General features: G+C 48.7%; 7 protein-coding genes across 14 annotated transcripts in view; 3 read left to right on the top strand and 4 right to left on the bottom strand.

Annotated features, from left to right (window-relative positions):
* FKBP5 (FKBP prolyl isomerase 5) overlaps positions 1 to 6307 on the bottom strand; it is a 12364-nt gene extending 6057 nt beyond the window's left edge. Inside the window, exons 1-4 of the mRNA XM_075722393.1 lie at positions 6179 to 6307; positions 5102 to 5246; positions 4280 to 4422; positions 3299 to 3413 (exon numbers count right to left, since the gene is read on the bottom strand). Of these exons, the coding sequence (XP_075578508.1) occupies positions 3299 to 3413; positions 4280 to 4422; positions 5102 to 5246; positions 6179 to 6283 (508 nt within the window). The 5' untranslated portion in view covers positions 6284 to 6307. The remainder of the gene's footprint in view (positions 1 to 3298; positions 3414 to 4279; positions 4423 to 5101; positions 5247 to 6178) is intronic.
* A 24821-nt stretch (positions 6308 to 31128) lies between these two features.
* Positions 31129 to 32159, bottom strand: CLPS (colipase). Its single transcript, XM_075722548.1, has 3 exons — positions 32064 to 32159; positions 31338 to 31460; positions 31129 to 31266 (listed from the first exon to the last, which is right to left on the bottom strand). The coding sequence occupies exons 1-3, from the start codon at positions 32157 to 32159 to the stop codon at positions 31129 to 31131; spliced, it is 357 nt and encodes a 118-aa protein (XP_075578663.1).
* A 3407-nt stretch (positions 32160 to 35566) lies between these two features.
* On the top strand, positions 35567 to 38756 carry LHFPL5 (LHFPL tetraspan subfamily member 5). Its single transcript, XM_075722547.1, has 2 exons — positions 35567 to 35978; positions 38500 to 38756. The coding sequence occupies exons 1-2, from the start codon at positions 35567 to 35569 to the stop codon at positions 38754 to 38756; spliced, it is 669 nt and encodes a 222-aa protein (XP_075578662.1).
* A 1661-nt stretch (positions 38757 to 40417) lies between these two features.
* SRPK1 (SRSF protein kinase 1) lies at positions 40418 to 68648 on the bottom strand. 2 transcript variants are annotated; one of them, XM_075722410.1, is made up of 16 exons: positions 68619 to 68648; positions 68450 to 68510; positions 55974 to 56092; positions 54090 to 54198; positions 53571 to 53658; positions 53271 to 53358; positions 51657 to 51763; positions 50813 to 50978; positions 49789 to 49814; positions 49097 to 49310; positions 48386 to 48814; positions 46809 to 46909; positions 45768 to 45875; positions 44334 to 44403; positions 43796 to 43888; positions 40418 to 42909 (listed from the first exon to the last, which is right to left on the bottom strand). In XM_075722410.1, exons 1-16 carry the CDS (start codon positions 68629 to 68631, stop codon positions 42725 to 42727), a joined length of 1977 nt encoding a protein of 658 aa, XP_075578525.1. In that variant the 5' UTR covers positions 68632 to 68648; the 3' UTR covers positions 40418 to 42724. The 2 variants fall into 2 exon arrangements, with proteins under 2 accessions (XP_075578525.1, XP_075578526.1); XM_075722411.1 differs by lacking the exons at positions 68450 to 68510; positions 68619 to 68648 and adding an exon at positions 59513 to 59694.
* A 4711-nt stretch (positions 68649 to 73359) lies between these two features.
* Positions 73360 to 91643, bottom strand: SLC26A8 (solute carrier family 26 member 8). Its single transcript, XM_075722500.1, has 19 exons — positions 91540 to 91643; positions 88903 to 89042; positions 88036 to 88152; positions 86954 to 87129; positions 86310 to 86474; positions 85433 to 85582; positions 85116 to 85198; positions 84596 to 84743; positions 83534 to 83647; positions 82659 to 82736; positions 81337 to 81432; positions 80687 to 80793; positions 79184 to 79253; positions 78258 to 78350; positions 78037 to 78171; positions 76426 to 76785; positions 75030 to 75084; positions 74721 to 74899; positions 73360 to 73575 (listed from the first exon to the last, which is right to left on the bottom strand). Exons 1-19 carry the CDS (start codon positions 91641 to 91643, stop codon positions 73360 to 73362), a joined length of 2586 nt encoding a protein of 861 aa, XP_075578615.1.
* Positions 91644 to 95593: 3950 nt separating this feature from the next.
* MAPK14 (mitogen-activated protein kinase 14) lies at positions 95594 to 119646 on the top strand. Of its 5 annotated transcripts, XM_075722313.1 has the most exons (13): positions 95594 to 95736; positions 102997 to 103126; positions 106697 to 106755; positions 107136 to 107247; positions 107789 to 107818; positions 108254 to 108301; positions 108734 to 108848; positions 109897 to 109968; positions 115616 to 115695; positions 117791 to 117859; positions 118407 to 118485; positions 118793 to 118966; positions 119443 to 119646. In XM_075722313.1, the coding sequence occupies exons 1-13, from the start codon at positions 95621 to 95623 to the stop codon at positions 119508 to 119510; spliced, it is 1152 nt and encodes a 383-aa protein (XP_075578428.1). In that variant the 5' UTR covers positions 95594 to 95620; the 3' UTR covers positions 119511 to 119646. The 5 variants fall into 5 exon arrangements, with proteins under 5 accessions (XP_075578428.1, XP_075578431.1, XP_075578430.1 ...); XM_075722316.1 differs by lacking the exon at positions 109897 to 109968; XM_075722315.1 differs by lacking the exon at positions 115616 to 115695 and having other exon boundaries at positions 117780 to 117859.
* Positions 119647 to 124397: 4751 nt separating this feature from the next.
* Positions 124398 to 136391, top strand: MAPK13 (mitogen-activated protein kinase 13). 3 transcript variants are annotated; one of them, XM_075722318.1, is made up of 12 exons: positions 124398 to 124540; positions 128349 to 128478; positions 128853 to 128911; positions 130040 to 130148; positions 131210 to 131239; positions 131680 to 131727; positions 132643 to 132757; positions 133105 to 133176; positions 133702 to 133781; positions 134261 to 134339; positions 135608 to 135781; positions 136131 to 136391. In XM_075722318.1, exons 1-12 carry the CDS (start codon positions 124422 to 124424, stop codon positions 136208 to 136210), a joined length of 1095 nt encoding a protein of 364 aa, XP_075578433.1. In that variant the 5' UTR covers positions 124398 to 124421; the 3' UTR covers positions 136211 to 136391. The 3 variants fall into 3 exon arrangements, with proteins under 3 accessions (XP_075578433.1, XP_009490914.2, XP_075578434.1); XM_009492639.2 differs by having other exon boundaries at positions 135605 to 135781; XM_075722319.1 differs by lacking the exon at positions 131210 to 131239 and having other exon boundaries at positions 135605 to 135781.
* The last annotated feature ends 3489 nt before the right edge of the window (positions 136392 to 139880 follow it).

The raw sequence follows: 139880 nt of genomic DNA, 5'->3' as shown, positions 1-139880 counted from the left end.
AGGGTACAAGGCATAGGCGTGCGGGCAGGTATAAAGTAAAAGCAAGTTCGTAAGGAACTCCTACGTACTGTTATAAAAAGCCGGAAAAAAAAAAAAAAAGCTTTCTAAGAGGAAAAATTCACGGTAGGCATTAATGTTGTCACAACCGTGCAGCAACGCGGGTGGCAGGAGGCGAGCGCAGGGACAAAAGCCGAAGCAGACGCCGTGCCACGCAGGGAGAGCGTCCGGGCTCCGTACGGACACTTCCCTGCCCTAGGACCTCCGGGAAGTCCCCGGGATGAGACGCACGGACCAAGCGAGACCGCAGGCAGACCCCCGTTCCCAGGGCAGGTCCAAGGACGCTCTCCCCACCACGGGGATGAGACGCCAAGCTCTGCCTCGCCACCCCCCTCCTGCCACCAAAGCCACGCTGGCACTCGGGCGCGGTAGAGCGCAGGATGCTCGCGTGCTCACCCGGCACGGAACGAGGACAAAAGGCAAATCCAGCTCCTCCGGGGCCGACCTCTGCTTTTGCGCTACCCAAAACCAAGCTGGCTCTTTTCTTAGGCAAAGAAAAGTGGAAAATTCAGCCTAAAATACAGGTAACCCAGCAACCCCACAGCACCGTGCCATCTCCCTGCGCGTTCCCAGTGAGCACAGATCCATAATCCCTGACCCCAAAAGCAGCACTACAGCTCTCCCAGGTCCCCTGGCCCCAGCCGGATGCGGCAGCGATGGGAAGATCCCGCTTTAAAACAGGATGCACAGGAGGATGCTGCGATCCTTCCCTTCGAGGATAGTTTCGCTCTATTTTAATTGCACATTAAAATACACCGGGCAAAGGGGAGAAAATCTCCGCTCAGGTTTCCAGGAGCAGGTCAGCTGGCTGCAGTCGCTCTTGGATTACAGGGAAAAAAAAAGCTGCTGAAGGAACATCACTCCGGTTGCAGCCCTGACTTATTGTTCTCTCGGTGCCTGCAGCGATTTTGTTTTTGAAGAGCTGAGAACAGAGTGTACCGAGTGCGGCTGGCACATGAACTTGATGTGCTGACAGCAATTTGTACTCAGATTAAAAACGGAGAAGGAGGAGGGGTGTGGGGGGGAAAGGTTGTAACAAAAGCTGGAATGCCAGATTTCCACTGCAACCCGGGTTTTAGGGACCAGAACTGCGAATTAGGCTCTGTAAAACTTAAAAACCTATAAAAATGCTTTCAAAACTCCAGCCTGGAGATGCTCGCTCCTGGAAGCATGGTTTTCTTCCAGCCTAATTCCAGTGGTGATGCACCTCCCAAATACACGGCTGAGATAAACCATCGCTGCTCCCCTGGGTCACAGCCTTGCCCCGGGGCGGGCCGCCATGCCGTCCCCAGGGCGGCTCCGTGCCCAGCACAGCACCCATCATAAATAACACTGCATTTGTTTAAAAAAAAAAAAAAAAAAAAAAAAAAAAAAAAGCCAATTTGCACCCAAAATGCTCACTGCAAGGCTGCCTGGTGCTGCTTCTCCTCATCCTCTCTCACGGGGATATATTTAAGGGTCTCTGGCCCCTGGATGTCTAGGGATGCACAGGTCCAAATGAATTAAATGCCGCAGGAGCGGGTGGCTGCGGATGGAGCGGCTGGCACAGCAGGCGGGCTGCCGGCGGGATCAGCGCCGCGTTCCCGATCCCTGCCCTGCACAAGCAACGCCGGTTACGCAAGGCCGCCTCGGAGGGCATTCATCTCCATTATTCTGACCACGCGCGTGCTCACGCTCGCAGCGTTTGCTCCGATGGACGCTTTCGTTTGAAACAGGTGAAGCAGCCGCAGGCTTTGGGGCATGAGGAGGACGAGGAGCCTGGTTATTTGGCTCCTTACGTCCTTTCAGAAAGAGGATTCCTGGCTGGTGCCCCCTCCTCCCTGCCTCAGCCCCCTCCCGAGCCATTAAAGCATCCGCACGCTCAGAAAAACCTCGAGCTGCAAAGGGAACAACCAGAGAGGGACCAGGGCTCTCCCTGTCCTCCGCACTGGGCACGGCACTGCCTGTAACGCGCTCAGACCTAGTCAAAATAAAGAGGAACCTTGAATCTGCGATGATTTCAATTATATTTAGTCTTTTAGTTTAACCTTTGGGGTAGCGGAGCCGGCTTGAAGCTCGGCTCGCAGCTGGTCCCCAGCTATGATGCTCACCGTGGGAGAGGCAGACTGTACAGTCTGAGTCAAAAACTCATTTCTCCTTAAAAAAAAAAAAAAAAGCCTCGTCAGAAGAACCAGCCCTTCAAGGCGGCGAGCTTTATGAGCTGTCACAGCTCAGATCCAATTTCTCCTTTGCTAAAGGGAGTTAATCTTTGAGTACGGGAGCTCTGAAAAAGAGAAAAGAAAGTAAACGCTTCCTGTACTAAGCGAGCTCTGTGTCTGTGACTGAGTGGTTCTTGGAAATGGGAATAAAAAAAGAAAAAACGAGCCTGGCTTCCCCCGTCCAGCCCCACAAAATGTCTGCTCCAAAAATGTGATCAGAAGAGGGAGAGCCCGACGGGACCAGAGCTCCTCATCCTCCCACGACAGCTGAGACCACCCCAGCCTCAGCAAACCCCTTCTATTAATTTCCTTCCCCCCCATCAGCAGCAGCCCACTGGCTGCAGGGGAAGGAAAAGGCTCCATTCTGCAAGAGATGTGATAGAACCCACCAAAACAACGATCAACGTTGAACAAGGAGGCCAAAAACTGCCGAGCGCCTGCGTCGGTGCCCGAAATGCTTAGCAAGGGGTGCCATCGAGGGAGGAGGTCCCTGCTACCGATGCTTTCGAGGCAAGGCAGAGCCGGGGTTTTGGCAGCCGGCGCATCCCAGAGCGGCTTGGACACCGCGATGGATGCCGAAGGGTCGGAGGAGACGGCAGAGCCCTGAAACCCCGCAGGGGTTTGCTCCCTCCACCCTCCCCCCGGCTGAGCAGCGCCGGGGCTCGCAGGGATGCGCTCGCCAAGGCAACTAAGGAAACAGAGCGCAGATTATATTCCAGCGGTCGCTCCATCATCGCCTGGCCGCTCCCGCGGCTTGAGGTTTTCCAGTCAACCCTCCCGGCCAGCAGCTCTGGCAGAGCCGCCGCCGGGGCCGTGCCAAGGAGAGCTCGGAGCGGCATCCACGGGCGGGCAGCGAACCGCTGCTCTCCCAGCCCCTCTCCATCCCACCTGGCCTCCGGATGGATGTATCCGCATCCTGCCAGGATGCACGGCCACCTACAGCCTATATAGTGCCGGCAGCTCCTTGCTAGGGAGAAGGAAGCGGGGCTGCTCCGGGGCAGGCTCACCCCTCCCGCGCTCCCCACGGAGGGACCGGCACTCACTTTCCACCGTAGCACCTTCATTAGGGTTGGAGTAACCTTCTCCCTTCTTCTTGATCCTCCGGATTATCCCTCCGTCCTCAAACAAGTCCTCGCCTTTGAAGTCAAGCAGCTCGACCTAAAAAAAAAAAAAAAATTTAAAAAAAATAAAGAAAAGGTGGGCAGAGCTCAGGGAGCGGGGAAGGAGAGGAGAAAAACAACAGAAAAGCCACAGAGCAGCAGTTCATCCTCCGGCTGCAGAGCCAAGCCAGCTAATTCGCCATTCAGCTGACGAGCAGAAGTTGCCCATAAAAGCCAGCTCCAAGCCACAGCATAATACACCCGATTTATTAGAAACTGGGACACATCCAGTACCTGAAGCATAACACAAAGTAACAGTAAAAATAAGTTTATTAAGCCTGTAAGGGTACAACACAGCCGGCGCTGGAAGATGCTGTGGAAGCTGCCCGGGCTGGGTGTGGGCAGCGTTTTCATTCTCCGACAGGACCAGGGCTTAGCTCCGACCCACGGCTTAATCCCCACTCGACTTGGAAGGACTAAGCCTTATTTTAGGACAGACCCATTCCTCCCGCCCCACCGCCTTGTCCTGACGAGCCCTGCCCCGCGCGAGCGCACAGTGCCAAAACCCCGGCTTTCCTACCACCCCGCGGCACTAATCGGTTTTTAGCACCCGGAGGCATTTCCCAGCCGCTTTCTCCTTCCCATGTGCATTTTTAAACCGGGAATCTGCCCGCTCCCCCCGCCCCGGCACCAGAGTTCTCCCCAGCCAGAGCTTCAGTCCCAGCCTCCCATCTCAGACACACATTTCTGAGAAAACCCTGGCAGCAGTTCCTGGAGCAGAGGGACACGTTTCAGGAATCCAAGCTGGTTTTTTTGTTGGGGTTTTTTGTTGTGTTTTTTTTTTTTTAAATTTCTGAGCTGGCTGGCAAGGCAGAAAGGGAGCAAGCGAGCTCATCCGCACGCCGGCTCACCGGCATTACTTGCCTCAAAAAAGAGGGTGGCGTTGGAAGGGATTTTGGGGGCACTGCCAGCAGAGCCGTACGCGTACTCGGGTTTGCAGAGCAAGTAGCAAATCTCTCCCTTCTTCATGGTAGCCACCCCGATGTCCCATGCCTTGATTACCTGACCTAGGAGAGAGGCAGGCGTCAGGCAGGAGGGAGCAACCGCCAGCCCAGGAAAAAAACCAAACAGCCTGGGTGCTGCGAGGATGGCACCCGAAAAAAAAACACCCCCAGAAGTCACTTAAGGCAGGGCTGACACCGTCCATCTGTCCTGCAACAGAGTCCCACCCCCCGGGATCATCCCACACCTCACCCGGGGATCATCCCACACCCGCCCTGGGATCATCCCACACCCCCCACCCCGGGATCATCCCACACTCCCCACCCCGGGACCATCCCACACCCGCCCTGGGATCATCCCACACCCCCCACCCCGGGATCATCCCACACCCCCCACCCCGAGATCATCCCACACCTCACCCTGGGATCATCCCACACCCCCCACCCCGAGATCATCCCACACCCCCCACCCCGGGACCATCCCACACCCGCCCTGGGATCATCCCATACCCCCCACCCCGGGATCATCCCACACCCCCCACCCCGGGATCATCCCACACCTCACCCCGGGACCATCCCACACCCCCCACCCCGAGATCATCCCACACCCCCCACCCTGGGACCATCCCACACCTGCCCTGGGATCATCCCACACCCCCCACCCCAGGATCATCCCACACCCCCCACCCCGAGATCATCCCACCCTCAGGCATCCCCACGGACAGATCCCCCCGGATCGGCTCACCCTTGCCCAGGCTGAAGATGAAGGGCTCGTTCCGATCGCGGCTGGAGTCAAATTTTTTACCGTTGGCCAGTTTGCCTTTGTAGTGGACGTAAACCTTGTCCCCGATCATGGGGGACTCATCTTCGCTCCCGGGTCGTTTAATGATCTGAGAGAGAGAAACCACCCGTGAGAAGGGAGGCCATGGGACAGCTAAGGAGCGAGATATATAGACATATACACAAACATACACATTTTTATATACACACACACATGCATGCATATATATAAAAATATATATATACACACATGCATATACAGCCCAGTGCTGCTCTAAACCAAAGAAAGGCTCGAGGGGGAGTCATTCAATTTGTCCTCCCATCAGCCCCTAAAAATAAATCCCAAACCTGAGCCCAGTGACGGAGCGGGACGGGGCTGGGAGCAGAGACCTGCCTGCCCTTTGCAGAGGCGCCTTGGATAAACACCGCGGCTCAAAACCTGAAGCGAAGGCAATTACGCTCCCTTTCTGTCCGTACACATTTTACTCACAGGGGTGTGTCATTTCACTACTTGCTTCTTGTCAACACTTCTTTTTTTTTTTTGAATGCTACAGCCTGGAACAAGCAGTTCTCGAGCTGAGGATGGAGCAGGGGAGGATGCTATTCTTAGAGGAAAGGTCCTATTCAACTGGAGAAGAGCAAGCGCTGGGGAGCAGAACTATCCAGAAACAGCCCTGAATATGAAAAAGGGGTTGTGGAGCAGACTGGATGACCTCAGTAATGTGCTCTTTCTAATGTCTGTGAGTCACACACAAAAATGCTTTGTGGATTTACAGCTAATAATCTGATTAGGAACACAATAGCAGCGAAATTCATTGAGCAGCCTGAATCCATCACTCTCAAACACCACGCCATCCTTCTTTATTCCAAGTGATGCTCATCTCCTTTGCCTTTCAAATTTAAAAAAAAAAATAAAAAAAATCAGTCCTACAGCCCTGGAAGTATTACGTGACCCCAAAGGCCGGGGATGCAGCCCACCGACATGACCGTGCACCCCAAAATGCAGAAAGAAAGGCAGGACCCTCCTGGGAGCCCCCCTCACCTTCAGGACCCCTCGGTCTTGAGCCGGAGTGATGTCCTCGCCGCGCTCGATGAGAGCCGCCGCCTGCACCTCCCCTTCGCTCTTGGTGGCCTCATCAGTGGTCATGGTCTCCTTGCATAAGCCCCGGACCTGGGGAGACACGGCACGCACTCCGTCAGCCCGGCAGGACCACGGGAGGTGCTGTAAGAGGAAAGGGTTAAAGAAAATAAGCAGCTCGCTCTGCTCCGGGGCAGGAAGCTTCAAGCACATCTCCAGCGCGCAGAGCGGAAAATCCCTTCCCAGGGGCCACCCAGGCTCCGCTGAACCACAGGGCACAGGAAACCCCGATGTGCGAAGCTGTCCTGACCGCCCGGGGACAGGGGACAGCCCCACGGCTTCGTCTGGCCGCAGCGATGCTCACGGGATGTCCCCAGCCTTCACCTTCAGCCTCCCTAGGTCATCACTGCGCCCCTGGCATTGCCCCGGGAGGCTCCCCAGCGAGAGTTTTCCCCAAAAAAGCACCAGCAGGTCACGGAGGTGCTGACCGACTCCTGACATCAGGCACAACGTGGGAACTCATCCCGGGGTGCTGCACCCAAACCTCTGGGATCTTCCGCAGCGATGCTCTACGGCGCGCCCATTCCGACGCAGGACTCGCCTTGAAGCACCTACACCGGCAGACAGCGAGGGCAGCGGCGAAGCCAGGAGAGGTGAAAGCGCTTGTGGGCGAGAAGCACAGGGCTGATGGCCACCACGCCTCACCCGTCCCTTCTGGCTCACGTAGAGGTGGGCACCCCTTGGGCACAGGTCCTAGAAACACGTGTGCCAGCCTAGCATTTGCCTTTTGAGTTATTTTATACAGGTGACGATTATATTCCGCAAAGAAAAGGCCTAGCTGTCAGAGACTCTGTTATTTGGAAAGCAGCACCTCAACCCCAGGCAAACCTCGCTTTCTCTTGCCCACCCAGAACACCCCAAAAAGAGAGAGCAGGCTCCAAGCCTCAGGCGAGCAAAGCATCACCCTGCATGGAAAAACCTGAATCCACAACACGCATCTCCGAAAACTAAAGCAAACCCAACACCAAAAGAATCCCAACTATTTGGGTGGATAAAGAGAAAATTCACAGCAAGACTCTAAGAAATTGGGGTTTTTTGGGCAAACTGCTAGGGCACCGCGCTCCCAACGTCACTGCGCGAGCAGCCGAGGTGCCAGAAAAGCCACGTCTTTCGTCAAACGCAGACTTTTTTCCAATGGTGCCTGGTGAAAAGAGAATTGCCTACGGTTTAAAAAACATATTTCCTGATGATTTCCTTCAGACCGTAAGGCTATTTTGGTAGCCGCGCTGCTGCGTAACACGTAATCAAGGAAACATGTGACAGAGAATTAGAAAGCGATGGGTTTTTTAAGACATAAACCAGATCTATTAAAGTCGCTCTAATTGCGAAACTTTCCCACAGCCTTTGGTGTGGAAGCTGATGTTAACCAGCAGGAGAAATCATTCATTCGGGGGATTCAAAAAGAGCAAAGAAAGGATGTTTTCAGCTCCAAGGGCAGATAAGTCGTGCTGCAAGAAGAATTGCGCTCCTCGCACCCGGGTGGAAAGGGAAGAGCTGGAGCCCGGCCCCCCCAGCACAGGAAGCCACCGAGACACAAAGAGCCCTGCAATGGAAGAAGCAAATAGAAAAATAAGGGAACTACTTGTTGCAATGCTCAATTATTGCAGTCTTTGGAGTAACATTTAACGAGATTTTGCATCTGCTCCCTTTCCCCTGCTCTGCTGAGGTTTCAGATGGGAACACCAAAAAAAACACTTAAAAAAAAGCAACTTTGATGGTGAGACTCATCACATGGCGGGTATTTATACGTTGGAAAACATGTCATCGGTTACTTCGGAACAAATTTTTTACAATGAGGGTGGTGAAACACTGGAGCAGGTTGCCCAGAGAGGTGGTGGATGCCCCATCCTTGGAAACGTTCAGGGTCAGGGTGGACGGGGCTCTGAGCAACCCAAGTTGAAGATGTCCCTGCTCATTGCAGCGGGGTTGGACTAGATTGCCTTTAAAGGTCTCTTCCAACCCAAACTGTTCTACGATTCGGGCGCTGAGATGGTCTCCCAGCCACCACGGTCCACGCTCGCCCTGCCACCGCTGTGGCCGTCCTCTTGGAGATGAGAGGAGGTGATGGTGCCCATCACACGCTGGCTCAGGGCCTTCCGGCACGGATCCTGTGCAGCACCAGGGACGCAGCATCCATAACCCATTTAGTAAGGACCAGGAGGAGCCTAAAAAAAGGGGAGCAGCTTGCAAAAGAAGCGCCGCCTCCTGGGGCAGAACCTGCCGAGGTCCACCAAGCAGCCACCACTGGGATGCAGAAGACGGATGGGGAGGTGCTGGCTCTAGCTCGCCGGTTGCTAAATCCCACCAAGAGACATCTAAAAATACATCTTACGCATCCTTCTCATTATTTTTCTACGTAAGCAATTAGTGGAGTCATCCAGGGAAGCTGGCCAAGGCGAGCGGGAGGGGAGACGCTCTGCGTCAGCAGCAGTGGGAGGGATGGAGCCCACAAGACCAGCTATTAAGATGTGGTCCACGTTATGAAAGAGCTCGAGAGTTCTCCGGCCAGCAAAAACGGCTCCAACTAGGTTAGAGAAAAGACCGCGCCGCTCCCGCTTATCTCTGGTTTGGAAGGACAGGAGGAGGCTGGCTGGGGTCCAAAATCCCAATTAATTTGAAACAGTTATAGGGGGAAAAAAAAAAATATATCTGCTACTCGCCGAGATTTTATACCAGGGAGCAAGGGACCGTCCCCGAGAGCCGTGCAAGCTCGCTGGAGGTGTCTGAGCCGGAATCTTCTCATTGCAGGACCACGTGTGCTCCGGATACAGGGAGGGGATGCAAAAGCCTCTGGGTGTTTCTGACACCCCAAGCAGATCCCGCTCTCCTGTTGCTGTTCCCCGCAAGCTTAAGGTTGTAAGTGTGTAAAGGAAGCCAGGCTAAACCACCCCCCCGCCCCCGAACCTGGGATGCAAATACGGGTGGCTGGGAGGAGCAGAGAGGGTGGGGAAGGGTTAAACCCCCCTGGGCTGGGGGTCCTCCTCCACCGAAAGGTGCAGCAGTTTGCAAGGCATAAGGGCATCCCTGAAGGGCCACCGAGAGGGAAGGGATTTCCACGCAGGGAGAATAAAAGCGACGGGAAGGCAATTAAAGAAATCCAGAGCGTGGCCCAGCAAAGGCGCACGCGCACGACGGGGCGGTTCTGCACGGCTCGATTCTTCGCATCCCGAAGCAAAGTCCCTTGCAGGAGCCTGTAAACCCCCCAAAATGCCCCTGCTCGAGCCCCGAGCCCAACGCCGGGGTCTGGTCCGTGCCTCCAGCCACCGCCCGGGCACTCGTGGCTGGGCACGGGGCTGCCTCGCAGCCATAGGGACCCCGAGCCGCCCTCCCCAGGCCCCCCGAAAGGGCGAAGGTATTCCTCAGAGCTACACGAGAGGGTCTGGGGTTTTCACTTGCTTGCTTTTCATCAGTCCCCGCTCTACTGGATGGTCTGGATGTTCAGCTTAGCTCTTTAATCTGTAATTTAAGAGCTATAATAAACAAGCTTCAAAATCCAGAGGTTTCGACATCTAGACACAACCTCTCCTTCACGTGCAACTATTTCAGCGTTAATTAACACGAAATACTAACACGAAATACTAACACGAAATACTAACACGAAATACTAACACGAAATACTAACACGAAATACTAACGAGCTTCTAGCCGAGCAGACGAGGAGCTGGCGAGTCCAGGCGACTCCTGCACGTGCACAACACGTGCTTCCCTCGGACCAACGCGTCCCGACCCACGGCACCAGCGCACGCCTGTTCTCAGCCCCGCTAAATTAATACAAACGCCACGAACTGCTCAAAAGCAACAACCGCTGCAGCTTCCCTTCTTGCAAATGCACCGTCTCCCCAAAGGCTGCCCCGCACGCCGGCGCAAGCAGTCGCAAATGTCATTTCCCTCCTCCGGATGGAGCGCGGCATCACAGCGACCGACGCTCGCGAGCAAGCGAAGCTGCGATGGATGCCCGCAAGCAATTAAGCCACGACCGATGCCCGCGTGCAATTAAGCCGCCTGCGGCAGGCACGGGCTGCCCAGGCAGAGCACCCACCTGCACGCCCCGACGCAGCCGGGCAGCGCTACGGCTTTGGCCCCCATTTTAGCACCCCGATACAATCAGACATTAATTCAGCTGCTGCTTCAGAAAAATGCATTCTGTGCTTTGCCTGGATTTTTTTTTTTTTTTTTTAAAGCAGGTATGACAAAAGGCTTTTTCTTCCTTTTTAAGCGGCGCAGTCGCTGGTGTCTTCCCCACCTTCGTTATCCTCTGCGCCCTGCGTGTTTTTCAGGCTGTCTGCAAGCGATGCCAGACACACGCTTGTGGAAAACCAGGCAGCCGTGTCCCGCAACGGGAGCATCTCGAAGCCCTTTCCCCTCGGCACGTGCCTCTCAAATGACGATCTTTGCAACAAAAACGCTGCTCCGGGAGGACGCACGCCGTACGACGTCAGCATACGCTGCGCAGAAATCCACGCCATAAAAACAAGCCATTTATTTTTACAATCCCCTCTCCGCACGGATGTTGCTATCTTCCAGCCCGGAGAAATATGAGAAAATTCAGAGGGGAGAATGGGATGCAGATGTCCGACCCCAGGCTGAGGACAGACAGGTATCGCACATGCTAGGGTTTCACCAAGCACACGATCCTGAGCCACGTTTCCTAGAAATCGGCATACCAGGAATCTGCCAGCTCCAAATGGAAACTTCACGTCGCAGATCCCTCCCAGAGGCTCACGGGAGGGGAAAGGGAGCGGGGGGAAGAGGAAGGCTGGGGGGGTTTGAGGGGGCTCACCTTGCCACCATGCGATCGCTGGAGAAGGTTTGAAGGTCTGGGGTGGGGGTCCTGGGAGGTGCCCACTCGGAGATACGGTGGGGATTTCACACAAATACCTGGTAAGAAGAGGGGGGGGGGGGGGCAGAAATTAAAAATAAAATAATAAAATAAAAACCCCACATGTGCTTTATTATAAAAAAGGGATTTAAGAAGAAGGGAGAACTGAGACAGCGGTTTTAAGCCACAGATCACACTCCACCATGGGCAGAAAGGGGTGATGAGACTAGGGACAAAATCTCCCGTGGCCGCTCCTCCGCTCCCCGCAGCCACGGGAAGATGCTTTGAGTCGCTGTTTCCATAAAACGGCACTTAGCATCTTAACAGCAGCGTAAAAACAAAAAAAAAAAAATTAAAAAGGGGAAAAGGAAAAAAAAAAAAAAAAAAGCTATATTCTGTCCAACTTTTTTATTGACCGTTGCTGAAAGTCAGGATGAAAATTAACAGGATGGAAAAATAAGGGCTGACTGCTCTGGGGGTTGTTTTTAAGAACCACTTAGCACAAAGCGCTTTCGCTTCCATGGCACCACAACAGCCCTAAAAGCTTCGGATTGCAACACGGGAGGGAGTTTCTTTAAAATGCAAAGGTCAGGCTAAAAACCAGCGAATCTAACTGCACAGGGCGGGAGACGCGGGGCCCTGAATCCTGGCCGGCATCGCCCCAAATCCTGCCGGCATCACCCCAAATCCCGGCCCCTCGAGCCGGGCAGCAGCACAGGGACGCTCCATCCCCAGCACGCCCGCCGACAGTAATGAAGAACAACCCAATTAGCGCCGCAGCTGGGCTCTCTCCACGTCCCACTGCGGTTTCGCTTCCCCTTCGATCGAGAAAACGATTTTTTTCTAATAAAATACCTACTTACTGAGCAAACCGTCCCCGTGCAGCGGGAGAGGGAAGACCGGAGCAGCGATTTTTCCCCGGAAGAGGGTGTTTTAAGATGCCTGCAACACCAGCCTGCGGGGCAGAGACCCAGGGAGACGGCGTTTGAGTTGGTAATAAATTAAAAACGGGATTTCTAAGAAAACATGACCTTCTTAAGCCCGACAAGGCAGTTCCACATAATCCTCAGCTCCATCTCGAAGCATCCGTCTGGGAAGCACCCAGACATCGAGTGCCATTTCTCACACTCAAACATCACAGCTTGAATTAAAAATTAACCTTTTTTTTTTTTAAATCCTGGCCACTTGACTTCCCCCCCTCCCCCGCCTTTAAAATAAACAGGGAAGCCATAAAATTTAATTTATCGCTAGCTGAATAAGACTCACACGGATTGATTTACTTCCTAGCACGCACGTTGTGCAAGCAGTTAATGTCCCGGCGGGCCAGTCATGGCAACTTTTACTCAAACAAAAAAAAAAAAAAAAACAAACGCAAACAGAGCCTGCTTTAATTGCCCAGCACCCTAACGAACCTGCACTGCGCCCAGGGTGAACCGTGACTCCCTGGGGATCCAAACGAACTCCCTGGGCTCCTTCATCCGCAGCCGGCTGCTGCTCCAGGGTTAACTCCTGCTGCCCCCGGAGCCCCCCGCGCATCCCCCCACGCATCCCCTGCATCCCCCCCCGCGCATCCCCCCACGCATCCCCTGCATCCCCCCCCGAGCATCCCCTGCATCCCCCCCCGAGCATCCCCTGCATCCCCCCCCTGCGCATCCCCTGCATCCCCCCCCGAGCATCCCCTGCATCCCCCCCCGAGCATCCCCTGCATCCCCCCCGAGCATCCCCTGCATCCCCCCCCGAGCATCCCCTGCATCCCCCCCCCCGAGCATCCCCTGCATCCCCCCCCCCGAGCATCCCCTGCATCCCCCCCCCCGAGCATCCCCTGCATCCCGGGCCACCCACCCCGTAGCCTCGCATCCCTCCCGGCACAGCACACCCCGGGGAGGGATGCGTTCGCCTGGATCCCAACCCACCTCCCGAGGACCAGAGGGTGTCGGTGCTACAGCAGCACAGGGAGGTTTTTAAGCGATTAAGAGAATAACGAAGGGAGAAAAGGAAACTACTGCACGCGGCTAACCAAAGTACGACGGTATGTGTTCCTGTCACACTTGCTTAATCATTTTGCCTAGTTAATATTTTGAAGCTTCTGAAGTGGTTTTAGTTAAGATTCAATTCCTACCTAATTTTTTTTTTTTTTTTTTTTTTTTTTAAAATATGTTGAATAAGAGGCTGCCCTCAAGTTTCAGCTGCAGCGAGAGGAAAAGCGAACAGGACGGCTCGCTGCTCCCTGCCAGAATAAATATTTCAACAGAAAGCAGGATGGGTTCAGCCTGTCTGCATCCCCCGGGAGCGAGGCGAGCGCACCCACAGCAGCGACATGCAAAAGACTTTCGGAAAGGTGTCCGTCCCGTCCACCCCTAGTTTACAATATAAACCCATTAAAAATGATCTGGCTCTTTCGCTGGTTATCTAGCAAGGCACCAGCGAGGAAATGCTTGCTCGGTGTTTTTTTCCAGGTTGCTTCAAAATAAGGAATCGCAGGGATAAAGCTCCTTTGGACTTGACCCTCTTGCGAGCATCCCATCAGCAGCCCGTGGTCCATCCCCTCCAGCGTGGGTACCCAGAGACACAACGCCCTCCGCTTTAATGTGAAATGGAAAAAAAAAAAAACCCAAGCAATATTTTTTTCCCTCCCTTCCTTTATTCCAAAACACGATCATATACTGGGGAAGGCAAAAGCCCATAAACATTTATGAGTTGTTGCTCTTCCAAGGGGAGAAGGTGCCAGGGACGGGATGCGCTCGGGGATTTTACACACGGATGCTCCGTGGCTCGTAGCCCGCCGGCCCCCGAAGCCGTCCCCAGCCCCAGTGAGGATTTCAGCTCCTCCCACCACAAAAATCACGACAAGCCTCTGCCGCAAGTGGCACATCCCGAAAATACTGGAAAAAACAGGAATGCCAGAGCCAGCAGCAAAGCCTCTGCTCTCCATCGGCAGGGAGAGAGGCACTAGCCCGCACCCGTCCTGCTCCTGGAGGGGCTGACACAGCCCCGGATGATGGCAAAAACATAAAAATAGTAATAAGAAGTGTATAAATAGCTGTTCCACACCTGCCCGAGCTTCTCGGAGACGGCTGGCAGAGGGGCCAAGTGCAGCATCCTCGCAAGCTCAGCGGCCATTATATACAGACAGTCACGTAACAGCGGGGAACGCAATTTCCTAATGCTTTCATAAATTAGGATTATGTAACTGGAGGGGGAAAAAAAAAATATAGTAATATAGCCAAGCAGGTTATATAAACCATCTTTAAAAAGTGAGAAAGTACTTGACATCCCACTGCCCACTCCTTGGCACCCTCCAACTGGGTTTTTTGCCATCGAAAATGAGCAGCCTCCTTTCATCGTGTCTTCTCCCCTGGTCAAAACAACCAGGGAGAACAGAACAGACCCAGCCAGGCTTTTCGGGACGCTGGAAAGAAAATATTCCACCTCTGGCTATTAAATACGAAGCTCCCCTCTCCGTACAGCGCACCCCAGCAAAGCTCGACCCCTCCACGGGCGGCTCGCAGCATCCTCCTGGCAGGAGCTATGCCAACGCGGAGCAAATTTAATTTTAAGAGACAGCTTGGGGGAACTAAACTAAATAGAAAATGGGAATAAACAAGAAAGGCTTTGTTTGCCAATTCTGCTCTAATTTAGCCTTTTCTCCAGAATAAATCCGACAATTAAACTTGGATTTATTAAATTTTTTTTTTTTTTTTTAATTTCTAAAAGCATCTCATCGCTTGCAACAGATTGAGGACCTTCTCCAACAAACTTTCAGCCAGGTGACCGTGACCCACCGCAAGCCCCCAGCAGTGGGAATGCTGTGCTGAATCACTTATTCCCCACGCACAAGGGCTTGGCAGCATCTTGAGAGCCCTGGTGCCAAATTCCAGGGGGGATCCCCAACTCGGCATCCGGCATTGCTGCCGGCACCGCCGGCGCACCCAGAAATAACCCGGCGCCCGAGACCAATTTTTTTTTTGAAGCCACGTGTGCACCGACGGTCTATAAATGCCAAATTATATCGGGCAAACGGCAATTCCCGGCATGTTGTGAAACTCCAGCCTGTTCCCCTGCCAAATCGGGATTTCTTGGAGGGGACAAGGAAACGCCACGAGCGGCCACGCCGACGGAGGGGGACCGGGACCACCGCTGCCATCGCCGGGGGATGCAAGGGGCTCAGTCCCCCTCGTCCCCGCCAGCCCAGAGGAGCAGAAACACGCGTGTACCGGCTGCGCACACGCGTGCACACACGCACACGCGTGCACACACACACACGCGCGTGCGCGTCGCGGGAGGGCTCCTCGCCGGGGCGGGGGTCGCATCCCCGAGCCGATGCCGCTCGTGAGGCGGTGCCTCCTAGGGCTCGTTTCATTGAGCGATGGGATTAAGTTTCACATAAATCAAAAAATACTTGAAATGGGAAGACTTTTAACGAGGCTAACTTTCTAAGAGCGCTACTGCTATTTATGAGCAGCGGACACCGCAGGCAGAAGATGATTTAGTTGCAGTCCCTCATCATCTTCACCGCTGACAGTTACTTTACTACCATTTTCCTCATTTTCCAACACACTCACTTGCAAAATCAGAAATCCTTATTTCAGCCACAATGACCGATTACGGAAAAAAGCTCGTCGGCTCCATGACAAGCTCGTACATCAGAGCACTTGTGGCCATTTCTTTACGTCCGCAAACATGCAGCATTAAAATAATAATAATAAAAAAAAAAACGCATTGCTAAGTTATTTATTATTTCCCTGTGATGTGCGTGAGATCGGTACGCGCTCCGCAGCTCCCTCAAGGGGCTGCAACAACTTTATATAAATATATATAACTGAGAGCGAATATAAAATAAAATATTAAATAATATAAATAGTATAAATAACAGAACTAATTATTCTCCAAATATTTTACAGAATATTTTTCCCCCCTGAGCCAGCCTGGGGAGCCACAGCCGGACAGAGGGGTGGTCTCGGTGCTGAGCATCTCGAGCCTTACAGCAAACTTTCTCCTTCTGCAAGCTGGTAATTAAAATGCGCCTAATTACACAGCAGTGATATTCCTGAAGGATGCAGTTTGGTTTTTACTTGGGAATTGTCCTTATTTTCTGGCTTGTCCCAGTGGGGAGATGCTCTAACAGCGCTGGGAAAGGACCTCAACATTAATTTGAGCGTGTGCTGGGCAAATACAGCCTTGGGAAGCTAGGATTAATTGCTTTTTTTTTTTTTGAAAAAAGGAGAAAAAAAAATAAATGCAGCAGCTGCCATCCCAGTAGACACCTCTGCTCCGGGCAGGATGGGCACGGCGAGCAGCCCGCATCGTGCCGCCTTCCCCCCCGAGCCCCTCCAGCACCGGTCCCGCTCCATCTTCCAAGTCCAAAACCACAAGAGAGGCCACGTGCCGTCGTCCCTCCCAGCGAGTTTTGGCAGAAGCGGTAACTTCTCCACCAACTCCCCAGAAATCCGCTTTTTTTTGCCTCCCTCACACCATCGCCTATCTTCTCCAGCACAAGTCCCGCCTGCTTCATCGCCCCAAACCCCCCCGAGACGTCCCCGGCCACCCCGTCCTCTGCCAGCACCCCAACGCCTCCGGCTCCCGCCAGCACCCAGCTCCGCGGCACCCTCGCCTTCCTCCTCCTGCGTCCCGGAGGCTGCTGCCATCACCCATCACACGCGGGGCTGAGGACCGGCATCCCGCCGAGGGACCCCGGCATCCCACCGAGGGACCCCGGCTCCCCGCCCGAGGGACCCCGGCATCCCACTGAGGGACCCAGCTCCCCACCCGAGGGACCCCGGCATCCCGCCGAGGGACCCCGGCATCCCACTGAGGGACCCAGCTCCCCACCCGAGGGACCCCGGCATCCCACCGAGGGACCCCGGCTCCCCGCCCGAGGGACCCCAGCATCCCACTGAGGGACCCAGCTCCCCACCCGAGGGACCCCGACATCCCACTGAGGACCCCGGCATCCCGCCTGAGGGACCCCGGCTCCCCGCCCGAGGGACCCCGGCATCCCACCAAGGACCCCGGCATCCCGCCTAAGGGACCCCGGCTCCCCACTCAGGGACCCCGGCTCCCTGCCCGAGGGACCCTGGCATCCCTGCCCGAGGGACCCCAGCTCCCCACCCAGGGACCCCGGCATCCTGCCTGAGGGACCCCGGCATCCCACCGAGGACCCCGGCTCCCCGCCCGAGGGTCCCTGGCTCCCCGCCCGAGGGTCCCCGGCATCCTGCCCGAGGGTCCCCGGCTCCCCGCCCAAGGGACCCCGGCATCCCACCGAGGACCCCGGCTCCCCGCCTGAGGGACCCCAGCATCCCACTGAGGGACCCGGCTCCCCACCCGAGGGACCCCGACATCCCACCGAGGACCCCGGCATCCCGCCCGAGGGACCCCGGCTCCCCGCCCGAGGGACCCCGGCATCCCCGCCCGAGGGACCCTGGCATCCCACCGAGGGACCCCAGCTCCCCACCCAGGGACCCCGGCATCCTGCCCGAGGGACCCCGGCATCCCACCGAGGACCCCGGCTCCCCGCCCGAGGGACCCCGGCTCCCCGCCCGAGGGACCCTGGCATCCCACCGAGGGACCCCGGCTCCCCGCCCGAGGGACCCCAGCTCCCCACCCGAGGGACCCCGGCTCCCCGCCCGAGGGACCCCGGCTCCCCGCCCGAGGGACCCCAGCATCCTGCCCGAGGGACCCCGGCATCCCACCGAGGACCCCAGCTCCCCGCCCGAGGGACCCCAGCATCCCGCCCGAGGGACCCCGGCACCCCACCTTTGGCCTACAAAACTCTCAGCACCACCGACAACTTCTTCCTGCCCAACCCCATAACCCCCTGCCAGCGGCGGCCCTCGTTCCCTCTGCCCCGGCGACGTTTCCGTCCCCTCCTCGGCAGCTCCGTGCCATCTCTAGGGCAGCAGCTGGGAGATAAAACCTGAGCGTCTCCACGCCGCAGCATCGCCGCCCGCCCCAAACCCACCGCGCCTCCAGCAGAACACCAGAAAAAGCCAGCCGTAGGCTCTGTCGCACAGACCGAACGATTTTCTCCCTTCGCGGGGCAGGAGGGACGCGATTTCTGCACGTTTTAAAGGAAGGAGCCATTTGTGCCTTCCGTTTTTTGTTTGTTTGTTTGTTTTAACTTGCAATCCCAGCTTCCAGGCTGGATTTGATGCCCCCGTGACGGCCCAAATCCACCTCAACAATTTAATACCTCATTATGCAAAGACACCATTTAAACTCTACCTTAAAAACCCCAAAGTATCAGCTTCTGGCTCTTTTTTTTTTTTTTTTCCTTCATTTTTCAAGGTTTTTTGTTTTGTTTTTTTTTTCCACCGGCAGCGGCACGGCCTCATTTGCTCGGCACGACAGCACGGCGAGGACAGAAACGCGGCCGCAGCATCGGAGCCTCGGCTGGAAACCGCCGGCCAGGGACGCGCCGCCGCCGGCCGCGTGCCCCCCGAGCCCTTACACATCAGCGCATAAAATACTCCTCCCTGGTAAGAGCAAGCTCGCCCAAACGCGCATTTTAAAAACAGAAGCTTTGAAAAAGGTTTTGCGCCCAGCGAGGAGGGGAAATAGCAGAAGCTTAACAAGATTTTTTTGCACGTTTACCTCGTGCAATCACTTATACGTACTGCTGATGGAATTATATATTTACGCGTCCAGCCTATAGGGTATTTTCGGTCGGTGGCACCAGAGGAAACGTTTTAGCTGAGCACGGGAGCCTCGTTTTGTGAGGGAAAAGTGGGAAAAAGGAAAAACCCCCTCCCTCGAGCACCGTCCCGCTGGCACAAGTGGGGCACACGGACCCCCACCGGCTGCGACCCCGACCCCGTCCCGCCAAGGCCACCTCGGCCCCGTGCCCCCCGCAACGCGCGGGCTCCTCTGCACGACGACCCCCCCCCGGCATCCCCTGCCCTGGGTGGGGACCCCCACCCCACACCGCAGCAACAGATGGGGACACCGGCCCCGGCCCCACGCGGGACCCCAGTGCCCCCCCAGAGCCCCACGGGCACCTCCTCCCAGCCCACCCTGCCCCTCGCTGTCCCCCCCAGCCCCACACAGGCCTGCGGCACCTCTCCAGCCCCACACGGGCTTCCCGCAGAACCACGCAGCCCCACGCAGGGCACCCCCGAGCCCCCCCCAGCCCCACGCAGCACCCACGCAGGCACCCCCAGCCCCACGCAGGGGTCCCCCCGCACCCACACAGGGCCCCAGGAAGGGACCCACAAAGGGCTCCCCCCAGACCCACACAGGGACCCACGCAGGGACCCACGCAGGGCTCCCCCCGGGACCCACAAAGGGCCCCACCCAGGGACCCACACAGGGCTCACCCCAGACCCACGCAGGGACCCACACAGGGACCCACACAGGGCTGCCCCCAGACCCACACAGGGCCCCAGGAAGGGACCCACACAGGGCTCCCCCCAGACCCACACAAGGCCCCAGGAAGGGACCCACAAAGGGCTGCCCCCAGACCCACGCAGGGACCCACAAAGGGCTCCCCCCAGACCCACACAGGGACCCATGCAGGGACCCACAAAGGGCTCCCCCCAGACCCACACAGGGACCCATGCAGGGACCCACAAAGGGGTCCCCCCAGACCCACATAGGGACCCACGCAGGGACCCACACAGGGACCCACAAAGGGCTCCCCCCAGACCCACATAGGGACCCACGCAGGGACCCACACAGGGACCCACAAAGGGGTCCCCCCCCAGCCCCACCCAGGGACGCACCCAGGGCTCCCCCCGGCCCCAAGCAGGGCTCCCCCCACCACATGCAGGGACCCACACAGGGACCCCCCTCGGCCCCACGCAGGGACCCACACAGGGACCCACAAAGGGCTCCCCGGCCCCACACAGGGACCCACACAGGGCTCCCCCTCGGCCCCACGCAGGGACCCCCCTGGCCCCACGCAAGGACCCAGGCAGGGACCCCCCAGGCCCCACGCAGGGACCCACGCAGGGCTCCCCCTCGGCCCCACACAGGGATCCCCCCGGCCCCACGCAGGGACCCACACAGGGACCCACACAGGGCTCCCCCTCGGCCCCACGCAGGGACCCCCTGGCCCCACGCAAGGACCCAGGCAGGGACCCCCCAGGCCCCACGCAGGGACCCACACGGGGCTCCCGCCCGGCCCCACGCAGGGATCCCCCCGGCCCCACGCAGAGCCCCACGCAGGGACCCCCCCGGCCCCACACAGGGACGCAGGGCCCCCCCCGGCCCCACACAGGGACGCAGGGCCCCCCCGGCCCCACGCAGGGCCCCCCCGGCCCCACGCAGGGCCCCACCTGCCGCCGCCGCCGCCGCCCCACGCTCCGCCGCCGCCCGGCTCCGAGTGACACCGCGCGCCCGCGCCGGCCGAGTCTCCCCGTCCGCCGCGCCCCGCCCCTCCGCCCGCGTCCCATTGGCCGCTCCTCCTGCCCGTCTGACTGACGGCGCCCTCAGCGCCTTCTCATTGGCGCGGATGGCGGCGCTATGCAAATCAGAACGCTCCTCCCGCCCCTGGCGGCCCGGCCCGCCTCCACCCGCCCCGCCCCCCGCACTTGCCGGGGGCAGCGAGGCCGGAGTCGGGCAGGAACCGGGGGGGGGCCCGGCCCCCTGCGACACCCGGGGGCCCGGCTCTGGGCAGTGCCCCGGGGGGGTCCTCGGCCCCGTGTGATGCCCCGGGGGGTGCTTGGCCCCGTGCAGTGCCCCGGGGGGGGGTGCTCGGCCCCGTGCAATGCCCCTGGGGGGTCCCCGAACCCGTGCAATGCCCCGGGCGGGGGTCCCCGACGCCGTGCAATGCCCCGGGGGGGTCCCCGGCCCTGTGCAATGCCCCGGGCGGGGGTCCCCGACGCCGTGCAATGCCCCGGGGGGGTCCCCGGCCCCGTGCAATGCCTCGGGGGGGTTCCTGGCCCCGTGCAATGCCCCGGGGGGGTGCTCGGCCCAGTACAATGCCCCGGGGGGGTGCTCGGCCCCGTGCAATGCCCCTGGGGGGTCCCCGAACCCGTGCAATGCCCCGGGCGGGGGTCCCCGACGCCGTGCAATGCCCCGGGGGGGTGCTCGGCCCAGTACAATGCCCCTGGGGGGTCCCCGAACCCGTGCAATGCCCCGGGCGGGGGTCCCCGACGCCGTGCAATGCCCCGGGGGGGTCCCCGGCCCTGTGCAATGCCCCGGGCGGGGGTCCCCGACGCCGTGCAATGCCCCGGGGGGGTCCTCGGCCCTGTGCAATGCCCCGGGGGGGTCCCCGAACCCATGCAATGCCCCGGGGGGTGGCCCCGGCCCCGTGCAGTGCTCCAGGGTTCCCCCAGCCCCAAGCAATGCCCCGGGGGGGGGGGGGGGGGGGGGCACTTCGTGCAAACCCCCCCCCCCCAAAGGCACCCCAGCCCCAAAGGACCACCCAGCCCCATGCAATGCCCCCAGAGGTGCCCCAGCCCCCCGCAACACCCAACGGGTACCCCCAAACCCGTGCCAGCTCCTCGGGGTTTAAGGGAAATATCGCGCTAGGCAGCAAAAAAACCATCTCCCACAGCTGGGGACGGGGAGGCGTGGGGTTCGGAGGGCAGACCAGCTGCTGGGACACGCGGAAATGTTCCCGTTCAGTACGAGGGAGATAAGATTTTTGTCAAGAGCTGCCTCAAACAACCCCCCCGAGATGAGAAATAACGTACATTTGCAATTAAACATCCGATCTCTGCTCGTGCGCGTACAGCTAACTGCAGCGCCTGAGCCGAGAGGGGCAGAAAAAGCTGGGGGGCTGGGTCACGGAGCAGATTTAAAAAGTGGCATCACCGAGTACTTTATTAGAAAGTATTTTTTTTTACCAGGCTTGTGTCAGAGCTGGTGCCCAGCCTGCACCCCAATTCCCGCCTGTTGCTCCGACGAACTCCCCAAGGCTGGGCTTAAGGCAGCGCTGCCTTTGCGGATGCTTGCTCGCAGTCTGCTCTCTGATGCTGACTTTGATTTTCCCACCTGTAATTTAGACACCGACGGCACTCATTGGAAATACAGAGTTAAAATTAAAGCCCACTTTAGAAAAAAAAAAAGATTTATTTTCACGACATTTCGTTTTTCCCTCTCTAAAATAACCCAGGTGAATCTCGCATTTTGGTTTTAAATATTTCCCGCCCGGCCTCCGAGACCTTTAAATTTCCATTTACCCAAGAAATATTGGGGGTTTCCAATCTCAGGAAACCCCGCAGCTTAACTTCCCGCAGGCCTCTTAGATAACACCCAAGCCCTGAAAAATCCCATGGGGCCAACGACAGCAGCGGGGGGGTCCAGCCTGGTTTGCTCTTGCACCACAAAAACACTAAATTTGTTTGTTTGCATAGAAAAATAAAAGCAAAATAGGATGGGAAGAAAGCACTAGAGTGTTTTTTTTTTAAAAGACACCTCCCAAATCACTGCGATACCAGTGTCAGACGCCCCCCCCCCCCCAGCTCACCCCACTTTCTTGGGTGGTGGGATGCCTGAAACCCCGCTCCGTGCCGGGGTCTGCCCCGTCCCCCCCATCCCTGTAACACAACCTGGAGGAAATCTGCTCCAGAAATAATCCCGGCCAGCTTCGGGGCGGCTGCCAGGGGCACTGCTTGTTCCCCCTCGCCATCCAGCTGGCCGCACATGTCCTGCCCGAGCCCTGCGCCCGCCGCACGGCCGTCACCCGGCCCCGAAAGGACGGGGGGTCCGGGGGGAAGCCTTGCCCCCCACCGAAACCGGGGAGCAAAGCCTGGAGACCCCGCTTCGCCCAGTGCCGTCCTCCCTCGTGCCAGCCCCCGAGCACCTCGTGTGGTGCGAGAGCGGCGGTTCCTGAAAAAGAAAACAAAAATTAAAATAAAAGAGGGGATATTTTTATTCCTCCTTGTCTTCTGCTAAAAATAACCGGCGTTAATCTGCCTTGAGAGCGCGAGGAGGAGAGGCGTCCCTCCGCCTCGGCTTCACTTCTAGAAGCTGCATCAGTGAACCTCGCGAGCGTGCTGGAGAGCAGAGGAAATGGGTTTTCTCCCCGTTTCCTTCCGCGTGTGACGGCACAAATCGATGGCCCCAGGCGTAAATCGATGGCCCCGGGCACATGACCCATGTGGGATGCTCCTGGGGGGACCGATCGCATCCTTCCCCCCGGTACCCACATACCCACCTGCTGCCCGTTTTGGGGAGCAAAGCGGCTTTTTTTTCAGCTGGGCGATGCCGTGGCCTCAGCCTCGCACACGCACCCCTCCGAGGGCCCGCTTTGCCAGCCGGGGCAGGGGGTGCGGCGCGGCGGGAGCCCGGCAGCGCGGTCGCGGGGAGCCGGGTGTTTACGGGAGGCACAGCTGGGTGTTGCACAACAGGCAGCAGAGTACAGGAGGACACGGTGTCCTCGCCGTCGGCCGTAGGTGCAGCTGCGCCGGCGGCAGGGACGGACAGCGGGGACGCGGGGACGTGGGGGGGGGACACGGGGCGGGGGGCAGCGGGGCAAGACCACCCACTCGGCGTGGGGCTGCTTGACGCAAGGGGTGCGAAGCAGCCGGCAAGCTGCTTTCTGCATGAAATCCCCCCCACCCCAAATCTGCCTACCAAGAGGGAGAGGCCGCGGGAGGGATGCGGGGTGTCGCGGTGGAGCCTGGCCAGCGGCGCGTGGCCGGATCCAGGCTGGGGGGATCCCTCCTCCGGCTGCGACCCCCCTCTCTTTGCTCGGGCTCACGGCTCCTGCAATGAATTTTTACCGGCAGAGGGGCCGAGGCACCCCCAGCATGCGGGGGGGGATCCCCGAAGCAGCCCCTGCTCCACCACAGGCCTGATCCTGCCCCGTTCCCCCAGCGTGGCCAGGGCTGGCCCTTTCCCCATGCATTTCCAATCCCTAAATTTCCGGGTTGCGATCCGAACGCCGGCCCCCGTTGCAAAAATCCTCATGCAAGCAGGCGGGGGGCACCTCCAGCCAGAGGCTTTGCCGGGGCTGAATCCGTCCCCGAGTCCCCATCGCCCCCACGGCGCTTCCTCCCAGGCACCGGGGACAGCTTTGACAGGCTGAAAGGACGCAAAATATTTCCCCAGATTATTTCCCCCGTGGGGAAGAAGGGGGAAAATCCCCGCAGCCCCGGCTGGAGATGAGCAATGGGGGGGTGGGCAGGGTGCAGGGGTCCCCCAGCCCCGCCGCAGACCCAAGCCCGCAGGATGCAGCGGGGCCGGAGCGGGGAGGATAAATAAAGTCCGGCTTTGCCGTCCTGGCCTAGGGCCACTTCTAACACAAAGTACATTCCGGTCTGGACGTAACGAACTGTACCAGCCTCTGCCGGGGGCGGCCGGGGCTCCCCGCCAGCCCCGCCGGGATGGGGGTGTTGGGGTGGGAGGGGTGCAAGGGTGCAAGGGTGCAGGGGTGGGGGAGCGGAGGGTGCTGCACCCCCAGGGATGCTCAGCCGTGAGGTTGTGCCGTGCGACGGGGATGCTCCTGCACCCCCAAAAAACACCCTGGGGAGATTCCCCCTCCCCCCCGCCCCCCGGGTGCCCTAATGCTTGGTGGGTGCCTGGGGAGGCTTGGGGTGGGGGGACACCCGGCAAGGACAGGCACAAGGTCAATGCTACGGTGGAATTCCTCCCCAAAAAAAAAAGAAAAAAAAAAAAAAAAACAAAAAAAGAAAAAAAAAAAAAACCAGGAAACCCACCCTGCAGCTCGCAGGGTTTGCTCCCGGCCGCAGCATCCCCAGCTCCGGGACCCGCACGGGGGGAGCCCGGTGGGGCCGGCGGGGCCGGGCTCTGCCCCTGCGGCGGAGCAGCCCCGGGCGGGCCCGGTGCCAGCGCCCGGCGTGGGGACGCGATGTACCGGGAGCGCCGGGAACAGCCTGACTCAGCAGCCGGGGCGGCGGGGGTGCTGCCAGGGGCACCGCTCCGCAGGGCCCCCGGGGGGTGCCCGGGGGGGGGGGCACGGGGGGTGCCCACGGGGGGGGAGGCACGGGGGGGGGGCACGGGGGTGCCCACGGGGGGGCGGCGGCTGCCCACGGGACCCCCCCCCCCCCCCCCCCCCGCTGCTGGCAAGGCCCGCGGAGCAGATGCACACACACACATTTGGGTATCACACCCCCCCCGCACTGGCATCACTCCTGGCATCAACCCCCAGCACGGCCCCCAGCAGCCCCCCCAAACTTCCCCCCCCCCCGGCATCCCCACCATAATCCCCCCCACAGCCCCCATAGCGTATCCTCAGCATCCCCCCCAACACTGCCCAGCATCCCCCCAAAACCCCCCAGCATCCCCCCAACTCCCCCCCCAGCATCCCCACCATAATCCCCCCTGCAGCCACCCCAGCAGCCCCCCAACATCCCCCATAGCGTATCCCCAGCATCCCCCCAAAACCCCCCAGCACCCCCCCAACTCCCCCCCCAGCATCCCCACCATAATCCCCCCCGCAGCCACCCCAGCAGCCCCCAACATCCCCCATAGCGTATCCCCAGCATCCCCCCAAAACCCCCCAGCACCCCCCCAACTCCCCCCCCCAGCATCCCCACCATAATCCCCCCCGCAGCCACCCCAGCAGCTCCCAACATCCCCCACAGCGTATCCCCAGCATCCCCCCAAAACCCCCCAGCATCCCCACCATAATCATCCCTGCAGCCCCCCCAGTAGCCCCCCAGCATCCCCCACAACTTCCCCCCCCAGCATCCCCACCATAATCCCCCCCAACACCCCCCAGCATCCCCCCTGCATTTCCCTCCACCCCCGGTGCTGGCCTGCTCCCCCCGCCCAGCTCAGCAGCATTTTGGGGAATTTGATGCTGAAAATACCCAGCGAGGGGGATCCCAGCTGGGGGGAGACCCCCCCCCCCCCGCCCCTCACAAAGCACCCAGCCCGCCAGCCCCCCCGCCCCGTATCGCAATAATTAATTCCTCCAGTAGCACAAATAATTCAGCCGGAGGATTTTTCCACTTGTGCCCTGGCTGGAAAGCATCCGGAAGGGTTCCTGGAGGTGTGGGGGGGCCTGCGTGGCCCTCAGGGCCACCTCTGTGGCCCCCCCAACCCGCTCCCGGCCTCCACGACCACCCCAAGCCGGGCAGTCCTGGCCCCGGGGTGCTCTCCGGGCTGCTCGGGGCCGGGGGAGCATCCTCGGGGGACCCCGTCCCCGGCCACGCTCCCAGCCCCAAGGCCGACACCGAGGATGGAGCGGGGATGGAGCCCCCCCACACCAGGTTTTGGGGCTCCCCAGGGCTGCGGTTTGCCCGGAGCCAGTCCCTGCCCTCCCACCAGGTCCTTCCCCACGTCCAGCCCGGGGGAAAAAACATCAGAGCGGAAAAACAGGAGAGCGTCTGACATTGTTCCCTCCGTCACATGCGAAGGCAAAGCCGGAGAGGCCGGGAAAAAATCTTCAACAATTGGTTTTGGCAAGAAGAGGCAAACCAGAGCTTTTCATGAATTTCTTTTTTTGTTGTTGTTGTTGCTAGAAAGGTTGCTTTTCCTCCAGCAAGAGCTTGACGGACGGCTTCTCGCCAGCTCCATCCCTAAACCATCTCCCCAGGACGGTGCGATCCCGGCCCAGATTTAGGAAAAGCCATCAGGGCGCCGCAGGATCAGGCCCCCATGTCCCTGGGGGCTGCGGTTGGGTGGGGGTCTGCGCCCCACTGCGCCCCACGGCTCGGACCCGCCGTGGGCGCTTCACCGCTGCAGGCGCAGGTTGAGGTGTCCCCCGTCGGCACGGGGCCGGGGGGGCAGAGGGGGGCATCTCCCCGGGGATTTGGGCTTCCCCGAGCCCCCAGTGCTGCCTGGGGTGCCCCCGTGCTTCATCCCCGCGGCTCCCGCCTGGCAAACACGGCGGCCACCTCCAGCCAAAAGCCACCCTGGCCGAGGGACACCCCAAGAGGGGCCACCACCCCCCCCGCCCCCCGGCTGCACCGGCCACCGCCTTGCGATGCCCCGACCGAACCCGGGGCGCGGGGAGACGTCATGCGGAGGGGGAGAAAAATAAAACGCAACCCCAAAAGCAAGCGGGCACCCCCAGATGCCTCTGGGCACCCCCAAACACCTCTGGGCACCCCCAGATGCTCCTGGGTACCCCCCCAAACACCCCTGGGGTACCCCCAAACACCTCTGGGCACCCCCAGATGCTCCCGGGTACCCCCCAAACACCCCTGGGGTACCCCCAAACACCTCTGGGCACCCCCAGATGCTCCCGGGTACCCCCCAAACACCCCTGGGGTACCCCCAAACGCCTCTGGGCACCCCCAAACACCCCCGGGGCACCCCCAAACGCCTCTGGGCACCCCCAAACACCCCCGGGGCACCCCCAAACACCTCTGGGCACCCCCAAACGCCTCTGGGCACCCCCCAAATGGCTCTGGGCACTCCCCAAACACCCCTGGGGCACCCCCAAACGCCTCCAGGCACCCCTAGATGCCTCCGGGCACCTCCAAACACCCCCGGGGCACCCCCAAACACCTCTGGGCACCCACAGATGCTTCCACGCACCCCGCAAACACTCCTGGGGCACCCCCAAACGCCTCCGGGCACCTCCAGATGCCTCCGGGCAGCCCCTGGGGTGCACAGGCCTCCCACCAAGCACGGGCATCCCCAGCACCCTCCAACCCAAACCCCATGAGCCCCCCCCGACCCTGCCGCAGGATCAGGCCCCTCCACGACACCACTCTGCAGCAAACTGGGGGGGTGGCAATAGGGCTGGGCCCCCCCACCCCGCAAATCACTGCCCCAAGCTGGGTGCTACGGGGCTGCCGCCTGCCTGGGCTCCTCCATGGGGGCCGGGGGCAGCTCAGCCCCCCCCCCTAAAAAGAGGCATTTACCCCCCTGGGGCTGGCAGCCCCCCTGCCCACGGGGGCAGAGGCTGCAGGAGCAACCCCCCCCCCCCCCGGACCCCCTTTTTCTTGGGATTTTGGCAGGGCTGGGAGGGTGCGGGGAGCCCTTGGTGGGGTCGTCTTTGCTGGGGGCATCTGCAAGGATGGGGATGGGGTGGGCACCCCACCGGAGACCCCCCCCCCCACTGCTGGTGATGGTAGGGGTGGGGAGCGCAGTGAATTGGGGGTGCGGGGACACCCCGAGAAGCAGCTTCGCGGCATCTGCGCAGAAATTCGGAAAGAAACGCAGGAGAAGGACGAGGAAAAGGCGGCGTTTTGCAAAAAAAAGGGTTAAAGCAGCGCGGAGGAGAAGAGGTGAAGGCCGAGGGCTGGCGGAAAGGGGGGGGACGCGAGGGGGGCGGAGGTTGGGGAGCGGAGCACGGCTGTGCAGAACATCCTGTACCCTCCTGCGAGCACGGCCCGCGGGGGGGGCACCCCCCCGCTGCAAGGGGGGGCACCGGGGGCACCCCTGGGCGAGCAGGCTCTGGGTGCAAAGTGGGGTGCAACAAGATGGGGGGAGACTGGGGGGGGGGGGAGGGCTTGGGGTGCCCCCCCCTCGCAACAGCCCTTCGGCCTCATGCTCCTCCTCGTTGGTTTTTTAACCAAGCCCCCCCCCCCGTTGCAAATTAGGGTGGGAGGAAGGGGCACCCCAATGCTTGCACCCCTCCATCGCCCAGGGTGAAGCGAGTGCAGGGGGTACATGGGGGGGGAGGCACAAACCCACTCCCCCCCCAGCCACCGGAGACCTCACCGCAGCGAAATCTGCCCGCACAAGGATGCCCTGTCCATACCCCCCGCCCAGCTCAGGGTGCCCGCACCCCGGTGTGGGGCCCCCCCGTCCCCGGGGCTGGCAGCACCCCACACGCGCCGGGGGCCCCTTCCTGTGTTTGTTAAGACGCCGTGAGTCAGGCGTCTGGTTTTCGGTTTAAGCCAATATTTACCAGCCCAGAGCTGCCAACATAAAGCCACCGCTTCACCAGTAAATATAGGGCTGAGATGGGGGGGACCCTTCATGTGTGTCCCCCCCCCCAGCACAGCCACCCCCTTCCCACCTCTCCGCTGCCCCCATCCTCCTCCTGCCAACATAGGGACACCCCAAAAATGGGGACACCCCAAAAATAGGGACACCCCAGAAATGGGGACACCCCCAAATGCCCATCCTATACACCAGGAGTCAGCCCAGGCTGCCCCCCCCCCAATATCCCCCTCTCCAGGGAGGGGGTTACCCCCAAAGCGGGGCTCAAGGGGTGGCAGGGCTATGGGGCTGGGTGCATTTCGGGGCCCCCCTGAGGCTGAGCTGCCCCTGGCGTTGGGGGGGTCCCTGCTAGGCCGGGGGGGTCCTGGGGCTGGGGGGTCCCAGGCTGGGGGGTCCCAGGCTGTGGCACACAGCGGCTGCCCTCTGCGTGCCCCGGAGCCCCAGCGCTGGCCGCATCCTGCCCAGGCCAAGGATGCAAAGCCCCGGGCCAGGCTGGGGCCAGGCAGGCGGGGCTCCCAGTATCCCAGTATCCCCAGTATGTGTCCTGGGTGATGGCAGCCCCTCCGGGGTGCTCCCCGCTGGCGTGGAACGGCGTGTGGGGCTGGGGACCCCACGCAGATGGCGAGGCCAGGGAGAGACCCCCTGCCCCGTGTCCCCCGTCCCCCCCCCCCACGCCCCCCTCGCTCTGCCCGCGGTGCCCGTCTGCCGCGGGAGAGGAGCCACCGTCCCCGTCCCCATCTCCCCCTTCCTCCAGGCCTCATCCCGCACCCATGAGGACATCGACCTGGTGGCCTCCTCCTGCCGGGACCACCGCGAGAAGGCCACCGAGACCCTCAAGGCTTTCGCCACCCACCACAAGTTTAAAATTAAAATCCGGGTCAGCGTTTTCCCCTCTCGCAGCTCTGCCGAGCCAGGCTTGCAGGGGCCGGCGCGTCCCTGGAGCATCCCCTGCCCTGTCCCCACGCTGCTCCCCATGTCCCCCCCCCCCACGGTGGGGACCCCCCTGGCCGTGCCACCCTCCCAGCCGCGTCCCCGGTGTTTTTCTGCAGGTGCAGATCCGGTCGCCCTTGTCCTGGAGAGAAAGTTTCCTGCAGGACAGCCTCCGCTGCCCGGTACGACCCCCTGCCCCCCAGAGCCCCCCCACCCGGCGCAGAGCCGCCGTGGGGTGCCCAGCCCCAGGGGCGCTGGGGAGCGGCGCTGGGGGTGCCTGGTGCTCGTTCTGCCCCCCGGGACACAAACGCGTGGGGTGAAGACGGCACCGGAGAAGCCAAGACGCCCCCGCTCCAGTGACCCCTTCGCCTCCTGCTGCTCCCCCAGCTCTGCCAGGCGGGTGCCTCCTCTTCCTCACCCCCCCCAGCACCACCTCCCCATGCCCAAACTGCCGGCTCCGAGCTGGGCATCGCCCCCCTGCAGCCCCCCCGGCCAGGGCGCAGCTCCGCGGGGGCAGAGTTAAGGGGATGTGTCACCTCGCTGCCCGCCGGGGCTGCTCCCAGCATCGCCTCGCCCCAGCTCCATCCCGGATTCCCGAAGCCCCTGCGCATCTCGGAGCCGGAGAAGCTGCTCTACGAGATGCTGCTGGGGGTGCTGCCCGAGGGGCCCCCACGGCACGTACAACCGCTGCCCGTACGAGGTTCTTTTTGGGGAAAGACTCCCACCCAGCCGCCCACCTCCCCGCCACGTCTGCGCGCCCCGAGGAGCAGGCGCAGCTCCCGGCGTGCGGGGTCATCCGGAGCCCGCAGCGCGGCACAGTGCCGGCGGACACGACCCCCGAGCACCCCGAGCACCCACAGCTTCAACACCACCTCCGAGTCCCTCTTCTCCGGCGACAAACCTTTTCTAGGGGACATTTCCAACCGGAGCAGCCGCAGCAGTAAATAAACCGAGTCAGGCACAACCTGAGCAGCTCCCTCGGATCCTGGGGCTGCTGCGTTCCCCTCCCCTGCACCCCCTTTGCTAACGCTCCCCCCGAGCAGAGCCCACCCCATGGCTCGCTGCCGGCTTGGCCAAGATTATTATACAATTGCATACAATGCGCACGCACGTTTAGGTAAAGCCATCGTGTCCCTGCGGCTTTTTCCGGGACCTTCTGGCCCTGCTGCCCCTGTCCCGGGGCCGGAGGGACGCGTCAAGTGAAAACGCCGGCTCGCAGCTCGGCAGAAGATGCTCTTTACTTGGAGACCCCCCCCGGCAGCCGGGGCAGCGCGGGCAGGTCCGGGCATCCCTGGGGAGGGGGAAAGGCAGGGTGGCAGGGGCAGAACGGGGGGTACCGGGGGGGTCTCTTCCTTCACTGCAACCCGTCAGAGCTCCGGGGGTCCTTGCAGAGGCCGAAGTCGCTGTTGGTGATGGAGCCCACGATGGTCTTGTCGGCGTTGCAGCTCAAGCCGCTCTCGCAGGGACACTTGTAGTAGACCCCATAGATGCTCTGCGGGGAGCCAGGGCACGGTGCAGTGTGGGGGGCCGTGTCCCCGTCCCCCCCGCCCCGGGAGCACGTACCTTCGGGGAGCACTCCTGGAACTCGGCCGCCTTGGGCGCGCACCGGGCCAGGCTCAGGCCGCTCTGCCGGTGGCAGCAGCCGCTCTTGCACTGGGCGCTCTGCAGGCACAGCTCCCCGGTGTCCTGCTCGGCGAGGCAGGGCGTGAGCACCAGGTCCCTCTCTGTGCCCCCCCTTAATCCCCCCCCGCCCAGCCGTGGGCCCCGGGGGTGCGGGTGGGTGGCGGGCACCAGCTCTGCCTTTTGGCGAGGGCTGCCAGCACACCCGAGCCTCCCACCCCGCAGGATTTCCTCGGTCTGGCCCAAAATACGAGCCGCTGAAGCACTGTTTTCTGCTGGCATCTCGGGAATAGGGCTGAGACACCGCGGGGAAAGCGTCCCCCCCTCCCCGCGAGCCCCCCAGGGAGGGGGTCCTGGCTGGCACAGGCAGCTGAGAGCTTCAGTCCCATCCAGTTCCAGGCTTCCCCGTCCCAGATGCTTTCCCAGGCTCCGAGATCCCTCACAACCCTGGAAAACCCAGCACGCCATCCCCACCTGCCTCAGTTTCCCCAGCCGCAATACTTTTTGCTCTCGGCGGCTGCAGCTGTAACCCTGGGGGTCCCCGACTCAGCTGCTGCTGGAGACCAAAGGACTGGGGACCCCTCCAGCCCCCCGCCATGCCGTGCACCCCACTGCAGCCCTCCGGGCATCCCCCGGCTGTGGCCAGAGCGGGGTCAGTGTCCCTCTTACCAAATTGAAGATGAGCCCTCGCTCGTGCGGCGCAGACAGGGCCGGGGCCAGGAGCAGCAGGGCCAGGAGCAGGCAGGAGGGCAACAGGTTGGCCATGGTGGGCTCGCTCGTGGCTCCGCCGCGGGGCCGGCGGGCGCTTTATAGCAGGCGTCTCCATCAGCTGATGTGGCTGCTCCTATCACACCCCAACCCGTGGCATTGGGGCAGCGCCGTGACGCCCTTCCCCAGCGCAGGAAAACGGCGATGCCGGGGCTGCTGGGCGGTCCCGAGGTTCCTTGCCCTGTCCCCAGGTGACCGTCCTGCACCGGCCATGCCAACCCGCCCTTCGGCAGCTCCTCTGGCAAAGCGAACGTGAAGCGATGGCACTCCTGCGCTTCCCGCGGGTGGGATTTCCAGCCCTCCCTCCTCTCCTTCGCCCTGGCTGCAGGGAGCCATGGAGTTGGGGGTCCTCCGAGATGCCCTCCTTGCCGGGTGCTGCTGGTGGGTTCATGGGCAAAGCGAGAGCCCATGGCTCCGCTCCGTGGGGAAGCGCCCACCCCCAGACCTTCCATCGCTCAGCCGCTGTGATCACGGACGCCAAGAAACCCACTTGAGAAAGCCCAAAGCGCAGCAGGAGCGAGCCCACCCCCCTGCTAGCATCCCGCCGGCCTCGCTCGGTGCTCCGCAGCCCACCCACGTCCCCATCCCGTGGGCCACCACCACACCCCGCCCTGCCAGATATCGGCTCTCAGCATTTCGGTGCTTGGGGGATGCGGCTGATGAAAGGGAACGGGCCCTGGGAACCGCACAGCTTTTCGCACCCGCGCTGGCCCGGCTGCCCTGGGCAATGATTAACGCCCGGGCAGCCCTGGCCTCGGGCGGCCTTGGGGGGTGACGCCGGGGCCGGCGCTGGCTGCGGGGTGGCTGGCGCGCTGGCACGTGGCATCTGGACCCCGCAGCAGCAGCTGAGCCTCTGCGGTCCCTCGGGATGCGGGGCCGATGTGGCTCCTGGAGAAAGGCCCCGAGGTGGCCGTAAGAGCCCGCGGGCCGGTGGGGCAGGCTCCGGGGCTGCCCACGCTCCTCTGGCAGTGGGACACGGGGCCAGGCAGAGACCTGGCCCTGCCCCAGGTGCTGGCTGACGCCCCGGGGTGCCCTGGCCGCAGGATGAGCCCCTTCCCTTTCTGCGGCCGGGCTGTGGGGACGGTCCCCTCCCTGCCTGCAGCCGCAGCCAGCCCTGGAGCTGATGGGGGGGGGTCCAGGGGCCTGCAGCCCCCCGCCCCAATGACACCGCACCCCATGCACCCCCCTCCAGTGGGGGAAGGCTCTGGGGACACCAGCTGGGAGGGCAGAGGGGAGCAGCCGAGGGGGCACAGCATTTGGGATGCATCCCAGGGAGCATCCCAACATGCATTCTGGGGCACGCATGCATCCTGACATGTCCTGGGGGTGCCTGGCACGTCCTGAGGCACACAGCGATGCCCAAAGCGCATCCCGGGGCACACAGCGATGCCCAAAGCGCATCCCGGGGTGCGCAGCATGGGCGCAGGGCACGTCCTGGGGCGCACAGCGATGCCCAAAGCGCATCCCGGGGCGCGCAGCATGGGCGCAGGGCACGCCCTGGGGTGCACAGCGATGCCCAAAGCGCATCCCGGGGCGCGCAGCATGGGCGCAGGGCACGCCCTGGGGTGCACAGCGATGCCCAAAGCGCATCCCGGGGCGCGCAGCATGGGCGCAGGGCACGTCCTGGGGTGCACAGCGATGCCCAAAGCGCATCCCGGGGCGTGCAGCATGGGCGCAGGGCACGTCCTGGGGTGCACAGCGATGCCCAAAGCGCATCCCGGGGCGCGCAGCATGGGCGCAGGGCACGTCCTGGGGTGCACAGCGATGCAAAAACACATCCTGGGGTGCACAGCATGGGTGCAGGGCACATCCTGGAGCACAGCCCAGGGTGCACCCCCGACACAGGGCTCATCCCACAGGCACATCCCGGGGTGCATCCCAGAGCACATGATGGAGGCACAGGGCGCATCCCAAGGGAGCATCCCAGGGGTACGGGGCACATCCTAGGGGCACATCCTGGGGGTGCATCCTGGGGGCACAGGGCTCGTCCCAGGGCCACGGGGCTCATCCCGGGGGTAGGGGGCTCACCCCTAGGGGCGCATCCCGGGGGTGCAGGGCTCATCCCGGGGGTGCAGGGCACATCCCAGGGGTTCAGGGCTCATCCCGGGGGCGCATCCTGGGGGCACAGGGCTCATCCGGGGGGTTCAGGGCGCATCCCGGGGGTTCAGGGCTCATCCCGGCGGCACAGGGCGCATCCCAGGGGCACATCCCGGGGGTGCAGGGCTCATCCCGGGGTTCAGGGCACATCCCGGGGACACATCCAGGGGTTCAGGGCGCATCCTGGGGACACATCCAGGGGTTCAGGGCGCATCCCAGGGACACATCCCGGCGGCGCAGGGTGCATCCCGGGGGTTCAGGGCGCAATCCGGGGACGCATCCCGGGGGTTCAGGGCGCATCCTGGGGGTTCAGGGCGCATGCCGGGGGTGCAGGGTGCATCCCGGGGGCACATCCCGGGGGTTCAGGGCTCATCCCGGGGGTGCAGGGCGCATCCCGGGGGCACATCCCGGGGGTTCAGGGCTCATCCCGGGGATGCAGGGCGCATCCCGGGGGTTCAGGGCTCATCCCGGGGGTTCAGGGCTCATCCCGGCAGCGCAGGGCACATCCCGGGGGTTCAGGGCTCATCCCGGGGGTGCAGGGCGCATCCCGGGGGCACATCCCGGGGGTTCAGGGCTCATCCCGGGGGTGCAGGGGCGCATCCCGGGGGGCACATCCCGGGGGTTCAGGGCTCATCCCGGGGATGCAGGGCGCATCCCGGGGGTTCAGGGCTCATCCCGGGGGTTCAGGGCTCATCCCGGCGGCGCAGGGCGCATCCCGGGGATTCAGGGCGCATCCCGGGGGTGCAGGGCTCATCCCGGCAGCGCAGGGCACATCCCGGGGGTTCAGGGCTCATCCCGGGGGTGCAGGGCTCATCCCGGGGGGTGCAGGGCTCATCCCGGGGATTCAGGGCGCATCCCGGGGGGTGCAGGGCTCATCCCGGCAGCGCAGGGCACATCCCGGGGGTTCAGGGCTCATCCCGGGGGGTGCAGGGCGCATCCCGGGGGCGCATCCCGAGCCGCTCCGCCCGGCTCCTCCCGATCCCACCCCGGCTCGGGGCGGGGGGGGTCGCGCCGGCTCCTCCCGGGTCCTCCCCGGCTCGCTGGAGGGGGGGGGTCGCGCCCCCGCCCCCCGGGGCGGTGCAGCCGCAGCGGCCGCCGGAGCCGGAGCCGGGGCGGGGGCAGCGCCGGGCAGCGGTGCCGGTAGCGGTGCCGGTAGCGGTGCCGGTAGCGGTGCCGGTAGCAATACCGGTAGCAGTACCGGTAGCAGTACCGGTAGCGGTGCCGGTAGCAGTACCGGTAGCGGTGCCGGTAGCGGTGCCGGTAGCCGTGCCGGTAGCCGTGCCGGTACCGGTAGCCGTGCCCCCGCCATGCCCAAGCTGCTGCCGGCGCAGGAGGCGGCCCGGATCTACCACACCAACTACGTGAGGAACGCGCGGGCCATGGGGGTGCTCTGGGCCCTCTTCACCCTCTGCTTCTCCATCCTGATGGTGGTGACCTTCATCCAGCCGTACTGGATCGGCGACAGCATCGACACGCCGCAGGCCGGCTACTTCGGCCTCTTCTCCTACTGCGTCGGCAACGCGCTCACCGGCGAGCTCATCTGCAAGGGCAGCCCCCTCGACTTCGGCACCATCCCCTCCAGCGCCTTCAAAACCGCCATGTTCTTCGTAGGCATCTCCACCTTCCTCATCATCGGCTCCATCCTCTGCTTCAGCCTCTTCTTCTTCTGCAACGCAGCCACCGTCTATAAAGTCTGCGCCTGGATGCAGCTGGCGGCAGGTGAGCGGGGCCGGGGGCCACGACTGGGGGGCCGGGGGCTGCCCGTGGTCCGGCCAGAGCTGCTTTTCCCTCTCTGCCCCCACCTTGGCTCTGCTGGGGGGGGACCAGCCAGGAAAAGACACCAGCATAACCTCCATGCCCCATTTCCTCCCCTTGACTGGTTACCGTTGGGGAATTTGCAGTAAGCAAAGCCCGTCAGAGCAGCTGAGACCCAGCAGACTCGGTGCACGTGGGCGACGCTTCCCCGCCGCGCGCTGCTCCTGCTGCCGCAAAACCACGCAGCACCGACGGCCCGGCCGCGGCCCCGCTTACCTGGGCAGCTTTCCTCTGGCATCGCCAACGCCGTCGCTCCCGCTCTGCCCCGCGGCGCGGCAGGCTCGTGGCTTCGCAGCATCAGTCCGAGAGCACCCAGCGCCGCAGGGCCGGGGCACGGGGGTCCCTGCGGTGTTAGGGATCCTGTGGGAATTGATGAGGGTACGGTGATAACGTTTGCTGGGTTATTTGGTGCCTACGATACCCCCTGCAGCAACCGGTAACTCTCTGAGCTCAGGGGATGACATGCCGGGGAGGTGGCACAGGAGGAAGGGACTGACCATAGGATTTGATATCATCACCCACGTTTTCCTACTTTTCCGCTCATCCCCACATCCCTCCGCTCATCCCTGCGGATCTCCAGCCTTCCCCATCCCTCCCCCAACGCAGCAAGACACCCGAGACGCCCGGTAACCCAGGTCCTGCGTTCGAAGCCTCAGCTGAAACCCAACCCAGCCCTTTGCCGCTCCTGAATCATTCATGCCGGGACCGGCCGCAGCCCCCGCCGTCCCCAGACACCCGGCTGAAACCCTGCGGCAGCACGGCCGTGGCATCGGGGTTGCTCCAGTTCCCGGCTAAAGAAACGAGCTCAAGCAAAGATTTAGATAAGAGGCTTGGGGGAGCTCAGCCTCCCAGGGAGCCGGAGCAGGGAGAGGCTTTGCTGTCATATTTGGGGCTTTTACGTGCATTTTTGTGCCGGATGGGGGAGAGAAACCTGACGCAGGCAGCTCCGGCCACACAGACAAGCCCAAACCATCCCCGACGGCCCACTTCTTCTGCACCAGCCAGGTGCTCAGGAGCTTTCGAGCTGCCACCGGGCAGCGCAGATGCTGCTGCGGTTCTGGGAGTTATTGTAAAAAGGAGGCAGGTGACGAGCGGATCCATTTTGTGGCCTTCGCTCTGTGCCAGGGTCCATTTTCACAGAAGTGATTTCTTCCAGCTTCCCCCATTTCTCTGTGCTCCTCCTCTCTGTCAGCTACAGGGAAGAGTAATTAAATACAAGAGAAACCAGCTGCTTCTCAATGAAGAGAAATGTTTTCTGCAGACCTAGGAAGCTGCCCGCTGGCCTTGCCACTCTCATGTCCCCAAACCAAGGGAAAAAACCCATTGGCAAAGGGCGAGGCAACCACCCCAGAAGTGTTTTCTGGTTTACCGAGCACCCCGTGACAGAAAAGGCGCTGCTGGGGGCAGGGAGCGTCTCGCTTCGTGGATGTCCACGAAGGGCAGGGACAAATGGCCGCTCGTCAAGAGCTCCCACCGTGGGTTGTCTCTGGCATGAGAGGAGCCTGGGAGGTCCTCACACCTGCACAAAAAGATATAAAGGACCAGTTATTTCCATGCTCTGCACCACGATAACAGCGGAGGATGCAAAGAGCCTCTGTTAGTCACATCCCAAAGCCTTGCAGATGAGCTCGGCTCTTCTCCCGACCGAACCCAGTCACTCTTGCCCAGCAAATACAACAATTTCTCTGAGCACGTTGGGGGGAAAAAAAATAAAGCACTCCTAAGCTTTTCAGACATGAGCTGCTTGGAGGAAGAGAGCCCTTTGGCAGCTCGCGCTGGGGTTGTCGTAACTCCCACGGCAAAGCCGCGAGGGCGACGTGCCGAGGGCTCCGTGGCCGGGCTGGAGCGGCCGTCGAGGCCGTGTGTGCTCGAGGTCGGGCGATGAGAGCGGCTGCAGGAGGAGCCGGTGGCTGGTGGCCGGGCTGGAACCACCGCAGCTGAGCAAGCAGAATGAATCTGCCTGCAAAGCCGCTGCCGAGGGCACCGCTACCTCGGCAAAGCGTAAGCTGAAATCCAGCTACGCGTGGGGCAATAACAAGGTTCTCCACCTTGCACCGGCTAAATCCATCCCAGTTTTGTTCGGAGAAGATGTTTCTTTGGAGCGAGACGGCCAGGGATGCGTGCGGAGGCAGGAGAGACGTTGCCCGGGCAACGCGGTGATGGGAGATGCTGCCGCAGCGCGTCCTTGACGGGGAGCAGCGTGCCGCGTCCCGCTCCTCCCCGGCTGCAGCAGAGCAAACAAATTAGAGCCCACGGGCAACGGCAGGGCGTGGGGGACCTTGAAGCCAAGTTCGCTGGTCCGCGGCATTTTCTCTCTTCGTAGCGTCGTGCTCGTGGCCGGACGCAGCCTCGCCGCGCTCCGCCGCCGGCAGCGTTGGCTCAGCAGGCAGCCGGCGGCCGCCCTAACGTCTCCCTCTCCCCGCAGCTACCGGGCTGATGATCGGCTGCCTGATCTACCCCGACGGCTGGGACTCGAGCGAGGTGAAGCGCATGTGCGGGGACAAGACGGACAAGTACACGCTGGGCGCCTGCACCGTGCGCTGGGCGTACATCCTCTGCATCATCGGCATCCTCGATGCTCTCATACTCTCCTTCCTGGCCTTTGTCTTGGGGAACCGGCAGGACAACCTCCTCCCGTCTGATTTTAAAGTGGAAAATAAAGGTAAAGGCAGCTGGAGCTGAGCTCTGAGCCCCCGGCCTGCTGCAGAGCGTTTCCATACGGCAGGGGATTGCTGGTATTTGGGCGGGAGAAGCAGGAGAGCTATCGTGGTCATCACGCTGCAGGTGAAAGCACACCTACACCGTATTCCCATACCCCATTAACACAGTAATTATCTTTTTGTTTTACAGAAGAGGTCAACGACTGACAGAGCTGATCACCACGTAAGCGATGCCCGCAGTGATTTTACGTAACGCTGCTGTTGTATTTTGAGGATTACTAAAGGATTGACAACTGTATAGATTTTGGTGCTATAGTCACACTGGGTTTATTTGTGGTTAAATGGGAAGTAGTCTTTGCTTTGCCTCCTGAAACTAGGAGAACAGAAATCCTTGCCAAGTGATCCCCTAAAAAAAAAAAAAAAAAATTAAAATTTGAAGTTCATTTGGCAACAGCTGACCTTTTCTTTCTCTTCCCAGGGACGCCTAGAACTTGTCTTCCATCAGCTTCAAGAGACACAGCCCTTTTCTTTAAAATGACTTTTCCAGGAGCTTTAAACTTACCAACTTCTGTGGATTTTCTACAACTGTTCTTTTCACCTAAGGGGCCACTATCAGCTCACAGCTCTCATGGAGTTTATTTGATGGGAAGAGCCCAAAACTGGACATTTTTTTGATTTTTTTTTTTTTTTGAGGCCATCAGCAAACCTGGGGAAAAGGAGGGGATGGCAATTTGCTTCTTTTTGGGGTTTGTACACCTTCTTTCAAGGAAATTACTTCTGAATAAAAAAAAAAGTTAGCTTTTTGGATTTTGTGCTAGTCTCCTCAGGGCAGGGAAAATCCTCTGCCACATCCCAGGTTGCCCTTGTACTTGAAAAATACCACAACACAGCCAGTTCCTAGCAGAGCTGTGAATCAGCTTCCCATTCTGGGCAACAATAACCAAACACAACCTTTTAAAAAGGGCGCTTCGTTGGTGGGGGAGGAGGAAAAAAAAAAATCTGCTGGGCTGCAGCAGGCCTGTAACAGTACCTGCAGACTGCAGCAGATGGTGCCAGTCAGCATCAACTCACTGCAGCACCCTAAGCCGCCGATTAATCCCATTTGGCCAGCGTTCCTCATCCCACCCAACACCCACGGCACATCCTGTGTCAGCAGAAGACAAAGCAGCACATCATCCCATCCAGCTCCTACCTGGTCAGAACCCCCAATTAGCCTCTATTACAATTTTTCATTTATACTTGCTGTAATTCAGTGGTTCCTGCAGCAGTTGATTCAATTCGGTTCTAACAAGCACCTTCCAGTTGAACGCTGCCCTCTTAAAGTGTTTGGGAAAGGTTTGTTAAGACTGTTTGCTAGGGAATATAGCAGAAATACGACAGACTTGGAGAAAAACATATTTTAGAACCGAAAAATTCCAGCAGAGTTTCCTGCTATTGACTGCTCTTCTCCCCCTTTTAAAACTGATCACAACACCAGCAACCAAACCTTCACCTACGCCATCTCCCTGCGTCTCATTCTGGAAATCAAAACTAAGTGCTCACTAGCAAAGAAAATTCAATCAATGGGCCACTAGCTCAGAAAGAACAGACTTACAGAGGGAACATATGAGGAATAGGGCTCAGTTATTAAATAATCTGTTTATTGTACGGCTTTCACAAAGAAAAAAAGACGAAGCACCCAAGTAGAAAGAATAAAAATGTATTTTCCTTCAGGTTTTAGACTGACACAGCAAGTACAAATCCTTTAGTGTGAGCACTTTACGGCAATTTGGAAATTTAACAAACCCCAAGTGAACGAGCACACGGTACAAGACTGAATCCTGGCAGCTGCTTCTGCAGGTCTTCAACTCCCAAGCTGGCTCTAGCCTCGGCTATCACAGTAAAAAACCTCCTCCTCCAGTCGGGGGTGGCAGAGGGAAGGGAAGGACGGGAAGGAGCTCTCAGAGTTGAAGCGCGCAGACCCCTTCTAGGAAAAGTTCTTTAATCGGCCAGTCTCAAGTACACAGGACCGGGTGAGCTTTCAAGACGACAGAAATTGTTTGCCCTGCCAACGTATCTTCACAGTATGTAGACAGCAGGTCTTTCGGAACCCAGTCCTGTCTGCTGTCCTTCTGTAACAGACGTGGAAGTGACACGCAACTGGAAAACTCCAGATGAAAGGGGGGGGAAAAAAGTCAAATCAGCACTTTAAAAACTCTTTTGGTATGTTACCTTCCTTTAATTTTAGATTATATGCATAGAGAACCTGATCTACCCCTAAAAGAACATGCAGCATGATTTGCACTAATAAGCCCAAACAGGCACCGCACCGGAGAAACTCTGTTCAAGTGGATTAAATGACACCAAGGTTTATGAGTGAACAATCCTTACGAACCAGGATTTCCACGCACACATACAGAAATGACACGTAACAGTGGTCTTGGCAGCTTTGGCAAGGTAATCATCTCGGGTAGCATCTGCGTGGCCTCCAGCACGCTCCTGCGGCAACTTCTATCCTCTGAGAGCCACCACGAATCCAAAGGTCTGTTTGGTCCAGGGTAAGGAAGTGCCTCTGAAGTCTCAACGCTGCCAGATCTTGCTTTAGAGTAGGATACACTGAATCTGTAACAGGATGGGCGAGTCTAGAAGAAGCCGTCATAAAACTATCAAATGCCACAGTGATTTAACTTTTAATTAAAATTAACCCATTTACTCATTATATCCAACCCCCTCTGAGAAGTTTAGATAGAAACCCCACAGAACATTTTTACTTGGGGTAACTCTAGAAACAGCTTCTAATCCAGTATCTACATGGAAAAGTCATGTTCTCTTCCACCTCTGCTAGCTTTTCTTGTGCTAATGGCCCAGAAAATAAAAGGCAGTCCCATCCCGGGAAGTTATTTCTGAAGGCCAGCACCTGAAGCACGTTAAAGGAGAAGAAATCTTTACACTGGGCCTTCAAGTGTTGATTTTGAAAGTCAAGGGCTATGGCGTGGCTGCGATACAGATGCTGACATCTTTTCTTGGGAAAAAGTGAATGGTCAAAAATTAAGAGCCAGAGTAGACTGCATCAGTGAAAGCCGATCTCTCACGGATACAGCAACTGCCTCAAGCAAGGCAAAAAAGTGCCAGTAAGAGATAAAAATCAAAAAACTTACAGCTCACTAAAACATTGGAAGAGTTGCCTGCAACAAGGCCACCTCTCTGCAGCCAAAGGGCACACCCATCTGCATGCTGAAGATTGTGCGTTGAGTCAGTTCCAGCTTTTGCTCATTTTGCTTGTCACCTTTTAGTCACAGGCGTTAAAGTAGAAAATGTCACCGAGTTCAGAAACTGTTCTGACTATCTGGGCCCAGGGAAGGAAAAAGTAAAGGGGCAGAGCACTTCGGAAGAAGAAAGAAAGGACACTAAACCCTAAGTTTAAATAGCTTTTTTCAAAAGATTTAAGCAGCTAGAACTAAAGAAAAGTTACGTGACTGGAAAGCAAAGAATACAGTAGACACCTAGAAAATGACGGAGGATTTGGAGGTCTTTGCTCTACCAGGAACTAACAGCACCTTGGTGCCATCTGTTAACAGCGGGAAATTGACTCCTGAGTCAGTGAGATAAGGAGGCGTTCAGATCTTCACATCCCCCTCACGAAGAAAGGGGAGTTGAAATTTAGCTAAGGGAGCATATCTGAGCACAGGTGAGCTCACATCTGTAGCACACGGTGAGTAACAGTGAGGAGACTCAGAAAAACAACCTTCATACTCTAGTCAATTAGTCTTTGGCGAAACCCAATCAAGGCAAAACACAGATGATGCCCACCGGCTGAGGAAAGATCCCAATGAGTCACACAAGCAAACTCAGCAGAACAGGTTAGATTTATCTAAAATCTCGGAAGCCTTGAAGGAAGAACTTCACACTGAAAATGAACAAGAAGAAAAATGGATCTGGGAAGGGGCAGCTGGGTGCGTGTAGGCTATGCTGTAAACCAGAGTGTAGTGCTGTGGCATTGGGTCGAAGCCTCTATGAGTTAAGCCAGGGGTGCCTGAGACACTCTGCTGCTGTAGCTCGTTTCTCTGGGATCAGCTCCAACATAGGTAATAAGAAGTCTGTGAATGCAGCTGCCTCATCTTGGGACCACTCGTATTTTTCCACCAAGACTTCAAAAAGGCCCCAGGGCTTCAGTTTGGTGATGTGCTTCAGATCACCTGAAAACCAAGACAGACAGGTTAAGTGCACGACATGGGAACAGAGCAGCTGAATAAAATAGGCCGAACAGCTAAACACCACAGACTGAATTCAGAAACTGTTCTGAACAGTTGGGCATGGGGAGCATAAAATGGTAGGGCATGCTGAAGGAAGAAATAAATTACACTAAACCCCCTTTTCTATCTGCTTTTGAAGACCATTCTAGAAATGTACTTCCTTGAAGGCTTCTTTTTTTCCCCTCCTTCTATTTCTGATCCAATATCAGCAAATATTGTTTAACTTCATTAAATCACCAATTTTACTGGTTGACATGACAGATAAACACTGTGCTGTTGACTTTGGAATACATGCAGCACTGTTTGAGGAAGCAATATGCTACTAACAAAAAAGGGTTTGTTTTATTTAAAAAAAAAAGTATTAAACTAGGTCAAAAACTTCTTCTTGAGACTCAATACATTTCTGGGTTACTTCGGGCTTTATGATAATGGTTTAATGTGTCCTGAGCAACACAGCTCAGGATGCAAGGCACTATTTAGGTGACTGGCATGCTAGAAATGGAACAAAGCTGTCTACAGAAGACTTCAAAGGTGAGTCAACACCTCTAGTTGACAAAGATCAGCTAAATAAAGCCAAATCAAGTCTGAAGAAATACCTCTACCTGCTGCATTTGATCTACACCAAGATGTCAAGTACTAGGAGGTAGGATACTTTTAGCAGTTAGACAAGAATGCCTTATATTTAGCTGCAGTTTTACTGAGAAAGCCTTTCATAAAACAAAGGAAAGACTTAAAGAGGCATCTTTGCTAGCATCTGTTGTTAATTGGTATTTCCAGCATTTGGGGCAGGGGATGAGGGATAAGTGACATTTGCTTTGTTTCCTTTTACCTTTTTTGGTGAAAAACTCCTTGGAGTATTTTCCTGCCAAAATGAGCTTGCGAGGTATTTTCCCCAGAAGTTCTATGATCAATGCAATGTGATCTGCATTTTTTCAAAAGAAAAGACAATGAAACACATCCACACAAGACATCTCGATGCCCTAGATTCCTTCTCCGGCATATTAAGGACAAAGACATTATCTCCCTTAAAAGTTCCTTTGAGATGCACCTGAAATCAGATTACACTAAGCAACAAAGTCAAGAGGCAAGGGAAAAAAAGGCAAGGGGAATTTGAGGCATGATCCGTTTGAGAAGCAAGATAGAGAATCCAGCGGTAAGAGGAATGGGAAACACCAGAACAAGAACGTGGGCTTTATTGCACGGGTGTTTTACTGCAGAGGCTCGAGCACAGTTGGTGCTGATTTGGGTAAACAGTCTTTTTGCAAGGAGCCTTTGCATTACTAACTCATAAGAGAAGGCTCATTCTGAACAAGCAACCATTGTATTTCATGTCCCATTTTAAAAAGGAAAGACTTAGACAAACACACCTTCATCCCGTGAGTAATCTTCCCCAGAATGCGGCTCGAACAGGTAGTCTCCTGTTGCTAACTCAAAGGCCTAAACACACAGAAATGAGCACATTAAATCACTTTAATACGCTTCACACACTGTTAGATGTGCTGCAGGTTGATTCTGCATACCTCTGTATGCCAGAAGCAAAGCGGTGGGAAGAACAACCTGCAGAACTCTAGTACACCATTACCATCTTAAGATGTGCAATTACTTTGCAACATTTTAACGACCGCATTAGAAAACATCACAGGCATATCTCTGCTGAATTCTGGATCACAGCATAACGCAGTATGCTTGTGTGAAACTGCACAGAGTTCAGGCACTTCACACGCTTAGCCTCTCTTCTGCCTCAACAGCATTTTGCAAAATGATGTCATGCCCAAACTCTAGTTCGTTTTTGTTCTTTTTTTAAACAAAGATTCTCCCCTCTCCCCAAATTTCAGATATTAGAGAGACGTTTTTCAAACAGTTAATCCCGAATGTTTGTCTGTAGTCACAAAAATACGTTTTAAACGAGAAAATCATTTGCATTCATTTCAACTCACCGCTCCTAAATTCAATGACACATTTACCCTTTACGTATTCACTTTTACTCAGAACAGTACCTCTGACCTTCTATGTCATTAGTTTTCTTTATGGACTGCTACTGTCAAACTACTGAATTAGGCACTCAGAGTAACCTCTGTATAATTTTGGCCACACGTTCTGCAGAGACAACACAACCCTATTGTATTCTCTTTTACCGCATTCATCAAAATCACAGCTTGTTTTCCAAGAGCCAAAATGATTTCACTATTTTCCAAGCTTAAAATATAAAAAACAAGCTTTGATTTGTAGAAAAGACAGAACGAAGACACCAAAGAGGCATACGCAGTAACTGATTAGACTGATTTTTTTTCTTTTTTAATCACCATATCCTACATTTGCCAGCTATTACAGGAACTTCAGCTTCAGCCTCGTCTCAGCATTACTCAGACTATAAAATGATTCCAAACATGCAGAGGATGCATGCGATTAAAATATGAAATTATACCGAAAACCTCTCTGAAACAGTGCTGAATGCAGCAGAAAGGCTCTTTATATAAAAAGATTTTGTCTTCAGAATTGCATAGTTGTCTCCTTTTTCCACAAAGCATGATGACAAAGTACAACCATATCTGAAATCTGATGGTGGTGTACAACAAAACTGATTTTCAAAAGGAAAGCCACACCTGGCAAAAAAAATAAAAAAACCCACCAACTGTGGTATGGAAACATGGTATTCAGCAAGTCTGGAAGTTGGCTGAAGACCTGTGAGGGGCTTTTTTTGCCAGGCTTGGCTAGTGACTCAGCAGTCCAGAGCACACAGCACACGCGACTTTCCCAGAACACTCTGCAGAGTTTAAAATCCCCCGGATGGCCGCACTCACCATACACGCCGTGCTCCAGATGTCAGCAGGGGTGTTATACCCCGATCCTATCAACACCTCCAAGGATCGGTACTGTCTTGTCTGGATGTCTTCAGTGAAGTGCTTGTGCTAAACAGAAGAGATGTTTTACTAAACAGTTAGAGACCGCTTAAAAGAAAGAGGAGAATCAACAGCCTGGAAGGCCAGAGCAGGTCAAAGCTCATTCCCATTACATTTCATCTGAATTTGACATCCTCATTAGATATTTCCTTATATTCCTACAAGAACTGCTTAAATGCTCTACATGAGACACTCTTCCTTAAGTAAAGCAGTCCAGCAATTTAGAGGAAAGCAAGCCGTAGAAATAGAATTAAGGGAATACTGTTTCAGACGGTGCTTACTCTCCTATCCGATTGTGACGGGCAATGATTCAGCTACCTTAAAGCAGATAAGCAACACCAACATAAGAGACCACCTTGCCAGACGCTGCAAGCCTGATGTGCAATTCTGAGTTTGAGACTCATCTCTCCCATAAGATCTGAAGTATTCTGCCACTTAAGAAGCCAAGTAAAATAGACATTTCTTCTATTTGAAATGTCAAACATTTAAAAGCAGCACAGCACAACCATCAAAGAATAAAACTATTTATGAGTCTCTTTCATGTGCTCATGAATCCACCTAAATGGTTTGACAAGGTAATAAACTACAAAAGTAGCACATCAGAGCAATTGTTTGCAACTTTCTCATTCTCCAGGAGAGCTGGACTCCTTCAGAAGTTTCACATATGCAGACTTCTACACATCATATATGACAGTGTTCACAGAAGTAATCTAACGACCAGCGAGGCACCCAGAACACAGGCTGAAACCCTATGTTAGAGGGCCATTTCTTTCTTTTGTGTCCCTGCTCCCCCCTGTTTTTTCCCCCCAACATAGTTTCAAACTGTCACCACTTTTCACAAGCAGGTCTAAGATTCTATTGCACAGATTCTTTTCTATCTTGGCATACTGTGAATGAATTAGCAGGTTTAAAATGGTCAATGTGAAAAGATTGTAAACTTACCACCCAGCAGGCATTTCCTAGGTCAGCTATCTTCACTTTGAGCTTATCTGCATTCTTAGGCTCAAGAGGATTAAGAAGGAAATTCCCAGCAGTTGATTTTCCTAGAGGCAACATGTACAACAGCTAATTAAAGCTACATGGCCAGTGTCACCATCTGTCATCCAAACCCTACAGCCCTCTCCCTACCCAGAAGGGTTTTGCTTATGGATCGAACTTTTCCCTCCCCAAAGCCTAGGTATAAAAATCTGCATCAGTCTGCACTACAAACAACAGAGCCACCACCATTAAGACCTGACCGGTGTTACAAAGCAGAGGGGCAAGTGAGCATATGCAACAGTGACTGTTTCCCAGCACCTTTTGCACAGCCTTAAAAAGTCTGTCTCTCTGTAGACAGGCTTTTTAAATAAGGGCATTGCCAGAAACAAAACAAGCCTCTCAACCCTTACGTCTTCCTAAATCTTTGAAGAAGGAGAGTCCACATATTATAGCATCTTTTTGACATATCCATCACTCACTGCTGCAACACGGACAGTTTAAAAAGCTAAAGCAGATATTGGGAAAGCCTCAGTGACACAGTGGAAAGCAAAAATATTAAGTCACTAAATTACATCTAGCTGTAGCTCTAAAGCAATTTGGGAGAGAGCCGCGAGAAGCAAAACACACCTAGTAATCTAGGAGGGGCATCCAACTAAATGCAGTTCAAGTTTCAAAATCTTTAAATTTCACTTGCTACTTTTCATCCACGTTAACTCCCCAGCATTTCACTGCCAAGAAAATGCTACAGAATTTTTTTTAAAAAAAGTGCAAATGTTAGTTTCTCCCTCCTTCTCCAAGCAGATATACTTCACCTGACCTTGACTCAAAGATGAAAAATGGAGAATTTTATCAATTGATTCAAGTTCTAAAAAAACCCCACACACCTGGAATGTGTTTAAACTGCTGTACACTACTGTGTGCTTTATGTTCTCCTAAATCTACAAGACTTACAGTTTTTTTCCCCCTGAAACAAATCATATTTAAACAAAAGCATTAAAGAGGTTGGCTTTTTTTTCCCTACGCTGTGTAAGCTTTGTTTCAGTCAGGCTGCATTTCCAGTTCTGGGAAAACATTTACTCATCTCAAGTAACTGAGAGGAGTTACCTGTGTTCCATGTTAAGAACAAAACCATCAGGACACACTGAACAGTACTTATTCCATAATTTAACAGCCAGTGACAATTTATAGACTTACATTTCTAACTATTAATGAAAAAATCACGTAAGCAACACCTGATACAAAGGAGGGAATGTTCCTATACTGAAAAACAAATGTATATGTACTTTTTAAAAAAGTGGGAATACTTATGCATTCAATAGTCAAAACTAAGGTACAACTACAACTGGAAGCTATCAACAGCCAACGTCTCAGAGTAGGACTGTCAGGTTAATTACTTCTGGCAGGAAAAGTCTCAAACAGGTGGTTCTGATCACTTCATCCTACAAAATGGAGGTTTCTATTAATACTCTGGTGAAGTGCCATAACACAACTCTCCCACGTCAAGGAGAAAGGAGCCCTTTCTCACAGGGCTCCTCTTATACCTTTGTTGTCTGACGGGCTATTATTCTCATTCTCGTCCTCTGAAGGTATCTCTGTCCGGATGCTTTCTTGCAAATGGTTAATCTCCTGCTCATTGAATGATCGCTCTTCATTGGATGGGGGCTGACACACCATGGAATCTTCTGAACCTAAGGGCACGAACGAGTCCGACATTGCTTCTTGCGGCCTGTTCTCCGAGTCACCATTATGCTGGCTGTAATTACAGCTATGGAAGTTCTCCTTCTTCTGTGCGTGAGGGCGATCGCCACAGTCATTGGCATTATGAAGGTCATCCTCAAGTCGCACAGACCCTTGATTGCTGGAGTCTGGGAAGTCCGTCATTTGTATCACTCCATTGCAATTTATTTCTGTTACACATTTTTCCACGCTGCTTTCCATTAGAACAGATTGCTCTTGTGCAACGACTTCAGCTGGAAGAGCGGAAAAGGAGAAGATAGCACAACACATCTAAACAAAGTAATAGCTGAAGCTTGTTCAGGGAGCCCTCAGAAGCAGGTAGTTCTCAAAGTGTAACTGAACACAATCATTCATTAATTCAATTTCTAACAGGAAATTTCCTAACCTCTTTAGATAGGTAGAATGCAATACAAACTGGCTAAATGGCCACCTCTACTAAAGGTGCTCACTCTACTCATGCCAGCATGAGTGAAAAGACAACACTGTGCTACTCCAGTGATACTTTACGTCCATACCTGTCTTTTTGCTGACATTTTCCTCTGGCGAACTAACTTTTATGAGCATTTCCAGAGGGCTCTGAGCTTCTTCCTCCTCTTCAGGCTGTGTCTGCCCAGGGCTTGCTTCCTTCTCCATTTCCTCTATCTCTTGCATTCGCTTCTCTAACAACTCGGCCTGCCGTTTCTGCTTCTTTTTCAACTTCTTTTTTTTATTCTTTGACATTTTGTCAGCCTACGCAGAAGCAAGCAGAGAAATTGGACTTAGCATTTCATACTTCAATAACGCTAAACCACATCAAGTTTTAATTTATTTTAGAGCTGAGGAAGCAGTCTGGGATGAAAACTCTGGAGACGGTTCTTCCAAATAAAAAGCAGGTATTAAGGTTTTTGGAGCAGTTGTCTATGGCTCTTATCAGCGCAGTTCTGTCCTGACCTGAGAAACCTGCAGTATTCTCCAAATGAGGGATCTCAGAGTCCACAGACAACAGTCACCTTCACAACAGACCTTGAGACCACCAAAAAGACTATTCATTCTGGTGATATATGACGCTAACATCTCCAAGACAGCACTGAACCCGATGCCTGTGTCTATGACAAACACAAATCACACTTTTCCTTCTGATATGGTAAGGTTGTTTTCCCTTAATGCTGACTGCATTATGAAACAGTGCAGTAGATGGATACTTACGCATGAAAGCTTTTACACTTACTGGTTTTGGCTGTGGTGCAGTGCTCACTGAAAGGGAAAGGAAGATCAGTAAATTAGTATGTTATAGCCAAAACCTGCAACCTCATTCTTAAGGTAAGCTTTTTCCTATGTCATTTGGTAACAACATTTTAAAGATATCACCAAACATTATTTTGAAGGCTCACTTCTCTACAAAAGTACAGCAAGAAAAAGAGAAAAACATTAAATGAGTAAATGCATAATTAAAATTCCAGAGTAGACTTCCTTGACTCATATAAAAAAACTTCCTGTCATGCAGCTTCATTTACTGCATGTATTATGCATCTTACTGAAAAGAAAATGCAAACCAAAACATTAAAATACCAAAGTTAAGGGAGCTTCCCTGAGCTAAGCTATGCTATGATGGACTCAGCTAAACATCGGTGTTGTAAGACTATGACTGACAGAGCCTTGAAAACTACACATTGGCACGGATGGATATTCTGAGGAGGAACATGAGGAATTAGGAACAAGAGAAAATTTGCTCTCAGATCTTTAGGGATGTTAGCATGTCAAGGAAGCTGTTCCTGTTACAAGTTTTTAAGACTTCTGCAAACTGACAGCAGGTAAATAATCTTGTTGAGACCTTCATGAAATGCATTTCCAGCATCACACAACGAAAGGAAATAAACTTTTGAAGAAAATGTGAGAAGTACCTCACCACATTTTCACTCCAGCACTATTTCGAGTGCATTAGCATTTATGCAGGGTGTGCTATACAAGACAGACTGCCCTACCACTGTACCAGTGCCAGATTAGCTGTGTTAAAAGCAGGTGCCAGCATGCATGTATCCACCCTCCATTTTTCTTATACAAACGACTGCCTTCCTGATCACGTCTGAGTTTACAACTTATTACTAACTTCACAATTTACAGTTGGCTTTTCAGAGGTTACTTGCATTATTGTTCCACTGTACTCAATTAGGAAGTTTTCCCTAGTGAGATCAGTTATGATTTGGAGGTGTGGGGCAGAAATAGCACCAAGTCTCAGGAAAAAAAAGAAGCACCTGCAGAGCCAGATGGTGGGGGAGCCCCAGATCTCTGCCACTCTGTTGCTTCTGCAGCCAGCCTGCGGATATACTGGTCATTAACGCACAGAAGAATGTTCTCAGGTTTAATATCTGTATGAATGATTCGACATTTTGTGTGCAAGTAATCCAGACCCTGAAGAACCTGCAGAGGGGAGAGAAGGAAATAGATCATTAGAAAAAGCAAAGAATGAGCAAACAGAGTGACATGAAAATACAAAATTGCCCAGGATAACCAATGAACCTGAAGGACTTCTGTGTTGGAGAATACTCCAGATTAGAGCTAATGTGATCAGCAGTTACTACTCAGTTCCAGAAAATACAGATTCACATACAGATTTTAGCTATGAATTTAAAATACTGTCTCTTTACCCTCATAACTTACCACAGTTGAAAGTCTAATTTTAATACCCTACAATAAAATCATGTTTTCCATCTCCCCTCCACCTCACATGTAGAAAGATGTTTCTTCTTAGGCAACCATCCAGTAGGAAGAACAGGTTTCTCTTGCTCTTCCCATCGTTAAGCACTGTACTTACTGTGACAGAGTTTTAAAAAAATACTTGCACTTATGAGGAATAACCAGGGTAAGAAGAAGTTAAAAGCAAAGCCAGCCTTCCATTATGGTTTGAGTGTCATAAAATAAATATCTGTAGCAGAAGGCTTTTGCAGTAGAGAAAGGAAATATTAACACAAGAATCATTTTGTTGCATGAGATGTGACACCACTGATTTTTCAGGTTTGTTTTCTTGGATCTGAGAAAGATTAGTGAAAGACTTCTCCCTGGGTCGAGGGGAGCAGTGCAGTCAGAACTGGAACTTACCTGTTTGATGATCTTTTTGACGCAAGGGAGTGGAAGCCCCTGATAATTTGACTTGATGATCCACTTCAGGAGATGATGCCCTAGAACTTCAAACACCATACAGATATCTGGAACTCAGTCAAGGAAAAAGACGGACATCCTGACCCTGAATGCCCAGGACTGAGGATCAAAAGAAATCCATACCAGTTAAGTGTTTTACATTCAAGAACCCTCATCCTTCTGACACAGCTTAGAGAAGGTGTCTTCCTTAACAGCACCATCCTATCCTACACACCAGTGTTGTTATCTCAAACCTAAAATACACAGGGATGGAGTTGGTCCTAATGGACCTAATGGTCCTAATGCAGCAGTAGCAATCTCCTGCTTTGGGCGGAAGCCAGGTACAGAAGGCCAGCATGTATTAGTATTTCCTGCTAGCACTGAGACAGCTTCAAGCCAACAATGTATGTTTTGGAACAGCCTAGGCTCTCGCCCCAGGCAAAACTCGATGCCAGATCTCTCTGTACCAGCATTACCTGAAAAGATAATAAAATTTCCATTTCATAAGTCATCTTCAGAACAATTAAGTTACTTTCTCCACCCTCCCTTGCCTCTTTACCAGCAAAACAAGGTTTTGACAAGCCTAGACTTCAACAATATTTACATTATCTGCTTTTTGTCTATAAGGTCTCAACAGCTACAGTCACTCTAGTGACATATTCAGTATTGTGCCTTTGCTTTAGAAGCCAAACTTCTAGGAGTTTATTAGGCTGCTTTTCTTCTACACTGGCAGAAAGCATGCACGTGTTTCACAAGAGTGAAAGAAATACAAGATCAAGTCAACATTTACTTGCTGCTAGGTACCAGAAAAAAGTTAATAGAGGAAATACATTATGGGGCTACTGGTTTCTAAAAGTGTTAGAAAGTTTAACACCTACAGCTCGATTCTCTCAAGCAGCCTAGTAATTCTCACCAAAATAAAATTCAAGGTACCGCAAAGCAGAAACATGCACAAAAGTGCAACTTTCAAATTTTAAGGGTACATTATTATGACTTGCCAGTAATCACTGCCTATTAGAAGGCTGGTCACAGAACTACAGGGGATTTTCAAAGCAATCCACTTTAAACATCCTAACAACGCTGATGAAGTCCAAGGTAAGATGCTTCCATAACTAGAAAACCACCTTATTATCAAGTTATAGGCTGCATGTGTTTGCTCTTTTTAATTAGTGATCTTAACATTCTGTACTACTTTACTTAAATAAGGGGTTATTACCAGGCTGCCTGCAAAACTGAGGGGTTGAGATAGATGGGGTCTCCTACCACAAAGGTACCTCGGACACTAAGCCATTCAGTCATGATTCACAAACCAGATGCAGCCACCCCATCTCTCATGTTAAGAGCATGACTAAGCAGTGCCGTCTCCGTGACTTACACCTATTATGTCAGGCTGAATGATCATTCTGGATCCGAGCTTAGCAGGCAGCTTTGAGGCAGATGATTCTACAGCGGGTTTCCTTCCCATTCATCCAGTGAAAGGGATGCCTGGGCATTGCTCACCAGCCCCGACACGACAGCTACCCAGCGAACTCCCATCCTTATGCAATTCTTTGCCTTTATTCCACAAAAGGATACGAGAACCATTAACTCCTGAAATCTTGAAGTCATCTAATAACTGAACAACTCTCTCTTTACTTGGATCATTTGGATCACTGTTGCGGACCTGCAGAGAAAGAGAGGATTAATTTTGTGTTCCTTGAGGTAATTACTAGGCAAGAATATATTTTGAAATCAGATCTACTGCACTGTTAGGTTCCTATGCAAATTCTTTGCAGGTAGATGATCCAGAATTATCAAGCATGTGACCAATGAGAACTCCCCAAAAAGAATTAAAAAAAAAAAAAGAAAAAACAACCCCTCTCTCAGGGCACTCACCGATTTTAGCAACTTGATTTCATCCAGTGCCGTTTCTGTGTAGTGCTCTGCACTCTTCACCACCTTCATTGCCACAAATCTCCTCCCTCTACAGACACATGGTAAGTAAATTGGAGACTGTTAACACTCATACAAAGAACTTAATTCTCTAGGATTATCCTAATTCTTCTGCGTATAAGAGAGCTTTTTATTTAAGGCATCATGGAAAAATAAGGTTTAAGCACTTATGAAGATTGTCTTTGGGTCTCTTTTTATAAAACATCCATGTTAGTAATTTCTCACAAAACGAAAAAATACTTCAGAGACTGCTGAACACAAGAGTACTCTTTCCACATACATGGTTTTTCCTGTTAATTTCCTCCCGCACATTTGCATGCACAATATAAAAAGAAACTTCTGTGTCAGGATGTGGACAGCTATGTTTTGTTTTTATCTAAAACTAAAAAGAGGCTTTCTGATCATGTTTGTGCAATGCCGTACATTCCTGCCAGAAACATGAGCTAGAACAGAAAGACTTACTGGATATCCCAAGCTAGCCACACAGTGGAGAAGTGGCCCCATCCAAGCTTCCGAATCACATGGTATCGTCCATTAAAGAGATCTCCTATTTTCACAAGGTGATAACCACCTAGAAAAACAGTGGGAAGTTTATATATCAAGAGATCACGCAAGTGCTGAAGGGCAGGTAGGTGGAACAAGCATCACAACTTGAGGCAGACACATAAGTTTAAATTTTTAATCATATAAACAAATGCAAATGTTTCTCTAATTGGATCTTCCTAAAACAGATATACAGTATGTTAGAGGAAGAGCTGTGAACAACCCTCTAGTTGATTGAAAAGTATCTTTTTGATATAATTGAACTAGAATGACTGATTTTTCCTCCTTTTCATTGTAGGTCATCACTGTAGCATCACAAAAAGATTATTTTTTCAGTGAAAGCACCTGAAGTCTACTAGGCTGACGACCTTTGGAAAACATAGCTTAGGATGTTCAGTAACAGAATCTTACAGCTAAATATCAACATTGCTTTTGCATGCTTATCCCCGTAACGTGAAAGAGTACTGCACCAAGATCCCAACGGAGTTTCCCTTGCAACTGCTTTCCTGACCGAAACGCACTTTGCTGTTTAACATCACCACTGAAAATAGGAAAGTCTCCTCCCCGTACCCCTAGTATCTCTCAGCTGCTGACTACGTAGGAGGATTCCATGATGGAAGCGAAGACATGAAAAGCCAAAGACACAAGGGAACTGGCAGAAAACAGAACTTAGAGGATAATCTGTAATTGTTAAGGCATAATTTTTTGCCAGAACCTGGAATTACATCTTAGATTCCAGGTGCTTACTATTCAGTTGTGGTCAGCAAATACCACCCATGAAATGCATGCTTTGCCAGGAAGATTCATCTCTCGATTGACTGGTTCGCAAACAGGGCATAGAATTGCTATCCATTACTTCATTAGCTCAAGCAGCAGAAGTCCCTCTTCTTCACTTAAAGATCTCAGTTACAACAGTGACAGCCGCACCGATTGCCAATTCACACAATGGCTTTCTTCTTCCCACTTGCTTTACAACAAGATCCCACAAATACTTGGATAGCATGCTAAAAGCAATGCAAATGCTTTGAAGTAAAGCGCTGAAGTGCAAGAAACGTTGCAACTGAGGTTCCCTGTGCTATTTCTACTTCGCATTTTTTTATACACATATATGGCATGTTACATGCTTCTCCCTCTGTCTTACTTAATATATACAATAAATAGCATCACAGAAGTAGTCTTACAAAGCGCTTGGAGGTGGGGGCTCACATTCAAGCTTCAACTAATCCATCAGTTGAATTTGTATGATCAGTGTTCTGCCTTTTTTTAAATATTTGCTATGTTAAAAAGCCAGCCTGACCCTTTTGATACTGAATTATACACTGTGGCATTTCCATTCGCTCTGTATTTAGTTTCTACTCTGAGAAAGTGGAAGACTATATTTGCAGACACAGTTATCTGAAGAATGGATACTAAGATGATGATCTTCAAAAGAAAACAGTGAAGAATTTGAAACTAATTTGAAGGATTTGAAAGTGTCTTTCTTCTGATGAAAAGCAAAAAGAAACTGAATGCCTACTTGCTTTTACCAATTTTGAAAGCCCTCTGGCACAGAGGAAAAGCTAACAGCTTTAAACACATGCATTAAAAACAGCTCTCCAACCCAAATCTTGACTGATAATGAAGGGAACCTTGGAGAACAGTTTCTCTATTTCAGGTTAGCTTGAAAAAATATTATCGTCATGCAGTTTCAAAAGACACCTAAAGTAAGAGGGAGTCTCTCTTCATTCTCTATAGCAGATGGGAAATCGAGGGAATTTCTCGATTACATTGAAAATCTTGCACCTTAAACAGACAAGTTCTCACCTTTACAGTAATCATTCGGATCCTCTTGTTCATCGTCATCTGATCCCAGGATTTCTTCCTCCTGCTCCGGAAGGTCATTCTCTGAATGAGCAGCAGGGCCCCGATGCTGAGTGTCAGGTCTGAAAGAGAACACACTGCATGTCTCACACATGTTACTCGTCAGTGCAGTAGCTTTGATTTCACATGAGGAATTGCTGATAATGGAGGAGATGCAATATTCAGCCTTCAGAAAAACGATTTTCACATTTAAATGCTTTTACTCCTAAGCTAGTACCAAGGTAGGTAGAAACAATTTTTCATATACTAGTGAGAAATACAACTTAATGCCCTAGATTCACTTTTATAGTGGAAGAACAAAAAAGCCAGACAAGAGAGCAAGTTAAAAGCTTAGTGAGCCCACCAAAATCTTAAGTCTTTTTGAACCCCTTTTCAACCTTTCATTCAGTGAGGACTTTTCTAAAGCAAATTTATGTTTTCAGATGTTACCTCATATGCAACCTGAAGATTTAAATGTTGATGAATGTTATTTTAAAGACTAACATCAATTAGTTCTTACTCCTTTGGAAAAAATAAAAAATTAAACCAGTGTTTTAGAACTTGTGCCCTTTGTCCCTTTCACCTTCGAGATCAAACGAACATTCAACAATCCTTCTTCTAACACTTTAGAACTCTAAAATCCCTAATATTGCCCTTGATTGCTCCTGTTCTCATGTGGCAGGCTGTATTTCTCGTTTGTCTCTTCACTGAAGGTCTGAAGTTTGTTACAGTTGTCTGAACTAAGCAAAGTGGGAGTATGCAGAGCAGATGTTCTGTAAACCCTTCCGAGAGCTTGTGATTGCAGAGGGATTGAAATCCGGCACCGAGGTGGTATTTTTTTTTTCCCCACTCCTACATTCATAAATAAAAACACTAATTTTGTGTGTTTAACTTTTCACCAAATGTGTTACTCTAAGTTCCTGCTTGTGAAGATCACGTTGGCAAAGGCCACCTCATTGCTCTCACGTGTTTCAGCTGCGTTCGGGTTCCCCAAGCTAAAACATATTGCTGTCTCCCCTGTGCCCCAGCTCCTTCATGGCAGCACACCGCCTGCAGCCAAACAGCTCATGAAATGATAATACTAAAACAGGTAAGTTATTTACTTTGCAAAGCATTACAGGGAACGGTTAAATGCCTACAAAGTTTAATCTTCAATATCCTTTTGTACAAAGCAAGCATTTATAATGAAAACAATGCCTAGAGCCCATTTGCATTGGCAAGGTTTAATGGCCAAGTACTGCAGGGTATCAACATGAAGCTTTCTTTTCTTAGAAGTATGAGATATTAAAAAAAGCTGGAGTTGTCCAAAGAGGTGGGCAACAAATTTCATTACAGCAATGACATACAATCATGAGATAACATTCTTTACAGTGAGCTTCCTCGTCAGTGTGACTTAGCAGAAGTTTCTTGTATTGAAACTATTGTCCCAGTGAAGCAGCAGATACAACTGATGCCTTCCACCACATTTCAAATTCGACTCATTTTGCTCAAAGGAGTAACTGCCAAGACAGCCACTGGTTACGCCAGCGGATATGCTAATGCACGTGGGCTTTCGGATGCAGTTTTTAGAGCTTGTAACTGAGTTGGAGTCCTGTGCGTCATACCATGTCCATACTAATTAATCTCAATCCATGGGACAAATTTGATATTTCAATTTTGAGTAGTTATACAGCAGAATGAATGTTCAGCATTTGTCTACTATACTTGCATTCTGCTGAGACTTCACACATTAAATACATTACTACACATTAAAACTACAGCCATCTTAAATACCTGCGGAGCATAAAAAGGAGGAAATCACACATTCTGCCATTTACAATCTGGAACTGAAGTTCATTAAAGCAAAGAGGAGCTACAAAGGTCATCCTGGGCACAACCAAACCACACATTTACTTCCAGTCTGTTGTCAGAGCTGGTAAGTCCTGCTGATTTTTTAATTCCGGAAGAGATAAGCAACACAGATTAGTAGTCCCAAACCATAAAACAAGACTGCCAGACAGCCCAATCCACTGCTGCCAGGCTAATGAGACATTTATTAACAACCCCATAGCTTGATCCAGCCCAAGATATTTAGTATTTAGACTTTTTCCCTGCCGTGAGCCACAGAATTACAAGTCAAGGGTGGAAAGAAGGAAACCGGATGGAGTGTGGGTTGGAGGTCAAAAAGCTACTTTAAAATTGCTGTATTCCTTTGGGGACAACTGAGCTATGAATAATCATAGACTATCCCCAAAACTAAGAGCAGGTAGCAAAGGCAAGAAAGGGCCATGGACAGAATGGCTGAAGGGGAGACTGGATGCTCATATATAACAAATCCTATAGACAGGGTAAAGAGAACCAGGACACAGAACTGGGTAGAAAGGCAAATTTAAGCCCAGTAGCCACACCCATAGCGTAAGTAGAGTAATTCTCCCCAATGCTGTTTCAAGGTTTTTCACTTTTGTAACTGCACAAGATATAGGGGATTAGAACGGATTCAAAAGAAAATTCATCTTAAGAACCACCGATGCAGACAGAAACATCATGCCATTCTGCAGTCCCAATGCTTTTCAATAATAGTCATTTCACGCATCAAGGAGGAAGTTACTGGAAGCACTAAACCCCATTCTCTTGGCAGCTTTCTGCACCCCTAAGAAGGGGCTGACGAATCATGCTGCTGACAGCCTCGTACACGACACGCCCTGTAGTCTGCATCTGAGTCTGTCCTGGGGATCCAAAAGCATTTCACTTCTATATTTTAATCTATTATACCAACTAATGTGACAGTGAGCCGTATTCAGGTCACATACGTTTCTACAGTGCTATTTCCTTTATGAAATCACCTCCAAAACACATTTCATTCCTTTGCCTTCCTGCAAAAATTCATTAGATGTTATTACATCCTACCACCTTCTTCCCCCAAAGTGACCACGTCAACTGCAGATACAGACCGAGAGACTTAATCAGCGCAGAGAATGTATTAATACCAAAGAAAAACTGATATACAAAACCACAACCCTCATCCGCCTGCTTCGCTCACACAGACAGTACTCTAGAAGGCACAAAAGGCTGCTAAAGACAGCAGAAAAATCCATACTCGGCATTTAAAGATGACAGCTGAAACAGCTGTCAGCAACGTTGCAAAATGCAGATAAAATATATAAAGAGCCTATAAAAAAAATGGTTAATGGCTTACACAAAAATCAAGCGTTCTAGGGTACTTTTCTTTATAGCCACCTCTGTTCTACTTAAGAACACCTTGATCACCTTTTACTTTTGCTCCCTCAATGTGCTAATTAATCACCAGAATTAAGTGGATTTGCAGAGTCTCTCTACAACCATATAGCAATATTTTACTTAAGGAAAACAATGTGGAACAGCAATGCTAAGGCAATATGCTAGATCTTTTACGGAATTCGTGTGAATCCACATCTAGAGACCCTCCCAAAAGTCCTTATTCTCTCAGGAATGCCCAAAGAACTGCAAATTCACCAGACAAAAAAAAAAAAAAGAGGGTAACCTACCTGCATGAAGCACGGCCTCCCATTGATAAAGATATTCCCGAAGACAGGCCAATAGTTTTCGAAAGAGCCATTAAAAATCAGATGCCACACTGTTCAGGAAGCAGGGGGACATCAACGGCAGGCGGAGGGGCTGGTTCTTCTCGAACGCAGCACAGCTTTGTGCAAGAGTGAGGGAGAAGAGGGATTTGCCTCCACCACCTAGCTGCAGATGCACAGCACTGCATTGCAGGTGAAGGGCCTTGCAGCAAGGCTGGGGGCTGCTCTCAGATGCTCTTCCTGCAAATTCAGTCATGTTAGGGGCTGAGCATAAACAGATTCATCTCATTCTCTTGATGTTTACCTGTCTCAATCTTCCCTCTAATGAAATCAGAAATTCACTCAGATACCTTGTTTCATCTTCCTGAACAAGCCGGTTTTATTTGCCTATTCAATAGTCCACTGGATTCAAAGCTCGGATGAAGACAAGGATCATGGTAATTGCCGACAGTCCAACCCTTTTGATACAGAAATGCCAGCACAATCACACAGGAGAGAAAGGGCGTTCAAAGTAAAAATAAATTTTCTGAAGTAATTCCAAACCTCCCCATCCCAGAGTTACAAGAAAAACTTACCCTTTATGCTTAAAAGTAACAAAAAAGCAGGAGTCAAATCTTCTTTAAAAAGGTGAACTGAGTGTTTTTCACAGCAGCAGGCACTTAACATCGTCCTCTGACGATGTAGAATTACCAGCCATTTCCTGTGCCTGTTTATCCTGCTGGTTTATGTAAGTGACAGGGGAAACAAGTCAGCAACAACGTGACATAGCAAGTAATAACGTAGAGATTTTTCTCTGCCACGGAGGAGTGTTTATTAGTGAAAGACACTCTGAAGCTAGCTCTGCAGTTTTAAACCAAGAGGTTTAAGAAGTGGATTCATCTGATTGCATATCTAAGCCACTTTCACCTTAAAAGCTCACTGAAGTCTGAACATCCTTTTAGCAAGTTTAGCATTGGCAAACCTCTTCATATTAGAAGAGGTTTGCATGCTAACAGCATGCAAAATTTTCCACTGTAGACAAGATTTTGCTCCACATTCATCGAATAGATCACCCAACAACTCTGCTCACCTCTGCAACGCATAGCAGGGACAGTAACAGTTATTTGCAGGAACTAAGATTTCAGTCACTCACTTGTTCCTTACAAAAGGTGTTCAAAGAGTTTGGAAAAAACACTTTTGTACTCTCTTGCCAGCTTCCCATAGAATCACTTATCTGGTCTGCACACTAAAAATAAGGTAAAAAATGATTAAGAAGCCTCGATCGCACAATGTGTGTTCTTACAGATTTGCGCCGAGGTAGACCCAACAGCATCAGGAGGGTGAGAAGACGGGAGGCCACGGTCATGCCCGTTAGCGCAGGCAGAGCGATGAAAAAGCAGCGTTCTCTGTGGACTGGCACCAGCACAGGCTCCTTCGCTGTTCTCTATAAATTACTGGGCAAGCCATCGCAACAGCCAAGTCTCCACATGGAACTTCGCCATCAAAACTCAGAACTTGTCTTCTCCATCCCGATAACTTACATCACAAAACGCTTGAAAAGAGGTGTTTGGTTCTCCTATTTAAGAGCATTAAGAGCAACTTCTTCAAAGATCTATTTTGTACAGGAAATAAGTATTTTTCCTTGTCCCATAACAGCAGAAATACTGTCCATGCTACCTATCTACCTGCTCTGAAGAGATACAAAAGCTGACCCCTTCCACCTTCAAGCGAGGAAGGCAGCATACATTTAACCCAAATCACTTTTGTCACACCTATCAACCTTACATATGTGCAAACAGAAAAGATACTCTCCTCACTCCTCTTCACCTCAGTTTGCCATTCCCTTGATATTGCAGAGATGACGCCCGTCTGTGGGAAACCAAAGACAATTGCTTTCCTAAATGATTTTTAAGCTGCCTGCAGCACAATCTCTATACTGTCATCCCTTATTTGCGAGCTCAAATTACACACATGAAACATCCCCAAACAGAATTCAATTCACCGAACGTAAGGCTAATGACAAATGCAGCTCATACTGTAGGAGACGCAGGTAAGAGTACTCTAACACACCCCCAGACTCTCGCTGAAGGAAGCGTTGCTTTCCACCTCAGCCATCCAGCCAACCATTTCCAGGGCTGTACGCCCACGGCAGCGAGATCTCGCTTCAAGTGCTGTTAAGGATTCCTTGTTTTCATTTGGGGAAGAGGAAAAGAAAGCTCCATATGGCATGGTGAAAAGCCAGGATTTAAAACCTCTCTCCCGTTTTCACATCCATGCATCAAGACAATGTATCTTTAAGGGAAGTACGCTTGCCAGCCTGCGTGTCACTACTATTTCTTAGCATGCCTGCAATTTCAAGATCACGTTAAGGCACTGTCGTGGTTCAACCCCAGCCGGCAACTAAGCCCCACGCAGCCGCTTGCTCGCTCCCCCCCCGCGGGACGGGGGAGAGAATCTGAAGAGTAAAGTGAGAAAACTCGTGGGTTGAGCTAAAGACAGTTTAGTAGGTAAAGCAAAAGCCGCACATGCAAGCAAAGCTAAACAAGGAATTCACTCCTTCCCATGGGCAGGCAGATGCTCGGCCATCTCCAGGAAAGCCGGGCTCCATCCCACGTAACGGTGACTTGGGCAGACAAAGGCCATCACTGCGAACGTCCCCCCCTTCCTCCTCCTCCCCCCAGCTCCGTGTGCCGAGCACGACGCCGTGCGGTGTGGGGCATCCCTGGGGTCAGCTGGGCTCCGCTGGCCCGGCCGTGTCCCCTCCCAGCTCCCCGTGCCCCCAGCCTGCTCGCTGCTGGGGCGGGGGGCGGAAAAGGCCTTGGCTCTGCGTAAGCGCTGCTCAGCAGTAACGAAAACATCCCCGTGTTATCAGCGCTGTCTGCAGCACAAATCCAAAACACAGCCCCATACTGGCTACCGTGGAGAAAATTAATTCTACCCCAGCCAAAACCAGCACAGGCACATCTAGTCAGAGAGACTGCTTCTGGTGCCAGCCTCCAACATGCTTACATGCAGACCTGCTGGCAAACCTAGCATTTGATAAATACGGTCACTATTTAGACTCAAACTTTCAGTATGAATTCAGGTCTGAAATTATAAAAGTACTTTCCTGCTTGTATACACTTTACCCTTCTGCTCAAGAAATTTTTTAGTATTTGAGGGGACTTAGGGGAATTATAAATCACAGATTGCGGGGACCTACAAGTCTAGAATCTACATTATTTTGTGATTAACACAGTTTATTCACTCTTCCATCCCTATTTTTCTGAATAAAGAATTGGCATTTTCTGCCAGCATGGCAGATCCACAGTACTTGCTGCTGTAGCCATTCCAGAGCTACCGGAATACCATTGCTGAGAACTCAGGAGGACTGGAGATGGTCTAACACTTAGTTTTGAAAGAACAGCACTCAGAGGCACCAAGGGATATTTTTGTTTAGCAGATCTGTGGGAGTTCAGTGTGAAGATAAGTAATAATGAATTTCACATGAGAACAGTACTAATGCACAAATAACAGAGGCAATCAAGCTTCTTGCTCCCCATACCCACTCACCCACACAAGCACTTAACAAGCTGTTTGTAGAACCGTCTGCTATTCCAGCTATTACAAACCAAGGGACTTCCATGGAAACCAGCAGATCCTCAGTTGTGTCCTGTCACAGTCTGATAATCACTTCTGTATTTGAATGAAAAAAATTCCGTGGGCGACGCATTCTGACTCTACCTCAAATCTATATTCAAAATACTTACAAAAGATGTAGCCCTGGTACTAATTATGAAAGACAAGTGAGGAAAACATAATCCAAGATCCTGATCCCAGACAAAGTTTTGAAGAAGGAAGTTGAGGAAGAACTTAAGAGGGCTGTCAGAACTCCAGGGCTCCTCAAAGACAGCAGGAAAGTGATACAAGCAAGACATGCAATAACAAACTGGAAAGTACCAGACTCCACTAGGAATCTTCTGCTCCCCAGACTGCACAGATGGAAAAATTACCAACTTCCTCGCCTCTCTTCATAGTAATTCTATTGAGGAGGAAGAAAGAAGTGAGGCTTCACTGCACGTCAAGAGTCTGGCCAGAAAATTACAGATAACTGTAAACCAGCTTCTTGAAAATATAGAATATCGCATGCATTTGGGAAAAGGGAGAAGCAGCAAGACAGCAGTACTGTACCAACTCAGCTCTGCCATTGCCCTCACTCCAGGAGTAGAGGGAGCTGGACGAACTACTGACAGTCCTGTGAAAAAGTACCTCCCACTCAGTAGAGCCTGTAAGAAAGGATTAAATAAATTCACCAGTGCATACAGAATTAGAAGTACTTCAGACCATGTACATTTTTCAGAACAAGCCACATACTGTAACTGTATGGCTGCCACTACCTTTGTAGTTATTCACGCTTACAGCAATAAAATGTTCTGCTCTGAAGCACAATCAGTTCAGCACCCCTTCCACAGAACCCTTGGTTTTGTGCATGAGTAGGCCAACTTTTCCTGAGACATAGATTGCTGAAGCAAGACACTGGACTTGATGAAGCAGTATTATCATCTGGGCCTGCCCATCTGTAGATGGGTATTCTCATACAGACCTATAACACACTTATTTTCTCCATTTCAGAGAAAACAAGCTATAAAACAGAACTGTTTGTTCAGTTTCTTGTCCGTTTCTCTAACTGCTTTGAATCTGGATGCTTTTTGTAGCCTGGTTTTTAAACTCTGGATCTTAAGCTCAGCAGTAACCTAAAGAGTAATTTTTTCCTAGGACAAAGAGAACGGTTTGAACTTCTAAGGGTTTGCAACATACAACGTCGACAGAAAAAAAAAGCCACAGCATTTTACTGGCAATTATGGTCTAACAGTCACAAGCGCCTGATTCCATTACAAATTACCAGAGCCATTGGTAAAGTACATCTATATTTGTATTTTAGTTCAAATAGAAGCTTGTATTTTCAAACAGAAGCCTAGTTTTGAAGTAACTACCAGATCTTCCTCACATATCGGGCTTTCGTTCACACAGCACAACAGTCTCGCAGCACAGGAAATGAATCTCTTTCAAATGAAACCATGTAGACGGCATGCTCCAGCATCACTTCAGCCAGGAATGGACGTTCTCTCCACACTAGAGCTAACTCCAAGCAACATTCCCCTCCAAACAGCATGCGGAGCCTTCAAAAATCAAGCTTGTAATCTCCTGTGAGCCTGCACTGCTTCCTAAACAGACGCTACCTTACTGCACCGAGGCGTTGCAAGTACGCACGTGGCCTGGTCTGCGCTCTGGGACCTGCAAAGCAAGCAGCAGCCACCTCGTGGTGGATAAAGGCTGAACTCTTGGGACGCCCATCGCGCCTTCCTCCTGCCGAGCTCACGGACATCCCCATCCAACACAGCTCGTGAAACACCAGAACACAGGAATTCTGTTTTCAGTTCCCTAGAAGTCATAGGGAAAAAAAACCAGCACAAGAACTGCTCCCAGGAAAGCACCGTCCAGCTCCTCCACCTTCCTCAGGACCAGTGCGAATATTACGCCCGACACATTTGTCTACCAATGCTGAACTCCAAAGATACTAGTGACTGCTTCAAACAAAGAACTGCAAAAATCTTCTGCATTTTTGACAATTGGGCAAAAATAACTACCTGAATGCATCTCACCGGATACTGCTGTCTGAAGAGTTTACAGTCTAAGCTAAAATTCTAGTAAGAAAAACAGTTGTAAGCCTACAAGCTCCTTTTTTAAAGACAGGCTTTTTTGAGTGCCTTTGGGAATCAACTGACTGTTAGTGCCAGAGATGTTTGCACCTCATAAAATGATAAAATTAATACATCACATACTTCCCAGATAGCTTTCAGCAAAACTGTCTTTTGGCAGCAACACACACTGCAGTAGCCTACGTACCAAACTCCCTATGTTTTATTAGCAACTAAGCTTTGACACATGTATTTCCTGACATATTCTTAGTATTAAGGAAAAGGCCAAGCAGAAGCTTGCCTCATTTTCTAAAAATAGCTTAAAGCAATTTTTATTCCAATTACTTGCCTTTTTGATGGAAAAGACTGAGATAAGAAGGAACTGAAATCAACGGTTCACTCAAGGCCACAAAGCAACCCAGCGATAGTCAACATTAGAACTCAGGATCTCCCTGTATCTAGCCTTGCTTTTTGTCCCTCCACGGCATTCAGCTGTCACTCTCCCTGTCCTTCCTCCTCCTCAATTCTCAGGGAAACAGGAGCTGGGCAAAGGTAGACAGCCACAATATTCTTCCAACTCCACAATGGCGGACACGGGACCGATGAGCAGGCTAGGCAAGTAGGAGCCTCCTAAGCAAAGACTAGAGACAGCTGGTTTAATGATTCTTCCAGACTACCAAAATATTTGGGGTAGTTTTACTGGAGTGGGAAGACACAGGTACCTCACCTTCATATTCCCAAGAAGCTTTGCCTGCTCTCTTTCTGCAGAAGAGTCTGGTAGGATAAAGGCACTCAATCCTTCACTGATACCAATAAAACTTTCAAGATGGGAAGGATGGGAAGAAATAGGAACATCCTGAATTTGCAGAAAATGAAGAACTTGGTTGACCTTCCCATAAAAAAAAAAAATCTTATACATGGAACCGCAAATCAGTATTTACAAGGGTTTTCTGTAAATAACCAGTTTAGGCTGGTCTTGTCTGAACCTAAATAGCAGCAATTTTAACAACTGAATGACGAAAAAAAGGGGTAACTTTCCAGTTTTGTACTATACACAGTCCATTTTGATTATTTTAACCTTTCCTGTGTGGTTTTTTTTCTTATTTTTAACCAGACTGGGTTGACAGGAAAACTTAAAGCAGGTATAGTTCATTGCTAAAGTGAAAGGTATTTTGAATTGCTTTAAATCCCTTCAGAACATTCTCTGCATTTTTATACTTACCCACAAGAAGATAATTCCTAATACTTACCAACCTTAACCTTTTAAAATCACTTGTTTCATGCTTTTTACTGCCCTTCATATAGAAAACATTACATGTGTGTGATCTAACCAACTACCATGGAACATCTTAAAGGTCTTTTCCAACCTAAATGATTCTATGATTAGATGTTAAAAGGACATTCCATGTGGTTTCAAGTTTAGATTTTATGGAAAAAGTCTTGCAACAACCCAATCAAGCTTATTTTAGAAGATTTAACTAGAGCAGCTTTGTATTTAAATAGCATAAATGTCGTGGAACTGCACCTAGAGTTAGAGGCTGACGCTGGGTTCTTTTTGTTGTACAACATAAAGCATAAAGTACATGCGAGTTTCTTTAATTTCTGAGGCAGAAAACCTACGGTACCAGAAAACAGAGTTGAAGCGTGTAGTTTAAGATGATAAACACAGCATTTTACAAATAGTATGGTTCTCCACTCAAATCAAGGTTAGTGGAAAAATCAACAGCTAACCAGCAGTGCAGTTAACCTGTTCTGGCTACGTGGTTAAAAAGGAGTTTTTATAAAAACATGCCAGCACTGAAAGTTACCATTTAGCAACCTCAGAATTTACACAGAAATCAGTCTTTCCAACTGCAACTGTGGACTCAATTGGCAGTCAGTATTGTTTGTCTGCAGCTGGACAAGAAAAAAAAAAGAGTAACAGGTACAGAATTAGGTATAGAATTAAACAATGGATTATTCATTCAGAAATTAGGATGCAGATAATACTACAGAAAGAGGAGAGCTCTTCAAAAATTGTCCTAATGCTGTCTTCAAGAAATAGCAAGAACATGTGCAAAACAATGTGGAAACATACTGCACATCTCCCAAAGAGTTTAGTTCATGCTCTTCACCCCTCAGCAGCCCCATCTCAAACCAACTGAACCTTTGCTGCAGACAACCAGAACATTTTTTTTAAATCCCTGTGATTTGTCTGAGGAAGTGACTAAGAAAGCGTTACTCCAGGCCTAACGAAAAACCCCTCCACCTCCCACCCCCAGAGCCTTACTTACTAAATACCTTTGGTTCCTAGGGCACCATCGAGTATAAAACCTCCTGAGGTACCGGAGATTTTACACAAATAAGCAGCATTTTACCGAGCACACAGAACCGGCTCCAGGATTTACATCACCTTTCACCAGAAAGGAATCCATGAGCAGCACTGAATGCAGCACTTAATGCAGTCTGGTGGGAGCCATTGTTTAGTATTTACTCGAGATCTTTTAATTTTTATATCTGCATGCAAAAATTCACCACATATAAAGACTTGTGAAATTCCTGTGGTAGGAGAGAAGCCACACGAGAGCATCAAAGTTGGAAGAAGAAGGAAACAACGCATCACAGCGTTCTTAGGGCAAGATTGGGGGGGGGAAAAAAAAAAAAAGCGGGGGGGGGGGGGGGAGAAGAGGGGCAAGAGAAGCTGGTTACTAAACCAGCAGTTACTGAAGTGCTCCGGAGAGGAGAGGGGACGCCAGGAACCCCCCGGGTACAGCCCGGGGCCGAGGGAAGGAGCCTGCGAGGAGGGAGCAGGACACGAAGCGGGGCAGCAGGACGGCAGCTCCCCCATCCCGCTTCGGGGCAGGGGCCGGGCAGGCAGAGCCTCCTCACACGCCACGGGCGGCCCCGCTCCGCCGGCCGCAGCCCGCCAAAGAACCCGCGACCGGGCAGGGCGAGGAACCGTGAGGTCCTGGGGAAACCCAGCCCCGGCGGAGAGCAGGGAGGCAAAACCCGCCGCCCCGGGCCACCAGCCGCGCCGGCTCCCTGCCTGTGCGGCGAAACGTGCCTCCAAGTAAACCGGCGTTAAAAACCCGTCCAGCCCGAGGGGGCTGCACGCTCCTCCGCCCCGGGAGCGCCCGGCTCCCGCCTGGGCTCGGCAGCCCCCTCCCCGCGGGGAGGAACAAAGGGGCGGCGGTACCGGCGGGAGGCAGCGCCGGGGCCCGGCGGCGGGAGCTGCCGCCTGAGGGGAGCCGGGGGCCGCACTTACTTCCTCTGGGCCTTGTCCTTCTTGGCTTTGGTCCGCTTCTTTCGGGCCTGCAGCGCCAGCACTGAGGGAGAGAAGGGGGGGGGGGGGACGACAGGCGTGAGGGGCGGCGGGCGCGGGGGGGGCACCGCCCCGGCGGGGGGGGAGGTGGGGGGGCGCGCGCGGCGCTCACCTTTCCGCTCCATGGCCGCCAGCGCCGCGAGCCGCGGCTGCCCCGCGCGCCTGCGCGCTGCTCCCGCCCCCCCCCCGCGCCGGGCCTGGCCGCGCCGGGCGGAGCATGCGCGGCTCGGGCCCTTTCGCGCGCCACCCGGCGGCCTCGCTCTCGCCCTGGCTGCCGCTGGAGGGCGAGCTGCCGGGGGAAGAAGCCCCGCCTCCCCGCTGCCGGCCACGCCCCCGCCCGCCCTCCGCGCGAGGCGCCGGCGCCGGCGCCGGCCCCGGCCCCGGCAGCGGCATGGCGGGCGGCGCGTGCGCGGCGGCGGCGTCTGAGCGTCGGACGCCGCGCGCGTTGACGCGAGCCCCGCGGCTGTGACGTCGGCGCCGCGCGTGTGACGGCCGCCCGGGAATCTCGTCCGGCGGCCCCGCCGCGGGGGAGAGCAGCGCCGGGCGCAGCGCCCGCCGGGACAGCGGGGCGGGCAGGCGCGGCCCACCGGGTCGCCACGCCGCGAGTTGCGCGGCCCGGAAAGGCACCGGGCACCCCTCCCCCCCCCGCGGGGAGCCGGGGCAGGGGGGCGCAGCCTCGGGGCGCGCCTGCGGGCGGGAACAGCCCGGCCTCCCGCGCGCCTCGCCCGCCCCCCCCCAGGGCGAAAGCGCTGCCTTGCAGACACCGGGAAGCGGCGTGCCCCTCGCCGTCAGAGATTCTTCATATTAACTTAATTATTTAATCATCACCATGAAAAAAAATAAATTTTTTTTGGCTACTGGGCCATTCGGGCCTCCCACTGTAAGCGCTGAGCAAACGCGTTGTAGCGTAGTTCTGTGTTCACCTTAGGACTTGGGCAAGTCCTGTTCCCATCTGCAGTTCTGCTTAACGCTGTCTGGCTCCCAAAACCAGCTCCGTGCCGAGCGCGTTACCTATCCCATCGGGTTGCTGTCGGGGATCCTCACCCCGTGCAGCTCCCGGTGCCCGTTCCGGCCGGGAAGCCGGCGGAGGGAGTCCCGGCCGTCGGCTGCGACCGGAGCACGGGACGCGTCTGCTCTGCTTTTCGTTTCTAGGACGCGGCATTATAAAGCGTGCCTGAGAGCAGGGCCCTTTGGCAGCAGATTATAAATATTTTCATGGAAAGGTCCGTGCAACCTGGAAGACAGAAAAATCCTTTTCATAATTGGTAGTTGTTGCTTTATTACTCGCTACAAGCATGAGATGTTTATAGTACATCTCTGTCCTGCAAAGAGCTTTAAGTGAGAAACTGCAGCATGAGGTTTTGTGACGATAATGCAACAGAGAGGGGCAAATTTCAGCCTTTGCACAACTACTGCGTTCAAGGCAACGCTGAGCTGAAACACCTCAAGCACGATGGAGGCCCCCCCGCTTCCATCGCACAGCAACTGCCAACCTCAAAGAAGTCACAATTTAAAAAGACCACAGAAGCTATTATAATCGCAATTTACGGGCAGCCTATCTGTCGCCCCATATTTGTAGTAAGTGGCTTGTGCAGTTGGCTCTAGCAAGGTGTGCGCTCGCACCTGCCCTGGCTGCCGCTCTGTTTCATACTTCCCTGGCCGAGGAGGGGATTCTTCACGTGAGGACATCAAAGACGGCACGTGGCCGGATTTGGAAAGCCACACAGCGAAGCAAGCGTGCGGACGGGTATCGCATTCCCTCAAACAGCAGCTGCCACCGCAGCCTGAACGAGGAGCCTCTTGCAGAGGTCACCTACAGAAGCAAGATATTACTGAGCATCTTCACTCCTGCCAAGTTTCTTTCACGACCTCCTCAGCACAAGGACACGGAGCTGTTGGAGCGGGTGCAGAGGAGGCCACAAAAATGATCTGAGGGCCGGAGCCCCTCTGCTGCGGGGCCAGGCTGAGAGAGCTGGGGGTGCTCAGCCTGGAGAGGAGGGGGCTGCGGGGAGACCTTAGTGCAGCCTTCCAGTGCTTAAAGGGGGCCTATAGGAAGGATGGGGGCAAGCTTTTTAGCAAGGCCTGTTGTGACAGGACAAGGAATAAAGGATTTAGACTAGACATAAGGAAGAAATTTTTTACACCGAGGGTGGTGAAGCACTGGCACAGGTTGCCCAGAGAGGTGGTCGGGGCCCCATCCCTGGAAACATCCCAGGCCAGGTTGGACGGGGCTGTGAGCACCCTGATCTGGTTAAAGCTGTCCCTGCTCGCTGCAGGGGGTTGGACTAGATGATCTCTAAAGGTCCCTTCCAACTCAAAACGTTCTATGATTCTGTGATACTATGGCCCTTCTAATTTGGGATAGAAAAACGCAGTCTGGAGTAGCACCCTCAAAGGTGCTGAGCCAGGCCTAAGCCAAGATACACTCACCTTTCCACAACCAGCCCGGCACTAAAGCAGAATTAATGCCCCCAAACTACGCTCGTACGTAACTGGTTTATCTGGTCCTTCCTCATAGCTCCCTGCGCAGCGTGACACACCACAGTGCATTGCCCCAAGAACTGCTTCTGCCACGCTCTGCATGACTCCTGAGGTTCCTCAGCTGCTTGATGTCTTCTGCAGCCATTTATGCACCAGAGTAATAGGTTAATAAAACGACAACAGGGTTAGGGATGGTTATATACGCTTTGCACCATCTGCAATGACAACGTGCATGGTTGGGCATCTGTATCCTCTAATTCCATGCAGCGGGAGAGCTGCCCAGGTTTCTGCAGCGCGTCCTGCTAGGAAAGCATCATGGCATCACGCTAGCTGCGAAGGATATTAAAAAGTTGCTGTGTGCACAAAACAACTGTAGTTGCTGCAACTAGGTCAGGTGAGAATGTCAAGCTGCCTACAAACACATGATTACAGACAGGCCTTTGAACTCTGACTTCTGTGGCTTTTTAGAGGTATAGGTGGAGTCCTTGGCCATAAAATACGTGCTTTGTCACTTGGCAGCCCGTGTCCGGGGATTTGTGCTTGGCTAAACACAGAAGCCTTGTGCAGGAGCAGAGTTAGGGCACCACACAGCTATAAGGGAAAAAGATCAGGATTGTCTGGACTTCCTCTCAGCAAGATACTTGTTTTGCAACATGAATACCCATAATTTGAACGCTAACATACTGACGTCTGAGTTGTCCCCTGGTGCTCAACTCTGCAGAGTCATGGGGTTAGGAAGGAAAGATTCAGAACTTTGCGGAACAAGCCAAAAAAAAAACCCCAAACCTCTTTTTAAGTTTGCAATGGAGACTTTTGATGGTGCCAACAGCTAGGAATGCCATTTCATCTTAAATCAAGGCTGCTGTAGGAGAGCCAACAGAATCTGGAAATTAGCGCTATGCTCTTCATGGGGTTTGTATTACTCTGTTTTGAACTGAGCTGAGAGGAGCTTGGCGTGAAGCCACTGTCCAAAACAATGTAGGGAAGCATATGTGGTTTGAAAATTACTCAACACCATTTCAGCTTTCAGTTTTTCCTGTCTTTCAATCCAAAAGGTACGAGGGTTCCAGGACTCAGTTTCCTCCACAGTAAGCAACTCTACACAGTAATGTTCACTAAAATCCTTTACCATTGAGGTTTACGCATGCAATACTGTGGCTTCCCTCTAGAAACTGCTTGGAAGCAATAAGAATTTAAATGAAAAAATGAAAAAAAGATTAGAAGAACTCACAGGATTACACAGTTTAATATTAATATTCCTATTAGCCATTGTATCATTGCTAAAATTTAGCAGCCAGGAGCAGCAGAATTCAGAGGAGCCACCTTGCTGTTACTGCACGTCCAGAAGCCACACAATGCCCAGCAGCAAAAATTAGAGCTGTTCACATGTTAACAAATTTAGCCCGGAGCATATGATCAGTACACAAAGGATCTGTCATTTAAATCCAAGTTTTGCCCTAAAATAGGGTCTGAATGGTGTATATACACAGTCCTGGCCACTCATCCAAAATTAATTTCACCTGCAGCTCTTCACACCCTGCAATTTGTGCCATGGGATAATCCACCAGATGAGGGCATGAAGCCTTGTGATGTGTACTGCTGGTACAGTTAAATGCTTCTGCTTTCAGTGGAATCCTAGCTCACGCCTCTGCACTGGTATTACTGCGTCAAACTCTATGGCTGATCTACAGAAAATAGAACTAAGTTGATTTTTTTCCCCAAGTGCTAGCTGTATCTAAGTCTACCATTTTCCTGGCTTTTCAGAACAAAGCAAATACATTCCTCCATTCTTCACTATTTCAATAAAGGACTACAAAACTGTGAAAAAAATACTGTATTTTTTACTGGGATTTAGTTCTGGTGGATTAGAAAGGGACTGGGGCAGAAATAATGGCTAGACACCATATTATGTTAGTGCAGACAACATCAACTTCAGCAAAGTGTTGAAAAGTAATAATAAAATGTTTTCTTCAAAGCTTCATATCATTCTAAATACATCTCCAAATAATGAAACTGCCTGCATGTAACCCATTAGAATATAGCAGATTAATTTCACTTACTAGCAAGCAATAAATATATAAGAAGTGCTAAGCTAGGACATTAAAATTTCTACAGAATTTCAGAAAACAAGCGCAAATAATTTGTAATTGAAATTTCTCTGCCTTCAGCATTGCTGATCATCTATTTGAAAATGCTTGAAAGCAGTAACAAATGTTGCTTTTTGTTTAGAACAACAGAATTACTGGAGCCATTAGTCAGGCTGTCTATTTTAAGAACTCTGGAACAGAAAAAATAAAAAGAAGATCGAAAGCTGTTGCTTAACTGTACCTTTCTCCTCTCTACTGAAATCCCAATTCCCCAACGCTTGTAATTCAGGGATTGCTGGTATACTTCCATCTCTTCCCCCAGCCTGGGTCCTGGAAATCCGATTGAAGGGGTGGAGTATCATGCTGCCGGAGAGAGCTTGGCTCTGCTTTATTCTGGGCTGAGCATGAGATATCTGATGTTGGCTCTTCACGCAGAAGTCTGTTGTCAGACTTCTTTGCAGAAAAAAAATCTCTGTTGTTCTTCAAGAGCAAACTTCTTTCCTGAAATGTACACAAACATTACTGTAAGCCAAGGGTGGCCAGTCTGTGGAGCCGGCCAAGCGTGGTTCCCGTGCCACGGCACCATCATGCGAGCAGCGAGAGGGCCGTGCTGGCGTGGGAGCACAGGGCAGTCCACATCCCCAGCTGCCGAGGAAATGAGCTCGCAGGGACTGCTGAAGCCGACATCACCCAGCTGCCGTGGGTCCCATGGGCACGGCTGGCCCAGCCTCATCTCCGAGCGGGCTCCTGGGGAACCACTGTCACCTCCTGCCTGGTAGCTGCTCCCAACCCTCCCTGCCAGCATCCGCTAAAGGGAGATTGGTGAATATATACTGCCACCTTCGTCCTTTGAAGTTTTTTCTATGGGGAACAGAGACCGGAAAGTCAATATCCTTGCATTAGACTACTCTGCACAATGCCAAGATAAGAGAGTTAAACAAGTTGTTCCATGAGCAGCAGAACTCAAGAACCCTGTTTTCCTGCAGATTTGGATAGGGTTTTGCCTTCATTCTCGCCTCATTCAGCTATAGGACCCCAGCCTGGCGTTACGCACAAGATGATTAGCCAAGGCTGGGTTCTTTCCCTAGGTGGGGCAATTACTGGAATCTTCTACTCAGAACAAGGGCTTTTCCTGGAACTTGCAGCCATCTGCCCTATTCAAACTTGGCTGAGACAGCCAGTGAGCTTAAAAATTATTGCAGAGCACTGACAGAGCATGTGCATAAACTTCAGTTCTTCAGGAAATCAAGCTAGCGCTGTCCTTCACTTCCCCCATCAGCCCCAAGGGAGCTGGTGCAGTAACCTCTGGAAATAAAAAACTTGGAGCTTTTGCTCTGCCCTGGCAGGGTCCTTGCTCTGTCGGAGAAATGGAAACAATTTAAAATGCAACAAAATAATTTCCTGCTGCAAAACTCAGCTGGATGCCTTTCCAGCCTGCACACAAAGATGCCTTTCCCCAAACAGGAACACAGGACTCAAAGAAACAAATTGGATTATCGATCCATTGCAAAAAGGCGAGTACCTGTGAAAAACTGGAGAATTCAAAAGAGCATCTGCTCTGCCCTGTTTCCTCAGCCACAGGACAAGGTTTAAGTTACCGACAAGATAATTTAACAACACGAAGGCATAAATGTTAAGCTAAATACCTTCTGCTGTTCAGCTGGTGGTTCTTCAGCAGACTCCTCCGCAGTAGGTTCTAGCTTATCCAGCTTTTGATGCTTGTCCAAAGCAGCCAGCACAGCATCATGAAGAGTTAGAAAGAACCTTTCTTTGGTGACACAGCTGTCAAAGAAATCATTCTTCTCAAAGTCTGCTATCACAGAGGCTATAAAAAAATGGGGTGAAATAAATAAAGCAGCAAAACCACACCAAGCAGTACGGCTAAAACATTTCACTTAATTTTAAAACTTATCCTTGGAGATAAGTCAATATTAGTAAACAAATTCTATACTCACAGTGACAGGCAGCTATAAGGACTGTAATGCCAGTATTGTGAAACATATGGATGATCTGTAGAAAGAATTCCATACAGGCATTAAAGCAATTCTGTGTTATACAGGTGCACTAGAAGTTAAAACAAGCAGGGAAATAAAATTTCCCTTGTAGTGTTTTATCTCTGAAGAAAACCCTTATTTCTGTATCTCAAATCCTGTTTTTTGTTGTCCAAGATCTTAATGAACGCTGAGTCCAGCAGCAGGGCAGGTCACAGCCAGACCCCATGCTGGCCCTCCTACAGTTCACTACGCAGCACACACTGCTATTTCTTCACTTAAACAAAAAGTTCTCACAGGAACAGACTTACTTGAAACGTCTCTCCATACGCAGATGCCATGCCCATGTGGAAATGAGAACAGGAACCTGTGTTTTCAAGCATGACCTGTAATTCTGGTTGTCCCAATTTCCATGTCCAACATTTTGTTATCTCAATTTAGTGTTAAAGGAATCAGATTTTAGAGGGGATGGATTCTCACCATTTTCTCAGTACCCGACCCTTTGTAATTAAAAGATCTTAAAATAGGTTTTGTTTTTTCTTTTTAGAAGGCAATGAAACTCATTATTTCAGAGAATCACAGGATTTCAGAATATGGGGCTGGAAGGAATCTGGAAAGACTTTGACTTTAACCCCCTTCCCCAACAGAAGGATCATTCAACAGGTGGCAAACAATTCTTCAGGGATTTTAGGGACATCAGCTCAGTCCACAATTACTCCTAAGAGGTGTTCGTCTAACCTGTTATTAAACAAAATTCTTTTGAAGTTGAGCTACAGAGTTTGAGGAAGCTGTCTAAGAATCCATCTGGAACTGCGTCCTTCCGAGAAGCGCAGCTACAGGAAATTTATTTTTGCTAAATATGTATCTCCATTGGCTAGGACCCCACTTGAAGACTTAAAAGTTCAAGACATACTTCAAAGAGAAGGCTAATTAGGCAGTCAGCAGTAACAACAAAATCACTCTAGAAGACAGCTGGTAGTTTTATATCTGACACTTCTAAAGAACAGCATTTTTTTCAAGTGTCCAGCTAGAAGAAAAAATAAACAGCCAAAATGGAAAAAAACCACAAATTAGACATTTTTATAAATGTGGTTTTGGTTTACATGATTCTAAAACTGATGACAATGGATGACAGGTTTTTGCATGTCTTTTGTATGGATAGTGGGGCTTTTCTTTTTTTAAAAAAGTGTTTTTATGGGAATTTATTAATTTCTGAAACTCGATAGCTAAATCTTGCACCCCTGAAGGTCAACTGGAAGATGTGCGGATTGTTACGTAGCGGGGCATTTTAGGCTAACAAGAAACATAAGACATCGGGTAAACTTTACACTTCACATTTATGTGCAGTTTGGTCGCTTACCTGTCGCAGCAACTCTGAACCTATCAAATCCACAAACTGCACCATGCTGAAATCTAAAATAATGGTGTGAACTGGACATGGCAAATACATTGGCTGTTCTTCCTGATCTAGCTGTACTGAGGAATTATCTATTGCAGAGCCTGGTGAAAGGCCAGCTGTTCTCCCTTCATCCTCGTTCTTTTCAGTCCTAAGTCCCGTGTTAATGCCTGGGGGTGCACACTGCGCATCGGCTGCTCCCACCAACAGCGTCCTAGAGCTGAGTTTGTCTCCATACTTTGACCAATGTACCAAATTAACTGAAGATGATGAGGAATCGCTGTCTGTGTGACGTCGCTTCACCAGTTTCTCTCTATATGGTATCTAAGATGGAAAATGGAGAGTAGACCAGTGGTTGGAAAAATTGGGCCCAGGAGGTGGAAAATTTTTTACTGCAAGTAAGACAGCACTGTAAATCATATGATATTTCTTTTCTCATGGTAAAAAACACATTTGAAATAACACTAAATATAGCACAAAGCCACAAGAGTATGCAAAGTAGCAGGTGACTTAGGCAAGCCTCAGATGTGGTTAGCAGAGTGCCTTCAGCCACTGAATAGTACAGTAGTACCTCACTCTTCCACACCTTGAAGTGGCCTGTGATACTGGAATCTGACTTGTTACTTGTACCTTTCCGAAAAGAAAAGAAAAAAAAAAAAAGATTGCTCATGGCCATTGCCTTTCTGAGCGACAGTAAGCTGACCCTTCCTGGCTGAATTCTGCAGACCTTTGATTCATCTACTTGCTTGTATGGCAGCTGGTCACAGAATGGACCGATTTAATCAATTTTTCTTTCTTACAATTTTTCTTTCTTAATAGCTCCAAATGCGTTTTTTAATTTTTATAATGCAAGAAAGGAAAAGTCACTATGCATTTTTGTACTTCAGAAGATGATGTTAAATTATCTATCGCTTCCACTTCCTAAGCACCTCGGTGCCCCATGTGTTTTCCAAACCACTGTCTTTCAACCCATTTCTCATACAATGGCTTTTACAAATCACATATAACTGCTTGAAAAATATCTTCTGAAGACAGTCCATTCCCTGAAGTTTCTTTCATTGTCTAAGACAATTCAGAAAATTCAGATAAAGAGGGATATGAGTGACCCTAGAAGATGCGCAGCGGCCAATTACAGTAAAGGTGAGAAATCCTCTAATCATGATAATCGCAGCTGCCTTTGAGGTATTTTGTACTTGCACTTGGCAGTATTGGCAGCGGAACAAATTCCTCATAAGCAAGGGAATTCTCTCACTTCTATGAGGAAAAAGAAGAAAATTCCTACTGAAGCACCTGACAAAATTAATTCTTTCAGCTGAGGAGAGGATATGTTGAATACTTCAACTGCTAGTTAATTCACCCAGTAAGCTGAGCTACTATTGTTCTATCACATAAAGTATGTGTAAAGAAATACAGAGGTAATGTTTGCTTATTTTCATACAGCAAATATATATATATCTGCTTTATATAAACATTTACAGCCTTTTCAGTACTGGCAAGTTAAGAACATTGCCCTCAGTAATATAAAACCAGGCACCTCAAACAAACAGACTAGATAAATATACTTTTAAAGCTGACCCTAGGTGGTGGTAGAGGTGGATCACAGACACAAGAGCATTTAAGACCTCTTCTTTCCTCTGCAGCGTCAGACAGACTAAGTGAAGTTAAAGCCCTCATTTCACTTTCATCTAGAGGCACTGCTTTCATGTCCATCTGAAAAAGAAAGGCAGTTTTACTAGTTTTTATCTCCCTAATGCAGGCTTTTAGAAAGTTCTGCTGACTGAAAAACTGGCATTTACCTTGTGTAACAAATAGGTTTTGAAGTGATTCACGTTTGCAAAAGAGATGGAAGAACAGCACTGGAAGATTTTGATACCTTCAATCTCCCTTGCCTGTAAAATAAAAGTTGTATCTGTGAGGGCTGTACCTAGCAGAAGCTATTTTTCCCCTCCTGACTGTCTGTGTTGTAGTCTGCAAGGTCCTACCCTAAGGACAGTTTGTCTGGTCACATTGTTGACTACACTGCATACTGGTAGTGGCATGGGCAACATGGACCTAATTATCTTAAATTAATCTGCTTCTCTTGCAGTTAAACACATACCTCCAGCAGATCTATCACAGATGACAGCTGGCCGCTCTAATATAAAATAAGCCAAATTATTTTTAATGCTCATTACAGAAAACATACACTATACCTTTGTCTTACTAACCTTGTCCTTATTCAATTGTTTGCAAATGCATCAGCATAGCATTGGGAATGTACCCGTGCGGCAAAGGCAAAGCTCTCTACTACTGTACTGCCTAATTCTGTATGGTGCAGGTCTTGAAAATAATGTGTTAAAAAGGCCCGTGCCCCACCTATTATCCCATCACCAGGAGAACCTGTGAGTCAGCCTAGCACATGCATGGTCATTATTGTGAAAACGTGGGTAGAGTGGACAAAACCAGACTGCAAAAAGCAGGTCAGCAAAAAAAGGCAAACAGCTCTGGAAATGACAGCAGCGCAGCTTCCACCGCGGAGACTGCACAGATGGACACAAGGAGCTCCACAGGCCCAAGCAGGCTGAGCTACGTATCTGAATCACTTCACACTACAGATACTTCAGCATTTTTCAGTTTTCAAAGTTTTAAATCAAATCAACTGAGTCTGAACGGTCACCCCCAGGCATTTAAGGGAAGAAACTGGATTACAGAGATGGAACATTTGTTTTTTGTTTCCTCTTACGGCTCTGTAGATGGATAAACTTCTATAAATATTCATGTTTGGAATCTGTCCCAGCACCACCATCTTCATTCTGAAACAAGATGTTTATTAGGTTTTCACAGAGAACAGAGAAAAACCATCTGTTCCCAAAAGCTTCATCTCCATTTCTCTCCTCTTCACTGGATACACCAACTGCAACTTAGAGGGTACGAGTACAAAAAGTTATTCACTCATAATTAGGGTTCTTTGAGTAGGGGCGCAGTACACAAACACAGCCTTCAGCTACACTGGTGTCCTCAAGAATGTATAATGTCCCATTTCTAGCTCTGGAACACGTGGATTATTGTTATTATGTGAGGAACTATGTTCCCTCTGTCTCGCCACAGCCCTCCTCAAAGATATGTCTACACAGACAGGTGGAGGCAGCTATAACTTGTGCTTAGAGCTGGCTGCACATAGGTTAGGTCTGATCCGGAGGTAGCGTAGCAGCATTAATGCAGGGGTGTGCCTTGAAGGAGAATATCCTGGTTTAGGCACCGTGCTTTGCTAATGGTGCTGCAGGGTTTGGGGGCAGGTTCCGGTCAGTTCAGGACATGGATAGAATAAACATGAAGCTGGCTGGCTGGCTGCTGGCCCTGATGTATGGAAAATTGTTGTCAAGACACTCTATTCCAAATCTGCTCGCAGATAACTTCCTAAGGTTTTTTGAGTGTTGTCAGCACAATGCTCTCACTGGTAGGAAATCGATAAGTGGTTATATACCCTGAAGGTAGTATGAACACCAGGGATACTTAACTGAATAGTAGCTGCAGAAATGCCCTTTCACTGTGCTCCTTAAATCCCAAGGCAAACCCAAGAGACTAACTCTGAGCAGAGGTAATACAGTGAGTTTCAGATGGCAACTGAAATTCTTCCTGAAGGTATTCTTTCAGAGCCACTCTGGACCACACCACAAGCAGTTCAGTATTTGCAGCAACTGAATTACTTCCTACATCTTTCCATGTTATTCTAGAGACTCCAGTCTACCCAAACAAGCACCTCCCGCTCATGGTAAATCTCAGGAGGTGTGGCTTGGATTTATGAATGATTTTCCTGTTTGGATTAGCAGCTAATAAACTGAGTAATGTGTGCCTGATGTAACCTCCCTCCCCTATCACGAACTGAGTTTAGGGAGAAGATAAAGCAACTTGGTAAATGTCAGTGAAGACTGAGGAATGTATTTGAAATAAAGGCACAACACCTCATTTTATCCCCACAGAGGCGTGTATACCCATCACCTCTCCTAGCTGATGCCTACACCACAATAAGCAGTCTTCAACAGCACGGTACACCTGCAGAAGGGGCCAATCCAGAGCCCATAAACTCAAAGAGATTACTGGTTTGGGATAGCATTAGAGAGACTCCAGAATGACCTGACTACAGCGTTTACAAACATGAAACAGCTTTTTCATTGTCACACGTATAACTATCTCTAAAACATCAACTCTAAGAAAAACTAGTATTTTGTATAAAAGTTCCAAGTACCTGTGTGACCTAACGGTGATTATGAAGAACGTAAATCCCATGGCGATCACTAAACCGACATCAAGACCAAAACAGAGCACTGCAGCAAAAGTTACAAGCCAAATAACCTTTGAACAAGAGACAGAGAGAACATGAGCAGTACAAAGATGCAAAATGACCTCCAACTCAGCCCCAGCATTTGCGAATTGCAGACAAAAAAAATAAAAAGGCTGGAAATGGTAATACGTGAAAAGCTTTGTTGGCACACCTAGACCAACTGAGTCCTGGAAGTAGTTGCAAACAAGGATCACAAATCACAGTTCAAACGTCCAGACTTTTTAACAGGGCTTCAGTTATTAGCAAAAACCACATCATATTGGGGGTCTTTCTCTTTATGAGAAATCCTGCACAAGAGTTGACATGAGAACGTGGCCCCAGCTGGCAGCTAGACAATTTCCAGGGATCTGTGAAGCAACAACAATAATCAGCTTTCCCTGTATAGAATTAATTGCAAATTGATTTGAAGAGATGTCAATACACTTCTTTCCGCGGGTATTTCAAAGGATCCCTTTTCTAAGGGAATGGCCACTGCCTTACCTTGCCCTCCCAAAACATCCATTTCTCCCTTTAAGACACATTCCAAATCCTAGGCGGCTTCTTTCATCACTTACAAAATGATACTTATCCCGTCTCCACAGGATGGGGACATCCGGAATTTTTTCAAGAAAAGGGAGCATGTTAAATACCACAATAGCAGCCAGTATACCCTGTGCAAATCAGAAAAACGGCATCTATTATTTTGTTATTTTTTTTGCTTGCAACCACAAACATGCTAAGGAACAGATATCCATGACAGACAAACTGCTTGAAATTACAATCTTATAATAACTTTATTTTGATAATTTTTATAGATACGTGTAACAGTTCTCCTCTGATCTGCAAACCAACATGAAACTAGCATGTAACTTCTTGTTGGATTTCACAATCGCTTCTGCCAATGCAACTGCACATCCTCTTGAAATGCTATGTGTAATTTCCATTACAGTCTTCTTCAGTGAATCCCTACTCCTCCTGCAGCACTAGGAGAAAGGCCAACACTATCTACAGAATTAAGAGTTGCTGTTTCAGAGAATGGTTTCAATTAGCATGGGTAGTTCATTGCCAGATTTAGGAAGTTGTTTGACACCATTTGTTGAAACAGCCTTTCTTCGCAAAGAAAAGGAGACTGAAGGAAGTAGATGGTCAAGTTCTGTTTTGTCAGCTACTTTTGGGAAAGGGATTAATTGTCCCATCTTACAAAGAGGCCAGGAAAAAATCCGGAAGTAATGCTCTGTCAGTGGTTCCCTAAGGAAACTTACAGGAAAAAAAGAAAGTCAGATAAAAATTTAAGGGAAAAGTGAAAAACTGAGTATTCTGAATAACCTACGATAACAAAATGTTTATGTTTATTGCACTGGCAATGCAAAATCCACAGAGGCCGTTTAAGAGTCCACATGGTTTTAAAATAAACCTCAAAGACCAAGCTAGAATCAGAGACACAAACCCCAAATTTCTGTTTGGAAGATTTTATGTACCTTTTTACATGAAAGATTTTGAAGCACCAATCTTGGAACTGCTTATACTGATGCAAGAGAGAAGCTCATGAATTTGTTATACAGGTGTGCAAAAGCTTGGAAAATGTGAAAGCAAAAGTGAAATACAGTGTTTAAATTATAGAGGCTGCCAGTGAAATTTCAATCCAGTTTTAGCCAATGAATTTTAGTTTGTACTGATCAGTGGGAGACGGGAGACAGATGCAATACTGATTACCTAATATGTTAGCCTGCTGAAATTTAGGAGTCTAAAGTCATTATTTTGGTTTGGTCCATCCCTGGAAACAATTAACTCTAGAACATGATATAATCCCTAACCCAGAAAAATCTTCATATTACGCTTCGAAAATCTGCTTAGAAAGTAAATAGACTGCTGCTATAACTATTTCAGGTTCACTTACATTAGGTATCATCTGGAAAAAGCGTCCTAGTTTCAGCGCAATCACCAGCATCATAGATGCTCCAATCGCTGCTGCTAACTGAACAGAAAACTTTATTAGAGAAGCCTGACGGAACCATTTCCTTACTTGTCCTCTCTAAACAAGTAGGTATGGCCCTTGCAACCCCACCGACTGCGAAAAATAACCAGGGAACAATTAACAAAGGCCACAGGTATGCTGCAATGAGTGGTACAAATTCTAGAATACTCAAGCTGCAAGAGTTTTCTGTAGATATTATTTTTTTCCTAAATGGACTATTCTTAGGCACAACAGAACAATGCAGAATTTTGGTTTGATAACTTCACCTAATACTAAGATACTTCTCTTGCAAGTCAGACTTTGGAATGAACTCTTTATTAAACAAAATTATTTCTATGATGCAGTGAAGTGTGTACAGACATTCAGTTAAGAGGTATGATAAAAACATTATTACGCATTATCCTTACATATTACACCCTCTTTCCCCCCTAAAAAAAAAGAAATCACAAAGCCAAGCACTCAAAAGTTAGGAAGAAGTGGCAGAATTAAGGGTGCATGAACAATTTTTCATTTGGCTTTTTGGGTATATTCACTAAAATACAGTTTTAAACTGCATGAACATATCCTATTCTCCCCACAGGATCCTGGCTTCCTTCATGGCACATCATGTGCTGTAAATACAATATAAGTATAGTACATAATATAACATACACAGAGAGGGTATCTGAATTCATGTTCATGTTGCATAAGTATGTAACTTTATATCTCACAAATCGTTTAGATGAAATGTCAGCCTATACTCAGTATACAGTGATTTTAGATGAGTTTGGAAGCTTAACAACTCCAGCCCAGCTCACCTGTGTTCTTCCACCTGTCTTCTCTTGAATGACAGTTCCAGAAATAGCACTGCTGACAACAAAGCTTTTGAAAAATGAGCTGCAAATATTGCATAGCCCCACAGCTACTAGCTCCTGTAAAACAGAAACAGAAGGAAACAGAGAAAACCCCAAATGAATGACTTCCCTTCATATAAGTAGCTTATCAGGAAGTCCTTTCCTTTTGCTTACACTTGCTGGTTGCTCATCTGTGTTGCTAAGCTCAGGAAACCTTCTGGAAAGCAAGGTCTCCCATGGTTACATGAGCTCTCTTAAAAGGCAGTTTTCACAGCTGAGGATCTCATGGACCCAAAAAATCAGTTCCTTCTTTCAAAGAAATTCACTTAGAACCCCAAAGCTATGAAGCACTGACTTTCAAGCTAACATGTGGCAAATCTCCATTCGCAGCATAGACCCGGACAAAAGCTGAGTGGAAAAGACATTCCCTTAATATTTATCCCCAGAGGCTTTGAGAAGTCAGGGCAGCTTCCTTGCTGGCTTAGTTCCATTCTAGCAAAGATCCAAAGCCATCACAAGCTAAACATGGAGTAGTGCAAAACACCTAACACTTACTAACTCTGGCACACTGGAAACTAACACAGTTTTAGCTTAAAAGCCTCTCAGAGCAATCACTCTGGGCAGAGAATCCATACGCTGGGATAGCAGCCACATATAGAGAAGAACTACAGCTGCTGTGGCCATTTACAGTTTCAGCTATTAATTTCTCATGCTTTTATAGTCTCATGGATTCATGACAGCAGCGGTCCTCAGGGATCAGTTGCAGCACTGTGTGTGTGTGAGGTTCATCCCGATCACTGGGAATATACAAAGGCCTCTTGGTCAAAGGTGGCCATGTTGTGGCTTTCACCTTATTGTCTTATAACATCCACTTTCCATAGGGAAGGGTAACAAGTTGCTACAAAACCATCATCTGGCACGTTCACTCCATCCTTGCATCTCTACCACTGTCAGGTAGTTAGTGGCCTTGCAACTGAAGTTCAGCTTGCTTCGTGGCCTAGGAAGTATGCGTAGTTTTGTTCTCACCTGATTGCCGGCAATATTGTAGTTGTGAAGTGAAGCATACCTCTCCCCAACAAAAACAAGAAGGAAATAGCTTAGAAGAGCAAGGAAGAAGGCATGCAGTATGATGTTGCTCAGGTGTGATAAATCTGGCAGTGTAGGAGGCAGAAACCTACAGGATCAGAGAACAGATTAAGTTTAGACCTGTTCTCAGCTCTGTCCACAGTAACCTCAAACCCAGGATCATCATTGGAAGCATCCAGCACCCCACAGGAGATGCTCTCGATCTGTAAGGCTTCCACCTCACAAAAAAATGGCAAATTCCTTCCTCTTTGTGCGAATAAAACCTGAATCTAATAAAGAAAACTGAAGTTTGAAATCTGCATATGCTCAGAAATGATGATGCAATTAAAATTCTTGAAGAGTTATTCTTCTATTTGGTACCTCCCAGTAAAAGTCAGCCCATGTCAGATTTCAAGAACAGGCTGAAACATCTCTTTCATATCTCCGAAGTACAACTTCATAAACAGCATAGGTTACTAACCTCTGAGGAAGCATACTGACCAGAGCACTACTAGATTCAGCATGAAGATGAATGCGATTAGAAATAATGGTGGCTGTGATAATCTGGGAAAGAAAACAAGAAGCAATACTAGAGATTATACAGCACTTGCTCCTGAAACTGTACACAGTCCATCTAAAGACAGTTAATCTTGTAGGAGTATTTAAAGGACTTAAGCACAGATTCAGTGTGTAAATATAACAGCATCTTGAAGTAATATGTGAAATGTTTTTTGAAATAAAGTAGGTTATACTCTCTGTTAGTTCAGTTATCACCATGGCATTTTGAAGATCACTTACCAAGAGAAGTTCCATAGGAAATGCAATAGAACTATGTTTATAACTTATCATGACAGATGTATTGAGTCGTAGTGCGGCCATGCTAAGCAAAAATAGCAATATGCTGGTGGCATTAGCCTTTGGGAGAGCCAGGAAGAAATTAAATACATTCTGAAAAAGAATCATCGTAGAGAGGATCAGGGGCAGATACTACGACTGGTTTTATATTCCCAGAGATTGACACAGATTGCCCTGACACTTGAACTCATCCTTTCTGCTACAGTGGTATCTTCAGTTAGAAGAAGAGAGATGCTAAGAGCAAAACAGTATTTTTAAAAAAAAAAAAAAAATCTAAAAAAATAATCTATCTCGTTTATTGGTATCTGCAGAGAAAAAACTGCCACAAATAGCTCAGTCCTAGTACCATCATTCTTCTCTCTTCTATACTACCTTTCTCTCAAGTTGTCTGATTGACATTATCAAAGTAAATTAGGATGAATTAGCTTTAACTTATCTTTAGCTTGGAGCCTGCTGCTTCTTTGTCAGATATGATAAAGATACTGTGTGCCCAATAGCTTGCTCATGATGATCTATTGAGGGAAAAAGTACCTTTTCCTCTAACCTTTGTTCTACTACAATTATATACATGCTGAAAATATATTATAGAGCTACATGAGTAATTAAAAATATGCACACAGACTTTTCTTCTTGTGTGTCACACAATAAGCTCCATACACTGTTCAAGACAACAGGAAGGCGAAGTAAACCACAACTGAGACTTGCACAAATATCCCTTAGCAACTGACTTAGATTGAAATTGCCTTCCATTTCTGAAGCTGTTCTTTTCTTTTCCCTCCAAGAAGCATGCATTTCTTCAGCTAATAATGAATTTACTCACATAGAAAATGTTCAGGGGGCCCTTATGGAAGTCAAGAATGACGTCAAAAATAAAGGAAAACTGTGATACAATGACATGCAATGCTGCAGCAGCGAGGTAAGCATCAATGAGAGTCTTCGGCACGTATGTTGTTACAAACCCCAGGCAAAAGCAGCCTAGCAGCAACTGTATGGAACAAATGAAAAGTGAGATGTGATATAATTACCAAGGTCTAAACCCGCCCTCCTTGTTTTCATATTTGAAGAGCATGGCTCTTCACTGCCATACACGATGAATAGTTATTTGAACACGCTATTTTCATTATGGACTGCCAAACCAAGATAGGAGCACTTTACATCAAGTGTGTGCAGTTATGCAGGACTACCTAAGGGTCAACATATTGCAGAACTGGTAAACATGAAAGATAATAATTTACTTCACACATATTAATCATGGACACATGAATCTTAACCTATCATTATCCTTTTCAGACAGCATGAGAGGAAGAAACAGTCCTTCATGTCCCACTTTGCACAACATGTATTCAAAGGTGCTGAGCTTAGTATTTGCAGTAAGAATACGCAAGCGGTACCAATTCTTACATTTGTATGAAGAATGCACATAAGGATACATCATTAAGGATATAAAATAGATTCATCTTCTACCTGGATGATGCCAGTCAAAAATGTTATTGATGCGTTAAGCATCAAGGCTTCCATGTAATCTTTGATGAATGTAGGGTCTGAGAAGTTGTCCAGTGAACCATTAGAGGACAATGTTTGGTTGAAACTAAGCGTCTTCAGAATGTCTGTCACCACCACATTTAGGATACTGAATGAGCCTGGAATCAACAGAACAGAGAACAGAAAATGGAACTGCATGAGATGTTGCAACAAAGACTTATCTTAAAACCACACATCCATCTCCTCCCTCCACCATCAGTCTGTGCAGCATGAGACAGTCTATTTTCATTTGTATATATATAATCCACATATATAATCAATTTTTACTGTTTCTGAGTAAGTACCTGAAGTTTCCAAAGTCCTATCTGAAAATTTCAGATTCCTACCATTTTATGAGTGAAGCCTTCAGTTGGTCAGATGCACAACAAAAAGATTTTAATGTAAAATGCAAAAAATGGATGCATTACAATGAGCTGCCAGAAAGGCTGAAAAACATAGTCAGAGAACAAACTGCCAATTTACCTAAGAGGCCAGAGCTCCACATACCCACTCATTATGATAATGTGAAGGGCCTTCTCACATGTAAACAGCATTTTAATAATCTAGCTTCTGAACAAATTAAGAATATAAACCCATCAACAGTTCAGTCATAGCAAGAAACTGCATGTAGAAGACCATGGAGAAGACCAAGAGCCAAATCATGATTCACAGTAACATCCTGGTAAATGTGAAACGGCTTGCACTGGTCCTTTACTTCACGTAGGCGACGCCTCCATGACGCTCCAGCCGTCTCCTCTGCACTGCTGTCTGGGATAGCTCATGTCCTCGGGGGTACAAAGGACCTTGGCAGCTGAAATTTGACTGACTGGGTGAAATTCTCACCACAGATCAGCTGCAGAAGTGGAACAACAATGAACTGAGAATCTGGGGGTCTGGATTTTCACCTAATTAACATCTGCATATTAGATGAAATAGATTAGGACACCTTGCCAGTTTTTTGAAGCAGCACTGAACATAATCTCTAAGTCCTGTAGAAACATTTCACAGTACAAAATAAACCTCACCAATTGAGATATGATGCGAAGTCCCAAATATAACATACGTCATCGAGCAGCAGAACGCAGAAAGGAAGCCATTGATATTTGGCAGAGGTAACCTGGTCAGCCAAACTCCTAAAAGTCCTGGAAAGCAAAAATCTGTTTCTAAAGCCAAGCAAATTGGGAAGGTTCTCTATCTTTGGTTACTATTTTTAAGTAAAATTTTGCTGATGAAAACCTGCCAACCCTTATGAAAACCCCATTATATTTATTCACAGAATCACCACACATAGGTAGCACGAGCGCTGGTCTTGCTTACACTGCCACTTTCCAGTTTGGGTCTGAACATGCCCAATCAGTGAGCAAGATGGTCATTCAACTCCCACAGTCTGTTTTTTAGGGAATTCAGGACCTGATAAAGCCAGGCCAGTTAGTGACAAAAGCCAATGTTGTTTTATAACATGGGCCCTTGCTAACTAGAAATTAGAAAAAAGAACCAGAACAACTCTTCGTTTAGGCCACCTACTAGTGGGGTGCTATGCATGTGGGTATCTAACAGACCTGATTGTGCAAGGTGGTGTTTAAAGACCATGTTATTTTGTTTGGAATATAAGAAAATGTTGCTATTAGTCTGTATTTTGAGTTAGTTTGAGGGAAACTTTATGAAAAAAGTAGCGTCCTGTCCTTGAAATTACACCATGTAACATCTGATTATAGAAAAGAAATTCTCCTGCAAATATGCAAATGAATAGGTTGATGATTTAAGGAACTTCCAACGTTAAAGTTCCCACATAACCTGATGACATTAGAAAGAACAGAAACACACACAGGAGACAGATTATGAAAAGCATGATAGACAGAAGGAAGCTAGAGTGCTTTTTTCTGTCTGCCTACCTTGAGGAATCTGAAACATCCCAACGCTTAGGCCTGCAAGCAGATCCCTCAAGATCCATTCTCTGAACCGGTATGAAAATAGCCAGTTCAGGACAGGGAACATCTTGAGTATGATTTTTCTGAACCTTCCCCAGGAGAAGCTGAAAAGAATCAGATAAGCTAAGCTATATGCAATGCCTTTTACAATTGCTACCTCCGCAGCGCTTTTGCATGGCCTCGTGCTCTGGAGGCGCGGAAGCCACACTGCTACGGTTAGCTCTCTGCAGGCACCATGCGCTGTGAACCCACACAGGCGATAGCCTCCCGCAGGTCCAGCTGGCACAATAACATGAATCCAACATAGGCACCCCCATGCCTTTGCATTCCATTCAGATGAATCGCAAATACTCTGTGTGCCATTCATATGATAGGCTGTCAGCGCCGGAGCCCAGAGCGCTGAATGCATCAATTACTTGACCTCATTAACACCACAGAAAAATAGGAGATGGTATTTTGATTCCCTCTATTCTGATCTAGAAGAAAAACATACAAATGCTCTATCTGGGAGGGGGGAAAGGAATAGGCAAGCCTATCCCACCTCCCAGAAAACAGTCAAATGTTTCCTGTATTACATTATTTAATAAGGGATGCAAGCAGGACTTGACGTACATGATTTATTTTGCGTATATGATTTTGAATCAGAATTTCCAGTAGGTAAACTCTGACTAACCCCACAGCCCTGTGCTACTTCTTCCCTTTTTTAATCCCCTGGCAACGTTGGTGATTTTCTACTTACAAACCAAATAAAAGTGATGTAGTGTCTGCCCAAGGCTTCTGGCAGCCTTGAACAGTGGCTGTGGGGACTGACCCCAGTTAACATTACAGGCTGAGTCCCTTTCCATTATTTTTTTTGTACAAGGTGACTACACACTGGGCTGACAAATGGATACAAAATGGAGAACAGAGAAAACACATGAGATAGGGAAGTGGAAAAGAAACAGGGAAAATAGTATGAGGAAGCAAGGCAGACACAGTTCTTAAACGACTTGGGGGAGGGAATAAAGAGCTTTTCTTATTAAGCATCAAGTGCAATGATAAAGTTTCCAATAAGATTAGCTATGACTTTAGAGCAAAATTCTCCCTTTGATCTCTGGGCAAGACTTATTTTATTGCACCAGGTGTTTCTGGGTGGACAGACTGTTAACTCTAGATCACATGTCATCATTATACACAATTCAACCCCTTTCCATGAAGTAATTTTGTTTCTCTGACTCCAGAACTTCATCCAATCTCCTTCTTACCTTTTTTTTTTAATATATAAAAAGCACTGGAATGGAAGGCTATTGCACAATCTAAAGGATCTCACTGTTACAGAAATTAATCTTGATGACAAGTCTTCATGGTGAATGAAAGCTAGAAAACACAATAGCAACTCCAACTATGGCTCCATTTGCCTTCCCTTATCACCTGGAAATTACTTCACAGCAGCATAAGTTAGACGTGACCCATAGTTTTAGGCTGCATTCCCACACATAGCTGAGCTGATGTAAGAGCTACTTATCCAGACAGAGAGAGGCCTGGCTCCCCTACTTTCCTTTCCCTGTGTGGCCCTGTCCCTTCTGGCAGCAGCAAGCTGTTAGATCAGCTCACCACACCTTGTGGAACCTCACCCATAGCTAGACTTGAGTCTCAAGTCCTGCCATGGTCTCAAAACAACAGTTTAAGTTTCAGTATACGTTCAGTATACATGCTGAAACAAAGCCCAGATAAATGATGAATCAGAGATTTTGTATTTACTTTCTTAGGAGGACTTTGTAGAGGAGACACAGCCATAACCACTGACAGTCCACTCCGCATCCAAAAAGAGATTCAGAAAGAAAACTGAGAGCATTCATAGTCAAACAAAACTAAAAGGGAAGCTGATGAACGGGCTTCCTATTTTTTATTATATTTGCCTTGCTGGAAGAACATCAGGAATTCTCCTATGCTGCCAACAAAGACTGCCTTCTGGTGAGCCTTCAGGGCTCCTCTGGCAGAAGAGATGCTTCTACTCCCAGTCTAATGCCCAAAAGAGAATTTTGGCAGATGGGAAAATGAGGCTGTGGAAGCATCAATGCTTTATCAGTACCCTAGCCTCACCCATTCTCCTCATAGAACAGAGGAACATAGCTCCAAAATAATGCCAAAGAAGCTCAGTCAATCTCAGTCATACCATTACGCAACTTTCCATGTCCACAGCTAAGAGGGAACAGAAAAAGGCTCTTTAAAGTTAAGAAATAAAAGTATCAAAAGGCACAAATCAGAAAAAAAGCAAATGAAAGCTTGTGTCTGACAGCTGGGCTGAGGGAAGCACTGGAGGGAACTACAACTATTAGCAATTTCTCTTTACGGTGCATATATCCCTCACACTATCATAGTCCTGAAGCAAACGGACACTTCTGCAGATTGCAAAGAGCACCTTTGGTAGTGCAGCACTAAGCTGATCTTGCACGCCTCAGGTGCGAGTTGCTGTAACTGGGTGTTCTGCTTTGGTTATCAGTCAGTGAAGTTCAGCATTTTAACTACCAGCTGTGGAAAAGTTAGCACCTTTTTTACGCTTGGGCTTGAGGTGTCCCCTTAGTTTCTTTACACCAGATAAACTCCTGGCATAGAACTCACCTGCACTGTAGCCGTCTGTTCTCTTGGGAGATTTGCAGTGCTCCACCCAAGGTGGAAGACAGTTTTCTTTCAAAGTACGCCTGGAAGTGCTCCTCAGTCTGCATTTCTCTTTGGACCCTGTAAGCTGCTGGTTGCCTGTAAGTACCAACAGTATCCTTGTCTAGGGCCATGTTTTCCTTCTGATCACAGTCCGTCAAAAACAGGAACAGCAAATGCTAGAGACCACACTGAACGCTCTCCTTCTTGGCAGTGAGACTGGAAGAAAGAAACAGGGTCATTGCCTAAGTATCTACTAAAACCAACCTAAAAAGTATGATATGTGATCAGTCCATTCCAGCATAACTCCTGTGAAGCCAGTAGTTACAGCAGGGATAAGCAAGGCTCTGGAGACTGAAATCCATTAAAGACGTGCTGCTCTTAGGATCAAACAAATGGATTGCCAAATCAGCCGTAGGAATGCTGGGTCCTTCTGGAACTTGCCTTGTTCCTATTCTGTAGGAAAAATTAGCCTGAATCCCCGGAGTTTTGGAATCCCAAAAGCAGGCCCATGTTTAGGGAACTGAACACAATCCCTCTCCATAAACCTACCACAGCTGAGGAAACTGTTTGAATTCTCCTTGTTTCCAGTCCTGTAGGAAAAAGGATTAGTCCGAATCATACGGAGAGCAGCTAAATCTAAGACTGTACAAATGCCACAACTTGCTGTATAAAATTGGTATCTGATGCTATTCAGGTTTTTAAATCCCCAAAATGTCCGACTCCCATTCCCTAGAATTTAAATAACAGGAAGGAGACCTGAATTCAATCACTATCACTCAGAGTAGGTAAGATGTGAGTTCCCAAAGTGAATACTGAGTAAATAAAGGTCCAGTGCAAGAGCAGATCTAAGACTCAGTTCTCATACCGACAGCTGAGGCAGAAAAAAAATTCGAAGCCAGAGCTACCAAATGAAAGTACATTTAAGAAGGGTGGTGACATGCAGAAACTTTTTTTTTTTTTTTTGCTATGGGCAGAACAAAGAAAGAAAAGAGGAAATATAAAAAGGCTGTGAGTGAGCAGTTGAGTCTATTCAGAATGCAATCTAAGTTTAAAGTATCAAAACCTGCAAAAAAAAAAAAAAAGTCACGGGGATTTAAGTTTTCTCCTCATATTTAATTTCCTGAACTACCAGGGTCCATTTCTACAGGTCTAGTGCTTTGCATCACTGAGATATGCTACTTCTGATACAGCAACAGGGACTCCAGCGCAGTATTTAGCGTCTTGTGAGACATAGCTACCAACACGTACACACGCCCCAGTCATTCTAAACCACAGACAGAGCTCGTAGTAGGCACGTCTCAAACACACTCCATCCCTAGGGCACAGTTTCTCCCTCTTTTTGAAGAGGAGATAAACCAAGGTCTTCCACAGATGAGTTTAAGAGCCATTTTGTTCATTAGCATTTCATATCCAATCCAAGCTTTTGAAGACTTAGCTGTTTGTGGCATCTTTGTGCACAATCACCTTTTCAAGGCAAGGTAATACAAGAAAAACTAAGCAGCAGCTACAATTTGCAAACTAAAGACATTAAAAACCCCAGCATGCCAAGTAGTTACTTTTAGATGCAAGCAGTAGTAACTTTCAGCTGTTCACTCCTGTTATTTGGACTTCAGTGATGACACACAGCCCCAGAGGACAGGGTCCCACTCTGCTACATTGCGTAGAGAAAGAGGAGGGTTTTGACCTGGGAAGCCAAATGTTTTAAAAGCAGGCTTCCATATTCCATTCAGAACGTGTCGGTCTTGCACAGTACTGCTAACGAGACTCACCTTCCTCCAGCTTGAGATCAAAAGCTAAGTGGCCCTCAACACAAATCCCTAACGCTATTTACTTGCTGTGACATTCTGTACTTACTACCTGGCGAAGACACCCTGGGCTCCGCTCCAAAATACGCTTAACCTGCAGCACTTCGTGACTTCATTGAGTCTCAGGCACATACTTGAAAGCAAGCACCTACGGATCTTCGCTACTGCAAGGCCTATTACAGTATTGAGAAACAGTTTATTCTCCAAACGCACAAAGATCAGGACACTGGGAAATCTGGGCAGAGAGCACTTAGCTTCCCCCATCACTGCTGGCTTGAAGCCCCTGGAAGGGAACAAAGCGTCCTTAGGAAGTTTACCAGGCAATTAATACTGGCTTGGGAGACTCCGGCAGCACCAGAGCTAGGCTCAGCCTGGCACGCACGCAGTTACTCACCAGTGACCCTGCCAGGTTACCCTGGGCCTGCAGAGGTGCTGCCTTAGTAAGGTTTTTTTCATAGCATCGTTTAGGTTGGAAAAGACCTTTCAGATCATCCAGTCCAACCATTAGCCTAACACTACCAAGTCCACCACTAAACCCAATTAAGGGGAGAGTAGCAATTTCATGTTTCCTGGCTTGGTGGCTGGGCTATTTTTTAATGAGTAAAACTAGGAATCACTAAGGTTGGAAAGGATCTCTAAGATCATCAGCCCAACCATCAACCCAACACCACCATGCCCACTAAACCATGTCCCAAAGTGCCACATCTACACATTTTCTGAACGTTTCCAGGGGTGGGGACTCCCCCACCTCTCCGGGCAGCCTGTTCCAATGCTTGACCACTCCTGCCATGAAGAAATTTCTCCTAATCATAGAATCATAGAATCATCTAGGTTGGAAAAGACCTTTAAGATCATCCAGTCCAACCATTAACCTACACTACCAAGCCCACTCTAGACTAATCAAGGGTAGACCAGACTAAACCATATCCCGAAGTGCCACATCTACCCGTTTTTTAAACGCCTCCAGGGATGGTGACTCCACCACCTCTCTGGGCAGCCTGTTCCAATGCCTAGATAATATCCAATCCAATGCCTAGATAATATCCAACCTAAACCTCTCCTGATGCAACTTGAGGCCATTTCCTCTCGCTGTATTGCTGGTTCCTTGGGAGAAGAGCCCAGCACCCCCCCCAGTACCCCCTCCTGTCAGGAGCTGCAGAGCGGTGAGGTCTCCCCTCAGCCTCCTCCTCTGCAGACCAAACCCCAGCTCCCTCAGCCGCTCCCCACCAGACTCCTCTCTGGACCCCAGACTCTATCAGTCCTTTTCTTCGTCCATTTTCCTTTTCTTTTTTCACTTAAAAGCGCCCCTGCGGGGGCTGCGCAGGGCGGCCAAGCAGGGCCCGTGACACGGCGACAGAGGGGCAGCACTGCCCGAATTTTCGCTGCTTTGCACGGCGGCCGCCCGGCCCCGCTCCCCGCGCCCCGCTCCGCCGCCCCCGGCACCGCCCCTTTCCCCGGGGCCGCTCTCGCGAGAGCCCGCCGCGCTGGTGCCATATTGGGTCATCTCTGCCCTCGGCGCCCCAGCTCTCGCGAGAGCTGTCGCGACGGGCGATTGGGCTCCGCTGTCCGGGCGGCGGGGCGGGTGCGTGTGTGTGTGTGCGGGGCGGGGGGGCGAGGCCGTTCCCGGGCCCAGCCCGGGCTGCGCCGCTTGGGGCGGGGCGGGCGGGAGGCAGCGGCTGTGGCGTCGCCGCCGCCATCCCACCTGCGGCGGGGGCCCCTCCCCGCGCCGCCGCCCCGCTCGCTGCCGGCCGAGCCCCGCCGCGCTTCGCCTGGGCTCACCTCGCCTCACGGGGCTGCCCCGCCCCGGGGAGGGGACGGCGGCAGCCGGCAGAGGAGGCGGGGGGGGAAGGCGGCGCCAGGGCCCCCAGCGCCCCGCTGTCACCGCGCCCGCCCCCTGAGGTGAGGGGAAGGCGGGGGGGGGGGGGGGAGCGCGGGAGCGGGCGGGGCGGCGGCGGCCAACGGTCGGCGGCGTGAGGGGCCGGCGGCGGGGAGGGCGTTGCCTTTGCAGGGCCGCCCCCGCCCGCGGGAGAAGCGAGGCGGGGAGGGGAGGGGAGCGGAGCGGAGAGGAGGAGGAGGAGGAGGAAGGAAGGAAGGAAGGAAGGAAGAAGCCGCCGCTGCTGCTGCTGCTGCTGGAGGAGGTGGCGGCGGCGGCGGCCGTGGTGGTGCTGCTGCAGCCGGCGGGCAGAGCCTCCCCCTCCCGCCGGGCCGGGCCGGGCGGGGCGGGCTCCGGGGCCGAGATGTCTCAGGAGCGGCCCAAGTTCTACCGGCAGGAGCTGAACAAGACGGTGTGGGAGGTGCCCGAGCGCTACCAGAACCTCTCCCCGGTCGGCTCCGGGGCCTACGGCTCCGTCTGGTGAGTGCCGGGAGGGGACGGGGGTGCGTGTGGGTGTGCATGGGGGGTGCAGGGGTGTGCATGGGTGTGCGGGGGTGCAGGGGTGCAGGGGGGGTCGCGTCGGGCTGTTGCCCACCCCCTCGGCCCCTGCCCGCGCTCTCCGCCTGCAAACCTGCCCCAGCTTGCAGGGAGCCGCGGCGGGCGGCGTGCGGGGCGGTCACGGCGGGGAGCAGAGCGGGGCTCGCTTGTCTCCCGGGGGCTCCTCTCCCCCAGCTTTTCACCGCTCTGCTGCAAGAAACACTTTTTTTTTTCCTCCCGGTTTAAGAGCGATACTGCCGGGAAGCCGCAGTGTTGTCTTTGGAATGCGGCGGGGATTGCACCACATGGCAGGTGGCACTAAAACATTTTTGCAGGGGAAGATAATCGTGTCCCAACCCCCCCCCCCCCCCCGAATGATCTCATATAGACATATTTCACCGTGCCTTCTTGCAGTTAGTAGGTGGGGGGTGGAGAGGGATGGAGGCTGGCAAGTCCCCCGTAGCTGGCATTGCAGAGCTGAGGGCCTGGCAGCTCTCGTCCCAGTTTCCTTCTGGACCTGAAGGATAGATTGTATTTGAGGCGATTATATTTTTAACTGGAATCTGTTGATAGGGAGGGCAGAGGGAAGGCTGCGAGGGCTGGTTTTGCGTCCCTGACTTGTAACAGTGGGATTACAAGTATCGCTGTTTGGCAGTAGTGGATCGGCACAGGAAAACTTGTTTTATTGCTGTAGAATGACAGAATTGCTGCAATATGCGCTGCCTGGGAGAGTCAAGTCCTGGTATGAGACCTGCAGAAATACGGAGAGCTTGAAGATAGGAGTTTAGTTTTTAATGCTTACCTCATAGGAAGAAAACATCTGACAGGTTACACGTGCGAAATACAATACTTCCTTAATTTGTAGTTTCTCTGCTGAAGTATGTTGGACCATTAAACATAAATTAACTGGGCTGTATACATTGTTTAATCTTTAATACAAGGTTGCATTTGAATTGGTTTGACAGACTTCAGCAGTCATATGGTAGAGCTGTATGAAAGTGCTCACAGATTACTGTGTCCTTTTATTAAGAAATGGCTTCCACACAAACATTGTGGTTTTTATGCTATGTTCTTTGGCTCTGTCAAAGTGCGATCAGAATTTTCAAATATGGGTGCATAATGATTACACAGCTGTTCTGCTGCTGTATTTGAGCAGGCATGCATATTTTTTTCATTAACATAATGTGCAAATTTATATCATGAATATCATGATGTTTGTATCATTTATGTTATAAGGAGGGAGGCATACTGCACTCTACTAGTAGAGAAAAGTTGTTTTGCATGTGCTGCAGTTTTAAAGAAGTAAAGTTCTCAGCTGTTCTTAACCTACTGTTACAAAATTGATGGTCAGTTCAGCTTAAATAACATGCATTTCTTAAAACTGCTGTGCCTCAAGTATGCAGATGCTTGTATTTCATAAAAGACAAAGGCTGGTCACTTCTAGTAGCAAGATTAACCAATGTACTTGCCCGTTTTTTTAAAAATAGAAGGGTTTCGTTCTGGTGAAAGGAGGGCCTTGCTGCCACAGCTGATAAATACCCCTGGAAGTGCCACAGAGTTACGTAACTCCCCGAATGTAATAGGAAATGAATTTGCTCAGTGCCCTGTCCATTGTATTTTTAAGGTTGACCCTACGCAGTCTAGCCCATTCCTCTTGTTTTCCCCCTCCCCACAATCTCCATTGTGCGTGTAATGCTGCCAAAGTTTGTTTTCACAACCAATAACTAAAGAGTTTGCATCATGAATTTCCTGTTTTGCTGTGTTAAAACTTTCAAAGATTGTGCAACTGTGTTCAGCCCAAATGAAACAATTTTGTATTGGAAGCGGTTTCAGACATGTGGCACATGAGTCTTTTTGCAGTCCATGTTAATAGTTTTCTGTATGTTCTTCTAAAAATATGTTTCAGAAAAGATACGGTTCAGAAAGACTAGTGATATGGAAAGTATGTCAATTAGAAAAACAAAACCAACAAACAAACCTCCTTGCATATGTATGTAACTTTATTAAGCTGTGAATGGTGATGCATAGTATTTAGAATATTTCTGCAATGACTCGTTTCACTCTCTGTCCCTTCAGACATTTTTTCTCCCCAGTAAAAAGTTACCTAGTTTAATTTGAGGCTTTGCGCTTGGTGTACCTTTGTGTTGGGATACTAAACTGCAAGGTTTTAACCACCCTTAAACTGAATGGTTAAATGTATTTCCATGTATGTCTACTGCACTATGATACTAGGATGTAATAAAATGTTCTGTTGTTTATTTGGTTGTCAAGATGAGGTGTTTAAAAATGAGGAATTTCTAGAAAGTGGGGGGAAAATTAATAAAAAAGAAAGATTTAAGCCATCGGATAAATAATTTAGATTATGGAGCTGTCTGCTGTAGGCTGCTTTAGATGTCTAATGTCACTATGACTCGGAACACCCTAATATAGGAACGTGACTTTATTTTGTAGTCAGTGGATGGAGAGGCGCATTTTCTGCAGGCAGCTTAAGGCACCCAAGGTATGTGCTTAAACTTAGAGCAAATATTCCAGTGGTTTTGGAAGTATTGTGTGCAGTGTTGGAAGGGGGACGTTCAAACAGCCAACTCGGGTGTTTTCAGGATCTGCTTTTAAAAACTGAGAGTATGTTGTGATGCAAGTAGGGATTCAGTCCCAAAACTTCGAGAAACATGGATAAGCATCCTCAGAATGTTACATGACTTAGTAGTGAACAATTGCTGTGACATCTGTTGCGTGAAATGCTATTTCATTTATTCTTGCAACAGTTTTGTATATTCATACAACGTAGTCTTTTGCACGAAAAGGATTTTGTAACCAGGTCTACACTGAAACACGTGTGGGTTCCCAAAGTATCAGTCTTGTAGTGCTTCATGTAGGGGGGAGAGGGGCCTGGATAATGCAGCATCCTGCAGTGGGAAGTTGCTGAATGGAGACGGGATTGATCGGTGACTCACGGTTCGCTTCGTTTCTTGTATGTGCTGGAGGGAAGTCTCAGCAAACAACATTACTTCAGCCAGCTTGAAGCTAAGCAAAGAGGTGTTTTTCTAAAATGCTGTGAAAGCAGACTCGGTATACTCTTAGGAGTTTAGTTCATTGTTGTATTTTTTTGCAGCGGTTCTTTGTGTCTTGTATTGATACCTTTGTAAAAGAAGGGCTTTGGTTTAATCGCTTTGCAGGCTACCTGCATTGCCTTATTTAATTTGGAAAGGAAATGAACAGCCAAGGTTTACTCTTTGTCAGAATCTTGCATAAGAATCTTTTAGCTTTTTTTGTTTGTAGACTGTCAAGTCATAATAGCCCTTCCAAAACCCTTTTGCCCCACAGTTGTACCAACACTGACTCTGAATTTCCTGGATATTATGAAGATACTGAGATAGTTTCCCTCTTTTTAAACTGACGGAGAAATACTATGGATTTAAGAAATTTTAAAACATTAGGCTCCAGAGGAAATGAAGTAACAACCCTAAGTATCACCTTTGTAATAACAGTTCCCCTGTGGATTTTTTTTTTTTTTTTAACCACTGTGCATCTTTAGGCTTACTAATCCCTTATCAAAGTGTGCAAGTGCCTCCAAAGTACATGTGCACTTGGAGGGACAGGTGCCTGCTTCTCCAGTAAGGTGTGGTAGATACGTGAGGAGTGATATGATAAGAACTGTAAACCTGTGAGTGGGATGAAGCAGCCGTACAGGTAGGATTAGCAGAACATGCGTGAGGAAGGAGGATGGAGTAGGAGATGGGCATGCACAGAAGAGCCGTGAGCAGAGCTCTGAAAGCGAAGGCGAGTGGTTTGAACTTCATGGGAACTTTGCATATTAAGAAATGAAATTAGTGTGAGCACACCGGTCCTGTAGGGAGATTTTTATTGCAACTTTCTAAGAAGCAGAAGCCAACGTAACAGAGGAGAATAAGATTTACAGCTTTTCACAGTGTGTTGGGAGGGTAACTGATCGAAATGCATGTATAGACCAAACTCGAAAGTGACTGGTATTAATGATAAACTGCCAGATACTGAGAACTGTGTTTTTTCTGTCTATAGCTAAGGGTGCATGAATTAACTCCAAAGGTAGCACTGAAGAGATTCAGTTAGCTTGGGTATTTGCATAGGTGCTAGTGATGAGCAGCATGCTATTTAGCAAAATAGTCTTTGCACAAAAATTAACATTCTGATTATCTAATGTTTAAATAAAATGCACTCTTAAGTGTGTGCTTCAGTTCTTCAGTCTACTTCAAATGTTACTTCTAAGAAGATGTAAGTTGAATCAGTGGATAGGTTCTCTAAAATAATTGTTTTATTCTAGCTCTTATGTTCTGGATTCAGTTCAGGTTAGATCAGAATTGTAGTTTTAGCTCACTTAGGGTGAGGTGGATGCAGTCCCTGTGCCACAGTGCAATGCTATGTAAGAGGTTAAAAAACCCCATGAAAGCTGTGATAAATTCTGAATTTGTGCTGATCTTGTTTTAAAAAGGGTTTAAAACTGTGGCTCGTGCAATTTTTTCCCAATTGGGCTTTTTTAGCTGCAGTATGACCAGCGTAATGCAGCTGTTTTAAGTCTGTGATGAAAGCCAGCTTAGTGTTCTTTCAGACGTTCTCCAACATGACAGCTGTTCTGCAGCTCTGTGCTCCGCGCTCGTGAAGACCATTGGGCAGTTATCTGTATGGGCAGAAAAATTACTCGGCATGCTTTTATTTGTAGGGAAGTAATCTTTAGGCCCCAAATGTGGCCAAACTTAGAATTCTCCTGACTTCAAGAGTAACTCTAGGTTGCGAATGTGCGGCAATAGAAAATTTTCTTTTACTGGGCTTGTGCACGATGTCATTGGCTGGTTAAACAGTTTCTCAGTTCTGCTGATTGCAATTCTTCTTGGAGGCTGTACATGTACTACAGCAGAATGATGACTTGATACGACCCAAAAAATGTCATTAAAACCAAGATGAAATAGAATTTCCTTTGGACTCTGAAATAGCTTATGTTATGTCTGGTGGCTCTGAAATCTCTAAAAAGAATCTTGTGGAAACCAAGAGAGAAATCTGACTGTGTAGCTGTGAAGGTGGTTAATATGCAGGGGATCCCCTTCTTTTCAAGATGAAAGAGATACTGGTATAGGCTGCCTTATGCACCTGAGATGTTTGAAAGCTGGTAAAGATTCATGACTAACTGACAACAGCATGTGTTGAATTATGATGACTAATCTTATTTTTGCTCTAAGTCCTAGAAAACACCTTGAGTATCATTAAAATATTGTCATATAATTACAGCCTGAATTAGGTATGTTTGTCTATTGCAAAATGGTGTACATGAAGCTTAAAAAAAACCCAAAACCTAACTCTGTTTCCTGAAGCGTTGCAGCTTAAATATCAATATTCTAGTGGTGTGCGAAGACTTGCTGAAGATCATTTGAAATCGAGATTAAAAAATGAATGCTTAATGGCTTCTTTTGGCTGCCCAGGCTGAGCGAGGTGTAAAGGAAAACTCGTGCGTGGAAGTGATTGATAGTGGGCATTCTTTGAGGCAGTATGGTGTAGCTTGAGTAATTCAGCTGTGACAGTTTGGTGCTGCTGTGATCTTCTCTCTAGCGGTATCTTCATCTCTTTCCCAGAGAGCCCTTCCGCCTGTCTGTGTGCGGGTGCCCGTTTGTAGAGGAGAGACGACGACTCCATCGTGCGCAGGGGGTTTCCATTCTCTCGCAGGACCTAGGGCAAGGATCGCTGTTCATAGAAACAAGCTTGTATTTTGTTCTCCATTTCTCATAAACCTCGTATAGCAAGTTCCTTGGAAACTGAGCAACTTTGAGATAAGGAGTCTTTTGGCAAGTTCATTTCAGTTAGTTGCTTTAAAAATAAATGACACTGCAGTTATTTCAGATAGCTTCTTTGGTGGGGGTGGGTGGTAAGTGTTGTATATATAACTGTGGTTTTGTTCTAGGACTACTTTTGTGATTGGTTTTGAACTTTCTGTTAGTTAAACTGCTTCACACTTTACATTTATAAATGTATAGCTTTCCTTTTCACTTGATGTTTATGAAGAACTAGCGCATACTCACTTTTAAATGGAATCAGGAGTTTGTCCTGAATCAAAATGCAGCAGAAAAATAAACAAATCCTGTCCTCCTCTGACTTGCTACGTTCCATACTTTCCCCTTGCTTGTTATCTTGAATCAAGCGTAGCCTTGATTTCACATCCTCTCTTTCGCCTCCTCCTTCCTTTTTGACAAACCAGAGCTGTTTTAGATAAGAACATCAGAGAAGAAAGAGGAGTAATTTAGTTCACAGCTAAATACCTCCATTTCTTTAGTTCCTCACATATAAGCCCTAAGTTCTGGAAGATTTTATGCAGTGTATTAGAAATTTAACATAGTTCTTCATGTGTTAAATTTTTGGTTGTTTCAAAAGTATCAGGCTTTTTGCTTTTTAATATTATAAATAAATAGGTTGTGATAGGTCTTACTTCAAAAGATGATTTTACAGTACAAAATACCAAATATATATATGAAGTTACCAAATAGGATGGAGCTAGTCTTCATGGGTCCTAAGAATAAACATTATTTATATGTATAGGTTTTATGTATTAGTTTCTGCTAGAGGGTCAAGTTTTAGTAATGTACAGCTAAATATCATTTATGCACATGCATTTTTGTATAACAGGAGCTTAGGATTATGTGTGATTTACCAAAGAGGTTTGATTTCAGCTTCAGTTGTGATTAACAACCATCATAGTTGATTTTATTAAGCACAGGCCTTGGATTTTTGTATGGACTTAAACCATAAAAGATAGTATCTTGAGCATAGCATTTTGTGATGAAGTATGGTGTATGAAAATATGTTTAGGAATACAGATAATATTTACAAGTACTCTTCCTCTCTCCAGAGTTTTATTGCCGTATTTATGTTTAAGGGCACAACTGTTTTTAGACAGAAAAATCATAAACATTTCTCTTTTTCTATAAAGTTTCCCTTTGTGAACAAGACTCATCTTGTAAACATTTTCTGTGGAAATGAACAGTTGTGTAAATACGTGGGGATTTTGGGTGGGGGTGCAGGTTGTGGACCAGGATGCCTAGAAATTGTTTTCATTGCAGCAATGGAGAAATGGGGTGGACTGTGACTCAGAGTCCAGATAGTTGCTATCTGGAGTCGCCAAGTGTGGATTTGAAGGTGTTTATAAATAATTAATTTTGATGATTTGATTACTCTTTATTGTAGTTCTGCCTTTGACACAAAAACTGGGTTGCGTGTGGCTGTAAAGAAGCTGTCCCGACCATTTCAGTCTATCATCCATGCCAAAAGGACCTACCGAGAGCTGCGGCTACTTAAGCACATGAAACATGAAAATGTAAGTGGAAGGCGATGGTATGAGAAATTGGTCTGAAGTCGAACTGTCCAGTGAGCATCCAGCATGACTGCATTTAAGGATCTTGTTGCATATGTTTTTCTAATACAAATACAAAGCTTGCAGTAGTCCAGGGGATTATAGTTGTATAAAAGCAGGCAGATTTAAAAAACAGAACAAAAAAAACCCACAGACCCCCCCAAAAAGCCACATAACTAATTTTGTATGAAAAAGTCTTCACATTTCCTATAATAATCTGGAAATTACTGATGAGCAGGTTCATGCTGTCTTAAGGATTTTGGACGCGGGTGTGATGTCACTTATATTTTCCTGCTTCCTTGCTGTAGTAAGCTGTAATTTTCGTTATGTTAAGAATTTATTTTAAAAAAAGAAAATCTCAAAGTTTGTTTTTAGTGTCTTCTGGAGGGTTTTTCATATTTGTTTGTTTTGGCTTGCCTGTGTCAGAAGGGTGTGGAGTAGATGTTCACTAGATTCCTGTAGGTAAAATAGGGAGGAAGAAAGGGTGTGTGTGCGTGGGGGGGTGGAATGGGATGTTTTTTTGTATAGGCCATCCACTTAAATCATCAACGGGGGAGCAAAATAGGATGTGACAAATGTTGTGTTGGACTATGCTATATACTGTCTAACCGTTTTTCGATATAACCTCCATTTGGTATAGAAAACAGTTGGTTGACCAGTTCTGTGTGTTTGTGGTGTTAACACACCAACATATTTATATTGCATGCTGTTTGGAGCAAATATTACATGCAGTGGAACAAAAAGTCTCATAACCTGCCCTCTGTAGAGCTGTCGGAATGTCAAGAGGAAAGGAAGGCTCTTGATTTCTTTTGTCCAAGCAAACTCCAACTTAGCAGAAGGGAAATACTGTTTTGGAAGTGGGCTGAGCAAACCTAGGACCTTTATCTAGCACAAAAAGCCAAACAAGCCTAATTTCCTTGGAAGGTCTGTTCAGGACTTCTTCTGTTGTGGCAGTGGTGGTTGTGCGGTGTGGCTCGTAACCACCGCAGTCAGCAGCTGGTATCCCGTAAATCTTCTCGGTGTTTTTAGTGTGGCTAACATAATTGGAACTTTTGACGCATGTATGTACTATCGTCAACAATACTTCCTCGGTGCCTCTGTACGATACCATTGTCTCAACAGTAGAGGTAGCATTTGATCCTGCTTAATATCCATCCCCTGGAGTTTTTTCTGGATCTCTTCTCATAGCTGAGGTATTCTCCAAACAGGAAAGCTTTTAATATCTGTTAAAAAAAACCCCAACAAACAAAAACAAAACAAACCCCGCCATATCGATCCATTTTGTCTAAGCTAATAAGGTTAAGTGATGGAAATTAGATTGTGACTGGTGCTACAACAGTTCTGTGCCTGGCATTCATTAATATTTTTTGATTAGTACTGCAAAGAGCCAATGTAGATTTGAGAGTAAGGGATAAAAAGAAGTTAAGTTGTTTGTATATAGAAATATTTATTATCAGTTCATCGTACCGTCATCTGTCTGTGGGAAGTTTATCTAGGTTGTGGTTTAAAAATCCTGCAGATGCAGAGATGTTCAGAGCCAGTTCAGGCAGGCTTATTAGTGCTAGTGTGTTGACTATACAGATCTCAGTTCAGAAGTAAAAGACTTGGTTTTATGTGGCACAGAACATACCAGCAAATCTGGTAGCTCTGGCGGTTTAAGGGGCTCAGGCATGGGATGGTTTTCTGTATCCTGTATCTAGTCTGGTCATGATGATCTTGAGCAAATAAATGGACCTGCAGAGCACTCGAGCGTGTCTGCGTTATATTTTCAAGTTCCAGGAGGCCTTGTTAGCTTGCATAAAGCACAACACTGAGCAGATGGGAGAGCAAATGGGTTTGTTGTCATATGAAGAAATTAATAAGCTCTGTAACATCCTAAAATGTTGTGAGGGGAAAGCAAAAGGTTAGGGGTTGGGTTCTGAATCTACTGGCGTTCACGGTTCCTTGGAAGTGAGTCAGTGATGTGCTGCAGAAAAACTGTATAGTGTCTGTGAAACTCGATGAGATTAGTTTGATACTGTGCTTTACAGTGTAGCAAGATAAAAATGATGAATGAAAAAATCCTGAGGTCTAGATAGCAAAGTCAGTTTTTGTCTTTCCATGCTAAACTGTGTGGATAACGTTGATTCCTCCTCCCCCCCCCCCCCCCCCCCCCCCCCCATAAAAACTGGTATGGAAGAGTCCACTGGAGAAAGAAACTAAGCATGAGAATTATTATACAGGATGGATATGAATGTTAGAGTTTGAAGGTGTCTGTCTAGAAATGGAGTTGCTGCAGTGTATATGAAGAGAGGCAGGAAAGTGTTCTCTCTCTTCAGTTTCCTCAATAAAATGCGATCTATAACGTATAATATAGATGAGACAGAGGCTTTTATTTCCTACCCACTTGCTCTGTTTTCCAAAAACATAGTCTAGGTTCCTCAAAGATTTTGTCTTTAGTTCTCTGCTTAGAGATAACGCAATTGATTCTGACATCCTTGACAGGTGTAAACAACAGGATAAAAAGGATGGTGCAAAGGGGAACACAGGAATCCAACTCTTGATTTCATATGCACGCTGGAACCATTACTGAAGTTGCTGAAACGTGCATGATGCTTGTGTGAGATGCTGACTTAAAAAGGGAAGAGGAGTTTTTTGGAGGTGGATGAAGAGAACCTGTTCCTTTATCTCATATAGTGACAAAATGAAGTATTATTTGCTATTAAGAGAAGGAAAATAAGGTTTAAAAGCAACATTCCAGTGAACATTAGAACAATCTTTATCAACCAGATGGATTTTTTTTAAATGCTGTAAATTACCTAGAAGATAATTATGGGATAATAAGGTATAGTTACTCTTTTCTACAAGGTAACACATGCATATACTTTTACTCTCTGCTGTTAGAACAGCTCAGCTGTAAAGTGAAAGGTGGAGTAGCTGCTCTTTGGGCAGAAAATACAAATGACAGTGTGAAGCTGTGAAAAGTGGGTCCTCATTGCATCGCACTGTTTTCCTGACTTATTTTCTACTGCAGTCATTATTATTCATTGCTTGTGCTACAGATCCTTGAATTTCTCTAGCCGTTACTCAGTACAAGTGAAACAAATACAGTCTCCCAATTCTTATTTTAGTATGTAGTCAACAGTATAACTAAAAATTGAGCAGGAAGCAGTTTTGTCTGGTGGTTGTTTTTTTGTTTTTCTCATCCATTTATTTCCCAAACAAACTTTAGTTGGTTTTTGAAATACAGGATTCTAAACCAGTGTTTACACCTGCCTTTTGTTATGGCTCCTGTTGGATGCTTTAAGTGGATGGCTGGTGTGAAAAGACCAGCTGTATATTTTTAACCTTAATTTTTTTTTTACACAAGAATTGAACATTTGTTTCTGATCTTGTATGAATACTAATTTGTCTACATCTGAATGAATCATGTAGTTGGAAATGAAACATCTACTGGAATTAGTAGTTTCTATTCCACAAAGGATCTTATTAACTGTATCGTGTTATACTGTGAATGTATTTAACCCTGTTTTCACTTTACTGTTTTCTTTCTAGGTGATTGGTTTGTTGGATGTGTTCACGCCTGCCAAGTCACTAGAAGAATTCAATGATGTGTAGGTAACTTCTCTGAAGGCTGCAACAAAAATCTTTTGTATCTTTCTTACACCTCCCAGATTATTATAGAAATATTTGCCACCTTAATTTGTCTGCCGTCATTCTCAAATGATTCTGAATTCCAACACAAAAGATACTAGGGCATCCTAAACTATTGGATTCTTCAAACTTGTTCACTTGTGTTTTATTGACCAGTGCTGTAGGAATCAGTGTACCAATCTGCTATGTTATTTGAAGTGTCATGAACTGTATTTCATTCAGCAACACACTTCATGCTTTGGGACAGTCATCCCTAGCTACTGGAGCTTCATAGGGAATTTTTATCCTAATCCTGTTGAAGGGATTGCTTCATAGCCTCTGTGTTTCCTTTTGTTCATAGGTACTTGGTGACACACCTTATGGGAGCAGATCTGAACAACATTGTGAAATGCCAGAAACTCACCGATGACCATGTGCAGTTCCTGATATACCAAATTCTTCGGGGACTGAAGGTACTTGCACCTGTTCTACCTGAACGTTGATAGCTCATCAACGGGAGGTGGAAGTTCTTGATGAATGTCATATCCTCAGAGATCGATATGAGTACACAGTGGGGCTTCTGTAACTTTCGTAACATATCGTAGGATAACCTATTATTATTGTTCTTTCCCTTCACACCTCTTTGGAGTGCTGTATCGCTAAAGCTATGTATCGTTTCAGAAGATATTTCTATATGTTCCTATGGGCAGAGTCTGGAAAATTATGAAGTATGCTGCCCTCTAATCTGCTCTGGCTATGAATCTTCCATTTCTTCAGTTTTGTTTACTTGTGGTGTTCCACTTGTGGCGGCGCTCCTGGGTGTTCCTAAGGAGACACGAAGTGAAACACCTCCCTACTTGAAGCCCACAGACTCGTACTCGGTTCCTTCTGCAGACATTCAAAAGCTGTAGCATTTGAATTGTGTGGGATGGGGTAGGGCAGTATTGTCTGGTGAAGCAATGAGAAGGAGGCTACTTGGACTGTTAAGTTAAAATTTGTCATCTTGCCTTACAGTACATCCATTCAGCTGACATAATACACAGGGTGAGTATTTATCCTAAGATTGCTTCCTGTCTTTAAAAAAGTGCAGCACCTATAGAAACAAGAAGAAATTTTCCAGGAATTATTTTGTTTAAAGAGTCAGAAGGTTAAACATGGGAAATGGTTATAAAGATCCATAGTTTCTGTTTCTGGCTATGTTTGACTTGTACCTTTGTAAAATAGGTTCTCTATTTGTTAAATATACATCTACAGCACTGGTGTTGCAATAAGCGTTTATGCATTTTTGCTTATATGTGACACCTCTGAGGACCACAGAAGAGATCGCTGACTCTGGGATAAAATAATTTTCCCGAGTATGGAGAGTTGGTATTTACAGCGAGTTAGAATCTATCTTCTATCTGTATTTACATTTTATCTACTTTAGACTTGTGAAACAACATATATACCACTGTTAATGCTGATGTTTAATTTTTTTAGGATTTAAAACCTAGTAACCTAGCTGTAAATGAAGACTGTGAGCTAAAGGTAATGTAATCGCAAGGTCTGATTGGTTTGACTGTGACGTCCCTTGGAATTAAAAGTGACAAAATAATTCCTTATAGAAATACTTTTGTGACCCAAAGTAATAATATCCTTCCCGGCTGTAAAGGACTGTAAGGATGTTTTTTTTCTGTACCTGTTCATGTGTTTTTAATGAATTGTCATGAAAGTGAAGAGTTAACAGCTTTAGTTTGGGTTTAGTTGTTTTAGAGAGAAGATACTCAGATGTAATTTTGATTGAGTCCTACGCTGTTCTAGGCTAGTGTCTTTTAACAGGTTGTGAAATTTAGTTTCATAATCTGCTTTTCAGTTGCATCACCTTGCCTCAACCCAATCCAATAACTGCCTAGTTGTTTGCTCTAACTAGTTTGCGTGGTTCCGCTGCAGTAGTTAGTGGATGTCTTTTCTGTTCTGTAGATCTTGGATTTTGGCTTGGCCCGACACACGGATGATGAGATGACCGGGTACGTGGCTACCCGGTGGTACAGGGCTCCTGAGATCATGCTGAACTGGATGCATTACAACCAGACAGGTAAGGCATTTAACTAACACAAGGCTCTTTCAGTTCTTGAATTTTTTTTTTGGGGGGGGGGGGGGGGGGAAGAGGTTGTCCTCTGTACGTGCTCCTTTCCATTTGATTGCATAAGTTGGCAGTCATGGTAATTACACTTCAGTAAGGGTGATTAAAAGAAGGCAGGCATAGAATTAGTATTTGAACCGCAGTCTATCAGATGGAAGTTAAGAATCATTGTGATAGCATTGACAAGACTTCTTTAAACTTGAACCTTTGAAATTGCAATTGGCAGAATACTGTCAGTACTAACCCCTTGTTTTTCCTAGCACAGTGGTTTTTAAAGTAAGTGAATGGAATGTATCTGGATGAGGAGAAGGTGTGTTTCTAGGAAGCTGCTGGGAATATGCTGAAAAATGTCTGGAGTTATGGTGTGAAGAAATGCTAAAAAGTATATAAATCTCCCTTCCTTTCCTCTCTTCTTAGCTGCTTCTTCACAATTATATCTTCCTCACAGTTTCCAGTATCTTCTCAGCAGCACACTGTGCCTCCCTACAATACTTCCAGATCAGGCACAGAGAAGAAAAGCAAATGCTAAGAATAGTTCTTGTACAGGAGAACATATGGATCAAAGAAAATAACGTGCTACTTTGATGTCATACTACTTTACTTTTTCTTCTTTTCTCTTTTCCTCTTGCATGTATGTGGACTTGTCTTGTATCTGTAGTATAATAGTTGGTGGTTGTTTGGGTAGAATTTATGTAAGGCCACGTGCAAATTTTTTCCTCAGAGTTGTCTTCAACAGGTTTCTTACTCTTCGATTGTGGAGATAATGCATGTTACGCTCTGGAAGGAAAACTTGCCTGATCTAGTATTCTGTATTTTGGACAAGTCTTAGATGATGTAGTTACTGAACAGTATCAGTTACCTTGCAGCGTATCTCAGATTGTTTCAATACCATAAGACTATTTAAGGGTCAAGTTGTTTGTACTTGTTGGATAGGGTGATTCTATTGAGACTTTATTTTTCTGCATTATGTTGTTTTGTTTTTTTATTTTATTTTGTTCAGTTGATATTTGGTCAGTGGGATGCATTATGGCTGAACTGTTGACTGGAAGAACGTTGTTCCCTGGTACAGACCGTATCCTTTAAAAGTAATATATTTTTTTGAAATGGAAGTTAGAGATCTTCACTTTTGCATACTAAGCAAGAAGAGAAGCTCTGGGTTGGTTGTGGGGGGTTTTGTTTGTTTTTGAATTAATGGCTTCTTTTACTCACAGTACGATGAGGTGAGTTCTTGATTTTGCTGCACATGAAACAATCACAGTGTGCAAGAGGGCAAATCTCCATTAGCATCACTAGAATTACTTGCATGTTTGTTTCTGGGAGTTACTTTCCTTTAACTTTAAATTAATTGGTCTTTGAGTTTGTAGAAAATAACTGCATGGACTAGGCTGTCTGCTATGAATCCTCTCACGCTTCAGGTCTCTAGCAAATGTGAAGCATCCCTTCTGGCCTCTCTTCTGTATCCTGGTGGTATGCTGTGAAAGCAGTGGGTTTGCAGATTCTTTAGTGCCAAGGATCTTATTCCAAATTGCTCTGAAATGTTTAGGTTCCGCTTCCATGCTTGAGCGTAAACAGATCGTGAGCCGCCTTTTACTGTATGCTTGTATTGATGTGAAACAGATCACGTCAAGACGTGAGTAACGTCTCTTCAAAATAATTTTTCTGCTGCACCAAAGTGGGCTGGGTAGGACACTTGGGCAAATTTATGAGAGAGCTTTGTGAGAGTTGATCGTGATTTTCCCCAGGAAATTAGAACTAAGACTTGATGCAGATTGTTATAACTTTTGTTTGTTCAGCCACACAACCTATAGGGATGACTTACTGCTGGCAAGATTTTTCATTGCCTAGAAATTGGCCTTTATTTGCCAGAGAAAATTACATTGCCCACTGTTTACCAAAGTTTATTCTTTCAACCACAGTTTGTTTATTTTAATAACTTTTATTAATTTATTAGTATTTATATCTGTTAATTCAAATAGTTAGCATTTGATTAAAAGAAAGCCAGTGCTGCAAGTGCTGGCCTTCTGTGCACTGTGTTACTTCTGGAAAGCATCTAGATTCTAAAACTCTTTGGTGGAGGGGAAGGCTTTGATTCCAGTTTTGACACAGTTTCATCTCCTTTTCAATGTGCTTTAACTTTACCATTTTTCCTTTTTTTTTCCTGCCTGTCTGCATCTCATAATCTCTCTCCAAATTTGTTGAACTTGTTATGCTTTACTGTTTAGTCATCTCTGCTGCATTTTTCTGTTGTCAAGGACAGAAGCAGAACTAACATGTAAGTTGCTTAGAAGCTAGAAAAGAGTTGCTATATTTCTATTGGCTGATTTAGCAGGTATGATTTGGTTTGGGCAGATTTTGTTTGTTTCTGTCAAGAAAAAATGAGAAATCAAGAATTGTAGATTCAAACAAAGTGAAAGTCTTTAAGCTGTTGCCACTGTTTAACCCTCCTGACTTCAGATTTTAAAAATCTTGATACTTGCACATAAAATATTGGCTAATAGGTTTTGCAATATGTAAGAAATGCTTCACAATGTGTTCTTTATGAATTGAACAAAACAGTTATCTTCCAAGTCTACAAAGTTTTTTCTCCAACGGTGTTCTTAGCTGTGAATTATAGCCAATAATATCCGCAATGCAAAATAAAGTTTACTTTTAGGATCTAAATTGCCTGCTTTGTGGTATTAAGATACTTTACTAATTTATATTCTTAGCAGGTGCTTGTGATTCTTTACCTTAAATACTCAACGTCTTTTGCAAATGGTAGTAACGCTTTTGAATTAAATGCTTTTTCTGTTCCAAATTGGTTAGATTTTAAGAAAAATAAGGCCCAATACTTTCCCATTCTGGATAAAATTTGTAGTGCTATAGTTCTTAACAGTTTGTGTTTGTGGTTCCCCGCTTTAAGTAATGTATATGCTGTTTGATGGTGAGGTTAGAACTGTAAGGGGAGCAGGGTTTGTGGTTAGGAATCTTGTTTGTGCGTGTAACACCTATCCAAGGATCTAGAAAGGCACCTGTCAGCTTTCACGCCAGTTTTGCTGACATCTAAAGACAGCAAGCAGAAGTAGGATAACAATAGGTTCTAGCTTCTCCCTGTCTTGGAAGGCTCTTTGAAATCTTTATATATGCATGCCTTTTGGAGAAAGTTTTAGGAATTTTCCAGATGTAGATCCTGCTGGGTACTTCTGGGCTCTTAATTTCTTTGTACCCACAGATTTGCTGAGGCCTGTGTTCCTCCTGCAGTGTCACTGTGCAATTGCTGACTTACTGACTTTGCAATTAATATTAACATGCTTGATTCAAGGTATATTTACCATGCTTCTAGTAGCCAAGGATATAGTATATCCAAATCCACTGCAGTTCTAGGGAATTCACTTTGCAGTTGGAGGCAATGTGACTATGTATTCTGCGTGTTCAGGAAGCTGGAAGCTGCTCCCGTTTGACAACGAAAAATTTTACCTTCTTGCTTTTTGGTCTCAAGATGTTAATTTTCTCAGCTATACAGCTTTATATTTCCAAAATGAAATAGGTAGTGACAGAATAGGTAATGCCTTCTCAGGATGATCATCCTCCTGTTCAAATGGTTCTCTTGTTTGAAATACTGGTCCCTTTCACCTAGAGTTTAGCAGAAATGGTGTGATGTTATTTACAGTCCATCAGATATTTCTTTATACAGCCCAGAGATGCATATATTGCTTGTAAGGGGCTTCACTACAGGCAAGCTGTACAGTTAATGTAATCTGGTAAGTAATAAAGTTGTATTCCGAGGTGATGATCTTCAGTCCTGTCTATGATGATTATGCCACTGATAAACTAATGCTGAGTTTAGGTTTAAGTTCTGAAAGACCTAATCTGTAGAGATTCTGAACACGTCTGTTATTGACTTAAGGCAAGAATTGTAGATACTCATAGAAAAAAACCCCTGTGATTAATATGGGTTTAGCTCTGCAGGATTGTTGCAATATTCCTAACTTAAAACTGAATGTAAGCCAGTTGAATTGTTCCTATTGCAATCTATGGGTGGAAATATTTGGATGAAAGATGGATTTCTAATATTGGTAAGATCTCTGCCAGGAGGTGGAGAAGGGGAGCAAGATTGTGGGAAAGACTAGTAAGAGACAAAAAAATTGAGGTAATGAAAATCAGAGTCCTTCGGGCATAACTAGAGGCTTTCTTTTTGTTATTACTGTATCTGTCTTATGCCAAGGTCAGTTTCTGTTAAACGTGTATATTCTTAATTTTGTTAACAGCTCTCGTAATGTGAATGATTCATACAAATAAGTTGGAAAGTTGACTTGAAGTTTGACAATTTGACTAGCATAAAATGATATAAAGTACAAATAAGAATATCTTGAATGTTTTGTACTAGTTTAGCCAATTTTCTGTATGTTTTAAGTTGATGGTATTCCCTTTAAACTCTGAAGAGTGTTTTTATTACTATTTTTGTTCAGTAGTATGAGACTTTCACGGTAACTAACCAGTTTGAAATTACACTTCTCCTGATACATCTTATTCTTGCTTGTGGTGGCAGCTAAAACAACTTCTGAACTTTGCTTTGCCTGGACAAGCTTTTACAATCTTGCGATGCCTGCTACCGATGGTGATGGCAGGTTTTCTGAATTTTAGAATCACTGAGACTTGTCAGTCGTTGGGGGTACCTTGGTGATGGCATTTGGGGTTTGCATGCTGCGCTTTCCTTCTCTGTGCACATGCTGCTTTTTCTTTTTTGTTTTCCCTTTTGCTTTGTATTTACTAAATGTTTTTCCTGTCTTTAATCACTTATGGCTCATTTCTCTGGGATGTGGTAGGCCCTGCAATTTGGCAGGTTATAGATGGCAGGCCTAAAACTAGAAGCAGGGGTTGGGCTTTGGCACACCTACGGCAGTGCCAGTTATGCCTTCTGTGCCTTCTCTTGTTTATCTGAGAAGACACTGAAGCATGTTACACAAGTATCTCCCAGTAGCGTGCTAGGCAGCGGTATTGCTGGCACACCTGGTGCACATGATTTTAAAAGGCCTTTAAAAGAATTTAAATATTTAAACTGAGGTATGGCATGTGACTTCTGAGGCATGTTGGCAGTTCAAAACTTGCACAATTGTTTCTTGCACAAGAATGAGTGGAAGGTGTAAGGGCTGTTTTAAATGGCGCCGAAGAAAAGCCAATTTAAATGAGCTAATTGTGGTTAGTATAGCACCCTCTGCTAATTCTCTTACACCAGTAGATATACTGATTTCATTTTAAGCATTGACAATTAAGAGTTGGCAATGCAGCAGCTAAGCTAAATCCAACTAGATGCATTGGATTTACTCTTAGGTTCCGAGTGTTTAAGTAGGTGGGAGTTGGCTAAGCGACTTGAGAAGTGAGAAATTAGTTCAGCTGTTCTGACAAAGTACAATTTCCAGGGCTTTTGATTCATTTCATATGCAAAGCTTTAGACCAAAGTTTACATGAAAAGATAAAGGTTTTAGCAAAGTGTTGGTGATTTCCTTCATATACAGCTTGCCAATATTACATGAACTCTGAGGCTTTTTTTTTTTTAAAAAAAAGGACAATATTTGAAGTGCTTACAGTATTTGAATTAAAAGATGTTCTAACAAGGAATTGTTAGATTCCAGAAAAAGCATTGTCTAGTAAGTAGACTGCTCTTACTGAAAGGAGAATGTGTAACTAGTGTGATATAATTTTAAGGGCAAATATAAACATTACAGGCAGTCTGAAATCACTAGTATGTTTTGAAGGACAGCATGGAGGATAGTTCAGAGAAAAAGGAGAATTATTGTTTTAATGGTTTAAAAAGATACCTTGTGTCTCCTTACTATCTTGCGTTTTAGGCATATGACTCTGCATTTAGTGGATTTTTTCCCCTCAAGTATATGTTTTCTCATCTATGCCAAATATTTAATTTTTCTGCCTTGTTAAAGAGGGCAGCTCAGATTGGTACGTGGCCTGGTGGGAGCTCTGTTCTGCATAAAACATTCTTTGCAGCTGCAATGTTACGTCCTGAGAGCTTTCTATGTAGACATTTAAAATCTGAGCCCAGATCCTGTTCTCTGTGCCGCTCCAGCGGGTCTGTAGGGCAGAAGGGAGATCCGGGTGCTTTGCCTCCTGCCCTGCCGGTCCCCGGGGAGCTGGCAGGGGTGGCCGTGGCTGCTCTGGGCCGGAGAGAGGTGCCCCCATGTTCAGGGTTAGGGATGCTGTCGGTCATGACAAGGGTCCAGTTGTTTTCTTACTTTCTAAGTTTTATAAGTGGCTGAATTACCTTGGAAGGTGTTCACAAAAGGCCTTGACTTTTTTTTTTTTTTTTAAATATTGGCGCCTACACTTTTCAGCCTTCTGCCTTACTTCATCTGTCACTAACGCAGCCTAATCCTGCTAACTGCTTCTGCTTCGGTGTGGGGCCTGGAAGGGTGAAGTGAGCATGTAAACTGATCCTTTGCCAGTGGGGCAAAATCTTTGACTTCTGCTTCACAATAGTTAAGGATGCGGTGACCGATTCAATGCATGTGGTGTATTTGTAGACAAATCGTTCAATCCGTTTGATGCAGACGGAGCTGTGTAATACAGGGGTATTCAATTGTAAACGAGAGGAATGACTACAGTTTGCTTAAAATAGCTTTTCAGTCGAGGCCTTGGCAGGCATTAACTTTGAACGTTAATAGGCTGATATGTTGCGCTTTTCATTTTGATTTGTCCCAGCATTTTCCTTTATGGTCCATCATTAGATATTGATCAGTTGAAGCTCATTTTGAGACTCGTTGGAACCCCAGGGCCTGAGCTTTTGAAGAAAATCTCCTCAGAGTCTGTGAGTTCACACTTTGATTGTAATATCTGCCCTTTCGGAAGTCCCAAGTTTGTGTGTTGCCCTCCTGTAGTCTATCTATAGTATGTGTTGGGATTTATTTTCTGTTATTTTCCTTCCTTTGTCATTCTTCGCTCTTGGATGGCTTTGAGTTCTTATGCTGTGCGTATCTGATCTCTATTCCTCTTACCTCTGCCTGTGGTATGATTTCTTCCTGCCATATTCTCATTTTACTGCTTCGTGACTTTAATTTCAGTTTGTGGGTTTATACTTCGTGATAAATTGTACGATCAGATGCTGCTGGGGAAGTATTTTTCACAGCTAAGAGCTTGAGGCTCGTCTCAATTATTATTTCTCCAGATTGCCTACCCAAGGATCTTTCTTAACGGGAGCAAGTTTGTTATCCATCCTCTAAACACTATACAGTCCCTTCTGTAGTATGATTAATTTCCGAAAGGCTACTGCCACCATCTTGGTTTTTGTAGCACAAAATCCAAAAAGCCTTTTAGGTGTTTTCATGTGGCAGCCGTTTCCAGGGCACGCAGTATATAGTCTGAGAATATAACTAATTGTGCCGTGTATTTAAAGGGTATTGCTGTATGGGGCCCTTTTATCAGGGTAATAGCAAAAAGCTTTCTGCAGTCTCCTTTTTAAAGGGTGACCTCTATTTTCAGCCATACTGCCATTTCTATATTGTTCTAATCTTGAATTGTGAACTTCTGCAAAGACAGTATTAAATGGCATTTAATTTTACCTGTTTCTGAAGGTGAAGTGCATAAAAGTTAGAGCAAGAGATGCCGTAACAGTACAGATTAACAAGCTAATGCATAGCGAGCAGTGAATTTGCTTAGAGGTAGCTAGCAGCATACTTTAGCAAGTCACTCTGCTGTTTCTGATACGTAACAGAGGATCAGTGCGGTGGAGACTGAGATTATTTTGTACTGCAGCTTATGTTCTTTTTCATGTAACAGTGACGGTAAATGCGAAATCAAATTACGTTTGATGAAGGTAGACATGCGGTGCAAGTTGGAATCAATTGGTCAACTTGCTGACTATCACACCAATTTAAAAACCCCTGAGGTTCTACCCTTGGAAAGGTTAGAACTGAATAACACAGGTTGCTTTGGGTGCCTTGTGAACTGACCTTAAGGGTAGTCTGGTATTTGAAGTACAGGGGATAAGCAAGAGAGATAAGCTTAAAGGTTGACTAGATTAAGCAAAAGATTAGTTTGCATACGTAAGATTGAAGTGGGTCTTTTTTTAACATTGCACAATAAAGAGAATAATTGCTCTTAGCCAGGTACAAATCAAGAGTCTGTTTAAAAAAAAAAATGCAGTAAAGTACTGTTTCTACTATTTTTTTCCATTGTACAGAGATAGCAAAACTATCAGTGTGTCACTGTAACGAATTCTGTATTTGTTTTTCTGCTGCATTACTTTACTTGCTCTTACTTTCTCTGTCTGTTCACTGACATCAGCTAAGTGTCTCTTATGCAATGCTAATGTTTTGCTAATTTTGCATTTATTGCCTCCTGTCACCTCGCCCACATACCAAAGTGCATTCAAAGCTGTTTAGAAGGAGGTGTCAGTTGTGAGCCGATTTCACTTTGCACCACAAGGAACTTAAGTACTTTCTATGCAGCAAGAAAAAAAGCTGGTAACCAGTGCAGAGGATACAATTTTTGTTTCTGTTTTAATTTTTGTTCATTTTCCTGAGGCTGTTTGTAGCTGCAGCAGCCTAGGAAAATTTTTGAGGAGTAGCTTCAGCCAAAGGAAACGTCTACTGTGGTGGCTTGAAACTGTTGGGAAATGTGAATGCAACCGTGTTGTAGTGTAACGCTACTTATGGCGGACAGAAATACTTTCTGTACTGACGCTGTTACCAACTGATCAGTAATTCTCCACTGTTTTACATGTTCACTAGTGCAATTGCTAAACTTTTCACAAGTATTTGAAAAAAATTAGCGGACCCTGCCTGTTTGGCTTTTGCCTTGTGGTTTGCAGAAGAGATGCTTTGTATGCAGCTGTTTTCTGTTTAAAATGGTTTTTGCACTGTTTTTAACAAAGCCCTTGACTAGGCACTTAAGATATTAACCAGCTTCAGCAGATCATGCGTCTGACGGGAACACCCCCTGCATATCTCATTAACAGGATGCCCAGCCATGAGGTGAGACCTGAGCAGATGAGGGGGGTTTGCAGGGCAGGTCTTCACTTGCAGTGTTCGCTGCTTCTATAAATGATATGCTCGCATGTGGCATGGGGTGGGCAACTAACTACCTGCTCTTCAACAAGATTTTTGTACTAAATGAAGACTTGAGATTTGGACAGTGCGTACTCAGCCGCAGACTTCCGAGACTCGGGAGAGCCTGGATGTGAGTCAGTTTTGCATTGTGTGCGCCATGTCGTGCGGCTTGCCAGCAGACACCGTGCTGCACGCGGCCTTACCGGGACTCCGAGGCAGTCGGCTCTTGCGACACCTCTTTGCTTTTCAGCCTTGCATGAACCCCGGATAATGTCAGCTCTTCCTCCGCTGTCTTGAGTGGCCTTTAGTTGGGAAGGGATAATGCTGATGGGCTTAGTAAGTATCAGAATAAGTAAAGAGAAGGCAAAGTGAGGAGACAGACCATAATAACCGGTGCTTCAGGGTGACTGAAATGTACTCTGTCTTGGTGGCTGGATTGTATTATACTTCAACAGAATATTTATTTCCACAGGCAAGAAACTACATTCTGTCTTTGTCTTACATGCCGAAAATGAACTTTGAAAATGTGTTTATTGGTGCCAATCCACTAGGTAAGGCTTGCTTTGTAAATGCTCTGCTCTTCCTGAAGCTAGCATGTCCTGGGACACCAAGACTTTTCCCAAAGTTTTGTTTTGACTGCAGAAGTAGTCCAGAACAGGGCTATGTACCATTTCGAAAGTTTACAAAGTATGTGTGGGCTGAGGGTATAACAGGAAGAAATTGTGGGTGATGGGTGGGTCCTGAGAAACTGCAGAGTCCTCATATACATTGGGCTTTTATGAGCTTACATTTCAGAATACAGTGGCACACAGCTCACTATGTAAAAATCCTTTCTTTTCTGTTTTGGTGCTTTTGCAGCTGTGGACTTGCTAGAGAAGATGTTGGTACTGGATACAGACAAACGAATTACTGCAGCAGAAGCGTTGGCTCACGCGTACTTTGCTCAGTATCACGACCCAGATGATGAACCAGTGGCAGACCCCTATGACCAGTCTTTTGAAAGCAGAGAACTTGAGATTGAAGAATGGAAAAGTGAGTTTGGGGGCTGGGGGAGAGAGCCAACCTGCTTCCCTTGTGGTCCATTCCATAGCTGCAGTTCAACTGAGCCGTGTAGTTAGAGGCGTAAAAGAAACTGATAAAAACGTTGGCATCCTGTTCGCTCTGAGGTCCTTATACTGAGAGAATCTTACCACGCGCGGCGCGCATAATTAGCGTAATCCCTGGTAACTAATTATTACTGTGAGCATACAAACATGTAGGCGACATAGTTGCTCGTGTCTTTATGTTTTCAAACTTACCCACGTCTCCTCAATGCTCTGGAATTATCTTTTATTGTGTATGTCAGTCTCTGAGAATGGTGTAACCACCATTCTTTTCTTTTTCTTCTTAATTAAACCATGTTTTTAGTTTAAAATAGTGTGAGAACGTTTAAGATTGTTGCAGGTTTTCTTGCGTGAGGGATGTCTTTAGTACTGCCTACTAAGTTTCTGTCACGCTTCTCCCGCCAGGCCTGACATACGATGAAGTAATCAGCTTTGTGCCACCACCGCTTGACCAAGAGGAGATGGAGTCCTGAGAAACTGCTCTCTTCTGTTTGTCCCACTTCACTGTGAGGGGAAAGCCTTTTCATAGGGACTCTCCAATTATTGTTCAAGTGCCTCGTCACAACAATATTCTCCTTGGTGGAGGGGTTTTGTGTGTGTTGAATTGGGGAGTGGGGGGGAGGGAGGGAAGAAAGTTGAGTCTATGTAAACATGCTGCATGCTCTCTTGTATTCTGTGTACAGCCTGGGGCAAGCCTCTGAAGACCTGCTCTGACTGCTCTTTAGTCCTTCCAGAGTAACAGTGCTCAACCAGTTTGCGCTGCTGGGGCGAGGTGGGGAAGCTGACCTTTAAAGTTGGGTTACAATCGTTGCCATTTATCAATTCTTCTACAATTAAGTAACCTCAAAATAATGGAAGTTGTTTTGTAGGCTTAGAGAGTCCTCTGTTTTCTTCAGGACTGAAGGTGGGGTTGAGGGATGTCTGATTTGCGTCCAGATCTTCCTGGTACAGCAGGACGTACAGGCCTTCTAATGTCTGATTCTTGGAACATAGAGTGGTTTTGTTTGAAACTGTAAATATGTTTGTGCCTTACATTGAATGGGGAGAGAAGGGAAAGGAAGTCTGGAGTGGAAATCTCTGACCCACTGTTTTTCAGGGCGAAGGCTCCCAGATAGCCAGGCACGAACTCAGTATAATCAGGAAACAACTTTCTGAGGCAACAGCCTCTACCCCTGGATTGAGTATTCCTGTATTTTTTCCCTTTTCCCCTCCTCTTGTTCTGAGGCTTCCCAGCGTTAGCTCCCGGGAGGCAGAGGCTGGAGAAGATTCTTGCTAGCCACACGTTTGTGTATTTTGTTCCTTAAAAGGTGGGGTGGTTTTGCATGTCGTAGCTGTATGTGCATGTAGAGATGCTTGATTTTTGTTGTTACTTTTCTGGGGATGGCACTGGGGCAGTTAAATCATCAGTGAACTATTTTACTGAGTACCTCAGCCAGTGCCATGAAGTCACAGCATCCTTCCTCTTGTGCTGCAGCTCATTGTGAAATACCTGCCATTCTGGAGGCTTTGACGAGGAAAGGATAAAATATACGGCATAGAAACATGCACCTTTTTCTTCGTGTTCTGACCTTCTGGTTCCAGAGAAGGAGAGCTTGGGACGGAGGGTTTCTTGTGAGATCAAATGTAAAAAATGTTCTTCAAAGAAACAACTATGGCATCTTGTGCCAGAACTTAAGTTATTTCCTGAACAGAATTTTTTTTAGAAGTATTGGAATCCAAAGCAAAGGAATAAGCATGCATAAAACCACAATCTCCCTTTCACTGTCTATATCTATAAATATAAATATTTATATATAAAAAACTAACACTTACTAGAGGTTTGGGTTTTTTTTTTCTTTACCCTCTCAGATAAGAGCTTCTTGGCTGTTTTTAGCAGGTTGATCTCTGCCTGAGGAAACATGAAAAGGGAGTATGTTTGAATACAAACATGGTTCAAATATTTTGTATTTTACGGGGCTGTGCACGAATGAAATGCCCAGAGTTGGAGACTGGCAGGAGGGAGGTTTCTCAGCAGGTTTGGGTGCTAGAACTGTAGCTGGGGAGCTCAGGAGCCCGCTGTTAGGACTTGGGGAGGAGACGTTTTTAGACGTTTGTTTGTTGCAGGCATCCTGTGTGGACAATGTACCTGTGTATGTGAGGAGAAAGGCTTTTGCAGTATTTTGTATTCTTGTTACCTATGGGACGGAGAGGAACCGTTTGTAGTGTTTTTACCCCGTGTTTGAACGAGGCAGCACAAAGGGATGGGACACGGATGACAAAGCCATTGATTCTTCCTAGGCTACTTTCCAGTGATCTTTTCAGGTCAAACACTTAATAAAAGTCTGGGGTGAGATGAAGAGAGCAGTTATTTCATGCTCTGGGATAAAACTCTCCTCAGCCCAACTAAATCAAGACAGAAAACCTCCCTTTTCTGCTGGACCAGCAGTCCAGGTATTCAAATGAAAATGTAGATATACTATGTAAACCTACAGCAAGATTATTTTTATCAGCCATTTTATGTGTAGATGCTACAAGTGTGATTTCATGCGGAAATATTGCTAAAGATTTTTAAAAATATAGACGTTGTGTGTGCGTGTGTGTGTGCGTCTGTGCGCGTGCGTGAGTGGGAATGTCATTCGGAGTCCGTACTCCTGACGGGAGCCCATGTGGCATGCACTCCCTACCTTCAGTGCAATGCTGTTCAGCTGCCTGCAGACTGAGCAGGAGGACGCACTTCAAAGAAGAGATCTGCTATTTCGTTTCTATCCATGAATTTTGCTGTAATTGGTTATGCCAGATAAGATGTCACAATACCACTGGTTAAAAATAAAACCTATTTTTCAGATTTACCGCACTGATGGTACTTACAAACCTCTTGCACAAAACGGTTGGTTTTAGCGCGGTGTGAATTTCTCCCTCGTGTCGCACGGGATCCAGTCTGTGATGGTTGGCGGGGGGCGAGGCCGCATGACTTGTTGACTGGCTCTGTCTGCTGCCACTGGGCTCGTGTCCCCATTTGTTCCAAGTGAATTCTTTGATACTAAACCAGCTTAGAGTCTGACCATGAGTACTGGATACAGGAAAAAAATACTTTTATTTTCTGTTTAGTATAGGCAAGTGCTAGTTCAACACAACAGACCAGTGTTCTGCTACTTGCCCGGACCTGGGGCCCTTCCCCAGTAGTACCGGTTTGTGTTTGTTTGCTATTTAAAAGTGATTTTTTTTTTTTTCCCCCTCCCTCTTCAGCTGCCATCTAGTTGGTGGTGGAAAGGTGTTTATACCAGCAGGAGCATCGTGGCTCTCCATAGTGGAGATTTTCCGACTTCTGTTGTGTGTCAGTGCCGGAAGAATGGTTGACCAAAGCTTTGTTCTTCACACTAACAAAAGCCTCAATAACGAGTTCCCAGGCCTTGATAAAACCAGGCGGTTCGTGCTGTTCTGAATCAGGTAGCTGATACCCACCACATGTACGCTCCCCTGCACGGAGCTGTGCAGGAGCTGATTGGAGTAAGTACAGAGCACAGCGTGGGGGTGTTCTCAGCTCTAGGGAGACTGCCATGCTGCTTGTTTTCACCTTCTGTTTGCCTTGGTACAGACTGAGAGGGGAGGGAGAAAAAAAAAAAAGCCTAAACGGGACCTGTCGTTCATTGTTTTCTGGGAGAGGAGAAAAAAAATCCACAAAACCTGAGAGAGACAATTCCTGAATGTGCTCAGTTACTGTATCTCCTGGTTAGCAAAAAAACCACCCCAAAAAACCAGTGAGAATTGAATTGGGGAAAAAAATAAATTACACCTACAAAATCAAGTTACTTAAGGTTTCCTACTCAATTTGAATCAGTTGCTTGAATTAATTCATCTTTCTACAGCCAAGACATGCCCTAGATATTTAGAACTCCTTAATTGTGCGCTGATTACCTGCGTGTGCACACGTAGTTGAGCAAGAGTTGCGCTCATAAGATGACAAATGAGTTACACGTTTGCTTATGTCCCAGGAGTTTTTGCTGTAACACCTCTTGCTCACAGGTGTATTTATAGAACCCAGCCAACTGTCAGTTTATTTCCTGACTGTGCTGTTGCTATAGCCAGGGATTATTTACATGTATATACATAAGGAAGGTTTAAAAAATTGCCATAGCACCTTGTCCCTAGTTTGTGTTTTATGAAACAGCAGACCTTACCATGGCTATTTGAAGAACCTAAGGGCCAGCATTAGTATGTGTCGCAGCAGTTGCCTGTACGCAGGTAAAATGAGTCTTTCCTAAAACCCTGACGGTGGTTTTTCAGGAATTCCTGTTTATCAGGTAACTTGGCTCTAATGCTGCCGCGCAGACGCGCTCGGAGCAGGGACACCTTTGCGGATTAGGCCATGGGCAGGGTTGAGGGCTGGTGGGGTAGAGCACAGTGTAAGCTGCTGGGCTGGCTCGTTAAGGCGCGGCTTAGTCACTTCCTTTGGAAAGCATGTAGGATGTGTAGGATGCACCTGCCTGCTGTGTGGGAGCCCCTCTGGAGCCTCCTAAAGTTGGAGGAAAATGTCGAAGTGTTCTCTGCTTACCAGGAGTGGACCTTCTCGCAGGCTGGGTCTGCTGGTCTGGCGTGGTACTGGTAGGCACAGCGGTGAACTTGGGCTTTGCGCTGTCAGGAGCCCCGAGAAGGGGGTCGGACCCTGCTGCAGGAGGTGAAACCAGACCCAGCGACGCCTGGGGCACGAACAGTTCTCGGGATGGTCCCATCTCGCGGCTGCTCCTGAACCTCCTTGCTGCAATCACCTGGATGAAGGTGGAGAACCTCAGCCTGCTTTCACCGCATCCCCGCGCTGCTGGGAAACCAGGCTCGGGAGAAAATCACCGCGGCTTCCTCGCTCTTCTGTGGATGTAACACCCTGGTGTCCTTCGTCACGAGCCTGGAGCTGCCCTCCATCAGCTGGAAAGAAGAATGTCCCCGCTCGTCTGACAAGGCGCTCTGGCTTGTCCCCCAGATTCCCCGGCTCGACAAGTCCTTACTCATCCGCTTGTTCAGAGCAGGGATTTCACGAGACCCCCTCCGAGCCCCACGAGGACATTTCTTGGCTGGTGGCCCGGTGGCAGCAGGAGCCGTAGGTGACGGCGGGGCTCCCGGAGGTGTGCCTGCCGCGGGGCTGGGCGCTCTGCTCCTGTGGCGGAGTCCAGAGGCACCTGTACAAGACTGAGGCGTGTCGGGAAACTGATGTCTCACCTCCCCAATGTGGAGGCGGAGGGAGGAGGGCCCAAAGACATGTCCCTTCACGTTCGCAACAGCTGAAAACGGAGAAGGAAACTCGCTAGAGCATTTTTTACCAGCGCAGGAGGCTTCGCCGTCCCACTTTCACCCCAGAAGCCCTCCCGTACTCCAGTACTCTGGGGGGGTGGCAGTCCCGCACCCGCCGGGTGATGAACATCGCAAGGAGAAGAGGCTTTTACAGACAGGAGGTGAACAAAACCCTCTGGGAGCTGCCCAGGAGATACACGTCCCTTCACCCGGTGGGGTCCGGAGCCTACGGCTCGGTGTGGTGAGTGGGGTCCTGCCTGCGCCGCAGGCAGCAGCAAGGGGCGAGTTGGGGGTGTTGAAAGTGTCGCGCCGGGGAGGAAACGAGGAGGTGCCTGCCGGCACCCCTCCATTAGGAAGGGCCATTTGCATGTGTGAGGAAGGCGGGTTTGCCTCCTGCCCCGGCACGGGGAGCAGGTTGGAGACTTGGTTGCTTGAAGAAACCGAGATGTTTTGTCCTGTGGTCGCTCCGGGTGGGCAGAGGGGGGAAAGTTTCCCACCCGAGCTCGCCTCGGCGGGTGTCCGTAGGCAGCGGCTCGAGGACCAGGTAGGCAGGGCTGCCAGGGGCAGCTCGGGCTGTCACTCGACATTGGGGGTCAGGCAGCTTTGGAGCTGCCTTGGTCTCAAGCTTGCATTCGGGGAGGATTTCTGTCTGGCAGCAAAGGCGGGGAAAAAATACCTGGGTGTCTGAAAGCAATTTGTAAATGATGAGAGTTAGGTGCTGGAACAAAGCTCCGAATCTCTGGGGACGGGGGCTGCAGCGTGTCCTTGCTGCTTACTCCAAGGCAGCTGACGCTGGGCTGCCTGGGAAAGGAGCTGGGCAATGCGGCCCCCACCTTGATCCTGCTTCCAGCTTGAAATCATAAAATAGATAGAAATTACTGTAAACCAGGATCAGTAACAGTCCGGGACTTCCTTCCCGGCAATGCTAATCCTAACCTATGAGAGAGCAGCACGAGCCGCTGTTAATTAATCAGTTGGGCAAAGGTGCCTGTAGTGAGAGCAAGAAGTCAGATCTTGCTTGGTTTACATTGGCGAACCGGAGGAGACGAGCAATTTTTTGAAAGGTTAAACATGAAGCAGCCCATTGATAGGAGCTGAACGGAGCCCTTGTTTCATAACATGCTGAGCTAAAAAAAAAAAAAAAAAAAAAAAAGAAAACCCAACCAAAAAAAGGTGTGTCCCCTTTTGTAGGTGCTGGGCAAAGTCTATCTGCCGGCTGTCACGGCACGGATCCAGAAACCCTGGGGCCCAGGTTCTGTCCTTGCCTATTTACAAAGAGGCACCCAGTGTTTGCTTTCCCCACTTTGCAGTCCAGGTGCATTTAAGCTTTGGAGATCTTTAAATGAGTCCTGCAAAATCAGGCAAGACTAAGCTTGACTTTTTTATTCTACAGTGTTTTCTGGTTTTTATCCTAAGGGAAAGCAGGAAGACTAAAAGAAAATAAAGACAGGACAAAAAAGGGAAGAGGGAAATCCTTGCAAAGTTTCCTTGCCCACTGAAAAAAACCAAAACAACAATAAGCTCAATCTTTTCCTGGTCCCTGTGAAAGCCTCGGCTGCTCTGGAGGCCTCGGGGAGGGAGGGATGGGTGTTGGAAGAGGCCCGGGGGGTGGTGGTGTCCATGGACAGTGCTCGGCAGGGAGGGTTTGGTGCCAATTCCCCAATTCCCATACAAAGCAGAGGTGGAAGCGTGCAGAGTGAGGATTTGCTGTCCTCTGCTGGGAATTGCTGGGAAGCCTTCCTATCGCAGCATTATTCGGAGCTGCTGGCTTTTATACCTCGAGCAGCTGAGAAACTAACTTGGGAAAAACAGCAAAGATGTGTTTCTTCCCTCATTAATTCTGCCAAAACCTGTAGTGATTCGGCTTCCGACTGAATGTAAATGTGGAAGAGTCATCTTCTGACCCTTCCAACACTGGCCTTGCCGATCTCTGCCTGCCCGGTGTTATCCCGAACTTCAGCCATTCATTAAACCTGTGCTGTGCCAGCTGAATTAACTCTTAGCTGTGCCTCATGGCAAGGTGAAAGTAATGCTGTTTGTGCTGGGCAGGCTGCAGCTCCATCAGCGTGGAGCGGTGGGGTTAGGCGCTCCGTAGGCCAGCGGCTGGGAAGGCAGGTAAGAACACACACCCTTGGATTAGGAAATCTGCCTTGGAATTCTGCAGAAGCTGTTTGACTACGCGGTCCGAGTCCTTTCCTCTTACTTCCCTGGCTCCTCGGAGAACTTTACACTGAGCTGTCCCCTCTGCTGACACCTGCTGAAGTCCTGAAACTGAGATAACTCTTTGCTGTCCTAAGATATCCCGAGCCGTCTCCAGCCTCGTGTGGCTGTTCCAGCACTTCCTTTGCTTTTCCTGGCTGAATGCATTGACGAAATCGCCGTCACACCTCCCGAAGGATGTGTCTGTTCTTGTCACATGCAACTTAGAGCAACTGGGAGGGAGGGAGCTCGGTGGCCAAGAGCAGGGAGATTGCCCGGTGGTATCGGGGAGGTTGTCTCTGCTCCCTAGATGAGAGCTGCTGATAGCCCGGGCTGCCGGAGGACGCACCACAACTGATCGCTTGTGGCTGACAGCTGGAGAAAGCTGTGCAAGAGACTTCCAAGATCTGCAGCAAGGAACTGATAACCCCTCCTCAGCATTGAACCAAAGGGAAAGCCACGCGGAGCGGGATATTCCCACCTCTCCTAATGCAATCAGCCCTAAACCCAGCAAAACGCGCTGTTTGATTGCGTTGTTATAGATGGCATTTTCCTGTTTATTTATGAAGTCTTGCCTCTGAGTGATGGCCCTGGAGGTCATGGTAACGTTGCTTTACAGCTTTATGGTACCTGCCCCTCCCTGTCTCGGATCCTCCGAGAGCCTCGAGGAAGGAGCGGTGGCTGGAGCCTGGCAGTCGGGGACCGTGGCGGGGTGAATCGCGTGTCCCTCCGGAGGAGGAAGCAGGGGAAATGTGTCTGTGCGAGGCTGGAGGATGCGCGTAAAGCGCTAATGCCGGCGTTCACGTGGGCTCGGTTACCCTGTGCAGCTAAAAGCCGTGGGACTGACCGTGCTGATTTATAGCCCTTCTGTTTCCCCAGGAGGCGAGATAAGGATTTACAAAGCGGCGGGAACTGCTCTGAAAACCCACACTGCGATTTGGCAAGGAAAACCCTTCCTTTCTTCATCTGTTTGCCTCTTGGAGGGGTCAAGGAAGGGCTGAGACACCGATGTGTAATGGGGTGCACAGAGAGCCCCTCCCCAGAAAACACCACCGAGAATCCCGAATTACAGCTGTGTCTGCCCGAGGACCTCCCTCCCCACTTCTTAGCTGGTGAAACCTGGGGCCTGATCAAAGAGCCTCCAGAAGCGGGGAAAGCGTCGTGGGATCGCCCTGTTATTTACTGCAAACAATAAATGTGACCAGAGGGAATAACACGTCTCCAGCGACGGCTGTTGTACCGTGTTTTCATTAGCTTTATGAAAGACTCCCATTTTCAGCCAGACCTGCTTTTACACAGAAGCATACGTACAGCATCAAAGATCCCAAATGCAGGAGAATTAGTTCCAGCAGCCTGTATTTTCAGTGCGTGACATCCACTGACTTTGCTCCAGAATACAGTGAAGGCGGCTGACGTACCTTAAAAGACAACAACCTCCAAGCAGATGGCAAAGCAGGAATTGCTTTATTCCCTTATCTCCATGCGTTAGGGAAGGAGAAGGCAGAGCTAGAACTAATCCTGACCTTTAACCATTTGTGTTTCCCTCTTCTCATGGCTCTGTTAGCTCCAGCTCCTTTCTGCAGGTTAAGGGGAGCAAAGATGAGCCACTGATACTTTGCTTGGTATCCCACCCAGTCCTCCAAAGAGCACGGGCTGTGCTCTGCTACCCAAAGTCACCCAGGGTAACGTCCATGTGTGCAGAGCTCCGCTGGGTTTCTCAAAGGCCCCTTCTTTGCTGTTCTCCTGCAAGCTCCAGAGTTAGCTCTTCTCTAGGAGAAGACCTTTGGTATTGCAAAATTTGTTAAAACACACTGCCAATGTCAGAACTGGCTTTTATTTGTTTGCCGCAGTTCAGCCATAGACAAGAAGACAGGGGAGAAAGTGGCTATCAAGAAGCTCTGCCGCCCGTTCCAGTCGGAGATCTTTGCCAAGAGAGCGTACAGAGAGCTCATGCTGTTGAAGCACATGCAGCATGAGAACGTAAGTACTCATTTCTCTCCGTTCCTGATGAAACAAGGGGGTTTTCTTGCCACCTGGGAGCAAGTGCTTTCTGGTGGCGTCACCTTTATTTTAATTGAGAGGTCCTGACATTTGGCACATGCGAGCAGTCTCGGGGTTTAACTGCTACCTGTCTGCTGCGCCCAGTTGGCACCAGGCTGAAGCAGATGTGTAATGGGTGCTCCCATGTATTAGTAAGAGGAAAAGCAGCTGCGTGGCATTGTGAGGAATCCTTGGATTCCTCGGATGGAGTTCTCGGTGCTCACCCACGTGCGTGTGCCATTGGAAAGCTGCTGAGTCCCACGTGCACCGCAAATGCTTTCCAGGTTTAAGTGTGGACTTCTCTTCTCCATCAGGTCATCGGGCTGCTTGATGTCTTCACCTCTGCCACCTCCTACCAGGGATTCCAGGACTTGTAAGTTTGGAGTTTGCGTTCCCTCTGTCTAGATTCAGCCATTGCCCAAGACACCTGGGACTTAGCAGCAGGGTAACAGATCAGGTTGAGGTGCAGTCCAACAGACTGAGTTGAAAAGGGGCCAGACTAAAGCCAGACATCCCAAATAACAAGGAGAATCAAAAGCACAAGTCGGTTCCCATGGCTAAAACACCCAGAATACATAAACAGATCCATGCCGTGCTCGCAGCTGGGAGAGCACAGTATATGTAGACCAAGGTATGTAACGAAGAGGCATCCCATTCCATGGTGTATCACCTGCAGCGTGATCCGTGCTAACGCGCTGCCTGTGTGACTGCTGAGCTAAGAGGCTGCACTTGGAATGGGAGAAGTGTGGTGTTCATCAGGCCCTGGGGTAATTAAACAAGAGAGTTTTAAAGATCTGGCTTGCTTTCCATCTTGATTCTGACTATTGTTGTTTGGGGGTTTTTGGCATTTCCCCTCTGTGTTGATGGTCAGGTTGGACGAGTCGTTTTCCTTTCCCCATCCTTGGGCACGAGCAGCGTGCACCTGGCTTTGGGTTTTCGGTCGACGGCTGGGTATTTAGCAGCCTGCAGGAAAAGTGTTTGAAGGTTCTCAGAGCAGTTCCTGCTGGAAGACCGTCAACTAATTAGCAGTCTCACGAGGCAGGCCAAAGGCTGAAGGAAGCTAGACGTTGCCTTCTGAGGCAGGGCTGGAGAACATTACAAAGATAAATTTGGGAGCCAACGCAGCAGTTTTGCAAGACTCTCTAAAGCTGCGCAAGATGTTTCAGCTCCCAGATGGTGTAAAGCTGTCTGGAATTGAACATCACTTGAGGTCCAAAGTAAACTAATTCAGGATAGTTAAAGTTTGGAAGATCCTTGTTCTTACTTGACGTCAGATATCTGATTTGAGGGGAGGAGAAAGGGCAATTTTCAGAGCAGGTCAAAATCCCAGCATCACTGCAGGAAATGCGAGTTAGCCAGGAACATTGTCACAACAACTTGTCTTAGTTACAGTAAGTTATGCAGCCAAAAGAAAAAAAACCCAAAACCAAGTGAGAACAAGGCTAGCCTGGTTCCCTATGTTTTTCTTCTAGACTCAGGGCCTTGTCTTACTGCCTTTTAGCTACCTGGTGATGCCATACATGCGGACAGATTTACAAAAGATCATGGGACATGAATTCAGTGATGAAAAGATCCAGTACCTGGTCTACCAGATGCTGAAAGGGCTGAAGGTAGGTGGGTCTGGAGGAGTTCAGTGACTCCCCGTGTCTCCTCTACACGTCACCTCTGGGTTGACCATAACACAACCCCCTTCCAACACTGCGTAGGAAGACTCGGGGGTTTATGGCGTCCCCTGAGAACAGGCATTTGCTGTTGAACTGCTCTTGTTCCAGCACACATCAATCAAAATGGCTGCTCGTTCACATCAGCCCATCGCGTATCGCGGCAATCGGCAGTCGTAGACCTTGCGATGGTTCTTCTGTGACAGCGGTTGCGTCGCTCTTTGACTTTGCCCAAACCCTTGGCAAAACTCTGTAGAAATGAAGAGGCTGGCAGCAAAGGGAGCTTCTGCTGAATTCCTAACAGAGGCTCCCAGGGGAGAAGACAGAGGGAATGATTTTCTATTCAACAGAATAAGGAAGGAATATGCTGCTTTAACTGGCTTCGAGAGCAGAGCGCAATCCCTGCAAACCCTGCGATGCAGAGACGATGTCTTAATGCTGCCCTCTGTGATCCTTCACCTGGAGTCAGAGCGGTGGCTTACAGGCATTAATGAGTTTGCCTTAATCACACCTTTCCCCAGATCACTGTTACCTCGAGCTTAAATAAAGGGGGGAAGAACACGCAGAAGGTTTAATTGGTGTGATAAAAGCCATGTAGTCAGTTTTTGCAACTCAAATCTGATTTCCAATTTTGCGTTTTAATTAGTGAGATTTTTTTTTCACATCGTTTAACACCCAAACCAACTTCTGTCATCTACTGACCATGTTCCTACCTGTAATCCTGATGCCTTTGTTGGACAGTTTGAAGCTGTTAGTTTATTCGCTGTAAGGAACTATTGCTCCTCTTCTGCTCTGTGCCCCTTCTTTAGACTGGCAGTGTAATTGCAAATATTGTCAGAAAGTCAGTGTGGAGATTTCTTTTCAAACTGCTTCTCTGGGGGCTGGGGACCTGCAGCAGGCTGCAGAGTTGTGTTCTCAGCAAGTTCTTGTTCGTAGCTCTCGTTTCTCCGCTGGAGAACAGAAAGTCTTGTCTGCTGGTGATCACATTGTGGTTTCTCTTTTTATTGCAGTATATTCATTCAGCCGGAATCATCCACAGGGTAAGTTCGTGTACGCTGTTACTCTGGTTTTTGTCTGTTTAGGAGAAACGTAGCTCGGTCGTAAAGTTAATAAATTCCTAAACATGGTTTCACTAATAGCCTCATCTGCTCAGAGGTCTCTCTGGTGTCCTCCCTCTTTTCCCTCCTACACCCTGTATGTGTTTGGATTTGCTCGTTTGTGCAGCGTTTTGAGGAAATGCTGCATTTTCTGACGAGCCGTGAAGCATTTTCTGATGCGTTTTGAATTAAAACTCTTTCAGAAAAAATAAAATAGTAATCTGAAGCTGTACAGTATAGCAGGCGTGCTGTCTTTGCTGTATCAATACTGGACTTGGGATGTTATGGGATCCCATCAAAGACAAGCGGAGGTTTGGCTGAGGCTCGTGTTGACGTGTTGTAAATAAAAACATCCCTTATTATTCTGCTCTTGGCTGTTGTAGGACCTGAAGCCAGGCAACCTGGCTGTGAACGAGGACTGTCAGCTGAAGGTAGGTGGAAAAGCACCGCTTTGTAGCACGTAGCATATCAGATCGTGGAGGAGCTGCTCTGCCAGCAGGAATTTGGCACCGTCATGTTCCCTCTTGCCTTCCGAAACTTGATTCAAGGCATTTCATTACTCGGCGGTTGCAGGCAGTGGGAAATAATCACCTGCTGATGTAACTTGCTGAATCAGGGCCCAAGACTTGGAATGAACATCCTGTCGCCGTAATTCCTGCAGCACGGCAGTTCGTAACGACTTCCTAAACAAATTCAGTACTGCTGAGCAATACTTGCGTTAGGTGAACGATCCCTGAAGGATAACTGGATTCAACCAAAGTTACCCTTTGGTTCTCATTGACGTGATGGTTGTGATTCCAGACAAAGTTATTTTCAGTATTGCTCTGAAGGGTTTGCTTGCAGCACGCGTTTGCGCTGTAACACATATTACAGGGAAAGGCTCCGTTGCCCGTAAAGGTTGGGTCAAGCTATGCTCATCTCCAGTATTGAGGGAGAGGCCATCCCCTGTCAGCGGCAAGGTGTTTTTATAGGAAAGGGTGAGTCGTGGTGGCCTGGGAGCATGCCTTTGCTGCCAGGTTATAGAACCACTCAATTAATAAAGCTCAGAGTTGAAAAGTAAGCTTTGAGAAAGGAAGTGACCTTCCAGGTAGCACACAGCACTGATCCTTTTGGCGGGGTCTTCGCACAACAACTGGTTTTGCAGTCAGCCTGCAATTCACGGTGGAATTAAGACAAACCTGTTAGTTCTTTGAACTGTCCTGTGGGTGGCTATGGTGTAGTTGGAGCTTCGTTATTATCTGATTGGATCTGCTTCGTTTCCTCTTAGAAGTAGATTCTCGTTTGCCTGTAGGATTTCTCTTTTGTCTCCTGCCCTTCCTTCTCCCTCTTCCTTTGGTGAATTGCAGATCTTGGATTTTGGCTTGGCCAGACACGCTGATGCCGAAATGACCGGCTACGTGGTTACGCGCTGGTACAGAGCGCCAGAAGTCATTCTGAACTGGATGCATTACAACCAGACAGGTGAGCTGCCTTGCTTCAGCGGTGTGACTGTCTGGTGACGAGCCCGGGGATCCCGCTGTCACGCCTGGGTCAAATCTCACGTAACCCTCCAGATGTTTTTCCTCTTTATCATCAGCGTGCCCTGGAGCAGAGCGAGTCCCAGAGCTGTTGCACCACTCCCAAAGCTAGTGCCTGCGGAAAATGATGAAAGCAGAGATTTTAGCAGCATAGAAACAACAGGGGAGGGTGGAAAATGGGAATGAAATTTGAATCGGTGCCTGCTGCAAGCAACAGCTCCAGCAATCATTGCTTCCTTTTTACTGTCCTTTTTTTTTATTTTTTTTTTTCTCCTTTTTCTCTCTGAACAGTGGATATCTGGTCTATTGGCTGCATCATGGCAGAAATGCTGACTGGGAAAACGCTGTTTAAAGGAAAAGACTGTATCCTTTCAAGCTGAACCTTTTCCCTGGGAGGGGTGAATAATTCTTGGCGTGTGTGAAAGGGCTTTTATGAATGAGGCTGCTGAGAAACAGGTGTCAGTCTGGTTTACCAGGAGGTAATCACAGGGACCAGCGGGTCTTTTTGGTGAGGAGAACAGAGAGAAGATAGGAGGGGGCCAAGCCACCCTTAGAAATACATCTCTGTGCTGGCCACGTGCGTTCTACATCAGCAGTCTAACCTCGCGTGGCCACAGCTCCCTCCCCAAACCTAATGGCATGTGCCCTGGCAGAGCTGTGCCAGCAAAATTCTCCGTTGATGAAAACGGCATCCCGGGAGGAGAGCCTCGGAGCTCTTTTTGCCAGTCTAATGAGTCTCCGCTTGCGTGGCTCTGTTGGGTTTGTCTCATAACCTGCTCGTAGCTCCCGCGGGTCCTCGGGCTCTCCTGCAGCCAACCCGCAGGCTGAGCTGCTGGGTGGTGTCCAGGGCTCGCTCCTGGACGGGTGATCTTTAACGCAGCCTGCCAGACCTCGATCAACTGACTCAGATCCTGAAAGTAACGGGGCACCCAGGAGAAGACTTCGTGGAGAAGCTGGAGGACAAAGCGGTAAGAAGGTTCGCTGTGGATTCAGGTCTTGCTGGCAGAGCTGTGGTGCGGAGAGGTTATCTTGGCCGTGTCTTTGAGATGGGAGAGGTGTTGCTTCCACAGCAGAGGAGAGGAGCGACAGCAGTCTTTTCCCCTTGGCAAGGAAGATGTTTCTCTCTGCTAGTGGCACATCTGATGGATTTGGCGTTGCGTTGGGAAACTGGTGTGGATTGCAGGGACTCCCGGGCGAGCTGCCTGATGCCCCAGCAAACCACTGACCTCTTCTGTTCTCCAGTTTGGCCTTTAAAGCAGGAATATTTCTGTATCTCAATTGATAAAAACAGTTCCTTGCTAACTGATCACTGAAATGTGACATCTGGGATGATTTGCTCTTCGTTTGCCCTTGCTCATCTGAGCCGTGCGACCCGAGAGCTGTATTTCCCAGTCCCCTGGCACTTGTCCACAGGCAGTAAATGTCTGTGCTTTCCTTTCTCCTTCAGGCTAAGAGTTACATCAAGTCACTTCCTAAAATCCCCAAGAAGGATTTGTCTGTGCTTTTCCCCAAAGCCAACCCGCAGGGTAAGTCATCTCCAGCGTTTCTCACGAGTTCACAGCTGGAAAGGAGGCAGGCTGACCGCCACAGCTGCGATTTTCCTTCTCCTTCTCATAACTTCTTGCTACTTCCTCCCTTGCAGGTTGTGCCCCTGCCCCTCCCCGGGGCAAATATATATGAATTAAAAGCAAAATTATTCTTTATTGGCATTAGCATGTCCATGTTCTGCTGTTCTTGGCCATTTACTTGATTTTTGTATTTTTTATTTAAACAGCCTGTAACATAAAATAGTTAAGGAAGAGGTAAACTTCTGACTCTCGTATCAACAAGCCAGCAGAGAGCGGGTGCTGGGTATAACGGGATGTCTGGGTTGTGGGATGCAAATTAAGGGATTAGGACGGTTGCATATATCAGCTCCACTTGGTGTGAGTTGGGATGAATTTTGGCCGATACTGGTTTCCAGAGCTTGTTGCTTGTAGCCAGGTGATACTGTGATCAGTACCATTTAGATAAACAAACCAGCTCTTCTTTTTTCATTCTTATTTCCCAGCCCCGCATCATAGGTTTTGATAAGGTGCTAGGAGAGCTCCACAGTCCACGACAGTAATATTTTTTTTTTTTTTTAAGAGTACAGCTTAGGTCATAACTGTATTTGAACACCTGGATCTATTGATACTTAACAGGCAGCTGAAATGTGCAATTTTCAGGGTAAAAATTGATCTCTTACAAGGAGCTCTTTTCCCAAGTAGATTAGAGGTGAGAGTGAGCAAAACTCTTCTAAAAGCTGAGAAGAAAAAAGCATTAAGCTGTTAAAACCAAGGGGGAACGAGGCCGACAGACTTGTCAGTATCTGAGTTTCCTGCCTTCCTGTTTACCAGGGATGTATAGATTTCTATATAGATTACTCATGTTAAGACTACTTTGAGTTGCAGGGGTCAGAGTGAAAGCAAATGATTAAAACTGAAAAATATCTTGAAGTTACTGGCTTGCTGTTTACGTTCTTGCAGCCCCATCCGCGCAGCAAGGCTTATTCAAGACTAATTTGTTGTTTCTGCACAATTTACACCTCCAGTCCTGTTAGTAGGAGCTCCCTGAGGCTGCTGTTAGGCAGATTTTGCATCCCTGCCGACGAGAGCTCCACGCTCCCTTGGCCAGGTTGAGGAATCTCTTTCATTTTCAGGTCTGGAGATGTAGTACTGGAAACACCGGTCCCATCACTTGCAGGGTTCATGCACAGGATGCCCATTCCCCGTCGCACCTTGCTTAGCCCTGTTCCTGTCTTCTCCCACAGCAGTGGACCTGCTTGACAAGATGCTGCAGCTGGATGTGGAAAAGCGCCTTACAGCGACGGAGGCGTTGGCTCACCCCTATTTTGACCAGTTCCGAGACGTCGAGGAGGAGACAGAAGCGCAACAGTCCTACGATGATTCTCTGGAACATGAAAAGCTTTCGATAGATGAGTGGAGAAGTAAGACGTTGATCTTCTTTAAGTTCCTGTCTAACGCGGGGCTTTCCCGCCTCTTTCCTGTGCACATGCTGAGTAAGGCTGCGATCGCCCGCTGGTGCCTCGATGATCGTGCACATCTCCCTTGCCTTGCTCTTGCTTTTATGCATTTGGCAAAGATCCCTCCACCTCTTCAGGCAGACTTTTTTTTTTTTGCCTCTCTGCTTTCTGTCTCTTCCTCCCAGCTTGTACCTGCCATACCCTCTCCACTGAGCACCTCCTCTCTGCACATATAACTGCCAAACTTTCCTTTCTCTCCTCTAAAATCACACATGCGAGTGATGTTCACGATGATTTTGTTCTGTTTTTCAAGAGCATATTTACAAGGAGATCTTGTCCTTCAGCCCCATTGCACGGAAGGACTCAAAGAAGCGAAGTGGGATGTCATTGTAGCGGCGGGCACGGCTGTAGCTGGGATTCACTTCTCCGGGATGACGGGTCGGATTTACTCCACGCTGCCGTGCTGGTGGCCGTCATTTGGCCTGAGGGACTTCTCTGTGTGCAAACACAAGGATGGCACCGTGCCGTGGGCATTGGACTTTGTTCTGCTAAAGGGGGAAGCGCCCCAAACAGTTTTTGACACAAGATAAATGTGTTCTCATTGAAACTCTTAAGTGGCAGAGTATTACCTGGTGTTTCTTTTTTGGGTTCTTCTTTCCTATTTGTCCACTTGAGAGAGCAGGGGTTTCACTGCTCCCTTCTCATTAGTCTTTCCAAGCACAGGTTTTAGTACATTAATTATGGATAAGGTAAAGAAAAAGGTAAAATTGTCTGGGAAGTGAGTCCCAAGCAAAATAATCAGAAACAGTGAAATTCAGCGTAACAAGACTTTATCCAATCTAACTCTGAGCGTGTCCCCTTTTGAGTGCTCAAGCATCCAGCACAGCAAGGTTGCTGGGAGAGTGTTGGCTCCAGGACACCATGGGAATCCAGTCGATCACGGGATCTGTGTTCAGAGCAGCTCCAGACTCTTGCTATACGCACAACTCCCTGCTAGGGTGCTTCCCCTCCGCGCAGCCGCTGCCTCCTCTTTTTTTTTTTTTTTTTCTCCTCTGCTCATTTCATTCCCTGTTTTTTGATCAGTGCTGTCTCCTCCTTACTGCTAGCTGCAGACACATCCTGGGAGTTCAAGGCCACTCTCCCGTATGGATAGAGCCGGTGTCCCGAGGAGCTGGGTTACAGTCCAACAGTCCCACTGCCCCTTCTCCCTGCTCCGCTGCGCTCGCCTCCCGCTGAGCACCCTCTCCCCGAGTCGCCCTGCCCGCTCCAGGCTGCCTTCTCTCTCCGCAGGGCTGGCGTTCCCTTGCGCAGCCCTGCGATGTGCCCCTTTATATTCTCATGCCTTCTGCCCTGCGGGATCAGCTAAGCCAGGGATCTTCTGCTTCAGTTCTCTTTTAAGGGCGTTCCTCGGTGTGAAGACACATTTAAACTGAGCCTTTGGAAAACAGTCAATTGTCGGTCCTAAGGCTCAGCTCTCAAAGTAACTAGCAAAAAGTTTGTATATTGGTGGGGAAAAGCCATAAAAATGTTGCGTGAACAATCTAGCATTAGCAGAAAGAGGAACACAATAATTCAACTCGGAGAGCACAGAAAATAATTTTGGATATCTTAGTCTCTTGGTATCAGATTAACTCCTTCGGTCAGCATCATTATAAATTGCATCTAAGATAATCTTATGAAATAGAATATCTCACAAAAACCACTACAGGCTAGACAGCATCCTTGTGAACAAGAGCTTTACAGATTCCCTTTTCTGCGCTTTCATTGAGGTTTTGCATTTCTTAATTGTCTATGCAAATTTTAATTCATTAACTTATTTAGTGAATAATTCTTGGTAGACAGAAGAAATTGCCTTCTCCGAGATGCTCGGAGTCCCTGCGTGTGACGGGGAGGGACGGGACCGTGTGGTGCTGCTGGCACTCAGCTGGCGAGAGACACGTCCCGGCCAGCTGCACCCAGCCCTGCTCCAACACAGTTTCTTTAGTAGATGTGGAGTTCTAGATGAGATAAAAACCCACACAACAATCTCCTTTTTGCTCCTGAATGTGGACAAGAAAAATTGTAGGACGATGTGAGAAAACGCTTATTCAACTTGCCTGGATTTAATTGCTTTGGAAAGGTGTTCAGATAGCGTTGTCATAAGAAGAGTAGGATACGTAAAGAGAGGGAGGTTGTTTTAAGAACCCAGACCAACCAGCCAGGCATCTGGATCCTCCCTCCAGGGAAAGTTTGTTCCATCTTTTGGTTCTACAATATGCAAAGTCATTCAAATTTAGAAGTATGTTTTGATCTTTAAAGTAATTTGATGTACTGGAGGTATATCATCTGAAGCCTGGCATTTTTTGATGTGTAGGTGTCAGCGTGTCCCAGGCCACCACTCAAGTACAAGGGTGTTTGTAAATGTTATTACCATTAGAACAGAGGAGAGATGGAAAATAATTACAAGAACAAAATAAGCAAATGGGATCTGAAAGTGACTGCAGTGTTATTACAGCTGTGTCTGCAGCTTCTTACTTGGGGGAGTTTGGGTCTCATATGAGCATCTAAATACTCGTGCTTGGAGTAAACCAGGTGTAACTTATCCCCAGGGTGGGATACTTCAGGGTAGCAAATGTGGAAGAGCAGGGTTTTGGGTAGGAAGGGGATTCCAGGGTAGTTTCAAAGTCTGACACTGTTGTTATGTAAATTCCTGGCTCTTCCAAATTCATCTTGATGATCTTCTAAACAATCCCTCTCATGAGTCCTTTTGAAATACATCCCAGGTGCGCTTGCGTGGCTTATTCTAAAGCAAGGTAACTGCTGGATCTTTACCACTGGTATCTGAGGTGAAGTCTGGACAGTGGGTTTTTGATAATTTTTCCCTTCCTCCTCTATGCTTGGAAGTTCTCATTGTCCATGTGCTAAGCAGTGAATTGCCAGAGTTTCCTAAGTACAGTGGGGTCTTTGGGGGCAATTTATCCCCCCTCTGCAGTGCTACAGAATAGATTTTTTTTTTTTTTTCTCTGACAGGCCTTTATTTATTCCTGCTCAAAATATGAATGAGTATGCTTCACTCCCACAAAAAAAAAAAAAAATCTTTAAATATGTATTTGGATACCCCCCAACCTGTCACATATTCCCTTAAACACCACTTTGGTTAATAATCACAGTCCTGGAAATGCTAATTGCTAACCCAAACTTTGTAGAGGTACTTAGGAAAAAAAAAAAAAAAGACCTAATGTTCTGCTGGTTATATGCTGAGCAGGATACAAGTGCACAGCCATCTATAAAGAGCAATTCTCCAATCGGGCATCTACCTGCAGCTTTGCTGACGGATGGAAATTGTTCGTTTTCTTGAATGGACTCTGATAAACCTCTGGGTAGGTTACATGTCCCTGCGTATTAATGTTAGCGCAGAGGAACAGCACGGAGCTGTGATTCACTCGGGTTCAGAACCTTCTGTGGTCTAAGAGCCTGCACAGGAGCTCGGACTTCGGTCCCTTTTGCAGGGGTGTTCTGGGGGGCTGTCAGGTGTAAGGCTCGCCAGCAGTAACATAGCTCTGTCAGGCGTAAAACGACGTAAAAAATACGTACATGAATGTAGATCTGGTTTGGACCTACAGCTTTTCCCTATGATTGCAGGTGCTTGGTGCCGATGAGCTGCCAGACTCTTAAGATCTCTTGCTAATGTTTTTTGCCTGCAGTTGACAGCAAAAGCTACAAATACCTCTAAATTTCCACAGTCACATCCCAAATCCTTTCCTGTGCGTTGGTGGCAACGCACAGATCCGCCGTGCAATCCAGAGGTGCGACTGCGGCTCATGCAAGCGTATCTGAACTCGAGTAAAGCTGCCGAGCTCGGTGTTAATAGCACAGTCCGTGAAGTAGCAAGGAGCTCCGCATAAGCTGGCCTGAATATTTACTCAGGATCTTCAGAAATTTTTTCAGCCTGTGCTGAATCCAGTGGATATGCAGATCCACGGCTTATTAATAGAGTCACTAGACAGTTCAACACTAGGCAGGTATGACTGTTAGTTGCGATAACACCTTTGGACTGCAGCATAAATATCTTCTTCGTTGGCAT

Source organism: Pelecanus crispus, chromosome 17 (assembly GCF_030463565.1).
Source record: "Pelecanus crispus isolate bPelCri1 chromosome 17, bPelCri1.pri, whole genome shotgun sequence".
NCBI classification, from domain to species: domain Eukaryota; kingdom Metazoa; phylum Chordata; class Aves; order Pelecaniformes; family Pelecanidae; genus Pelecanus; species Pelecanus crispus.
The sequence above is the reverse complement of the archived record's forward strand: the minus strand, read 5'-3'. Positions and strand labels throughout refer to the sequence as shown.

Excerpts from the sequence above, each read along its gene's own strand:
- CLPS (XM_075722548.1), bottom strand. The coding sequence starts at position 32,159 with ATGGCCAACCTGTTGCCCTCCTGCCTGCTCCTGGCCCTGCTGCTCCTG. Across the intron at positions 31,461-32,063 it reads GAGGGCTCATCTTCAATTTG|GACACCGGGGAGCTGTGCCT; the intron begins GTAAGAGGGACA and ends CTCGCCGAGCAG. Across the intron at positions 31,267-31,337 it reads TCCAGGAGTGCTCCCCGAAG|AGCATCTATGGGGTCTACTA; the intron begins GTACGTGCTCCC and ends GGCTCCCCGCAG.
- LHFPL5 (XM_075722547.1), top strand. The coding sequence starts at position 35,567 with ATGCCCAAGCTGCTGCCGGCGCAGGAGGCGGCCCGGATCTACCACACC. Across the intron at positions 35,979-38,499 it reads CTGGATGCAGCTGGCGGCAG|CTACCGGGCTGATGATCGGC; the intron begins GTGAGCGGGGCC and ends CTCTCCCCGCAG.
- SRPK1 (XM_075722410.1), bottom strand. Across the intron at positions 56,093-68,449 it reads AAGGACAAGGCCCAGAGGAA|ACCTGACACTCAGCATCGGG; the intron begins GTAAGTGCGGCC and ends GTTCTCTTTCAG. Across the intron at positions 54,199-55,973 it reads TCCGAATGATTACTGTAAAG|GTGGTTATCACCTTGTGAAA; the intron begins GTGAGAACTTGT and ends CTGTTTTTCTAG.
- SLC26A8 (XM_075722500.1), bottom strand. The coding sequence starts at position 91,643 with ATGCAGACTGAGGAGCACTTCCAGGCGTACTTTGAAAGAAAACTGTCT. Across the intron at positions 85,199-85,432 it reads TTCCTATGGAACTTCTCTTG|ATTATCACAGCCACCATTAT; the intron begins GTAAGTGATCTT and ends TTTCTTTCCCAG. Across the intron at positions 75,085-76,425 it reads GTTCAGAGTTGCTGCGACAG|ATCATCCATATGTTTCACAA; the intron begins GTAAGCGACCAA and ends TTCTTTCTACAG.
- MAPK14 (XM_075722313.1), top strand. The coding sequence starts at position 95,621 with ATGTCTCAGGAGCGGCCCAAGTTCTACCGGCAGGAGCTGAACAAGACG. Across the intron at positions 103,127-106,696 it reads AGCACATGAAACATGAAAAT|GTGATTGGTTTGTTGGATGT; the intron begins GTAAGTGGAAGG and ends TTTTCTTTCTAG. Across the intron at positions 108,849-109,896 it reads GATGCATTACAACCAGACAG|TTGATATTTGGTCAGTGGGA; the intron begins GTAAGGCATTTA and ends TATTTTGTTCAG.
- MAPK13 (XM_009492639.2), top strand. The coding sequence starts at position 124,422 with ATGAACATCGCAAGGAGAAGAGGCTTTTACAGACAGGAGGTGAACAAA. Across the intron at positions 124,541-128,348 it reads GGAGCCTACGGCTCGGTGTG|TTCAGCCATAGACAAGAAGA; the intron begins GTGAGTGGGGTC and ends TGTTTGCCGCAG. Across the intron at positions 128,912-130,039 it reads TACCAGGGATTCCAGGACTT|CTACCTGGTGATGCCATACA; the intron begins GTAAGTTTGGAG and ends ACTGCCTTTTAG.